Below are 140930 nucleotides of genomic sequence, written 5' to 3'. Positions count from 1 at the left end.
AAGCAAAATTACTGAAGGGATTTCTAGTAGCTATCACCAGAGTATGTGAAAAGTCGCTAGGAGAGAAGTAGCCAAGGACGCAGCAAACATCGCCATGTGAACCCTTGAAAATGTATTTCGACGAGATACATACATTTCGACGAGACGAGATACAAGGAACTGCGCTACAATTGTCTGCCTTTCTATTTCATGTGTTGGCTATTTTACTGCAAAATGTACAGCTTTCTTGTAGGGTGAGAATTTTGTAGCCATGGACGAAAGAAGTAAGAACCCATCGGCAATCCATGGTGTAGCAGCTAGCTATTGAACTCCAATGCCGATTGAAACAAATTGCCTCTTTATCGCTGCATAGCATACAGCTTCAGTGGCGGATCCAGGGGGGGGGGCAAAATGGGCATTTGCCCCCCGCCAAACGGCATGATTTTAACATTACGCCTATGGACGATGCATGGAAAGAATCGATAAATTGTTATGGTTTGCCCCCCCAAAAAAACTCTGAGCTGGATCCGCCTCTGTACAGCTTGACTTTCATAGGCGCGGGACACTGGCGGTCGCAGCCGTTAGCTAAAGGGGGGGCCAAAGTCAAACCCGCGGAACATAACATTTATCCGTCAACCGGGGGGGGGGGGAGGGTGATCGGCTAAGTTTTTACGTTGTGTAGCAAAGTCGACGCCACAAAGTGCCGCGCAGTTGGCATTTCTTATGCTACATCCATCTCATTCTTGCGTACAATTTTTGAACTTAGTTTAAGCAAAATAACCACTTCCATTTACCGTCCCACGGTCTGTTCACCGGTCGGGCCGCCGCACACAGATCGGTGCAGCATATAAAACCAAGAGAGCATTTTTAGACTATGGCATTTACCCATAACATAGTTAGGTATGTGGCTGCGGGAGAGAGTAGGTACACCGACCTCTAGAGACCCCCCACAGGTTCCTGGCTTTCAAATTTGGCATCTGAGGGCCGCCCGCAGACTCATGCGGGGCTTTGCAACGGCTCTATTGGGGCTCACTCAACCTGCCTAATCCTCAACTGCCAAAAAGACTGTCCCTGGTCCCTGAGACTTCATCGGTCTCTGTCAGCCAAGCCCCAAGGACCCACACCGGCTCATGGGGCCCCGGCGCCGAAATATGAGGGAATCTGCGCGGAACCATCGGGACACGTTAGGCTCTGCAGGAGTTTGCGTGAGTCCTCAGAACTTCAAAAGTCCACCCCTGTATGTTTTCACTTAGAGGCCAGTTTAAGGCCCTCAGAGACTAGTACAGGGCCTGCAAAGGCCAGTAGGTTGAGACCATCAGAGACCGAGCTGGGCCCTCAGAGGCTAATGTGGGTCCTTAAGGCCGACATGGGGCCCTCAGAGGTCAGCGTATGCTCCTAAAAGACCGGCATGGGCCGGCGTTGGACCCAGAGGCCAGTAAAGGGCCCTCAAAGGCCAAGATGGGCCATCAGAGGCCGGTACGGGCCCTTAGAGGCCGGCATCGGGTCTTCAACACCCAGTGCGGGCCCTCATAGGCGCCTAAAGGTTAGTTTTGGGACCCCAGATACAGAAATAAGGCCACCAGAGACCGGTGTGAGGCCCTCAGACGCCGGTTGGGCCCCTGAGACCGGTTTAGGGGCCCTGAGAGGCCAGTGGCCGAGGGCCATCAGAGGTCGATCTGGGCTCTTAGCGGTCAATGTGGGCGCTTGACCGCCACTGAAGGGCCCTCAGAGTTCAGTGTAGGACGCTCAAAGACCGGTGTGGGACCTATTAGGTAACAGCTGGGCGTGGGTTTCTTGAGCCTCGTCACAATCGGATAACGGCCAGGGCCCCATACGCTCATGGGGGCCCAACGGTTGTTTGGGAGGGGGGAAATGATATGATACCCCCTTATTTGCCTTTGGGGATGGCCCTGATGCCTCCCCCTCCGCACAGCACCAACCCATGAGGTCATACTTTAGTGTCGTAGAACCACGCTCATTTGGCAGGAGGATCTCATGCCAGCCAATGCTGTGCTTATGAGAGCCTCAAGTAAACCCACCCCGATATTCCACATAAGTTAGAGTACCTATAGGTATCTCACATCCGGCCATACTTGTGAACCGGTGCCAGCGACACTGACCGCCAAATTGACAGAATGTGAAACTGAGCCCACTCATGAGTGAAATTTACTTCCTTTGCTGGTGCAAGAAAGACCTTTGAGAAAATGAAAAAAAGAAAATATTTTTTTCATTTTCTTTTTGAGAAAAGAAAATGAAACGTACAAAAAGTTTTTGTAGAACTTTTGTTCGAGCTGAAAAGGTGGGGCCAAAAGATAGTATGGCCCCACCTTTCAGCACCAAAGGGGGGGCCATGGCCCCCGTGGCCCCCCCCCCCCCTGGGACCGCCTATGATGTTATTCACTACAGATAACGCCTTTTTTGTAAGATGAATTAAGCCTCCTCCATAACAAAATATGGTAAAAGTATTACCCCTTAAAAACTGTAATAAACGGCGGTGCTATTTCAAATATTGATTAAAACTTTCTGCACAGCATTTACGATGAACTACACTCAGAAAACACTTTGAGAACATTTTTGAATAAGGGCTCATATGAGTGCCAAAACAGGGCTCAAATCTGTATGATTTTAAAATCGGGATCAGTTAGGCGCCCTTTTCGGGCTCAAAGTACATTAGCCCCGAAAGCGGCATCAGTTCGTCTTCCTTTTCGGGCTCAATTCGAGCTGCGTTTTAGGGCTCCATACGACATTCCGCCATTCCGTCTTTTGCTGTTTTCAGTGCCATGTGTTGGTGTACCTACCGCCGTGATTTCAAAATGAATGGTAAGTTATTAGTTATCAGTTATCGCTATCTTTTAGAAAAAATCAAGATGTTGATGCTCATGCCATTTTAATCCCTTATCAATTAAAATTGTGGTGGCATTTGTTCAGAAAAGGTCTGATCTACAATTGTGGCGCCGTTGATACGAATACGCACGGGTTTGATTATTCATTTTTCTTGTATTTGCGCCACATGAAAGCATCATATCTGGATTCAGGATGTCAAATAGTGTAAGAATGTGCACTGGCGGTCGCAGAGGCTAGCAAAAGGGGGGGGCCAAAGTCATACTCGCGGGACATAACATTTATCCGTCACCGGGAGGGGGGGGGGGTGATCGACTAATTTTTTACGTCCACGAGGTGCCGCGCAGTTGGCATTACTTATGCCTCATCCATCTGATTCTTGCGTGAAATCTTTAGGCTCAATTTAAGGCAAAATCACCAGTTCCATTTCCCGTCCCACGGTGCTTCCACCGGTCGGCCCACTGCACCATGACGACGGATCGGTGTAGGATAGGTATACTGGAAGGTCAGGCACGCGGATTCATGACCTTACCACTATAAAACAATTCGGAAAAGTACAGATACCTCTTGCTTTGAACAAGCATGTGAAACCCAGAGAGCATTTTCAGACTATGACATTTACCCATATAGGTAACATACCTAGTTGTGTGGCGGCGGGAGAGAATAGGTACACCGACCTCTAGAGACCCCCCACAGGTTCCGAGCTTTCAAAATTGGCATCTGAGGGCCGCGCGCGACTCCTGCGGGGCTTCGCAACGGCTCTATTGGGGCTCACTCAACTTGCCTATGTAGTCTTACTGCTAAAAAGACTGGCCCTGAGCCATAAGGACTTCATCAGTCTCTGCCAGCCCCAGGACCCACACCGGCTCATGGTGTCCCGACGTCGAAATATGAGGGAATCTGCGCGGGACCATCAGGACGTAAAGTAATCTCGATCAGGACCAACGTAAGGCTGTGCCGGAGACTGCGTGAGCCCTCTGATCTTCAGAAAACCACCCATGTATGTTTTCACGTAGAGGCCAGTTTAGGGCCCTCAGAGACCAGTACAGGGCCTGCAAACTACAAAGGCCAGTAGTTTGAGACAATCAGTGACCGAGTTGGGCTCTCAGAGGCTAATGTGGGTCATTACAGGCCAACATGGGCCCTCAGAGGTCAGCGTGGGGCCCTAAAAGACCGGCATGAGCCGTCGTTGGACCCCAGAGGCCAGCAGAGGGCCCTCAAAGGCCAAGATGGGCCCTCCTCAGAGGCCAATGCAGGCCCTTAGAGGCCGGCATCGGGTCTTCAGCAGCCAGTGCGGGGCCCTCATTGGCACCTAAAGGTTCGTCTTGGGACACCACAGACAGAAATAAGGCCACCAGAGACCGGTGTGAGACCCTCAGACACCGGTTGGGACCCCTGAGGCCGGTTAGGGGCCCTCATAGGCCCGATGTGGGGTCTCAGAGGTTGATGTAGGCTCTTAGCGGTCAACGTGGGCGCTTGACTGCCACTGAAGTTCCCTCAGAGGTCAGTGTAGGACGCTCAAAGACCGGTGTGGGAGCTATTTTAATAGCTGGGCGTGGGTTTTTTTAGCCTCGTGACGATCGAATAATTGCCAGGGCCCCATACACCTATATGGGGGCCCATTGGTTGTTTGAGGGAGGGGGCAAATGATATGATGGCCCCCTTTATTGATCTTTGGGGGGGGGGCATGGCCCTGATGCCCCCCCCCCCCGCGACCGCCATTGTGTACACATTACACACATGCCTCTGAGATTACATACTAGCTAGTAGCTCATGCAAACTCTATGCAGGCCCCGGAGTTCCCACGCTAATCCTTAAGAAACCAAGCCGGCATACGGCGCCACCACCGGGCTTCTGAGGTGCACAGCACCAACCCATGAGGTCTTACTTTAGTGTCTTAGAGCCAATCTCCTTTAGCCAGGGCCCACCCACCACTGCCGAAGAGGGTCTCATGCCAGCCATTGCTGGGCCTACGAGAGCCTCAAGTAAACCCACGCTGATATTCCATATAAGATCCGGCCATACTCGTGAACCGGTGCCAGCGACGCTGACCGCCAAATTGACAGAATGCGAAACTGAGCCCACTCCTGAGTGAAATTTACGTCCTTTGATGGCGCAAGAAAAAAATGAAACATACGAAAAGCTTTTCTTGAACTTTTGTTCGATCTGAAAGGTGGGGCCAAAAGATAGTATGGCCCCACCTTTCAGCACCAAAGGGGGGGCCATGGCCCCCGTGGCCCCCCCCTGGGACCGCCAGTGGCGCGGGAGCTGGGGGGGGGGGGGGGGCAGTGGGAGCAGCTTGCCCCCTCCCCAACTCTGGGGCCGTGGGGCGATGCCCCCACAGCTTTGAGACGGAATACCACACTTTTTTTGCAAATGTCTTCTTTTTTGTTGAAAAATTGCCTAGGGATGAAAAATAAGTGGCCTAAAACCGGTTAGAAAACTAGATTTGGGGATACCCTAGATTGATCTCTATTATGGTGTGCCTCCCCCCCCCCCCCCAGTCTGAACGTAGTTCCCGCGTCCCTGTTGACTTTTGTTTGGAACATTATGACTATAGATATGTCAATCGGATACCAAAATTTTGGTATACCGATACCAAACCGATACCAACTTGGTACCTACTTGGTGGTTCATGGCGAACGCATTCGGTATTTTGTTCGGTGTTATGCATCCTCATTCCTCACTAATGTAAAAGAGGCTCAGAATTTGGTACAAAGTTGGTATTTCCCCCATATTCCCATGCCGGTTCGGTTTCGGTATTTTTCCATGGCTATTGTTGGCATTTAGTTTGGTATTTGTATTACGATTTTCCGTAATTGACATCTCTGATTATGACCTCGAGGCTCAAAGCAACTAGCAAGGACCTATACTCGTGTACTGCTCAAAGACCCTTGGGGACCTTAACCCGCGCATGACTGGAGGGGGGGGGGGGGGGCTCTACAGAGCCCCCTCCCGTTTCTCGGCAATTTCTTCTAAACCGTTTGACGGATCAGATCAACACGAAACTTGCGGTACCCTCGGCGGCATCAATTTGACACCTTGTTAACCCGCGCATGACTGGGGTATTTTCCATAACGCGAGTGACATGAGGGGAGCTCTCCAGAGCCCCCCCCCTCCTATCTCCGAAACTACTGGGCTGATCGTCAAAATTCAAACGGCGTCTGATAGCCCTGGAAAAACTGTCGAACGAAACCTATTTTCATTGACCTCGAGGTCACCGATGACGTCACAGGTCAGGTCAAAAATGAAAATAATCGGCATTTTTGCTTGTTTACAATTTAGGCTCTGGCCGCCGGCTGACAAGTCCGCGATCAGACTCATTTTTGGTTTACGCACTCGATACCTATATGCCTTAGATACCCTGAGGCTAACAAACTTTTACTTCGAATTTTTCAGGTCAAGGCCAGGTCATCCTAGCCCGCGCCCTGCTGGGGGGGGTGTTTGAACACCCCCCCCCCTGTGGTTTTTCGCGAATATCTCAAAAACGGCGGCGCGGAGCGCCGCCGTTTTTGGTACACCTTATCATACATCAATTCTACACATGTTGTGAAAATTTCAGACCAAGGTCATTCAAGGTCAGGTCACCAGGTCACTCGAAGTGACCTCACCTCATAAAAAGTTTCAATGTCTGTCATAGCTACACCGAGTGACCGATCGCTTTGAAACTTTCAGCGATTGCTAAGAGCATTAGCATGTACAAAATGTATATCTCAGAATTTTGATATCGATGACCTAAGGTCAGGTCAATTTTGCGACCTCACCATTATAAGTCAATGGGAGAAAATTGAAATGCGCCTGTTTTGGACGAAAGACATATAAACACTCCCAAACACTGAATTACAAGTGGTTTAGACACACTGAACATGAAAATGGTGTCTGTGACCCCTGTTTATGCCCTGAGGTCATCTTAGGTCACGAATGGTATCTAACAGTTTTTCGCAAATAACTTTTGATAGAGGCATGCTAGAGCGATGAAAACGCCTTAGATGTGTTCAGCTCGACGATACGGATCGACTGATATGCAACATGACCCTTTCCGGTCAGGTCATGACCTTGACCTGAGGTCAAATTTTCAAGTTGACCTTTCAAGGTCAAATTATAGTTCGTTCGATGCGTCTTGACGAGAGGAACACGATGCCGGTAAAAGTAAGCTCGTACAATGCTTGGGTCAAAAGTTATTGCAGAAAAACTGTTTCCGAAAAAATCGGCTATTTTTGCAGTTTTTGCCCCCTGCAGGCAAAACCGTTGACGTTAGCTCAAATCTGAGAAAATTACTCAGAAAGGGCGTTAATAGGGCTATCGAATGCGCTTTTCCGCGGCGCTGTAGCTCTATTGGTTCCCGAGTTATGCGTTGGCTTCTTGGAAATTTTCGACATTCGACCTGGAAATCGGCGAAAATTTGCCTTCAATGACCTCTGGTGACCTGACCTTTGACCTGACCAAAAAATTGACCGAAGTGATTTCCTCATTATTTTTGACGCTCTTTCGAACGCCGCCTTCCGCGTATCGCTACGTGGCCCAGGAGCCGAGTTAGAAGGGGGGTGTTCAAACACCCCCCCCCCCCAGCAGGGCGTGGAAATCCAGGACCCCCAGCCGGGCGCGGGCTAGGTCACGAAAATTATATACCTATCATGTATCGGTCACGTATACCTATAATATATTATAGGTATAGTTGTTCGACGCATCTTCACGGGAGGAATACGATGCAGGCAAAAGCAATGTCCGATCTTTTTATGGAGTCAAACGTTATCCCTAAAACGTTTTTTTATATAAAAAACGGTCATTTTAAGAATTCTTGCTTTCTGGAGGATAAACCGTTGAACTTAGCTCGAATCTAGTGGCAGTAGACAGAAAGAACGCTAACCCACGCTCCCGGGGTCTGCGTGCGTATAAAGCGCCCTACTGGGGGGGGGGGCTATTCATAGCCCCCCTCCTAACTCCGAAACTACTGGGCTGATCGTCAAAATTCAAACGGTGTCTGATAGCCCCAGAAAACTGTTGATTGGAACCCAATTTCATTAACCTCAATGTCACTGATGATGTCACAGGTTAAAGTAAAAATTATCGATGTTTGGCTTGTTCATATTTTGGGCTCTCTGGCCGCCGTCTTACAAGTCAGATCAGGCTCATATTTTGCTTACCCACTCATAAACATATGCTTTAGATATCCTGAGGGTACCAACTCTTGTACTTTGATGTTCAGGTCAGGGTCAGGTCATCACAGGTCACGGAAATCTTATATCATGCGTCGGTCACGTGACACATGTTTTATGATCCGTTTAAGCCATAGATTTCGAATTTAATGTCGTTTATGTCATTCGAGGTCATTTTAAGTTGAATGTAGCTTAGGTCAGGCCATTTTCAGGTAAAACAGGTCAAATTTCAAAGTTGAAAAAAAAACGTGTCTATCGGATGCAGTTTGAGTTCAGGAACACGATGCTGCTACTTATATTGGTGTATAAAAGTGCACTTAAAAACCTGCGTAGGACCCTCAGAGATCAGCTTTGACCAGACGGCGTTCGTGGACTCCCTTAGAAACTGACTTAGGGGCCGCCTCAGATACTTGTGTCGGCCGGCCCTCTCACATCAGCCTGGGGATCTCAGACATCGGCCTGGGCCCTCGAGCAAACGGTTAGGGCCCTCGGAAAGTGGCATGGTACCCTGAGATAGCTGTGTGGGCCCTCGGGTAACGGCTTGGGGTCCTCGGACATAGGCCTGGGGGCCTCGGGCATTGACCAGAGGCCCTTGGATATCGGTCTGAGGCCCTCGGTCTGGGGATTTCCCCAGACCGATAGTATTATATATATATATATATATATATATATATATATATATATATATATATATATATATATATATATATATATATATCGTTAAACAGCACCGCAGTTTTGGCCTTAGATAGTTTTCTGTTAAGTTTTTGTACAGGGTGTCCCAGAAGTCTTGAAGCTTTTTTGTTTTTGTCGTGTGACCTTGCTATGCCACTAATTAAGGCAAATGACGCCTCAAACGAAAGAGAATGAACTGAAGTTTTGTATTTTCATGCGTAGAGCACCACTTTAGTTAGGTCGCCCCCGTTGTGAGACGCACAACATTGAGCACGAGAGATCACGTTCTTCGCTGCCGCCAAGATCTCCCGGTTTGCGAAACACCGGTGTCGCCATGCCCGTTTCTGGTCAGCTTCAGAGCCTTATTTCATGAAGCGAGCCAGGAAACAGAGTATTGGATCTCGGAGAAAACATTAGCAGCATAATGATTTACTGATCAGAAAGTCTCCTGACATGTTTGCACGCATCCATTACAAAAATAAGGCTCATCTGCTTGAGCGCGCTAAGCAACAGCCCGTTGTAATCCTTTGATTCGTTGCATTGTTATGGGGCTAAAACAAATATCAACCCGTCGCAAATATATGTCGCTACTCGCTAATATTATGTCGCTCGCTTCAGGGAATAAGACTCTGAAGCTGACAAGAAACGGGCATGGCGACACCGGTGTTTCGCAAACCGGGAGATCTTGGCGGCAGCGAAGAACGTGATCTCTCGTGCTCAATCTTGTGCGACTCACAACGGGGGCCACCTGACTAATGTGGTGCTCTACGCATGAAAATACAAAAGTTCAGTTGATTCTCTTTCGTTTGAGGCATGATTCGCCTTAATTGGTGGCATAGCAAGGTCACACGACAAAAATAAAAAAGCTTCAAGACTTCTGGGACACCCTGTATCTTGTTGAAAGTTTTCTTGATTGAATCAGGAACTGTATTGATTATATCATAACCGATATAATCAATACAGTTCCTGATTCAATCAAGAAAACTTTCAACAAGATACAAAAACTTAACAGAAAACTATCTAAAGCCAAAACTGCGGTGCTGTTTAACGACATATGCCTCAAAGAAAATATCCTGCCCAAATACTCTGATATATTATATATATATATATGTATATATATATATATATATATATATATATATATATATATATATATATATATATATATATATATATATATATATATATATATATATATATATATATATATGAATACTTAGGAAGCAACCCTTGTTCAAGACATGTTTCATTGAAGAAGACCGCATTTCGTGTGTTAATCAGCTTCTTTTGGACTTTTTCGATAGAACGTACGTGTTGTTTATCGTTATCATTAAGACCCTTCAGTAACTCTCCAAGAATAGTCATTTATATCGCAACCGGTTTCGTCATATTCAGCATGACATTTTCAAGCGATTATATACAAAACATATGTCTACAGAAAATAAGACAAGCAAACGTTACAGGAACGATTCAAATAAATTTTACACACTGTTTTCATTTCTACACTTTTAAATTCCAAAAAACATGCAAAAACACGTGGTACCACTTGCTCTCTGAAGAACTGAAAAAAAATATATATATATATATATATATATATATATATATATATATATATATTAACAACAGCCCATTATGCTGTTGTGTTTAACAAAACTTGCATATATATATATATATATATATATATATATATATATATATATATATATATATATATATATATATATATATATATATATATATGTTACAGGGAGTTTGAGAAATCCGTGAGTTTGCAAACTCCCTGACCCATCAGTGACTTTGCAAACTCACTAGGGAGTTTGCAAATTCACTAGGGAGTTTGCAAACTCACTGACCGGTCAGGGAGTTTGAGAAATTCCAGAGCGATTGGGCCAAATAAAATAAAATGTGTAAGATGAGGGTGACATACGTGCCGGCCGTGATGTTAAAACAAAAGCGACTAGTGGTACGGCCTATATAACCGTCGCACGCTGACAAAAAGCTTACAGATCCTTCATTGTTTTACCGAACAAAATGCTACTCGCGGCTATGTAAAGGGGAGGTTCGGAGCAACGTGCTCCTCCGTTCCGTCGTTTCCATCCTCAGGAATCAGGATACTGAAATCCTTCTCGTCCACGCCGAAACCCCCACTCCGGGCTGGACAGGCACCTTTATCTCATGCGGGCTGCTCCCTTGGAGCGGCACCGCTGCTCCCGAGGGAGCGCACCCCGTAGCCGGGTGCAAAGAGTGCCTGGGGGGCTGGTCGGTCTGTCAATTCGGACGGGCTCAGCCCCGGCGACTCTGCATGTAGGGTGTCTGCCCAGACCAATGTCTCCCCCTATAATTCCTATCATTCGTCCGACTCTGAAATGGTCTTGTCAGACCGAAAGGGCCTAACCCAACAAAACAAAAACAAACAAGCAGCGTGCGCCAGTCGCAGCTGGGCTGGCTGCCAGCAGCGCCGGCTCTCGATGAGACGTCTATATGGCGGAGTGGGAATGGGCGTGAATTGATGCGTGTGCCTGTACTTTAGCATAAGTGACCAACAGTGAGCTGTTTCTACTTTGATATATTTAGCCTGACTCTGGAATAGCCACACTTGAGTGGAACGGGTCTAATTGGGACGTGAACTAAATAAATGTATAACTAAATAAAGCGGCGGTACATGCATGGGTAAATCACTGAGCAGTTTAACCCGCGCATGACTAGGGTATTTTCCATAACGCGAGTGACTGGGGGGGGGGGCTCTCAAGAGCCCCCCCCCCCCATTCTATCTCCGAAACTACTGGGCCGATCGTGAAAATTCAAACGGCGTCTGATAGCTCTGGAAAAACTGTCGAGCGAAACCTATTTTCATTGACCTCGAGGTCACCGATGACGTCACAGGTCAGGTCAAAGTAAAAATTATCGACATTTTTGCTAGTTCACAATTTAGGCTCTGACCGCCGGACCGCCGGTCCGATCAGGCTCATTTTTGGTTTACGCACTCCTTGACGGATGCCTTAGATACCCTGAGGGTATCGAACTTTTACTTCGAATTTCTAAGGTCAAGGCCAGGTCATCCTAGGTCACGAAAATTGTATATCACGTATCGGTCACGTGACGCATGTTTTATGGTCCATTATACTCGTAGATTTAGAAAATAGTGTCATCTGTGTCATTTGAGGTCATTGTCAGCTGAAATTACCGGAGGTCAGGTCACTTTCAGGTCAGAAAAAGTCAAATTTTGAAAATAAAATTTTTCATCAAAAAGGTGCCTATCAAATGCAGTTTGAGCTCAGGAACACGATGGTGCCATTTATATTGCTGTATGACGTCAAAAACGTACTGAAAAATGGATTTGAAAAAAACAACATAAAATTGTAAAATTTTGACAATAATGCGAATAACTTGGCTATTTTTGAAGACATTGGGATAAAACTTGCAAAGGTAGTTCATCAGTGTGTGTTCTATCACATATATTCCGGTTTTTGCGAAAAGTAAAAAAAAATCAAAAAATATATTTTTTGTAATTGTAAATACATATTTTTCAAAAAATTCAAAATTTAGAAAATTCGAGAGGCAATTTGATAGCTACGTGTATTTGTAGTCCGTTGCAAAGTAGAGGGCGTTGCAAAGTAGAGGGCGTTGCAAAGTTGCAACTTTTGAGGACCGTGCAGAGGCTCATTTATGACGTCATAAGTCAGTGACCTGACCTGACCTGAAAACGCAGTTGGGGTCAAAAGATCCAGCTTGAATAAAAGATTAGGCCGTTTCAGCTGTCTACCCTAAGCGAGTTTTAAGCTATCGCGAAAAGCCCTATTAGGCGGCACCCGCCCCACCCCTTCTCGGCCGACGAGGGTTAATGTACTAGTTCATGTACATGTATGCGCAGATATAGTATCATCTCAGCTAAAATATATCTATAATTCATGTTCAACACATTCTAGTGTTGTTACAAAAATTAACTCATTATATTTCCAATTTATTTGACTATTAAGCCTGACGAATATTTATTTTTCAAAAAATAGGTGCTATCTCCAAAATGGAAATTTTTCAGATTTCGGGGACCACACCATCGGATTCTTCGCAAAATTTTGGTCCAGAAAACACTGAAATTGGAAATTGGTATTTTCAAAAGTTATTTACCGTCTGTTGGGGCAATGTGATGAGCGGGTTAAAATAAAAAAGGTATTTATGGTGTGCATATGATCTATAAGCTTTTTGTCAGCGTGCGAGGCCTTAGAGCTCGCCTCCTTTGTTTTAAAGGTAGTGTGCCAGCTTTCCTGGACCGTATGGAGTTAATGGCCCAGATAAGGAGAACCGGATTTTAGAACTTATCCATACCTTCAAAACTCATGGAAACGTCTTAAATTCTTCAAATTTTGAGTACCCCAGTGCGAAATTCGCCCCGACGGGTTGTCGGTCGTACCCCAACCACATTTCACACGACTATGAACAATACATGCACACACCGAAATCGCTATTACCGATATGCTCATCCAATCAAGTTTCGATAAACCCGTTCATCATCATTTCCTGCGGTTTCGAACACGCCTGTTAGGTGGTGCGGTAGACCGCGCCCAAAGCCAGGGCCCCGGTAACGTGAGGTAGCCGAGTCGGGGCAGCGTGCGCTGACCCAAGCCGGGGCCGCGCGTCCTCCCGATGTCATGTGATAGCCCGGGGCTGCCCGCGGGGATGTGGTAGACCGCGCCCAAAGCATGGGTGGAACTTTGTATACTTTCGAGGTCCCATGTGGGACCCCAATGCGAACATTTGGGACCCCAATTGTCATTTTGGGACCCCAATAGTGGAGGCCCCCGAGACGCACCAGCTACTTTGCAAACGGAGGTCCGATGTTCATATAGAAGGTTCTCTGTTTAAATAGGAGGCCCCTTGGACAAATCGGAGGCCCTGTTGGACAAATAGGAGGCCCCCTGAACAAGTAGGAGGCCCCCTGAACAAGTAGGAGGCCCCCTGAACAAGTAGGAGGCCCCCCGGAAAACAGGAGGCCCCCTGGAGAAATAGGAGGCTCTCTGGACAAGCAGGAGGCCTCCTGGACAAATAGGAGGCCCTAGACAAATAAGAGGCCCCTAGACAAATAGTAGGCCCCATGGACAAATAGGAGGCCCTCTGTACAAAAAGAAGCCCCCTGAACAAATAGGAGGCCCCATGGACAAGTAGGAGGCCCTCTGTACAAATAGGAGGCCCCCTGCAAAAATAGGAGGCCCCCTGGACAAATAGGAGGTCCTAGACCTAGACAAACAGGAGGCCCCTTTCACAAAAGGAGGCCCCCTGGACAAATAGGAGGCCCCATGGACAAGTAGGAGGCCCTCTGTACAAATAGGAGGCCCCCTGCAAAAATAGGAGGCGCCCTGGACAAATAGAAGGTCCTAGACCTAGACAAACAGGAGGCCCCTTTCACAAAAGGAGGCCCCCTGGACAAATAGGAGGCCCCTTTCACAAAATGAGGCCCCCTGGACAATTAGGAGGCCCCCTGAACAAGAAGGAGGCCCCCTGGATAAAGAGGAGGCCCCCTAAAAATAGGAGCCCTCTGGATAAATAGGAGGCCGCTTGGAAAATAGGAGGCTACTTTAACCAATAGGAGGCCCCCTGGACAAATAGGAGGCCCCCTGAACACGTAGGAGGCACGCTGGACAAATAGGAGGCCTCTTGGGCAAAGAGGCCCCCTAGAAAAATAACAGGTCCTTTGGACAAATAGGAGGCCCCGTGGACAAATAGGGGACCTCTTGAACAAATAGGAGGCTCCATGGACAAGCAGGAGCTAGAGGCCCTCTGTACGAATAGGAGGCCCCCTGGACAAATAGAAGGCTCCCTTAACAAAAAGGAGTCCCTTCAAAAAAAGGAGGCCCGGGACAAGTAGGAGACCCTTGGACAAATAGGAGGCCCCTGCACAAATATGAGACCCCTAGTCGAATAAAAGACCCCTGGATAAATAGGAGGCCCCTGGACAAATAGGAGGCCCCTGAACACGTAGGAGGCCCCCTAGATAAAGAGGAAGCCCCCTGGAAAATAGAAGCCCCCTGGATAAATAGGGGACCTTCTGGAGAAACAGGAGGCCTCCTGGACAAATAGGAGGCCCCATAGACGAATAGGAGGCCGCTTGGACAAATAGGAGGCGCCGTTAACCAATAGGAGGCCCCCTAGACAAACAGGAGGCCCTCTGTAACAGTAGGAGGCTCTTTGTACATACAAGAGACCGGCGCTCGACCTGTAGAAGCTTAGCTGTATGTACACTAGGAGGCTCTCTGTGCAAGTAGTCGAAGTAGGAGGCTCTCTGTACTGTACCTAAAATTACAAATAAGAGGCCCCCTGGGCAACTTAGATGCAACACAAATCGGAGGTCACCTATAAAAAAGCGGGACTCTGTTGGAATACCTGATTTAATAAACTATTTTCCTGATACCCAGTTTGATTGCTAGAAGTCGGATGCTTTGTATAGCTGCTGCTCTATCCTTTTTTAGCGTCCACTGAAAATTTCAAGTTTCTGTGGTTTTTGGTTTCGGAGATGTGACCTTATTCTTCAGGTAATGTCATAACCCAAATGACAAATACCCAATATCTTGCGTTGGCGTTGGGTCTTGTGAGCTTTTGACACCTTGATTTCGGCCTTTTTTGTCAGTCTTACCTCCCACCTATCATGGAACATGTTGTTCAATGATGTAGAGATGCCAGGGTCAGGGTCAAGGCCAACCTAGGTCGTCTAAAAATATTGCGTTTTAGGCAAGCTGAATTTACTTTCGTGAAGTTTCTTTTGCCGTATTTTTGGTAAAAGCTTCTCAGTTCATGATCTCATGTAATATGGACACATTCACAATCGGTGCACACATCAGTATACACACAGACACACACAGACATACAAACACATGTCATTGACCTTGAGCTAACTTGACCTGAAATGACCACAGCCAGCAAAAACCTAGTCGGATAGTGTGACAAGGAGGTTCTAGCTGGCTTGGCACCACAATACGGCAGCGTCATCGGTATATGATGAGCAGCGCACGTGATATTCCAACGGGCAACGGTGACCCCAAACAGCAACATTCTTTAGTTTGACCTGACCTGGAAGGTCAATGACTGACCTGATGAGGTAAAATTGGTATCATTGGATTCGTCTCTTCCCAAAGAATCTGTTGCTCTTGACCGCAAGGCTTAAAATCTTGTAAGAAAAAATTGTGGTGATGTCGAATAAGATACCTACACAAGCAGCGGGCCAACCCATCATATACCGATGACGCTGCCGTATTAGTGCCAAGCCAGCTAGAACAGCTCTTTGTCACACTATCCGACTAATTTGCTGGCTGTGGTCATTTCACGTCAAGTTAGGTCAAGGTCAATGATATGTGTTTGTATGTCTGTGTATGTCTGTGTATGTACTGATGTGTGCACAGATCGGTTTGTGTGTCCCTATTACACTTGATCATGAACTGAGGAGCTTTTACTAAACATACAGTCAAAGAAACTTCACGAAAAGTAAATTCAGCTTGCCTAAAGCGCAATAATTTCAGATGACCTAGGTTGACTTTGACCCTGACCCTGACATCTGTACATCGCAGAACAACATGTTCAATGATAGGTGGGAGGTAAGACTGGCAAAAAAAGCCGAAATCAGCGTGTCAAAAGCTCACAAGGCCCATAGCCATCGCAAGATATTGGGTATTCGTCATTTAGGACATGACATGACCTGAAGAACAAGGTCATATCTCCAAACCCAAAAGCCACAGAAACTTGAAATTTTCAATGGACGCTGAGAAAAGATAGAAAAGCAGCTATACAAAAAAAAAATCAGGTTTCTAGCTTTAAAAATGTTAAGTGTAGAGCAGAAAAACTAACTTGGGGGTGGCGACCCTCCCCCCAGGTGCGGGCGAAGGTTAACCCTCACACTTTCTGGGGTCGGCTTACGGCTAGATTCCTTGCGCAATGCTGTGCCGTTAATTTTTTTTCTATAACAAAGGCATTGTGTTTTATTGTCAAAAGTGAAAAAGCCAGAAATTTTCGTCGATTTCGGATGCCGCGGGGGATATTTACATACAATGTCACCCTGCTGGCCTGGATCCACCAGTAGGGTCAGGTGACCTACCATTTCTTTATCAATATTCAAAAAAAAAAAATCATGGCATCAGAGCTGTGACGAAAAATAAGTGGCCTAAATCCGATGAGAAAACTGGATTTGGGGGTACCCCAGGTTTGGTTTCTGAGCCTCTGGTCCCCCAACGAAAATTTCTTAGAGGAGGCCCTGGCGTGGTTCGTAAATTACCGCTTCCGCAATTGGAGGCCCCTAATTGCTTGGAGGCCCCCACTAAATGGAGGCCCCCTTGGACGTTTGGGACCCCAATGGTGATGTCAAAGTTTCACCCATGGCCCAAAGCTGCGGCCCCGGCTTGGGTCAGCGCACGCTGCCCCGACTCGGCTACCTCACGTTACCGGGGCCCTGGCTTTGGGCGCGGCTTCTGCAGTCATACTTTGTGGTGCGGTGGTGGTGCGTCGGGCCGCGCGCTCTGACTTCGGCCAAGAAAAATGCGTCAGCTGATCATTGTCATTTCTGCCACTTGCGTGTGGTGAAATGGGGTCATAACTTAAGAGACGACTTTTTCATATCAATTATTTTACATAAAATCATATTTCAAACCATAAATAATGTTCGACAGCCAAATAAAACAAACAATACCAATACAGGCTCACAGTTTAAGGCTCGACATTGTGTTGTCTACGATTAGACAGCTGATAACTCATTCCCCTACGTCGTAACTCTATAATGACCTTTGCTTATTGTCACATGTGCGCCGCATTCGCGATTGTTGCCGACGCCTGTTTGCAGGTCAGCCCACTACAGTTATTATACATATCGAAAAACCGATAAACTTTTAGGCGAAAAAGGCACTATTCCACGCCCATTTTTGATTTTTTTTGCGATATTAGATAAAAACAGAAGCTTCTTATCCTAGGAAAAATAAAATGGGAAATCTTTCAAAGGTGGCACACTACCTTTAAAGGGACCCTCCCACCTTCAAAAAAGTTAATGAATTGGCACGAAAGTGATGTCGCTCGGTTCAGAAAGAGCGAAAACGAATATCTACCAAATTTCATCGAAAAATATTCACCGGTTTTCAAGATATTCGACTTTTACTTTTGTTTACTTTTTGGGATCTCCGCTGTTCCTAGCGACTTTATTTGAAAGTGCGGCATTTGTTGCGCGCAAAGCAGCATATACCACCGCGTGCTACCAAACGTTTTAGTAAAAGATTTAAAAATCGTTAGATCTCCGCTGACGTCACAAATTCTAAGGGGGCATACCAATGCACTAGCCCCTTAGAATCCGAAAACTGCAAGTTTGAAATTCCATATCTCCGAATTAAAGCATTTGTCGATGTTGTGAGTGCCCAAACCGGTATTTGCAGGCCATGGCCACCAATTTGGCTATCTCAACTCAAAACTAATGTTAAGGTGGGAGTGTCCCTTTAACATCACGGACGGCACGTATGCCACCCACATGCTGCGCACTTGTTTTTATTTGGCCCAATCACTCTGAAATTTCTCAAACTCCCTGACCGGTCAGTGAGTTTGCAAAGTCCCTAGTGAATTTGTAAACTCCCTAGTGAGTTTGCAAACTCACTGATGGGTCAGGGAGTTTGCAAACTCACGGATTTCTCAAACTCCCTGTAACACACACATATATATATATATATATATATATATATATATATATATATATATATATATATATATATATATATATATATATATATATATATATATATATATATATATATATATATATTACCCATCCCTCAGTACCCACCCATCAGTGATTAAATTTAGATTTGGTGTAAGACGGACCACTGTGGTCCACCATGGCCATGTGGTGGTTTATTTTACCCTGCAGATGAGATTTCGTGCTAAAACATATATATATATATATATATATATATATATATATATATATATATATATATATATATATATATATATCCGAGGCTGCTTTATGCGCTAAAAACACTCATTTCCTTCGCTCTATTGGCCAAATTGGGCTCATGGGACCAGGATGCATGGATTTCGATTTACCTATTGAGGAAAACGTTGTTTTTCGTCGCTCTGATCTAATGTAGGAGTTCGGAGTCTGATTTAACCCGCGCCTGACGGATATTTTCCATAACGCGAGTGACTGGGGGGGGGGGGGGGGGCTCTCCGGAGCCCCTCTTCTATCTCCGAAACTACTGGGCTGATCGTCAAATTTGAAACGGTGTCTGATAGCCCTGGAAAAAAAAACTGAAAAAAATCAAAATCAAAAAATATATTTTTGTTGTTGTAAAAACATATTTTTAATTTTTTTCAGAATTTCGAAAATTCCAGATAGCAGTTTGATAGCTACGTCTAATTGTAGTCCCCTGATGCAAAGAAATTGGATCTATAGCTTTAAAACTAAGCTCTTGAGAACGTTTGCCGTACTTCAATATTTTGCATCAAAATCGGCCGACATGACGTCACTCTGACGTCATTTGCGGCCAAACTACGGTAGCTAGAAAGTTGAAATGTTAACACAAGATGTCAAATTAATACCTCTGAGGGTACCGCTAGTGTCGTGTTGATCCGTCAAACGGTTTAGAAGATATTGCCGAAAAATGGGAGGGGGCTCTGTAGAGCCACCCCCACTCAAGCGCGGGTTAATTTAGGTGCCTTTTCTGCATGATTGATTTTTCTTTGCACTTAAGAAGAACAATGCTATATTCACACTTTATTACATGCCAGGTTTCGCAATGTTGGCTGTTTAACATATGTGCGTCGTGATAATGATTAAATTTTGATTTGGTGTAAGACGGACCACTGTGGTCCACCATGGCCATGTGGTGGTTCATTTTACCCTGCAGATGAGATTTCGTGCTAAAACATTGACATAGTAAGTTTTAATAACCAATTTTTCCCCGGAAGGAGTCTTTGATGCATGTGAGCCATGTCTATGAGTACTGACCTAGCATGCATTCATGCCAAACGACAATCAACACACAGCTTCTAGGTTTTAGTTACACTTCTACCACATATGAGTACAGCATAGGGGCTTATTTTGTTATTTTACCACTCTGGTCACTTCTTCTTACAAGAGTAATAAAGAGCAGACGTGCAACAAACATAAATGGATAGAAGGCACTACTGGAAGTGGTCCGTCTTCATGAGTCACATCCTACAAGATCCGAAATAAACGAATCGCTGATACTGATACGCCTATATCCTATCTACTTAGCTAGAAATTTTTGAAGGATGACCTGAAGCATCGACACAATCGCAAGGTTCCTTCAGGTTCAGAGGCAGTGACCTGGTGACCTGACCTGAGGTGACGTGAGGTCACAATTTATTACGGGTGCAAATTTGATGTGCAAATTTATATCAGACGAGTCATGTAAGTTAACATGCATAGCGCTTCTGAGCTCTTTGTGTTGTATGCGTAAACAAACGATACCGCTCACAAAAACGCGCTCGTTCCCACATCCATACATACAACACGCACCACACCGGGGCGAAGATTGAAGCTTCAATCTCAGTTTGAAATAAGGAAGGAAAACTTAATAACTTCCAATCACTCGAAATGCGTGATCTGTATCACCGGCCGTGTCATCTGACCTCGGCCGTCTCCCGCGGTCCGTCGCTGTCGTGAGCGGCGCGTCGGTCGGCGCCGGTCGGTCGGCTGGTCGGCCGCAGTGAGCCGGCAGTAGTGCGCCAGCGGCGGCCGCGGCAGGGTAGCGCCACGCTCCGCTCGCACCGCGCCCTCCCACCGGACGAGAGCGGCGTGCGACGGAGCGCCAGCCAGGACCGGGCGGCCGCAGCAGCTCGCGCGCACCGCGCCGCCATGGCGCAGCCAGACGAGTGCGGCGAGATCTTCCGCGCCAGTCAGCACACGCTGGTGATCCCCGTGGGCCGGCTGGCGGCGGTCAGAGGTCGGTCTCGCGCAGCGGAGGACACTGACGGCGCGTCTCAGAGAGACCGGGTGACACAGACGAGCACCATGTCGCGGTATACGGCGACGCGCGGCGAGCGGCGAGCCGGCCGAGACGGAGCGGCCACGCTACCGCGCGCCGCCGGCCGCGCCGGCATCCAGATCATCTGCAGGTACGACTCGGTGCCGGAGAGCGACGAGCCACCGGCGGCCAGCTGCCTGCGGCCCGCCGCCGCCGCGCCCGCCGTCGACATCGGCGACTTCAGCAGCATCGTCGAGATCGACGGCGACTGCGTCATCATCCACTCGCGGCAGGAGGAGGCGGCGGCGACGGCGGAGTCCGATGCGGCTGCGACAGAACTGCCAGGCGACACAGAGGCCAGAGAAGAGGACGTAACCAGCTCAGAGGATGAGGATGTTGCCTCCGAAGACGAACACATCACCTCGGAGGACGAGGAAGCAGATCACGAAGACGACGACGTCGCCCCGGTCGCTCTGGGCACGCCGATATCGGAGCGTTGTCGACGTTTCTACGAGAGCCGTCTGCGGTCCCGTGCTGCGGCTCCGTCGTCTCTGGACGTGCCCAGTGACGGCGAGGACACGGACTGGGGACCGGGCAGCGTCGACAGCGGTCGCGAGAGCGGACCCGACAGTGTCGGCGTCGGCGGCCGGCGAGCGGACACCAAGGTGCCTCAGAAACCGGCCAGCTCACTTGCCAGGAAGATGGCCCTGCTTCGACGAGAGATGGTGAGTACCCAAACACTTCGCTGGGTCTGTTTGGTGTCTCTTATTGCTCCACAGGACTGGTGGTGCTAACCACACTTCTGCAAGGTCTGATGATGATGTTCAGAATTTACATCCTTGGATTTTGGTCGGAGGATTATGAGGAGGGGACTGTAACGCGACTGGCTGGCTGACGGCACTCGGACACATCACATAGCTTACTAACTGCAAAGCTCTATAACCAGAGTTAGTAGGTGCTGAATACGAGCTAGTCCCCGTATTCCCCGTGCATTGAGAATGTGCAGGCCCTTGCCTAATGATTATGCTCAATGGCCAGGCCCTTTACGCATGATTAGCTGGTACCTACGGGCCATACACGGATAAATTCATTTCAACAGCAATTGCTTCATTCTAACTAGGATTTCGCCAGAAGGATTGATTTATGTCCTCATACCTACTTCACATTTTCTTAGAATACTCGGTGACCATGGTTACTTTATGGATATCCTTACAGCTATTTAATAACCAGTAAAACGCCTTTTGGGCGAAGAACGAGCGAGCGAGATAGTGAGCCCTGCACGTGCGGAAGGGCGAGAGGGTACTTCCAACGGGACTTGTGCAAAGCACCCTTCTAACCGGTCGCTAGCGGTGTGCCAAATTTGAACGCAATCGGCCCAGCCGTTCCTGAGATCTGGAAGCGGCATTCTGCACGTGCGCACGTGCAAACAGGGTCCAAACTGACTTTTGCACGGCACCCTACTAACCGGTCTCCAACCGTGTGTACCAAATTTGAGCGCAATCGGCCCAGCCGTTCTCGAGATCTGGAAGCGCCCCCTGCACGTGCGCACGTGCAGTAGCACGTTAACCGCAACACATGGGAATGCATTGCCTGGTGGGTGCCTACCTGTATGCCAAGTTTCAGCGAAATCGCCCCAGTAATTACCGAGTTATTAAAATGGGAACAAATTTGACACCTCTTATTGTTGTATTTTGCACGTGCACTGGGGGTGACCCACATGCATCGAGAGTATCCTATTTTTGATAGAAAGGATGCAGCTACCCTATAAAAATTACCGCAAGTCAATCGCCCAAGCGGCTGCTGAGATATGAGCCTCTCAAAATCACTACTTTTGCAAAACAGCTTGAGCACCCTTGACTTTTCACGTGGCACGTGCCACGACGGTAACTGAGATGTATCACAAGTAGTCAATTACGGGGATAGGGGGGAGGGGGCTACCCAGCAAAAAAGACCGCAGGCCAATCGGACCAGCGGTTGCTGAGATATAAGCCTCTCAAAAGCGTTACAGGCCGGGCCGGGCCGGGCCGGGCCGCTCATACTGCGATTTTTCCGTTATATTGAAAAGACTCGCTTCGCTCGCTGCGCTCGCTCGCTCGCTCGTATTATTTTTGTATGGCATTGGTCACCGCAATATTGCGTAAATAGCTGCTTGAAGAAGTCATCAAAGTGCCTCCCTCAGCTTCTGTACCCGAGAGACTCCGGAGTCTCGACGTTTCTCTGAGAAACAACCGACATCGTCGGCAATTAATGTGTTGGAATCGTGATTTATTGCCTATCATCTAAATGATAACAAGCTAATAACAACCGGAGGAACGAAACTCCACCTCATAATGGTCACCGAAATGAAGCATTGTTGTCGCGCCCTGAAGTGAACTTTCCTCGGTACATGTGCTACGTTATTTTTGTTTAGTATACAGTAAACGAGAAAGTTGTCCGATGGGAACGTTTAGGAAATACTGAAGGCGACGTCGGATGAACCCGCAAACAAAAGATATTTGATAATTACTATTGATGGAATTGGCCACAATTACCTATACGGTATCGTATATTTTCCCGCTGAAGGCCATTGTGGCCAGAGATGGTGGGGAAAGTCACAGTCCAATTGGCAGATTAGCTCAGCATCGAGGCAAATAAACGGCTCTTTTTCTGAGAACGTCCGTGGTCCTTTCCCATGGAGACCATCTGTAGGCATTTATCGCTCTGGCTGTATCGTGCGAACGGTATCTATTTCATGCCTTTTATAGTTTTATGTTAGCGTAATTATTTCATTTTAAATGCATTGCCACTAAAAGCTTGTATCGTTCATATTTTCATCATAATGATTGTTGTTTGTGTATCGTTTTCTATAATGGTATCCGGGAAATTCAGCCACAATATGTGCATACATACCTACAATACTCACTTTTGAGTGAAGCTTGCATTATCGCTAGAAGTATATGCCCTAAAATTGGCATTGTCAATTACCGTCTCTCGGATTGACGATGACCGAGATCTAGAAACTTCGGCATTGCATGCAAAATATGCATCAATGCAGTTGACATCACGATGCATACTAAAATATGGCTCCTTTTCTAAAGAAAGTCCCTTGGAACATATACGCGTCTACATCATCATATCAGCACCAAACCGTGTCCGTCCACAACCTGTCGCAGCTCTTCCGCAACATTTTCTCCATAGAACAGCCCTCTGTCTATAGGGAGCTTCGTGCTACGGCGTTGAACACAGTGGCGTAGAAGCGTTCCTATGTGTGCCCACGCTCTCCGCGGGGTGAAACTGCCTCCGGCAGAAGTCACCGACGTTCGAGCTCACCCCTAGGGATCTCACTGCGGTCAGGTCAGGGGTACGGGACGGAGCACGACCGCCCCGAAATCACGACTCACCTGATTGAAGCGCCAGTTTCCGGGGCTGCCGGGATGAGGCCGTCACGAACTCATGAGCCGGCTGGCCGCAGAGCGCTGTTTATGGGGCTCTGTTCCTACCGCGGCAAGGCCGGTGCAGTGCTGAGCTGACCCGAGCTAAGGCCGTTCCCATGAACAGACGTCAGTTCCGCGCAATTTGAATGCTCGGTTTTACCTTCAACTGTGGGAGATTATTCCAAATGTGTCACGTAGTGGGGAACCGAACCACATCTTCCTCTTTGAGTCGTGCGCTAACGAAGACACAGTCACAGCATGGTGTTCACGATGTATTTCATGTGTTTTCTAAACAGAACCAAAAGTTTCCTTCAATAAAACACTGACGTTTTCCTGCTGGGAATGGCCGTCGTGTCTCTACCGGTGTTTTTGTTCGCGGCTCCGCTGTACGCTGCCAGCGTGAGAATTGCTTTATGACTGCACAGTCCAGAGCATTTACGGGAAATGGCTTCAATTGTACTGCCGCCAACGGACCGTAGCCTGGGCAAGGTCACGACGAGACAAAAATAGCCGGAAGTAGAACACTGTGCGCTTATTCGATCCTGCCCTGTGCATAAGTGTGAAAAAGTACACGTGTTTATCATGAATTTTAATTTAATCACCGTTCTTTCGAGCACCGACCCTACCCATTGCAACACCCACTTATATCAGCTGAAACACTGTTCTCTCTCGCCCTCCTATCAAATCTCCATCGTATTAACATGCCGCTGCGGTGCGCCCGGCCCGGTCGTCCCTCTGTGTGTGTGTATGCGCACCCTCCTCTCCCAGCTGCCGCCCGCGGCTCTCCGTTGCGTAATCTGCTAATCGACGATCACTCCGCAGCGTTTTCTCGTCCGCCGCGCAGCCCGGGGCCGGATCCCGCTCCTAACCGAGCGCGCAGCCCTCTCCGGGGTCCCGTGTGGTCCCGAGACCGCACCAGCGCAGTGCCATTCCAGTGCCATTCTGGTGCTGTTTCATACCAATCATGTCAGAGGCAGTTAGCCACGCTATCGCTGGCATTGTTTGACGCTAACGCGGAACCGGCGTCGCTCTGTCGGTTGTTAGCGGTCGCGTGAAGACCACTTTCGCTGCCGCCCGTCCGACGCGACGGCTCGGCGACCAGCGACTAAACGACTAACGATCGACGATTGGGCGACTGGTGATCAACGATTACACGACAAAACGGGTTATGAGCTCAACCATATCATGCTGATGGCTAGGCATCGTGTATGCTCATGCGCGATCATGTGAATGTTACTACTGGGGGAGACGGGAGTGGATGAGGCAGGTATAGTACCTCAGTATAGCAACTGCAGCCATATAGCTAGGGATGGTATCGGCCCTATCTTTGGCATGGCGTTAGACAAAGAGCTATTGCACAACCCTTGACCCCAGAGATGGGTCACCAATTTGGATTTCTTTTGGCATAGGCTATGAATCAACAGCTGCTTAAGATAATTGCATAGCTTTGGTGAGATAAGTGACAATTGAGACGGTGAATTAGCCGAGTATGACTTTGCAAGAGCAGGCATTAATTTTGCACGTACCCTCGCCTCATTTGCATCTCTAAATGATGGTGCCGGTCTCTTTGTTTTAAAACATCGTGCCCTCCCGCGGAGGTTCCTCACGCACTTTGGTTGCTGTTTCCACTCCGGGCCATCGCTCATCAGCTGGCTGACTTCCACGGTGACAAAGCGGGCGGCCGGTGCCTCCGCAGGCGTGGGAGCACTGTGCCGCCGACCGGCACACTGGAGACGTGCAGCGGCGCCTCTGTGACGAGCGCGGCGCACCGACCCGCCGCGTGTGCCCGCTGTGTGTGTGCGGGGCTGCGGAGGCGGCTGCCGCGTCCGCCGCGGCACGTTGCGGGCACGGCGCGCGGCGGCTGACCGGAGCCGGAGTCGACTGGACGCCTTTTTCGGCCGGTCACGATCCGAGCTTGCTGACCGCGGCCGCGCCCGCTGCCGACATGTGTGGCCCTCTGACCCGGATACCCTCCACCGCAGAACTGAGCCGGTCACCGCCGCGCGGCCTTGGCCACCGCGCCGCGATCGCCGAAAGCTGCTCATGGCTGAGAGTTCGGTGAAAATGGCGATTGCAAATTCGAGGGATGAGAGACGGGCTTATTGGTTCTTGAGAACTCTTCGAAAGTCAGCCCCTTCTTATCCTCTTCTGAGAGTGAGCATTGCAGCTCTAGCCGCATACTCACATAGCGCACTATTGCAATCAAGAAGCCTATCACTGATCATTGCCTACTTCCAACTCGGCTCGGCGTGACAAACAGACGAATGTGGCGCATCCTGCGTTCTGCGGGCGTTTCCGGCGCGCTGGCAGCTTGTGAAACTGGCTCAGGCCCGGGTGACCTACGCCCGGGTGGCCTACGCCCGACTGACCTACGCCCGAATTGCCTACTCCATCGAATGTCTACGCCCGGGTGACCTACGCCCGGCTGACCTACGTCCGAATCGCCTACTTCATCGAATGTCTACGCCCGGGTGACCTACGCCCGGCTGACCTACGCCCGAATCGCCTACTCCATCGAATGTCTACGCCCGGGTGACCTACGCCCGGCTAACCTACGCCCGAATCGCCTACTCCATCGAATGTCTACGCCCGGCTGACCTACGCCCGGCTGACCTACGCCCGAATCGCCTACTCCATCGAATGTCTACGCCCGGCTGACCTACGCCCGAATAGCCTACTCCATCGAATGTCTACGCCCGGCTGACCTACGCCCGGCTAACCTACGCCCGAATCGCCTACTCCATCGAATGTCTACGCCCGGCTGACCTACGCCCGGCTGACCTACTCCATCGAATGTCTACTGCTCCCCTCCTGTCCGATTAAAGAGTGAAGATTTCGCATACCAAAGTGACCCTTCCGGGGGAACCGGCACCCGCAAGTCAGGTAACAATGGGAAGGGTCGGAGGGACCGACCGCCGCGCCGCATGGTGACAGGTGATTCCCGGGACGTCCGAGCGTCACCTTTCAGACGCATCGCCGCCTCCCCCCCCCCCCCGCCGCGCCGTGCCGCGCCGCACAAAGCAGACGGACCCTGTCGCGGAGCGAACTACCCGACCAGGCTGTCATCATCGGCGGAGAGCCTGAACTGCTTTTTTTTTTAATCGTTGAGCTGATCAAGCTTGAGTAGCCATGCTTGCGTATTTCACGCTTCAGCCCTGCTGTGAGCCATGTTTTATGATTTCTCATTTCAGATCTTAACAATGATCTTAGGTAGGAAGAACCGTGAGAAACGCCCCTCCCCCTTAGCCCTCGCCGGTATAAGGGGGGGGGGGGGTCGAACAGCCCCCTCTCGGTTTTCGATAATAACTCGTGTAAAAACTCGCTGATCGCGACGGAACTTTCATTACCATCGCGTTCATCAATTTTACACCTACCCTATAACAATTTCATGACCCTGACGCAAATGACCTTTGACCTGTGACCTACTTTTCGAGACCATGTTTGGCCGGAATCGCGATTCGGCGTATATGTCGTCTCCTCTTAGCCGCGCGTTTGCACTCTTTTCGTGGTTTCAAGCGTTCAAACATGTGATATGATATTGCTCCTATGCGTTAGGGTGGGTGTCAAGTTCACTTGAAGCTCAGGACAGGTCACTGACCTTAAATAAGCTCGGTTAACTTTTACATGTTTCTAGGCTAGTTTTTTTTTTAGCTTAATTCGAATTTAACAACCATATGAGCATTTACGAAGTAGTTTTGGTGCCATCGTAACATGTTACGAAGCTGTCAGAGGCGGTTGACACCTACTACGAATACCCGGCAAAACCACTACTGGTTGACCTGAACTGACCTGACCCGACCTGGCCTAAAAGCATGAAGACATCATCTGTGATAAAAACTAACATGATATTCGTGATCAGAACCCCGAATAACCTCGTAGCAGCCACACTTTACGACCCAACTGGTCTCGATTTCCCCGACTTTTGGGCCAATGACCTGGCTTGAAAGGTCAACCAATGACCTAGGACCTTAAAATTGGGTATCATCGGCTTCCTCTTGTCACGGGAAACACGCTCGTTTTTTCGCGAAGCTCTAGCTCGATCAGGGGTGAGACGGCAAGGGGGGTCCAACGGACTTCCCCCGCCCTTATACGTTTGCGGCTGTCAAAACACCAATACTGGCGAGGGGAAGTGTGTCACCGCTAGACTAGTCATTTGACCATATACTATTAGGTATTTATCTATATTTATTTATTTACGATCTCAAGCCTCCACGTGGTAGGTTTTAAAGCTTACGTCATTGCACAGTATGTCTTAAAAGTACCGCGCAAAGTAACAGTGGATCCATCAAGCCTGACCGAGGAAGGACTGCTAGTCACCGAAACAATGGATATCCTCGTCCATTCCCCAGGTCAATTGGTTCGGTGACTTTCAAATTATAGCAGGCCCTTCCTCGGTCAGGGTTGATGGATCCACCGTCACTTTACGCGGTACTTTTAACCCTCGCCCTGGCAGGGCATTTTTCATAACACGGCCTGGCAGGGCGGGGGGGGGGGGGGGGTCGATGCGACCCCCCTCGCGATTGGCTCCTATGGCACCTAGAAACACCAAATTTGGTAGGTAGGTGGGCCCCCTAGATTTCTCACCCCTGTGCAAATTTGGCTGCTCTAGGTCAATATTTAGGGAGTTTTTGGGGGATATAAATGTAAAAATTTCGCTAAAATAGGTCAAATGTTTTTCGCTTATAACTTTTGATCAAAGATAGAGCAAAAAGAAAAGCAGACTGTACATACATTGGAGTGTTATGCATACATACATACATAGGTACAAACCATGGTCACAAGTATATCGGTGCAAAACTCACAGCCTATATAACGCACTATGCCATATACTATTTTAAAGACCTTATCTTTCAACCATTCAACAAAATAATGCATAAAGCACTGGTATGCTGCATTCCAGCGTGATTGAGCTTTTCCAAGGCATTTCAAAACGGGGTGTTTTATCCAGAATTGGAGGATCAAAAGCATGCGATAGCATGTAGTATTACGGGTATGGTAAGACGCTATACTTTGGTTGTCACCTGATTATGAGTTTCGTTTGCATAGAAAATGCATTTAATGTTCCGTTTTCGTATGAGTGTCAGTAACGTGGCCTTCGGATAATAGATTTAGACGAAGAACCGTTTCAAAAACAAACAATACTTAAGCGTTTGCAAGCAAGGTTGCCTAGCGCAATATATAGCCCCACTGCAAAAGGAATGTTTTAAACATTTTCCTCATCTATTTGCCCCAATTAGCAACAATGCATCGCAATATAGCCACTTCTCGATTGTAAAGCATTTTAGCATGTAAAATGGTAGGCATATGGATGTCTTCGGAGCCAGGTGTCAGGGCGTTTTGTGAATTCTATACAGTGATTGTTTGTAGCGCAATCACTGAGAAAAAAAATTGACTCCATATGGGTCAAAACTCTTGAAAATGCTCCCATGAAAAACCTTTGCCGAACGTTCCGACAGGAGTAAAAAGGGAGTTACGAAGGGGTTTTAGCATACGTCGCGAGGCTGCCGGTGGCCGCCATCTTTTGCGCGTAGTACACAGCACGTTGTGCGGGGCGGCGGGCGAGGTGTTAGTGAAGAGCGTGTTGACTTAGACGGACCTGACCTATACAGTGACGGATAATTGGAACTTACTTTGGATTTAAAGGTAAGCTTAGCTGTATTTCTCATCATGCTTTTATCGTGCCAAGTGTTATAATGCTGTGATGAAAACATATGGTAACCCCATGTTCTTGATGGGCTGGAATGGTTTCTGTAAGGGTAATTGATTTGTTTTGTTCCTCTGAGTGAGATAAAGATCGGAAACAGCATGCTCTGAGTTTCTAGGTATTGGCAAATATCATACATTATTTCCCTCGAATAAATTGGAAAGTTAGGATTACACAAGCTTTACACGTCATGGATCCTATTGTTATTGCCCAATTATTACGAGCGAGCGAGCGCAGCGAGCGAAGCGAGTCTTTTCAATATAACGGAAAAATCTCAGTATGAGCGGCCCGGCCCGGCCTGTAACGCTTTTGAGAGGCTTATATCTCAGCAACCGCTGGACCGAATGGCCTGCGGTCTTTTTTGCTGGGTAGCCCCATCCCTTCTACCCCGTAATTGACTACTTTTGATACATCTCAGTGACCGCCGTGGCACGTGCCACGTGAAAAGTCAAGGGTGTTCAAGCAGTTTTGCAAAAGTAATGATTTTGATAGGCCCATATCTCAGCAGCAGCTTGAGCGATTGTCTTGCGGTCATTTTTATAGGGTAGCTGCATCCCTTCTACCAAAGGTCGGATACTCTTCATCTATGTGAGTGACCCCCATTGCACGTGCAAAATACAACAATAAGAGGTGCCAAATTTGTTCCCATTTCAGTAACTCGGTAATTACTGGGGCAATTTCGCTGAAACTTGGCATACAGGTAGGCACCCACCAGGCAATGCATTCCCATGTGTTGCGGTTAGGGTGCTACTGCACGTGCGCACGTGCAGGGGGCGTTTCCAGATCTCGAGAACGGCTGGGCCGATTGCGCCCAAATTTGGTACACGGTTGGGGACCGGTTAGCAGGGTGCCGTGCAAAAGTCATTTTGGACCCCGTTTGCACGTGCGCACGTGCAGAATGCCGCTTCCAGATCTCAGGAACGGCTGGGCCGATTGCGTTCAAATTTGGCACACCGCTAGCGACCGGTTAGAAGGGTGCTTTGCACAAGCCCGTTGGAAGTACCCTCTCGCCCTTCTGCACGTGCAGGGCTCACTATCTCGCTCGCTCGTTCTTCGCCCAAAAGGCGTTTTACTGGTTTTAATATGCATACCAATGAAAAATATCAGATTTGAAGGGCTTTCAAAGCAGAGCCAGAAAATTAAACTATCTTGGCATTAAAACCTTGATTTTTCTAGCCTCTATACCTCTATACCTTTTTTATATAGGTATATAAAAAAAAAATAGTTACCTACCACTGCCACTGCCCATGAATGATGAAAACCACCGACAAACCAGCATGTTAAAATAAATTTTGTCTAAATTGTTGTATGTTTTTAGAAAGTGTCCATAATTGAATTTCGTTCTTTAATGTAAACATGGGTACCTATGCAGCGTATAACGTCCTTGACTTATTTTTAGCGACCTGCTCAACTTTTTGAGCGTTCAAGTAAGTACGTTTTATAGCATTGCCCTACTGTGTCTGCAACTAAGATGGAGGCTGTTAACTTGCCCTTTAGACTTTCACTGAAACTTAACTTTATCAAAATTGTAGTGCATAAGAAGTATGCTAACTTTGCAATCTCTTGCTTTCATTATTTTGACATCATGTGCCGAAATGCAGCATTAGTGCCAACACGTCAGGTTGCGTATGTCTCGTCTCGTCCATCTTGTCTCATCTGTCTACCTCTCAGTCTCCTCCCTCATTTCTTCCTTCTATCTTTCCTCGCTTCCTTCCTTCATCCCTCTCCTCCTTCCCTCCCTTTCTCCTGCATTATTTCCCTCCTTCTCTTTTTTTCTTTCTCCTCCATTTCCTCCTGCACGCAATGTTAAGTGTACCTATAATTTCATGGTTCTTAACATTTTGCAGGGGATGAGCTGGAGAGCCTGCAGCGCATCCCGCAAGACACGTCGGAAGCCAACGGAGGCCAGCAAAATATCCATCCCAGTTCCCACCATCGTGAAAGGAGAGCAGGACGAAGAAGACGCAGTATTCGTCGAGGCCCAGGAGGTGGTGGGGTAGCGGCACCACCAGACCAAGCATTCCTGCTGTGGTAGGCCGCCTTTTGGATTCTTATCATCAAAACTCGCGACCGTGAAGCATATGGAGTGAGATCCCCGGAGAACGTGCCGCGGCGGGACGTCGAAAGCGTTTGTTAATTTTTTAAGCCTCCCACCGCCCCGGACTATGAATACACATTTCTTGAAATATATTTTTTATATGTGCTTCGGTACACGAGCTTTGGGTGGTTACGCTATTCGTCCAATATTTATTTTCGGGGGGGGGGAGGGGCTGGAGTGGAGTGATGCGAAGTTTGGGTGAGTTTGATGGGGAGTAACAAGAGGTATACCTACCATGAAGCTGTAAATGGAGTTTTGGGGAATAATGGAATGGAGTAATCGGGAGTAATTATGAGGCAGTAGGAGAGTCATTGGGAGTGATGGAAGGGAGTTTCAGGGAGTATGTTGTTTGTTTTGATAGGGTAAAGGAGAGTAATGAAGAGTTTTCTAAAACGGTAGGGAGAGTTACAAAGAGTTTCTCGAGGGAAGCTTTGGGGTGTAATGGAGAGTTTTGGAGGGGGTGTAATGAGGAGTACCACCTGGGAGTTTTGGGGTGTCGTTTTGGTGAACTCCCCCTGGGGGTGTCATCGGAGTCAGGATTTTTTTTCAGTGATATCTGATGTCGGTCATTTATCTATCAATATGTATGTCATTTAGAACTGCTTTAAGTGAATACTATTTACCTTTCTAATGACGGTCACGTTGTAAGGAAGCCTCTACTTGGTAAAAAAAAAATCCGAAGGCCATCAGTGCGAAGTATCTTTTGCAGAGAAATGAAACTAAGGAAGGAGCAGTCTTCCGAGTCTTCTCAACTTGCAGGTAGCTATATCTCGGATCGTAAGGGACACTGTCTCAGGCGACCTTATGATCAGCTCACTGAGGTGTCTCTTTCATCGCACCTACTCATAGGCGGTCCCAGGGGGGGGGGGGGGGCACGGGGGCCATGGCCCCCCTTTGGTGCTGAAAGGTGGGGCCATGCTATCTTTTGGGCCCACCTTTCAGACCGAACAAAAGTCCTAGAAAGCTTTTTGTATGTTTCATTTTCTTTCTTGCGCCATCAAAGTACGTAAATTTTACTCATGAGTGGGCTCAGCTTCGCATTCTGTCAATTTGGCGGTCAGCGTCGCTGGCACCGGTTCACGAGTAAGGCCGGATCTTATATGGAATATCAGCGTGGGTTTACTTGAGGCTCTCGTAGGCCCAGCAATAGCTGGCATGAGACCCTCTTCGGCAGTGGCGGGTGGGCCCTGCCAAATGAGCGTGGCTCTACGACACTAAAGTAAGACCTCATGGGTTGGTGCGGTGCACCTCAGAAGCCCGGTGGTGAAGCCGTATGCCGGCTTGGTTTCTTAAGGATTAGCGTGGGACCTCCGGGGCCTGCATAGAGTTTGCCAGAGCTAGTATGCAATCTCAGAGGCCTGTGTGTAATGTGTACACAGTGGCGGTCGCGTGGGAGGGGGGGGGGGGGCATCAGGGCCATGCCCCCCCCCAAAGGCCAATAAAGGGGGCCATCATATCATTTGCCCCCCCCCTCAAACAACCGATGGGCCTCCATAGGTGTATGGGGCCCTGGCCCTTATTCGATCGTCACGAGGCTAAAAAAAACCACTCCAAGCTATTAATGAAGCTCCCACACCGGTCTTTGAGCGTCCTACACTGACCTCTGAGGGAACTTCAGTGGCGGTCAAGCGCCCACGTTGGCCGCTAAGAGCCCACATCGACCTCTCTTAAGCCCCACATCTGGCCTATGAGGGCCCCTAACCGGCCTCAGGGGCCCCAACCGGCGTCTGAGCGTCTCACACCGGTCTCTGGTGGCCTTATTTCTATCTCTGGTGTCCTAAGACGAACCTTTAGGTGCCAATGAGGGCCCCGCACTGGCTGCTAAAGACCCGATGCCGGCCTCTAAGGGCCTGCATTGGCCTCTGAGGAGGGCCCATCTTGGCCTTTGAGGGCCCTCTGCTGGCCTCTGGGGTCCAACGACGGCTCATGCCGGTCTTTTAGAGCCCCACGCTGACGTCTGAGGGCCCCATGTTGGCCTGTAATGAGTAAGGACCCACATTAGCCTCTGAGAGCCCAATTCGGTCTCTGATGGTCTCAAACTACTGGCCTTTGCAGTTTGCAGGCCCTGTACTGGTCTCTGAGGGCCCTAATCTGGCCTCTAAGTGAAAACATACATGGGTGGGCTTCTGAAGATCAGAGGGCTTACGCAGACTCCTGTACAGCCTTACGTTGGTTCTGATCGAGATCACTTTACGTCCTGATGGTCCCGCGTAGATTCCCTCATATTTCGACATCGGTACCCCATGAGCCGTTGTGGGTCTTGAGGCTGGCAGAGACTGATGAAATCCTCAGGGCTCAGGGCCAGTCTTTTCAGCATGAGGACTAGGCAGGTTGAGTGAGCCCCAATAGAGCCGTCACGAAGCCCGCAGGAGTCGCGCGCGGCCCTCAGATGCCAATTTTGAAAGCCAGGAACCTTTGGTCTCCAGAGGTCGGTGTACCTACTCTCTCCCGCCGCCACACAACTATATGGGTAAATGTCATAGTCTGAAAATGCTCTCTGGGTTTCACATGCTTGTTCATAGCAAGAAGTAGGTATCTGTACTTTTCCGAACTGTTTTATAGTGGTAAGGTCATAAATCCGCGTACCCGACCTTCCAGCATATGCTACACCGATCCGTCGCCATGGTGCAGTGGCCCGACCGGTGGAAACACCGTGGGGCGGGAAATGGAACTGGTGATTTTGCCTTAAATTGTGCTTAAAGATTCCACGCAAGAATGACATGGATGAAGCATAATTAGTGCCAACTGCGCGGCGCCTCGTGGACGTAAAAATTAGCCGATCACCCCCCCCCCCTCCGGTGACGGATAAATGTTATGTCCCGCGAGTGTGAGTTTGCCCTCCCCCCTTTTGCTAGCGGCTGCGACCGCCAGTGCACCTACTGTTGGCGTTTTGCGGCCGCTAGCATAAATTATATACCTACCCAAAAATAACTGAAATTCAAACGCAGTTTATGGCGTACCATTCAAGAGGTAAATGTTCTACATACACATATCACAAACGAAGCAATAAGGTACCCAATTAACCCTCGCCGGCCGATGGGGGGACGGCGGGTGCCGCCCCCCCCCCTTGGGTTTTTTCCGCGATAGCTCCTAACACACTGGCGATAGAAAGCTGAAACTTGGCATACCTAACCTTTGATTCAAGCCGGACCTTTTGACACCAACGGCATTTTCGAGTCAGGTCAGGTCACTGACCTATGACGTTATAAGTCAACCTCTGCACGGTCTTCAGATGTCGCAACTTCACAACGCCCTCCCAGAGGAAACTCACAGGGAAATGAAACTTGCAGGATCAAGTATCCATAACGAGTCTCACAACTTGTATATCTCGGATTTTTACTAAAGGTCATATGAGGTCAGGTCATTTTCGTGACCTCACCATTAAAAGTCAATGGGAAAAAATGAAAACTGCTATTCTGGCGCCGGGAACGATCTCCAACTATCTCAAGCACACAGAATCGTGATTTGATGTACTCCTTGCAAGGTTACATGCGTCACTTTTGCAATGTTGACCTTGCGTGACGTCATTTACAACGTCAAGGTCATTTTAGTTTTTCGTCAATCACTCCCGATCAAATTGAGCTAGCGAGCCAGGAAAGCTACCAATGAACGCAGGAAGACCTGCCGAATCGAATGATATACGACATGACCTCTTTCGACCAACTTCGTGACCTGGGGGCGCTAATTTTACACCTATCCTTAAAATTTCATGACCCTGACCCTAATGGCCTTTGACCTGTGACCTACTACTTTTCGAGACCATGTTTGGCCGGAATCGCGATTCAGCGCATGTCGGCTCGCATCAGCCGCGCGTTTGCAGTCTTTTCGTGGTTTCAAGCGTTCAAACATGGGATATGATGTTGCTCCCATGCATTAGGGTGGGTGTCAAGATCACCGGGAGGTCAGGTCAGGTCATTGACCTTTGATGACCTCGGTTTTCTTTTTTGGAGTTTTACATTTTTCTAGGCTAGTTTTTGGATCTGAATTCGAATTTAGCAACCATTTGAACATTTACGAAGTAATTTTGGTGCATTCGTAACATGTTACGAAGCTGTCAGATGCAGTTGCCACTTCTACGAATACCCGGCAAAACCCTTACTGGTTGACCTGACCTGACCTGACCTGACCCGACCTGGCCTAAATGCATGAAGACATTATCTATGATCATTATTAACATGGTATTCGTGATCATCACCCCGAAAAAAGAAACCTATAGCAGCCACCTTTACGACGTTCTAACATGTCCCGCTTTTCCCGACTTTTGGCCATTGACCTGACCTGGAAGGTTAGCCGATGACCAAGGACCTTAAAATTGGGTATCATCGGCTTTCTCTCGTCACGGGCAGCACGCTCGTTTTTTTCTGCGAGGGTCTAGCTTGATAAGGGGCGAAACGGCAAGGGGGGGGGGCAACAGACTCCTGCCCCCTATACGTTCGTGGCTGGAAAAACACCAATACGGGCGAGGGTTAAGAGTGTGTCCTTTAATAACCCGCGCCCTGATGGGGGGCCATTTTGGCCCCCACCCTGTGGTTTTTCTTAAATAGCGAGAAAACGGCGGCGCGCAGCGCCGCCAAATTTTGGGTACCTTACCGGGCATCAATTCGACACCTTCACACAAAATTTCAAGTCACAGGTCACCTCAGGTCAGGAGTTATTGAGGTCAAACTGAGGTCATGTTCGAGTAAAAATGAGCAAAAAACATGACATCTTGAAACGCTCACCAATTCTACAGTTAATAAACAATTTTAAAGTTCTTTATGTGGTTGTGTAGAGAAAAGACGGCGCTACAAAACTGCTATCTCGGATTTTCAAAATTTTGGGATTTTGACCCCCAAAAATAAAAAATGTTTTTTTTTTTTAGAAAAACTCAAAAAATTTCCAAATATTTTTCGAATTTCGAAAAAAACCGGAATATATGTGATAGTCCCTGCGCTCTTCGATATACATACCAAATTTAAGATCGATACCTCTTTTTTTGGCCAAGTTATAGCGAAAAAACTGTTAAAAATTGATGACGTCAAATTTTTGAACTCAATTTTTAGCAATTCTGGACCTTGTAGCGCAAAAAGGAAACCACCATTGAACTTCCCGTGACGAGCTGCATCGAATCGGTACCCATTTTATGCAAAAATATCAACTTTGAAATTTGACCTAATTTGACCTGACCTTGATCTGACCTTGACTTGACCTTGACCAAAACGTGACCTAGGCTGGCCTTAAAGTCTGCCTGATCCACATAATCGCATTTGTCATGTAAAATGGACCATGAAACATGTATCACACGACACTTTCATATTGTGACCCCCAGTGACCTGACCTCTGTGACCTGACCTGGTATCAGTGACCTCAAATAGCAAAATATGTGTTTGAATAACATTTCCCCATCGATGATTGTCAATGAAATGCATTTTACTCGATTTTACAACGCATTTCTTGAAATGCCTGTAAACGGTGAAAATTCGACCTTTGACCTGACCTGTGACGTCATCGGTTTGACCGAGGTCAATGAAATTAGGTCACAAGGTAGTTCCCCGTTGGGGCTATCCAACGCCATTTACCGCTTGTCGCTATGTTGCGTGGTTCTCGAGATCTTAGGGGGGCCAAAATGCCCCCCCCCCCCATCAGAACGCGTTGCTAGGCAGACCCCATCAGGGCGCGGTTTAACACAAAAGCTATTGTGTATTTGTGTTATTGTATATTATTGGGTTTCTGAACCTGTTGATGGTATGCAATAAAAACAAAATAAATACAAGTGTAGAAGGTAACGGTTGTGGGAATGGTAGGTCGTTACAGGTCTCGCGGGTTTTAGCGGTAGGTTTTGCACCTAGAAAATTTAGTGTACTTCAGGCTATATCTTCGTCGTCTTAAGCTTTTAACCCGCGCCCTGCTGGGGGGGGGGTGTTTGAACACCCCCCCTTGTGGTTTTTCGCGAATATCTCAAAAACGGCGGCGCGGAGCGCCGCCGTTTTTGGTACACCTTATCATACATCAATTCTACACATGTTGTTAAAATTTCAGACCAAGGTCATTCAAGGTCAGGTCACCAGGTCACTTGAAGTGACCTCACCTCATAAAAAGTTTCAATGTCTGTCATAGCTACACCGAGTGACCGATCGCTTTGAAACTTTCAGCGATTGCTAAGAGCAATAGCATGTACAAAATGTATATCTCAGAATTTTGATATCGATGACCTAAGGTCAGGTCAATTTTGCGACCTCCCCATTATAAGTCAATGGGAGAAAATTGAAATGCGCCTCTTTTGGACAAAAGACATTATAAACACTCCCAAACACCGAATTACAAGTGGTTTAGACACACTGAACATGAAAATGGTGTCCGTGACCCTTGTTTATGCCCTGAGGTCATCTTAGGTCACGAATGGTATCTAACAGTTTTTCGCAAATAACTTTTGATAGAGGCATGCTAGAGCGATGAAAACGCCTTAGATGTGTTCAGCTCGACGATACGGATCGACTGATATGCAACATGACCCTTTCCGGTCAGGTCATGACCTTGACCTGAGGTCAAATTTTCAAGTTGACCTTTCAAGGTCAAGTTATAGTTCATTCGATGCGTCTTGACGAGAGGAACACGATGCCGGTAAAAGTAAGCTCGTACAAGGCTTGGGTCAAAAGTTATTGCAGAAAAACTGTTTCCGAAAAAATCCGTTATTTTTGCAGTTTTTGCCCCCTGCAGGCAAAACCGTTGCCGTTAGGTCAAATCTGAGAGAATTACTCAGAAAGGGCTTTAATAGGGCTATCGAATGCGCTTTTCCGCAGCGCTGTAGCTCTATTGGTTCTCGAGTTATGCGTTGGCTTCTTGGAAATTTTCGACATTCGACCTGGAAATCGGCGAAATTTTGCCTTCAATGACCTCTGGTGACCTGACCTTTGACCTGACCAAAAAATTGACCGAAGTGATTTCGTCATTATTTTTGACGCTCTTTCGAACGCCGCCTTCCGCGTATCGCTACGTGGCCCAGGAGCCGAGTAACAAGGGGGGGTGTTCAAACACCCCCCCCCCCCCAGCAGGGCGTGGAAATCCAGGACCCCCAGCCGGGCGCGGGTTAAGTGTTGAAGATGCGATCGACTTGTTGGGTAACGAGCCGGCCACGATCGTGTAAAATTACTTCATTGTAGATCGATTAGTTTCTGAGATATAACCGGAAATGTAAAAGTGCCAAACCTACCGCTTAATCTCGCGAGACCTGTACAAATAAAGGCTTGCATAGTATTGACGGTATTGACGATATTTCGGAAAGTTTGGGCCCCCATCTTGTTTGGGCCCTTTGTCTGAAAACCTGCCCCCGCAAGGCGAAATCCGTGGCGCTGTCCCTGGTGCTGGGGGGGGGGGGGGGTCCTGGTCGGCCTGTCCATTCGGACGGGCTAAGCCCCGGCGACTCTAGGCCCTAGGGTGTCTGCCCAGACAAATGTCTCCCCCTAATTCCTATCATTCTTCCGGCTCTGAAATGGTCTTGTCAGACCGAAAGGGCCTAACCCAACAAAACAAAAACAAGCAAGCAGCGTGCGCCAGTCGCAGCTGGACTGGCTGTGCAGCGCCGGCTCTCGATGACACGTCTATGGCGGAGTGGGAATGGGCGTGAATTGGTGCGTGTGCCTGTACTATAGCGTAAGTGACCAACCTGAGCTGTTTCTACTTTGATATATTGAGCCTGACTCTGGAATAGCCACACTTCAGTGGAACGGATCTAATTGGGACGTGAACTGAATAAATGTATGACTATGACTAAGCAAGTATGAGTAAGCACACAAAATGCAACATAAATCGGTTTCTTCGTTGGTGATATCACGAAAACGTGTTGGCAATAGTCTAATTGTTACAAAAATGCGTGATAAAATTACTCAAATTAATTTGAAAATTCATAGATGGCGTCAGGGTACCGAAGTTGGCAGGTGAAATCGATCTCCCTTTCTTTTCCGGGGTCCACCTATGATCCACCTGGCACCTCTTGTTCGAACCTACAAAAAATGTTCATTTCAATCGCTATTGCATTTGTTATTTTACACACTTAACGTCATGATCTGAGTAGAAAATATTCGCTGTGTGTAATTACTTTCCAATACCTTCCAACATTCACTGGACGCGCTTAGATATTTTTTGAATGTATAGCTTGCAAGTGTTCCAGAACTTAACTGAATTGAGTCACTCCAGGACAATCTAACTATTACCAAGCCGCTCATCAAATGCTACGTTGCATATCAATATCACACCCCTTTTTGGACGCCTAGATCGTGCTATTATCCCTCGCCGGACCTATTGGTTTTCTACATACGCGCCGGCCGAGGGGGGGGGGGGCGGGTACGACCCCCCCCCTCGCCGTTTCGCCCCTGGTGGAGCTAGCGCGTCGCGGAAAAAACGAGCGTGTGCGCCGTTACGAGACGCAGAGATTGGTACCCGATTTTAAGGTCCTAGGTCAACCGGTGACCTCTGAGGTCAGGTCAAGTGCCCCAGGGTACGGTTCAGTTTTTGGTGAATAACTTCGCAAAAAACGGCCGCAGAGCCGTGATTTTGGCAGCATCGTGTTCGCCTTGATCAGGCGCGTCGAATGATATGCTTTTTGTCCGGGTCAGGTCAACTAGGGGTGTTGACCTCAGGTCAAGGTCAGGTCAGCACCCCCAGGTCACGAAGTTGGTCGAAAGAGGTCATGTCGCATATCATTCGATTCGGCAGGTCTTCCTGAGTCCATTGGTGGCTTTCCCGACTCGCTAGCTCAATTTGATCAAGAGTTATTGACGAAAAACTAATATGACCTTGATGACGTCATAAATGACGTCACGCAAGGTCAACATTGCAAAAGTGACGCATCTAACCTTGCAAGGAGTGCATCAAATCACGATTCTGTGTGCTTGAGATAGTTGGAGATCGTTCCCGGCGCCAGAATAGCAGTTTGAATTTTTCCCCATTGACTTATAATGGTGAGGTCACGAAAATGACCTGACCTCATATGACCTTTAGGAAAAATCCGAGATATACAAGTTGTGAGACTCATAATGGATACTAGATCCTGCAAGTTTCATTTCCCTGTGACATCTCCTCTGGCAGTGAGGGCGTTGCGAAGTTGCGACATCTGAAGACCGTGCAGAGGTTCACTTATGACGTCATAGGTCAGTGACCTGACCTGACCCAAAAATGCGGTTGGTGTCAAAAGATGCGGCTTGGATCAAAGGTCAGGTATGCCAAGTTTCAGCTCTCTATCGCCAGCGTGTTCGGAGCTATCGCGAAAAAAACCCTATGGGGGGGGGGGGGGCGGCACCCGCCCCCCCCCCTCGGCCGGCGAGGGTTATAACCCTCGCCCTGGCAGGGCATTTTTCGTAACGCGGCCTGGGGGGGGGGGGTGATCCGACCTCCTGGCGTTTCGAAACTAAACGTCGTAGCGCTTCCCAACAAAGACAAGTCGATTGCTCTTTACGAGTATTCGCGACTGGTGATACCTATATTTTTATCCTAGGTCAATATTTGACACCGTTTTGGCTAGTCAACGATCAAATTACGGGGAAAAGCTAAAATTTTCCAAGCTATTTAGCCAATAATGGCAAATCTATGAAAGATATCAACATGAAACTTTCACGACCGTGTTTCCCAATGAATTAGCAACAAAATGATGCATAGTTCACTGCAGTTCAGTCATTACTGGCGTGACATAGTCCCCGGGAACACGAGAGTCACACCCGCCGCTGGCGAGGACGGTCCTAATTGACCTGAGGTGACCTTGTACAGATCGAGGAACAATTTTGAAAGCATTTAGATGAAGATTGAACCACAGATTCGGATTCAGGACCTCAAGAAACCCCACTAAACACAGACATGCGAGGTCAATGACCTTTGTTGACCTTAGAAATGTCAATATACAATGTAATGTTTCATGTCCTGTCAAAATCTGACATAAGTCACACAGAATAATTTCGTTCTTGTCGATGGGATCGCGTCCAGTTACGCCAGATGTACGATTTTGTCAAAAAGAGTCGGAGGTTTTACCTATTGTGAGGTTATAGCTCGGTGACCTGACATGACCCGAAAATATTTTTTACCGAAAGATTGAGCTGAAAGTTAGCAAGTAGGTAGGCACCCACTAAGCCATGCATATCCATGTGCCAGATTTGGGGTGCTGTTGCACGTGCGCACGTGCAGGGGTCGATTCCAAATCTCGAAGACGGCTGGACCGATTGCGCTCAAATTTGGTACACGGTTAGGGAGCAGTTGGTAGGGTGCCGTGCAAAAGTCAGTTGGGACCCAGTTGGCACGTGCGCACATGCAGGGTGCCGCTTCCAGATCTCGAGAACGGCTGGGCCGATTGCGCTCAAATTTGGCACATCACTAGGGACCGGTTAGTAGGTCTTGGGGTGCAGTGCACAAGTTATTTGGTGGTACCCCCTCGCAATTTCGCACGTGCAAGGCCCACCCTCCCGCTCACTCCGTTGGTCGCCCCAAAAGGCGTTTTACTGGTGTGCACGATTACTTTATAAAAATGCTGAAGTGTTGCAAGTGATTGACAAATATTGTCCAAAGCATGCTGCCTTTGTCCAACCAAATTCCGATTTGGGCATAGGACAAAATCGGAATTCTGAAGGTACAAAATCCAATTGGCACCACTCTAACAGATGTGGTAAGGTTGTGATAGGTTTTACCGAACGGAGATATAGACGATCTGCACAACTGACGAGAGAAGCCAACCTCTGTCAACTGGCTGGTGTGCAGCAAGCAGATATTGATATTCTGCAACGGTTATTTTTGTTGTTGTTTTAATCTTTCTTCAATAAGGTACCTATGTTAGAGCTGTTGTGCCTATTTGTTTATACACCAAACAACATCGGTGATAGCCAGATAACTATTTCATGGCGTGCAAAGAAAGACTGTTCAAGTTACCCAACGGTCGGGTTATTTGAATACACCGTCACTTGACGGAGAAGCAAGGCTTTACTTCACATTTTTCAAAAAAAAAAATATGTTCAACCTGAAACTTGATGCACTCTATGGCAATGACTCTTGTGAGGTTGTTCTTAGGAAAATAAAAATTTATTTTATTGGCTTCCACTCGCCAAACCAGCTTTTCCTATAGCTCAATCAAGGGATGAATCACTGGGTGGTTCTTTCGACCCCTCCTCACCCTCCTGCAATTGAAGTTAGCCGTTGGCAAAGACACTAATTCGTGCAGGGGCTCATTTTCACTTGTCCTTTTAATGTAATCGGTGACTAAGTCAGCCGGCCAAATGAACAAAAATCCATACAAACCCAGGTGATGCCACGGGCCCACGGCCCTCATCCTTGTCAGCGTCCACTCCCTCGGCGGCGGCGGCGGCGGCCCGCCGTGCCGTGCACCGCGGCATGTTACCTCTCGCCGCGCCAGGGGCCGCAGGGCGGAACGCTACCCCCCGCTGCGACGGGCGACCCCTGGGCCTGGGCACCGCCGCGGCGGGCGACGGACGACAATAGCGCAAACAAAGGATGGGGCCGCCAGTCAGCCGGCGTAGTGAATGGGTAAATCCTTACTCGATAACACAGCAGGGACTGCTCCACGAACACGGGCAGGCCGTACGGCAGTAGACATTCGATGGAATAGGCGATTCGGGCGTAGGTCAGCCGGGCGTAGGTCACCCGGGCGTAGACATTCGATGGAGTAGGCGATTCGGGCGTAGGTCAGCCGGGCGTAGGTCACCCGGGCGTAGACATTCGATGGAGTAGGCGATTCGGGCGTAGGTCAGCCGGGCGTAGGTCACCCGGGCGTAGACATTCGATGGAGTAGGCGATTCGGGCGTAGGTCAGCCGGGCGTAGGTCAGCCGGGCGTAGACATTCGATGGAGTAGGCGATTCGGGCGTAGGTTAGCCGGGCGTAGGTCAGCCGGGCGTAGACATTCGATGGAGTAGGCTATTCGGGCGTAGGTCAGCCGGGCGTAGGTCAGCCGGGCGTAGACATTCGATGGAGTAGGCGATTCGGGCGTAGGTCAGCCGGGCGTAGGTCACCCGGGCGTAGACATTCGATGGAATAGGCGATTCGGGCGTAGGTCACCCGGGCTGATCCCGTGAAACTCGCTCGGCTGTGGCGGGTATCCGGCCGGCGGTGACCCGGCGCTCGGGAGGTCACCGAGGCCCGCCCGCCGGTTCCTGTGTGTGATGGCCTTTTCCCGGGCACCGCTTCTCTCTTCCGAAGCGTGACACTGAAAGCGACACGCCGCCCCGTGCCATGCCCGCCTAATAAGGGCTTGTTCCCGCTGGATGTGCACTGTCAGGTGCATCGAACTTGCTCCTGTCTTGTTTGTCGGATGTGGGGGAGGGGCGCTCGTTCAGGTGAAAATCTCAACCTTTCCTGCACCGGTGTAGGTAAAGGTAACCCAGCTTCGCATAACGGCTGAGTTCTCAGTCCTGAGCGTATGGCGGGAACGGCATTTCTACTGCATTTAGGTATGCTTCCTTTTTATTGTTTGCTTCATCACGGAGCAAGTGTAAGGATGAGCTAAGCCAGTTCCCATCTTGCATGTTCTTGAATGTAATGCGTCAGGGAGGCTTGTCCTTTTTGACAAGCGGCATAAACACGTTAGTCACAAGACTGGCAGATGCATTGCTGAACATGTTTTGCCTCATGGGAAGACGTTGGCATGCCAGCATAACATTCGTTACCTAAATGAGTCACATTTAGGCGGGGGCTCTTGGGGGTGTTTTACCATTACGAGATGACCCTTTCCCCGGCCGAACCACGTTCAGCCGTTTCCCCAACGCATTGACAGCACGCCGGCGCGAGTCGTCTCACTCTCACTGGCTGACCTCTCCCCTGACCGGCGCCCGGTTATCTAATCGCTGTGTGCCGTGCGCGGGCGCCGCTCGCGCGGCCGTCACGGCGCCCGTAATGGGCGCCCGGTGATCCGTCCACCACCATGGGCGCCCTCGCCGACCGGGGCTCAGACCGACCGGCGCCGCCACCACTTTCCTTGCACGTCTGGAAACCCTAATTGTCGAGCGCGCCGCGTCATTTCGGTTTCACTTTTGCTGGCTGGTTGACGGCGCGAGTGTGGCGCGGCGCGGCGCCCGATGGCGCACCGACTGCACGGCGCCGCACCTGCATAATGGCGCGGGCGCGACGTTCGCTGCGCGGCGGCGACGGTAGCGGCGCGGCGCGACGGTGAGTGAGGCCGCGGGCGGCGCCGGCGGCAGGTGAGCGGCGCCCGTCTGTCCGCGAAAGTCGCTCCGAAACTGTCAGAGGTGAGCCGACGGGTCGCCTTCGACAGGACGGTGCCGTCCCGACCCCGCTGAGGAGCGATGGGGTAGCCAGTGTACGATGTCACGGAGGGATCAGGAATGGTATGATAGAACCGCGTGATGCACCGTGTTTGCTGGCGACAGAAGCTCGTAATTTTAATGAGCAGGCCCAAACAAAGACATGGTGAATGGAAAGGCTTCCGCTGACTACTGAGCGTAACTGCAGCCGGTCATTAGAAAGGAGTGTTGAGAGTCCAAAAATTAATGAACCGCTGACTGACAGGCTGAGTGCAGTGTCATTCCATTCTCAACAGAGAAGCTATCTACTTCCATTAAATACCTAATGGATGATAAATATAGCTTAGGCCTCAAGTCTTCTTCAATGAACATAAACTGGCAATGACAGTCGCTTTGTAGTTTGTAGCTCATCCGTTACCAACAAAGTAAAACTCGCAGCAAAGTTTACCTGCAGTATTTGTAGCGGTCCTGCTTCCCGATTCCTTTCCAACGACCTTGCGATTTTCACATCTGCACACCTTTTGTGCTCCGCCTTCACTTGTTGCTCCTCACACCTGCTCCGTCTCTCGATTTTCTCTCTCGTGCGGCGCCGCATCTTCTGGCTCTCCTCCCACCTTTCAGTCTCACGGCACATCTCACGTCTCCTCTGCCCCTTCTCTCTCTCTCTCTCTCTCTCTCTCTCTCTCTCTCTCTCTCTCTCTCTCTCTCTCTCCCTCTCTCTTTCTCTCTCTCCCTCTCTCTCTCTCTCTCTCTCTCTCTTTTTCTCTCTCGTACCGCGCCTGGGTGCGATCGTTTCAAGCTGCCGGCGCCATGTGGTGCTCCGGAGAGATATGGACAGCGTGCCGCGTGGGGAGAAGGTGAAACACGTGTCGGAAATGTTCGTCAACTGGGACGCGTCAGGTGTGCTAATTGGGGAGGGCGAATTCCCTGGATTTGATATAAATGAGTCATTTACCACTTGGTTCAAATGAATTCATGGCAAAACCTTTGATGAAAACACGTTACACATTAGAACAACAACGTTCTTTGTTGCCGGTTGGCATTCATATGCATTGGAGAGTCCGCTCCACTTGCTAAATTAACGGAAGATTTCATGGCATCATGCTCCAGTTTGTGCTTACCCGTATACATAGGTGGGTTTTCTTGGATGATTAGCGTATTCCTCAACCAGTCGCCCATGACTCTCTCTCTCTCTCTCTCTCTCTCTCTCTCTCTCTCTCTCTCCCTCTCTCTCTCCATCTAATTAGTTACTATAACCAGCGGCGGGTCACGCTGAACGACACGGTGCCCGTCCCTCCCGAGCTCCTCACTCTTCACTTCACTAGCCCGACTGTCGTCTATCCAGCGCCTGTCCGTGCCCAATTACCTCGAGAAGCACACCCGGCGCACTCAGCTCCCTGTCTTCAGCGTCTTCCCCACCGCACTCTCAGTCCGACCCCAGCCCGTCCCGGTCGCTGGACGGTCCAAGGATGGAAGGCGAGCAGCGAAGCCCGTGATTCTCACGCTGCCCGGAGAGCCTCGGGAGCAGCTGATGAGCCACTGACCAGCTAAACTCCTGAACCAGAACGACTAATCAGCATAAATAATCCGCGCCGGGCCAGTTGAGCGGCCGAGGGTGCCTCTGCAGTCGTTCATTACGGGCAGAGAAGGAGGTGAAGAGGAGCCGCGGAATGCCCCACTTCCGGCGCGCTGCTCAGCGTGGTACTGAGACACAAGAGCTGCAGTGGTTAACTGACAGCGAGTACACTAATCGCGAGAAGTGCGCCAGAGCTGCGCCGGACCACGGAATGGCTTGTGACCTCTGACTGAACGTTTCCATGGCCTGGCTGCAGGCTCATGCACCCCCCCCCCCTCCGCTCGCTCACATTGCATGTAGTGCGCTGCCGGGCCCGTCGCCGCTGCCCGGACGTGTCCGCTCGTTGTTCTACCTTCCGCGCTTGTTCCGCCAGCGGCCCGCAGCCAGCACGAGGTGGCCCGCATGGCCTGTCGGAAATCAGGTCGCTGCCAGCGGACGACACGGAGGCACTCACAGCGCGGCCTTTGCATCGGTCTCGACATATGGGTCAGCCCGGTCCGGCGACGGTGCGGGTGGTAGTGGTAGTGGTAACAGTGAATGTGGGTAGTGAATAGTGAGTAGGGGTTGTGGGTGTGGAGCAATGGAGGGGGGGGGGGGGCAATAAATGGGGATGCATTAGAGCAGGATACCATGGCTAAAAAGTTCTGCCCAGAGCAGTATTTGTCATCTCACTTATGTGTTCCAGAGATTTGTTGGGTTCCATTATTCCATTTTATTACCTGATCAGCATCCCCACGGCAGCTCCCATCCTACCATCGGGAGACGGTGACTGTCGCCTTGAACTGGGGGCCTATTCTTGTCCCGACCATTCCTATCTGCCGCCTCCGATCGGTGTGTGGGTGAAGATACGGCCATATCTCAGGAATCCTGTCTGAGCACTGTGAGTGACTGTATCTCCGAAGGAGGCATGTCCCTCATCAGTAGCTCTGTGCGGTCACTCTCGGTCACGGAGCGACCGCAGAGAGCGGCGCCGAACGCCGCGGGCCAGCGCCCCACATTCGCATGCACTGCACCTGTTGCGCGATGCAGCACAGCAGTTTGTCATGTCCGGCCGCTGCACTGTGCAGGTCTGTCATGTCGGGGTAGTGCACTAGATCAATGTGTCATGTCAGGTTCGGGAGGACCGATGGTGGTTGTGAGAAAGTATAGATGTGATTTGATATTGCAGTCCATGATTGAGTAATATTGCACTTCAAGTCATTTGGTAATATTTGTCATTGAGATGTATTCACGCTGCAACAATGATGATATTTGTCATTGAAATGCATTCACCTCACAACAATGAACGCTTTCAAATATCTATCGACTTTTCCCGTCGTCGCTACATTTTAAGCTCGCCTTCTTTCAGCCGCGCCGATCATCAGTCATTTGTCACCGTTTGGCGTCGTCGTCGGACGTGGGTGTGAAATCGGGCGTTAACCACTCGAGTCGACCGCCCGGCCCTGGATTTGGCGTGTCAACACGGACCTGAGATCTGTCCTGTCAACACGCGCCGCGTGCCACGATCGGGGTCGAGCCGCCAAAAGCGGTCGCTTTTCTTTCCTGTACCGTCTGTCTGCCAAGTGGCCGACTCACGCGGAATTTCCCCCACCCGCTAATGGAAAAATCTGCCGCCAGAGACGCGTCTCGTTGGGTCGCATCACGGTGCGACGAATGGAGGTCATGTCGGAAACTGACCCCGGCCGGGTCATGACAGGGTTACACGGCGTCGTCTGGGCGGCCGCTGAGTGAGATATCGTTATCAGTTCAGGTCCGGACCGGTTCCAGACAGTTCGGAGAAAAGTCCGACTAATGACGCCGAATTCATCCGGAGCGGTACGCCGCGTCACCCGGGGAGCCGGGAGGCCGCCGCTAGTTCACCCGGAGATCACACAGCGCGCCCGGCGGCACTAACAAACCCGACGAAAGCGAGAGTCGCATAAAAACACCCGTCCGGCGGCGTCCGGCGGCTCTCTCTCCTCCCTCTCTGCCCCGCGCCGGTCCGGCCCTCTGCCCCCGCAGCTCTGTGCCGTGCTGGGGAGGCTGCGCCGACGGCCGCCCTGCGTCGTGCCGCCCCCACTATCATTCGGAGGAGAGTCTGACGGTGGGGTATCTGATTAGCTCCCATCGCTCTCGCCTCGATCTCTCCTTCTCTGCCTTATGTCGGATCGAAGAGATATCACAGCAGAGGGGCGAACATGACTCGCAAAAACGTCCGGACCAGCCGGCACCCGTTCCACACCCCATCGGGCACCCCATCGAGCACCCCATAGGCAGCAGACACCCCTTTGGCACCCCGCTCTCCACTGTCTCAATCCTGGCACTCTATGGAGACTTTGATTTTTTGTTTGTTTGTTTTGTTGGGTTAGGCCCTTCCGGTCCAATGAGACCATTTCAGAGCCGGAAGGATGATAGGATATAAGGGGAGACATTGGTCTGTGCAGGCACCCTAGTGAGTCGCCGGGGCTGAGCTCGTCCAGAGGACAGGCCACCCAGCCCCAAGGCACTCACTGCACCCGGCTACGGGGTGCGCTCCCTCGGGAGCAGCGGTGCCGCTCCAAGGGAGCAGCCCGCATGAGATAACGTTGCCTGTCCAGCCCGGAGGGGGTTGCGGCGTAGAGGAGAAGGATGTCAGTATCCTGAGGATAGAAGCACGGAACGGTGAGACTTTGACGCCAACACAGGAGGATAACCGCGTACATGGAGACCTCGACATCAGCATAGGAAGATAACCGCGTCCATGGAGACTTCGATACCCTCATAGGAGGATAACCGCGCCACCAGCCTGCGCGTTCCGCACGGAGAGAAGTGCCGCCGTCATGCTGCCGGCACAGGTCTGATGCGGCGTCAAATATCTGCCGACCAGCTCACAGACGGCTGACGGACAGGGGACATGGCGACACCATGTAGGAAATCTGACTGACGGCGCCGAGTTTCTATTAGTCGCCGCTATCAGATGTTCAGTCAGACGGTTAGTCAGTCAGCTGTCGCTAATTTCACTGCAGGCCCGTCGGAGAATCTGCATAAGGAGCTGGTCGACCAGGCGAAGATAAACACGGAAAAGCCGCACCTGCTGTCGATGACACTAATCTGAACAGAACTGACTCTGTCTGTGTGCATACGGTAGCGACCTCCGGACGAGAGAACAATAGTGGCTATGTTCGCAGCTCGGAGAAAGTGTTTACGCTGGGTGGGGTGATGCGTGTGCTCACAGATACACCACTGAGATGTCAGCAAATCATTAGTTCATTAGATATATTGGTGTCAACTGTGAGCGCTTAGTGCTGACACTTGACGGCTTCTCGGTTCCATGCACTATCACCCGTAAATAAAAAGACCTTGTGCTTGCCATGAAGCCGGAGTTTTTACTTACCAAGCCCAATGGCGTACATTCTATCTTATTTTCGTTTTGTGCGCTTTTCAAGAGAGGGTTTTCAATTATATAAGGCCTCAAATTTCTCCCACAGATATTCGAATATCTATCACTGGCCACATGTTAAAAGTGAGTTATTTTCAGGATTCAACAAGAGTCTTCAAAATGGTGGAATTACCGCTCCGGGGCTTGTGTGAGCTATGGAAGTTCCGGATATGTGACGGGATCTGCTTTTTTGACAGCTTATCTGGAGTGAAACCTTACGGGTCAAAGTAAGATCCCATAAGAAACGCTCGTTAGCCATATAGATTCGCCCAATGTTAGTGTTTAACACATCGTCTTGTCGTTTCACCGACGTTCGCAGCCCTATAGCACGGGGACAGAGGCTGACATCATCTTTTTCATTCGATCACAACTTTCTCCGGGCGTATCATTTGCGGCGTCTGTCCGCCCATGCGCCGTCAATACGGGCCATTTGGCCGTCCGGGGATGGGCGCGCGCGCTGGTGAGTCACCGACCCGTCACCGATCACTGAGCGCCGATCACCGGTCACTTGGGTCACCGGAGTGTGTTACTCGCCAGTGATCACCGCGGGCGCAGCGGAGGGGTTTCTCTGCTCGCACGAGCCGGCGGCAGGTGGCGGCGCATTACCGGAGGCGGAGACAGGACGCGGCTCGGCGACGGGCCGGACCATTTCACCACGCACTTCTGCGCCGGTCCGCGCTGGGCCGGACTGGTCCGGGGGTCGCCCGCGGGGGTTCACGGGCCGGGGAGCTATGTCGAGCTCCGCGGGGCATATGGTCCTGCACCGCGGCCGGGGAGGGGCACTGCTATCCTGAGGCAGGCGCCGTGTCAGCTGGCCGCACCAGTCCTCCATCACGCCCTGAATGAGATAGAGATACAACTGATACATGGTTGCCCCGTCCGACACTTTCGCTTTCGAGGCCCATAAGTTGTACGTGACGAATGGCGAGCGTGATTAAATTTGCATCCCTGCAGGCACGTAGTGAGGGCGCTGTGGGTTCGCGGTAGGAACTTGCAGCCATGACCATTGTCGTCTATGCAGATTGGCTCGAGAAGATTGGGAGGTACAACGGCTGAGGCATGCCTCAATATTGCAGTCGTAATGGTGGCCGCCCGTTGCCACTAAGAACACGGTTCAGCCCTGCGGGGTCATTTATCTATTGTCCATACGCCACGTGAGTTTCTTTATGGCGAAATCGCGGCACACTGCTGCCATTTCCTCCTTGCATCACTCAGGTGACTGAATGCAGCCGTCCTGGCTGGCTGTGTTTGGTTGTGCTAAATCACTTTTATGATAAAGGCCGACATCGTCAAAATCACAGTCAAGGTTACACTTCTTTGTCAGTGTCAAGGACTCTGGAATGCTTATAAGACGAGAATAAAGGGCCGATCTTATCAAAAGGGCGCCTATCACATGTAGCCTTCTTCCACAAACCGCATTCCACAATCCACAGTCTCTGAAGGGTCTTTGATTGCTACTTAAGTCCTAAGTAACTTCCTTGAAACCATATACATAATTTTCTCTAATAAGAACGACGACTTCCTCTGCCATTACAGTCTCGAGCTACATTCTGCTAAACGGCATGTTCAGCTTTTTTCTTTCTGATTTTCCTGCTTCTCTGCAAGTCATGGACACCCGGTACTGCTTCATCGCTCTACAAGCAAAACTGACACTGAACGAGGTTACATTACCCCTCCACTGCGCATGACCACCGCGCCGCCGCCGGACACCGCCTATTACACTCCACACACACATGCAGACACACCCACACAAACACGGGGCGCTGGGAGCTCTGTCATGGCCGGCGCGGTAATCACCGGAAGACATTGCAGGGCTCGGCGGTCGGGTGGCAGGGCGACCCTCCATGACCCGGCGACCTGACGCTGCTCTACCCTGACCCCGAACTGCCGCCCGACCGCCGCGCCGGCGGCGACATCGGTGCCGGCGTCATCGCCAGAAACGCAGTATGCAGAGGTGACCTTCTCGTCCATGACCCGCGCATGGCTCGGTCGGTGACGAGGGAGCGGGTCAACCGCTTCGAGCTCAGAGCGAACGGCTAGTGCCGCTTCAGTGTTTTGTGCAAGCTATGTCGTGCACATTGAATCACGATTATACGCTGGCAAATCATGTTATACTGCTGCTGAATGCTAGGCCAATCAAGCGGTATTGTCCATAAAGGACCGGGTCAATCAGGTTTGCAACCCCTTCCAAAGTCAAGGCTGTACTTGTGATTTATTCTTGCATGCGCCTTCGAATAAAGGACGCCGAACATTGAGCATGATTCATGCATTGTAAAAATGGCAGTGGTATATGATTAGGTATGTGATTTCGCACTCCAAGCAACCTCATTGGTTATCCACTTTATTTTCACAACCAAAGCCGGCTGTCCTGTCCCGGAGGGGACCGTCTGGGGTCCTCCATTCTCTCTGGATGGGATAGGTTATACTTACATTCACCTGATCCATATTTCTCTGCCCGGAGCCGCCGGGGCACTGTGCCCTGCCCGGCGCCACACTGTGCCTTCGAGGCGTGTCTCGGATGCAGTTTCGACAGCGCTCTCGAGGACACGGTGCGGGACTGGTTTGTCCCGCGAAGCACCAGGCGGAAGGCGAGCGTCCGCTGCGTGCGGAAGGGAGCGGAAATAGTCCGCTCAGTGAAGGGAGGGACAGTAACCGCATGAAGCGCCGGTCTATATTGTTTCAGCGTCGATTTAAGTGACCTGCAGGCATTGTCGTAACGAGCATTGTTGCTTCAACCTGAAGGACTGGCGTACTGTTTGACAGTCCTTTGGGCTATATAGAAAGTACAGGAGGTGATGAATAACCCACTGTCAATCTTGCTGTCAATTCCGTCCACTTTCCAGTCTGTTTGATCGGTTACTGTCATTTATTATGGTTTCGTTTCTTAAGTAACGCATAGGTTTTTCTGGGGGATGTAATTTCGCCGATGGTTCGAATTAGAAGGATCATTATGTGTTAATAATGAACAATTTAATATTTGAGGCATTTTTTCAGATTTTAAATAATGAAATGATGCTAAGTGCTTGCGTAGGTATAGTGCAATGAAAAAGAAAAATGTCTTTTGCACTATGGCTGCTTACCAGAATCACGAAACAATGAAGAGCAATATTGATTAAATTTGAAAGAATTTTGCTTTCGTTCCTACGTCCCTATGTGAGTACATACTTTGCAATGTAATTCCAATTTTCATGAAAGTATGGCGACCTTTTCAGCTGAGGCATATCATGAATAAAGAGTTTTGACTTCAGGCGTTTTCCTGTCTTTCAAGAAAACGGGCACGTACTTTTTGAAAAATGATATTTTGCAGTTTACTTTATTAACATTATACGTCATGCGTTAGCATTATATACCTACCTGTTAAACTTATTTAAAAATCACACTCAATAAAGCTGGGTAGTATCTTCATGTAAGCTCAGTTGCAGCGGAGCACCTTCAATTAAGGGGGGGGGACACTGCCGACTTTTGGTCCCATTCTTTCCATGCAATGCCCATAGGGCTAATGGTAAAATGCCAAAATCAAAGGGGGCACGGTGCCCCGGTGCCCTCCCCGTTCCGCCGCCTATATGTGTCAGCTGTGTTCCAAACACAGCTCAGGTACATACCTACGAAACTTAAAAGCAAATGGAGACAAAGCACAGCTTATACATAGGTGTGCTGTGCAATATACAATGTGCAATGTGCAACACCTGCAACTTATGGGGTTATTTAAGTTAACGCCATCAGGGAAGTAAAACATGTCAACGATTTGCTGCATTTAGCGCAACACTTCCTTTCTACTCTATGAAATGCATAGGGTGCTTTTATGATATTGCAATGTTCCTTCGTTTTAGTGAGCAGTTTCATGCCCTGCGTGTTATTTACGTATCCCAACAAGCAGCAGCCACCGCAGAGTTAATGCCCATTAGTAGCGAGTGGTGGCGTTTTTACAGTCAGTCTCCCGCCGAGCGCGTCACATCTCAGACTACCGTGACGTCATTTGAAACCGCAGTGACGTCACAATGCTCCCGTGACGTCACAACACCACCGAAAACCACCGCCGCGTCAAGTTCACGATTGCACGTGTGAAATGAAAGCGACAGTGAACTAAGATGGATGAACTCAGCCGAGTGCCCCTCGGCGGCCGAGTGAGGCGCGATGATGAATTTCACGGCGCCCCCGGTGGACGGTCTATGGCGGTGTTTGATGGCGAGGTGAATCCGTCACAATTACCCGTCATTTGTATTCCGGCGGCGTCTGACGTAACATACCGGCCCCAGCGAGAGTGAATCGTCCGCTCTGTGGTTATATGGAGATGTGTTTTCTCCCCTCCCGTGGTGTTTTATTTGTCATCACCTCTCATTAGACGGCGCCAAGTGATTTATGCATGGAAAATGACTGGGCCAGCGAGCCTTATTCTTTCCTTTGTTTTATGAATCCTCATCCATTTTGCCAGTGGATGTCCTATCAGTGGCGTATCCAGGATCTTGAAAAGGGGGAGGCCAAACCTGCTCAAGGGGCCCCACCCTTACCTGAGGGGCCCCAGAGGTAGAATACTTAACCCACGCACAGGTGCGGTTCTTTGCCACTTTCGCCATGTGAGGGAGCCTTTTTAGGCACACTTGGCAATCTAAAAACTCTGAAGGCTCATTCTGGCCTCTGAAAGCCTCTCTTCGGCAAGTTGGCAACAGAGTGAACGACTAGCCTCAGCCGGCCCCATAATGGCATCAGGAGACCCATACTATTGCTGACCTGCCAGGGCCCCACGCTGGCTCTTGGGAGCCTTTGAGTCAGTCTGATGGCCCTATGCCGCTCTCGAAACCACGCCGGTCGCTAGAAGCCCATGCTGCCCTCTGAGGGTTCCGCGCCGGCTTCTAAGGGCCAAGCTCCTACCTCAAGGAACTCAAACATGCATAAGATCTGAAGAATGGCTGCTGAGGCCCTCGAAGTGGCTCTAATGGCCCGACGCCAGTCTATGAAGGCCCCGTGCTGGCTTCTGAGGGCCCAGCACCAGCGTCTGAAGTCAGATGACAGCTGGCCCCACGCTGGCCTCAGAGGGTTCACACTGGTCACAGAGGGCCTCACACTGGCCTCAGAGGGCTCCACATTGACTTCAGAGTGCCCCAAGCTGGTCTCAGTGGCCAGTGGGCCTCAAACTGACTTCAGAAGGCCCCACGCCGCTGGGCTTAGAAGACCCCAAACTGGACATAGACAGCCCTACACTGAACATGAGGGTCCCACACTGGCCTTAGAAGGCCCCACAATGGACTTAGAGAGCCCCACGCTGACCTTAGAGGGCTCCACGGCTGGCCTTAGAGGGCTGCGCACTGGCTCCTTAGGGTTCCACGCCAGCGTCAAAGGGTCCCACCCACGCCCAAGTCTAAGCTTCTCGAGGACCGCCGAAGCGGCCTCTGAGTGCCCCCACGCTAGCCTCTGGGGCTCGGCCTCAGCTTCTGAGGGCCCTGAGACGGCCTATGAGGGCCCTACGTATCCAGAACATTTCGATGGGGGGATTGGGCACAGTGGGTCCGGTCCCCCTTGCGGACGGGCCCCCTCTGTCTGTCTGTCTCACTGTCTGCCTGTCTGTCTGTCTGTCTGTCTAAGCCCTGAGAAAATGTGGAGAATTGGCAGATAAAGTATCATTTTGCCTGAGCAATGTGCTTAAAATGCACGGTCTTTTATGAAGAAGCGAAGCGAGCGAGCCCGTCAGAGTCGCCGGTGTTGGTCCCTCAGATTTGTCTGCGGAAGGCCGTCAGATGTGCTGGTGTGGGGTCCACACAGGTGCCGGTTGTGGGGCCTTAGGGCTTAGAGACGCTGGTAGGGGCCGTCATAGGCATGTATGGGGCCCTGAAAGTTACTAGTGGCCCTTCATAGGGTGGCAAGGGAACCTCAGATGCCGGTAAGAGGCCCTCAGAGTCGCTGGTAAGTGACCGTTAGATGCGCTGGTATAGGGCCCTCGGAGGCGCTGGTGAGCGGGCCTTCAGAGCAGCCGATGTAGGCCGTTAAGAGGCGCTGGTGTGGGTCCCTTGGAAGTGGCGGTGAGGGCCCTCCCAGGCGCCATTCTGAGGGCCCTCAGAAACACTGGTGTGGGCCGTGGGGGCATAACAAACAGGTGTGGGGCCCTTACAGCTGATCTCTCATTAGCCTTCAAGGACCCTCAGAGACCGGCAAGGTCCTTCAGAACCTGGGGTGGGGCCCTTCTGGAGATAAGTGTGGCTACATAAGAGCCCATGACGTGTCCTCAAAAGCCCTGTGGTGTCCTTTCACTCCTTTCCAGTTGAAGCGTGACCAGCGCGGACCCTCTGATGTCAATTGGCACCGTAGGGCCCCTCGGGCCCGAGGTGACCCTAAACCATATAACGGACACGTGTCCCCTCGCCCCCTGGCTATGCCATTGAATCCAAGTGATCAGGGGCCCTTTAGGTAATCAGGGGCCTCTCAGGTGACTGCAGGGGCTTTTCAATTGACCAGGGGCCCACCAGGTTACTGTAACCAGGGGACCCTCTGATAATCAGGGGCCGGTTATACCAGGGGCTCCTCGGGCAACTATGGGCCTTCATGTGACTGCAGGAGGTACTCCCCGGGTAAACATGGCCCCTCAGGTGACCAGGGCTTCTTCAAATGACTGGCCAGGGGCCATCCAGGGGTCAGTGGCCCATGCGTAACTAGGGGCCCCTCAGATAACCAGGGGCCCCTCAGGTAACCAGAGGCCCCTCGGGTAACCAGGGGCCCCTCAGGTAACCAGGGGCTCTCGTAACCAGGGGTCCCTTATCAGGAGTCATTCAGATAACCAGGGGTCCCTCAGGTAACCAGGGGTCCCGTGACCACGGCCCCTCAGGTAACCAGGGCCCCTCAGATAAACAGGGGCCCCTCGGATAGCCAGGGGTCCCTTAGACAACCAGGAACCTCTCAGACAACCAGGGGCCCCTCAGGTAACTAGGGGCTCGTCAGATAACCATGGACTCCTCAGGTGACCAAGGGGACCCTCAGGTAACCAGGGGCCCCTCAGATAGCCAGGGGCTCTCAGGTAGTTAGGGGCCCTCTGTGTTCGTCACTGTGATAAATATCGCTCTTTGATATTAGTTTTTCTTCCGAGTAAAAGACGTTCTGTCTGGTACTGGAATTAAGACAGGGAGACCCAAAACGCCTTCGTCACGCTGGTCCCCCCCAGTTATCCTTGGACCTCAGGGGCCCCCGAGGCCCCCTTGGGTACGTCACTGCACTCAAGTGACCCAAAGGGCCCACTTGCATGTCTGATCCCAAAGGGGGAGGCCATGGCCTCTTGGCCTCCCCCCTGGATACGCCACTGTGTCCTATTGTACTTGTTCCGGCCCAAGATTGTCTCCTGTGTGTTTCTCGTTTGACCCTACCTCCCGTCTCCGTCCCGTCTCCGTCCCGTCTCCGTCCCGTCTCCGTCCCGTCTCCGTCCCGTCTCCGTCCCGTCTCCGTCCCGTCTCCGTCCTCCGTATCTGTCCCGTATCCGTCCGGTCCCAGTCCCGTCTCCGTCTTCTTCTTTGTCTTCTTCTCTGTCTTCGGCTTCGTCCCCGTCTCTGTCCCGTCTCGTCCCCTTTGCGCCTTTCCTTTAAGCCGTTTCTCGTCAGGTTCCATCCTATACCACCCCATGCCATTCCATCCGTCCGTCCCGTCTACACACACCCCTCGCGCCGCTCTGGCTACCTGCCGGCCTCCGCGCGCCGCAGGACTTTCTCCCTCGCTGGCGAGAATCGGTCGCAAAAAGCGGCAACTTTCGGTTTCTCGTCGGCCCCCAGCGTCCCCGTGAAGATGTCGTCACAGGCGCCTCGGGCTAGCAGGGTCTGTGCGCGGTGTAGTACCGGTCTCCAGGCCGTAAAGTGCGGTGAATAGTGTCGTAGGTCCACCGCGCCCACGCCGCCGCCTGAACCATGCGCAATGGAGCGAGCCGAGAGCTCACAGAATCACCCATGTGTGAGAGGAAACGTGGCAGAAGAGCGGGAGAAGACTACAGTGGGAGAGGAGAGAAGAGAGAGAGAGAGAGAGAGAGAGAGAGAGAGAGAGAGAGAGAGAGGGAGAGGGAGAGGGAGAGGGAGAGGGGGAGAGAGAGAGAGAGAGAGAGAGAGAGAGAAAGAGAGAGAGAGATAGAGAGAGAGAGCGTCAGGAAGCAGAGAGAGATGAGAATGAGAGCGAAGGAAAATGTAGAGTGATTGAGTCGGCGAGTCGCAAGCGTGCAGTGATAGTTACCCACGTTACTCACCTTGGACGTCTGTGTTTCCTTTAGCCTATCATAACACCACGATCAAGACATAGATGCGGCTTTATTTGTCAGACCACTTCACACATAAAGCGTGATACTACAACTGATGCCGTAGTAAATGTTCCCTGAGCGAACCATTCCTTCTGCATTCATACGTATCGTGCGGCTTACGCTATCAAACGTGGGACAATGCACGGGCTTGTACCCAAGATCCGTCACTCGGAACTAAGCTGCAGTCGAGCGGGTGTTGGGGACGGTCAGGGCCGGAAGGTAAGCAGCTGAGCTCTCTGATCACTTCCCTGGACGACGTGGAAGCGGAATGTATTGGTTCGAGCTTTCTTGAGAGCGGGAGTCTATTACTGAGCAATCTGAGCTCTGAGGCCTATAACGTATTGCTAAGTGAAACATTTTTTACGATTTTACTTCGCAAAGTTAATCCTACCGACATAAGTGCGACTGATCAACGTGGCCTGTATGCCACCCTGGCTGCGAAACCGAGCCTACCAGCTATTGATGAAATCGGAATACCGATACCAAACCAAATACCAACCACGGAGAAGTACCGAAACCAAACCAACTTGGGAAAATGAGGGAAATACCAACTTTTTAGTTTTTACCGATTTCTTAGCCTCTTATACATTAGTGAGGGTTCAAGATACCAACAAGATACCAAACACAATACGATTGAAATACCAAATACCAAGTTGGTATCGGTTTGGTATCGGTATACCAAAAAGTTGGTATCCAATTGACATCTCTACTACCAGCGTCGCTTCCTGATACAGCAGACAGGTGTTCGATATAGCAGCCTGGAGCAGCGAGTCGCTCCGACCACAGCGGTGGTTCTGGCCGGCCGTGACCGGTCATCGTCGTCAAAAACAACCGCAGCGGACCACCAGACGCCGGGACCACCAAACCGCATGGACGCCGGGCGCAGACCGCATGGACGGCACGGCGTCGGTGACCGCTTCCGACACGCGCTGCTGTACCTACTCACGACCAAATGGAACATGGATGAGGACTGTAACGGGGTGCTTATGAGGAGTTGGGTTCAGCTGATGAAGAGGAAAAGAGAAAGATACCCCAGCATAAATTCCGATTCTTTCCTCGGTAGAAGGAACAATGCCTATGATATTTTCCTAAATCGGTTCAAAATCAACTACTCATTTGGTATGTTTCATGCGTCGTATCAAAAATTGCGCCTCGCATTGGCCAACGTTCGATTCCCATGGTGCTATATAAAAAAGTACCAATCCAAATCCATGTATCTCCAATCTTTCGCCATGAGACACTCGATGCGACATGTGTTCTATCCCACTGCCTGTAGCCGCCAATGGTGACGGATACGCGTGACGTAACGTTCCCTTGGATGTGCTGAGCGCGTCACGGTGACAAATCTTCCGTTAGCGTCACGGCGCGTCCTGCGAACGACAGATGACGCAGCTTGCTCAGCTGCGTCGCGCTCGACGGTGAGCGGCCGCCATCGACGGGAACCCGGTGTGAACAAGTGCGCGCAGCGCGCGGAGAGTTACGCCACGCTGCGCGCCTCCTCTCCGGCGGCAGCTGGCTGTGATAAACGATGGCTTTCCTCGGCCGCCGGTGGGCCGCTCGTCGCCTCTCCGGCAGAGTGGAAAGCCCAGCGGCACACCGACTGGCCTCCGCTGCACAGGAGGAGAACTCTGGTCGACACGGCACCGCGTGTCGTGAGGCGCACCGCCCCACCGGGAGCCGTGACGGCAGAGTCGTGAGCGCCAGGTGATGCTCTGAAAAGCAGCGGTTTTACGCTCATGAGAGATAGAACGCGCCGCCAACAGACGTGACATTGCAGTGGCACAATCACGGCGCGACGCTTCAGGAGCTGCGGTTACGTGAACGTCACAGGTTATCACCTAAACTAACAGCGCACCGTCACATTCTGTGACGTGACGGCTACGTTTGGAACATGAGCAGGCTGATTTTCATGTAGCGAAACGATGATTTGGTTTGACGAGTCATTTGCCTTTGCACACAACTCTCATTTTGATGCGAACATAATTAGACGATCATTTAATCACGCTCATAACCACATTAAGAGTCACCAAAAAGGGACGCTTTGTTCTTTTCAGGTCCTCCTCATAATATATAATCTCGGATCCACTTTTTGGTATCTGTGTTGTGACAACATTTCACCCATTGTCCTCGGCTCCTTATGTATTCCAGCGAGAGTTGGCGAGAAGAGGTGATAAGCATCTATTGTTGACTGGTGGCGTGCGCCGTTAACGCGCCGACGCGCGCTGCCGGTTTGCCTAGAGTTCACAAGATTGTCGGTTCTCTTGGTTCTTGCTGCGTACGAGTAAGTTCGCTGGGAGTCCTCCGCGACTCGTACCGTGTCAGTCCGTTCTGTTCCGCTGCAGCTGTGCTGTCCGGACCGGCACCGTTCCATGTTCGGTGGCTGCACATTGCACAGCTCAGAGGTTTAAGACAACAGCTAGGTGGCACCACAACTCAGTCTTAGCACGGCGCTTTGTCAGCTTGGTGGCTGCACATCTCGAGAGCTGCACACCTCGTTAGCCGGGGCTGTTTCACAGGTCGTGAGCTCTCGTGCCCGACCTACACCTCGCCCAAGGCCATCCGCACACATTAGGTGACAGGGCGGCGTGGCGGGCGCTAAACGGAGGGGCAAACATCACGCGACTTTGCACAGTGTGTGCGCGTGCTGCCGGCCGCGACGGACGCGCTACTTTTGGCGCCGACGTTTCCTGTTGACCGCCCGAGCCGCGTATTTTCGTCACACGCCGCACGACGGAGAGCGGGATAACAACAGACACTGCCACTGCTAATTGGAGACGCCCCGACACGCGAGCCGAGGAGGGGCTCCGCTTTGGCCTTGTCTTCAGCCATGCATGCTTTCGTTCATTCAAATAGCATAAGCATATCCTGTCTAGTAGCACAACAGTCAAACATGCCTACCTTACAATGACATGAATGGATGTGTGCATCTCCCGGATTAGCTGCTCATTTTCTTAGCATTATTCGGTGCAGTCGTAACGCCTATTAGTCCTCTTTCACGCTCTGCTCTAGTTCTGACATCCTGTCATTCTTCATGATATTATTCGGTGCAGTCGTATAACGCCTTAGTCCTCTTTCACGCTCTGTTCTAGTTCCGACACCCCTCCCTTCATTGCCACAGTGCCCGATGACGCCATCCTTCTCCGTGGTGGTCCTGCACGGGGCCTCCTGACCTGACCTGAGGCCACCTCATGTCTCATCTTGACACTCCCTGGGACGGCCATTGTTAATCCGGTTAGCTTGCGAGACCGCAGCCCAGGCGGACACGTAGAGCAATTCCTTATCTCCAGAGCTCCGCACGTAGCAAGCATGAAGAAATACACCTGCTCAAGCGAGGCCCGTGGATGTCTTTATGCTTTCTTAGAGTCGTCCGACCGTCATAATATCTGCAGCACAGCGATGAATTAAGAATTATAAACTTACAACGTCAATAACATTTAATGTTTACGTCACAAACTAGACTGACGTGACGGTACATGCACACAGCTGTTACAGTTTCGCAATGCATTATTGCAGCATCCTTAACTCTGCTCTTACCGATATAGGACATGGGGTTTGGTTTCGGTTACCTCATGTGATCTACATTAAATACGTCACGCGAAACCTGTTGCATATGACTACTATTGACACATCTCTGCAATACTTTGCTATGTGCTTGCAATAAACGCGAGTGTAATAAATGGGAGCGTGCCAAAAACAAGTGTTCACATGTTTTACCACATGCCGAGATATCCCTTTAACATTAGCACGTGCATTTGGGAAATGGCTTCGGCCCGCCTCGGCTAATGTTGAAGGTATTTGGGAAACGATTCGGCCCTAGGGCTTTTTGATTTTCCCAGACAAAATTTTACTGAATATTCTGAGCGGAAGAACCAATTTCAAAGAAGATATTTATGGATTGTGTGTTCACTAACAGCAACAGCAAAAATAAGTGACTGCGTGTTTACTTACTTTTTGCTGTCAACGTAATTCAACTAAACAAGGCTATCGTTCCAATGCCAATGTATTTATTGCTGCAGAACATGGTCGGAAATCGGAATAATAATTATTTCTACATAATGCACGCAAAAAACGATCAATTTAAATGCGTGAAGCATCTTAACGTGCCACAATGAAACATTTGATATTGTTCCAGCTGGGATCCAAGACGCGTTTGATTCAGCGTTTCACCCAATTTTCAGTTTTCCTCACGGTTTCCTCACTCCTGCTGGACTCCATATCTTTATTCTAACTTCTGGCGCTTCACCATCTTCATCCTCAGCTTTTTCAAACCCTAAATAAGGGGGAAGTAGGAATTTCATCTTTCATACTCAACGCAGCCCAATAATGAATTATGAAAAACACAAAAAATAATCACGGTGACTATAAATATGAACATAGTACTAATATAATATTAACACAATATTAAGATTTAAGTGTAAAATATCAAATGAATATGATATTAACTGTTGCGCCGGTACGGCATGTGGTAAATCTCTTCCCAACCTTGGGCTGTGAAAATGCAGTTTTATTCACCTCGGTTTTTTGCTACGGACCTCGTGCCTACCGGCACTCGGTCCTCCGCACAAAAACCTCGGTGAATAAAACGCATTTTCCCAGCCCCGGTCGGGAATATATATTACCACATGCCGAGATATCCCTTTAACATTAGCACGTGCATTTGGGAAATGGCTTCGGCCCGCCTCGGCTAATGTTGAAGGTATTTGGGAAACGATTCGGCCCTAGGGCTTTTTGATTTTCCCAGACAAAGTTTTACTGAATATTCTGAGCGGAAGAACCAATTTCAAAGAAGATATTTACGGATTGTGTGTTCACTAACAGCAACAGCAAAAGTAAGTGACTGCGTGTTTACATACTTTTGCTGTCAACGTAATTCAACTAAACAAGGTTATCGTTCCAATGCCAATGTATTTATTGCTGCAGAACATGGTCGGAATAATCATTATTTCTACATAATGCACGCAAAAAAAAACGAACAATTTAAATGCGTGAAGCATCTTTACGTGCCACAATGAAACATTTGATATTGTTCCAGCTGGGATCCAAGACGCGTTTGATTCGGCGTTTCACCCAATTTAGTTTTCCTCACGGTTTCCTCACTCCTGCTGGACTCCATATCTTTTTCTAACTTCTGGCGTTTCACCATCTTCATCCTCAGCTTTTTCAAACCCTAAATAAAGGGGAAGTAGGAATTTCATCTTTCATACTCAACGCAGCCTAATAATGAAAAACACAAACAAATAATCACGGTGAATATATGTAAATATGAACATAGTATTGATATAATATTAACGCAATATTAAGATTAATGTGTAAAATATCAAATGAATATGATATTTACTGTTGCGCCGGTACGGCATGTGGTAAATCTCTTCCCAACCTTGGGCTGTGAAAATGCAGTTTTATTCACCTCGTTTTTTTGCTACGGACCTCGTGCCTACCGGCACTCGGTCCTCCGCACAAAAACCTCGGTGAATAAAACGCATTTTCCCAGCCCCGGTCGGGAATATATATACCGGCGCCCCGGTGTGATAATATAAAAGGAACAAGTGCATGGGTCGAACGCGCGTATAATCTAAAGCACGCAAGCTTCATTTACTTTTAACCGCTTTCAAAGCCCGATTAAGTGGTTAAAGGCATCCATGTAATTCTCCTCACAGAAAACATCGAATGGCATATATTGAATTGAATATCTGGTAAGAACTGTCCAGTTAAACCATGTGAAGCCATTGAAACGAAGTATAATTATTACGGCTTCCTAACAATACATCACTTTAACCAATTCAATCTATCGGCGACTGTGGGAGTTTCGGGCTGCTTTAGGCGCGCCGCTCACAGGGCGCCGGTTCATCTGCTGCCGGGTCTCGGCCGTGCTCCGTCTCCGCGTCATTATCTTGTCTACCCGGTCATCAGCGGCGTCAACTCCCCGTGACCGGGCCGGGGACCCGCTCGGGAGGCGCACTGCCTCGCCGCTCCAACGGGCACCGCCACCCAGCCGTGCAGTACTCCGCGGACGGAGCTAGACGCGGGGCCGGCTCGGTGTATCGGTACCTCTTCATGCCTCAGTGATGGTGGAGGCCCGGCGCGGGCGGGCCCAACGCCAGCTTGGTCGCCACCCGTGCAACAAGATGATGAGTTTCGTCATTACTCTCATGACCCAGATCACCTGAAATAGCAGCTGGCTGGTTTGTTCGGTGGCTAAGCGGACCCAGGAGCTCATTTCTCAAGTAGGACGGTGCAGTTGAAATAAGATTGCTATAAATCATGCTCAATGCTCATGCTCTGGAAAGGTTCTTGATCAAAACATTTACCGGAACACAGGCCATCAGTTGCTCGATCCGTCACGTTGCCGCCGTTACTATCTAAAAGCACACTATTCGCAATTAAACTCGCAATGAGAATGGAAATATTCGGCCTTGAAACCCAAACATCTCCTGTGGAATGAAGCATCGAGCGCCAAAGGAGCACCGTTTCGTTCCTTCCAATTTCAGCCACCAGTAGAAGCTGTTCGGCAATGAGTCCCGCTAAGGTTCAACAGCTACAGCCTTGGCTGCTTTGACTTCCGTCGAAGTTACGGCTCGGACCAGGGTCACTCCCTGCCCGACCGGCGTTCGTCAAACGTCACTCAGAACAGTGTCGTCACGGAGCGGCGGCTGCAGCAGCCTTGGCGTCACGCTCCAGCTCACGATCACGAACCGTGACACCGCGAGCGCCGATACACAGTTCGTGATTGCAGTGGCCTGCTCATGCTGCCTGGCCAGCCGAGACTGTTGCTCGGGAATAGAAGCGTAGCTAAGGCTATTACATTCACGAATGTCGGGTCTGTCCATCGGCTACATTCATGACTAAGAACCAACGCGTCTTATCTGGATTCACGCGCTCGTCTTTGTCTTCGGCATTTCTATCAAACGTATCACATGTCTCGTATTCTTGTCGTTCCGGGTCGATTTGATAAGGCGCTCGGTGCCGCCGTCTCCGGACCGCTTTGAACAGATCCTGTTGGCGATGTGTGCCAGTCGACGTGGACCGATGTGCGGCCGTCCCTCTGCGCGGCTGTGCGCGGCGAGTGCGTTTGTTAGCGCGCCCGTCTCCTTTGTAGGCCGGCCGGCCCAGATCGGTCGGGTCACCGGGTCGCACGGCGCACGGCGCGGCTTTGTTGCCGCCGTAGATGCGGACAGATTAGCTCCATTAGCGTTCGTCCCGGCAGGCCGGCGTGAAAACCGCGGCGGCAACGAGAACCGTGATTGAAAGGGCGCCGCGCTGACAGATGGAGCGGCCGGGCGGACGGACGGTGGGCCACGCCCATGCCCACACCGCGCGGCGCCCCTCCCTCCCCGCGCCCACACCACGAGGGCGCCCCTCCCTCCCCGTCCGAGCCGCGGATGATGCACCGCCCGTGACGACCAAACAGCACCGATCAACAACGCCCGGGGATGCCGACGTTTGCACAATGCCCGCGGAGAAAGTCCATTCAGGCGCCGATATAGCGCCACGGAATGAAATAAAGCGGCTGAATTGACCAATCGTGGCGGGCAATGTGGGCGGATAGCCGGCTGGTAACGGCCGCGTGTCATTCGGTCGGGTCACGAGGCAGTACGCAGGGCCAGAGGTGAGAAGTGCCCGGGCGGGCGCGGCGCGCTGGAGACGGGCACGGCCCGCCCCGATGGCCCTCGCGCGGCCATTTGAGGTGGCGAGAGGGCTGCTGAGAGAGAGGTGGGACGGTGATAGCGGCTACCACCCACGGATATGACTCGATGACTCAGTGGTGTGGGGAGCCAGAGGCAGTCACTCAGCACCGGGGTGGTGTCTCCGTCACCTGTGTATCGCAGTCCGGTAGTCCTATTTCTCCATTGGAAAACATCATTGTTTGATCTTTATGCATTTTGAAGTTCTAATGAGCTTTTTGGTATTTTAGACGGCATGGAATAATTTTTTTAGTTATTGCTGCATGGTGTCAGATGCTTCGCGTTAGAATTATCCAGGCTTCAGAATTGCGTGATGCGTTTGGGTGTTAAAAAAATCCATATAACCTCATCGGATGAGAAATATAGTGCAAATGGCTGCGTTTAGCGCCTAAAAGGCATCTGAACTGTAGGGGACAGCCCGGAAAGAATTTCTAACGGTATGTTTTTTCTCCCCTATATACTTCCTCGTATTCACCCAGCGTGACCGCTGCACATGTCTGTTACATCACACCCCAGCAGATGGAGCTGTTCGTTACATTACTTTAGACCGGCTGGGGGGCGGCGGAACTGAACTCATAAATCGCGCCGGCACCTTCCCTCCCGGACAAGTGAAACCGGCCCGGCCGGGCGGCTCCGCGCCGCGGACGGAGCAGTGGAGTGGCGGCAGTGGACGGCAGAGGCTGCCCCGGGGCGTGTTTTCCTTCAGGGGACATGTTAATCGGGTAACAATGGCGTGTTGACGGGTGTTTTCCTGTTAACGCAAAACAGAGACTGCATCAGCGCATAGGACAGTAGCACTGAATCTTGGAGACTGCATCAGCGCATAAAATAGCTAAACACTTCACAAAGCACTGAGACTGCACTAGCGCATACAACAGTAACATCAAGTCTTGGAGACTACATTAGCGCATAGGAAAATAACAGAGCCCTGGCGACTCCATTAGCGCATAAAACAGCACCACCAAGAATGGAGACTGTATCAGCGCATGCGCATGGAACAGCTAAACAAAGTATTACACTGCACTAGCGCATAGAACAGTAACACGAATTCTTGGAGACTACATCAACGCATAAGAAAATAACTCAGAGCTTTGGAGATTGCACTAGCGCATAAAACAGTAGCAGATCTTGGAGACTGCATTAGCGCATAAGACAGCAACACTGACAATTGCCGACATTTGCGACATTGCGGCAATGGGGGTCAACCGCAAATGATAACCTAAAGATAACGGATATCTACATACTTAACCCTCGCCCATGTAGGGGGGGGTTGGTGCAACCCCCCCTGAGGTTTTTCTTAGCTACACGCCGAACCGTTTCAGATAGCCTGCTCAAATTTTCAGTACCCTATGGGGCATCCTTTGCGCAACTTTTGGTATTTTTTTTTTTGTCAAGGTCATGTCAGGTCACGGAGTTATGACGTCATAAAGGGAACAACCTCCGGCCAGATTTACGCTAAATTGGAGATTGCTTCACATTGGTATAAATGCCGACTGACCTGACACACTGATGGATTGTTTTAGAATCATAACTGGCTGATTTGACATTGGCACAATGTCCGTTGACCTTTTCAACGTTACTAAAGGTCAAGGTCAGGTCAGTGACCTCGGTTGACCTGTAATGACTTCTTGCACTTGTATGCCCTTTCGGGGTATTTTGATGCCCTGAACTCGAATTTGCTATCCATTTCAGGCATCGTCGGTTGTTTCTTGTAGTTCATTTTGGGTCAGGGTCAGGTCAGTGACGTCACACGCCTGACGTGACCCAATGCACAAATGACCTTGCAGACTTCCGAGTTATGACATCGAAATACACACCAAACGATAGAGAATTGATCAAGGATCACGATAGTGAAGGTTTCAAGTCGATATCTCTGACCGTTTTGCCGCAATCGGCGCGGAAAACTGAAAAAAGTTAGATTTTTCCGAAAATTTGACCTTTGACCGGTCATAAGTAGGTCAAATGTTGATCTAGGACCAAAAAAGATACCACCAATCGCGAGATCTCGTTGAGAGCAATCCGTTGGTCTTTTCCGCTAAGCTCTACGACGCTCCGTTTTCAAACGCCAGGGGGGTCGCACCAACCCCCCCCCCCTGCATGGGCGAAGGTGGCAAAACACCGTTTACGGGCGAGGGTTAAAGATAAGGTAGCGAAGTATCTTCAGGGTCCTTTGCCTTCAACTGGCTAGACAACAAAACATAAGCGAGCACACCCAAGTCAACGTAGCCGATAAATGCTTAGTGTCTAGAAGTCATGCGAGTTTAAATGTATGTGGAGTTTTGTTCAAAGAGATAAAGCATTCGGTGAAACACGTTTTTGTGGATTGAAAGGGCCTTTGTTATAGGGGAAGCTCCCTTCGTATGGCAGCCGTTGTACCGCTGCCATATCTGTGCCCGCTCCGTTGGTCAAGGCCGCCAATAAACAGTTCGTGCCCAGAGCCCGTCTCTGATCTATTACAGCCTTCACATGCGAGAATAATCCTGACCAATTCTGACCACCAGCTGCTATTCGACCTAGTACAGCATACCTCCTATCCCAACTAGCACACTTCTCTTCCCAGATTTATTGGTGATTTGGCCGGACAGTGCCGGCTCACGGCCTTTTGTTCCACTCCCATTGTCCGGGTCCGTCGGCCAGTTTCACACCGTCCGTCTGTCCGTGCTCTCGATCTCTGTCTGTCCCTCCTCCCCGGGAGAGACAGGGAAGAGGAGAGGACGGCCATGGGAGGACATTGACGACCATCTCCCCGGCCAACCCTGCGTCCTGCCAGCAATCAAGGCGAAACGACGAGAAATCAGGGACGTGAGGATCGGTAAAAGTGAAAATAGCTCAATGGCTCAGCCCCACGACCGACTTGTCGATTCGCCGGTGATAAAGTTGATGGCGGGCTTCCGCCTTGATGGTAGACTTCAGGGTGGAATTATGGGGCGATTTTGCGATGTGATAGCATGGCGTGTATCTAAAATGACCATTTTCTTCCGGTCGGAAAATTGGCATCACTAACTGCGGTGACCTATGGGTCACAACTGGAGCGCCTGTGAGAATGGACAGACCAGGAAAATGAAAGGCGAATTGTTTTCCAAGACACTGTCCCTAATGTCCTAATCGTCCGCCGAGGAAAATTACAGCCATTGTCAACACTGAAGGATGGTGATCATTTAGCCTGTGTAGTGTGTACACTCGCGTCGCCTTATTTCGCATGCATTTTCACTTTCGTTTTCAAGCTTCGGAGAACAATCTTTTATTCGGCATAATCCTAGCAGTCATAACTACACATGACCTTATCAACTTTCGACACCAAATCTTAATGGCAATAATGGAATCGAATTACAACCATGAATCTTAGGAGACAAAAGTTATTTTGACAGTGCTGAATATGCGAGCTATTATTCGTTATTCGGTTGTGGCATTCTCCATGAGAACCTAAATCTTTGGTTTACCATCAATGTCACTAAAAGTTTTGAAGTCCGTTTTCTTTGGTGGCTGATGTGCTCCCTGACCCTTTTCTATAGTTTGCTAACGAGTAACGCTCCTTCGGTTTGCCAGTGTCCCTGACGGCCCTCCCTCCAGTCCCTCCCTCTGTTCTTGTTGGTATAGTGATGTCCCTTCATCTGCATGGTGTTCGCTGATGTCTCTGCAGCTCTCCGATCCCAGTGTTCGATGATGTCTTTTTTCAGCTTAAAATGGTCGCCGAGGTCCTACATATATCCTACCTTCTATATTCTCCTACCTTCTACCTTCTATTTTCAGTGGTCGCTGACTTCACTGACTTCTACATCCCATTGTTTTCAATGATCGCTGACGCCTTCCTCCCCTCCGTTTGCAGTGGTCGCTGACTGTGACGCCTCTCCCCCCTCCGTTCGCAGTGGTCGCTGACGCCTCTCCCCCCTCCGTTCGCAGTGGTCGCTGACGCCTCTCCCCCCTCCGTTCGCAGTGGTCGCTGACTGTGACACCTCTCCCCCTCCGTTTGCAGTGGTCGCTGACTGTGACGCCTCTCCCCCTCCCTCCGTTCGCAGTGGTCGCTGACGCCTCTCCCCCCTCCGTTCGCAGTGGTCTCTGATGCACCAGGACGACGCGCTGTTCAGACAGCTCCTGGCGCTCAACGACTCGATCGAGGCGCTGAAGAGAGCCGACACCATGTCGCTCTCATCTGCCTCCTCGCTCAGCTCTCTGCCCGAGCTGGCCGACGAGGAGAGCTGCTCGCCTAGCTCGACCCTGTCATCGACCAGCTCCGGACGCCAGAGCCATCTGTCGGCAAACTCCGGCAACTACATGGTGGGCGGGCCACACGCCATGAATATCATTGCCGTCTGTATCGCTTGTGCGGGGGGGGGGGGGGGACACAATTACATTTTTATTTATGAATAGAAGCTTGACTTTAAAAGCATACCATAAAGGTATTTAATAACATAAATTTGCTGGGTTTTAGTTGATGATGACCGAACTATGATTAACCCGGGCCCTGCTGGGGGGGCGTTTGAACACCCCTCTTGTGGTTTTTCGCGAATAACTCAAAAACGGCGGCGCGGAGCGCCGCCGTTTTTGGTACACCTTATCATACATCAATTCTACACATGTTGTGAAAATTTCAGACCAAGGTCATTCAAGGTCAGGTCACCAGGTCACTTGAAGTGACCTCACCTCAAAAAAGTTTCAATGTCTGTCATAGCTACACCGAGTGACCGATCGCTTTGAAACTTTCAGCGATTGCTAAGAGCAATAGTATGTACAAAATTTTTATCTCAGAATTTTGATATCGGTGACCTAAGGTCAGGTCAATTTTGCGACCTTCCCCATTGTAAGTCAATGGGAGAAAACTGAAATGCGCCTCTTTTGGACGAAATACATTATAAAGACTCCCAAATACTGAATTACAAGTGGTTTAGACACACTGAACATGAAAATGGTGTCCGTGACCCCTGTTTATGCCCTGAGGTCATCTTAGGTCACGAATGGTATCTAACAGTTTTTCGCAAATAACTTTTGATAGAGGCATGCTAGAGCGATGAAAACGCCTTAGATGTGTTCAGCTCGACGATACGGATCGACTGATATGCAACATGACCCTTTCCGGTCAGGTCATGACCTCGACCTGAGGTCAAATTTTCAAGTTGACCTTTCAAGGTCAAGTTATAGTTCATTCGATGCGTCTTGACGAGAGGAACACGATGCCGGTAAAAGTAAGCTCGTACAAGTCTTGGGTCAAAAGTTATTGCAGAAAAACTGTTTCCGAAAAATCGGCTATTTTTGCAGTTTTTGCCCCCTGCGGGCAAAACCGTTGACGTTAGGTCAAATCTGATAAAATTACTCAGAAAGGGCGTTAATAGAGCAATCGAATGCGCTTTTCCGCGGCTCTGTAGCTCTATTGGTTCCCGAGTTATGCGTTGGCTTCTTGGAAATTGTCGACATTCGACCTGGAAATCGGCGAAATTTTGCCTTCAATGACCTCTGGTGACCTGACCTTTGACCTGACCAAAAAATTGACCGAAGTGATTTCCTCATTATTTTTGACGCTCTTTCGAACGCCGCCTTCCGCGTATCGCTACGTGGCCCAGGAGCCGAATTAGAAGGGGGGGTGTTCAAACACCCCCAGCAGGGCGTGGAAATCCAGGACCCCCAGCCGGGCGCGGGTTAAGGTGTAGGTATGGTAGGTATTGGTCGTTTATCGATGGATCGCTAGATAGGTATGCCTATCCTGAGGCTATAGAACTCCGCCTAGCCTATTATCTTCTTTTGCAAGTGTCAGTTGCCCTGGTTAGTGGGTGTGCTATAACCTGCTATAACTAGCTTATATGGCTATAACTTGCCTTTTGTTTCGGCCCCATGTTTTTCGCTGGCCTTAGATATTGTTATGCTATACGAGTGTTGCAGCTCTCCGCCAAAATGCCTTAGTTAGGCTGACCGTTTTAGCGTTTGTTTGGTCTGACCAACCGTGAATGACTTGTCCCACAGGGATAGACTCAGCTACCCAGGCTCAGTATTTCTGTCACACCACTTAAATTTATTTTCCCTATATCCAGTCATCTCACGGCCCTTGATCCAGAACCCAGATTATTATCTAACGGTAGGTAATCCAGCAAACAAAATAACGATCACTTCATAATTATGTGCCAAAACCAAGCTGATCAATGGTCTCCGCTTAATTGAATGAAACTGAGTAGCGGACGCTTAACGTTTATTAACGCGTTTTTTTTGCATGTTTCAGCTCCTGAAGACCAAGTACCGGTCTCAGCCGCAGCTGACAGCCGAACTGCTCGCCGGTGACGGGGCCGGTCGGCTGACAGCCAGCCGGTCCTTTTCCGAGATGTCGCCACCATCGCTCCGCCAGACGTCGTCTCTGTCGCTGCGCCAGCTGGACAAGCTGAGACCGCCAAGCGGACACAGAAAGCAGGCATCATACGACTCTGGGATAGCCGACCAAGAGCCCAGAGGGAACACCTGAGGGAGGCCAGCGGTGAAATATCTGCCGAGACTACCGGAATATCACAGACCGACCCAAGAGCCGGTGAAAAGCCGTGGTCTTGGCAGGTGGACTGATGCGGTTATGGAAAGACGAATCTTTCAGAAACGGCGTCGAGTCTGTTTCCGTTTGGTGGACCTCAGTGTGCACATATGCGTGTTTGTATTTACTCTGTGATCTCAGCCGCCCAAATTTGATGTGTCGGCTATTTGTGAAGACAGAATGAGGCTTAGAGCTGTCCAGTGTTCAGTTTTGGTATGCTGAAATGCATGGCTGATAAGGCACGTACGATTTATTTAGTGTGTCTTCTTTGATGCTCTTAATATTTGCTGTTAGACAACCGGATGCATAAGCAGCTCTTCTGTTTTTAGCATTCACTTTAAGATTAATCAGTATCTTTTAAACAACTGTATTTTTGTGTGTTTCGTGACGGAATATTTTATCTGCTGTTGGAGCCAGAGCGTGTCCAGGTGACTGAGAATGTGCATTGAAAATAAATGTTAAGAGCGTGCAGTAGCGACATTCAGAAAAAAACGAGTGGTAAACTGACACTGGAGAGCGTAGCGTAAACAGACCCTGAAGAATCCTGAGTGCTTAGCCAGACAGCCAGACAGTTTTTTCATGATCGTTTGTGCATTGGAATAATAACGGTTCCGAAGTTAGACGTAAGTAATAGGCATAATAAGCTTTCTTTCATGGCCAAAATGGCGCGTTTTCCAGCTTTTCATTAATACCTACGTTCCATGGAAATTGACACCAAGGTCGATTGCTCGAACACAAGATGATTGCTTGGACACAGGACAAGCTCTGCAGAGTTCAGTGCATTCATGGTGGGACATGCATACATCGGCATACATCCAGCAGCTCACAGATGTCAGCCCTGTCGCGCCCGCCGCCTAGATGTCGCTGTCGTCGGTTCAGCGGCGCATGACCGGCAACCGGGCCGTGGGGGCGGGGCGGGGCGGGGCGGGGCGGGCGGCGCTGGGCCGTGCGCAGAACGGCGCCAGTCTTCGTCGATGTCGGCCGGCCGCTGCCCGATTCCAGGGTAAGTGAACGTCGTGCACCGCCGACGACACACCGCGACACTGCACCGTGCGTCGTCAGCGACGCTGCACCGCGACACCGCTCCACCGACCCGCCGTACGATCTCTCGCGAGTCGCGAAACACAACCTATTGTTGTGTCAACCTAACCTATTACAATTGTGCATCGCGCGACACTGCATAGTGCTGAATGGACCCAAGACTCGGACATGATCTCAGGGTAAGGTGAACCTGACAGTGGTCACTATTGGATGGTTCTGCAGAGTGCAGACACCTTTGTCATGTTCTTTTATGCGATGTTCACTTGTGACCTTTCTGTCTCGAACGTGCCTTACTGACCTTTTGCATGTCCATTAATCGGTTGGAAGTTGAGTGCTTATTTGACTATAATGGAGCCCAAAAGATCTTTTACGGTCCGTGCAAATGTCAACAAAGAAGAAAGTCTCAGAGCTAAATCAACTTCAGAAATTAATGAATGGTAGGATGCATGGTTTGCCAAACGTGCATTGTTTCTCGTCTGACGTCATACATTATACTCTAATCCAGACAGAGCAGACACCAATGTAAAGCCCCCATTCATGACCACCCCAGTCCCCACCGTTTTGTTCAACATCTCTCCACTCAGCAGCCGCGTACCGCCTATATTTGAGTGCCCCACCCACCGGAGCTAGCAGCGGCCGCCGCAGGCCGCACTGTGTCAGGGCCGCGCGGTGCGCTGGTCGGCGGACCGTGACACCACAGCGAGTGACACGGTCACGTCACGGGAGGGTGGGGTGTACTACCTCTGCCTCTGCTCTGACACCGCAGCGAGTGACACGGCCATGCGTCACAGGAGGGTGGGGTTAGGGGTTCACTGCCTCTGCCTCTGCTCTGACACCACAGCGACTAGCGAGTGACACGATGCGTCGCAGAAGGGTAGGGTGGGGTATACTGCTGCGCTGACATTGTGTTTCGGCGGTTTCAACTGCTACTCCAGCTCTCCATGCCGCATTCTATGATGGCGGGGTGCACCGACACTATATCACTGACACTATGTCTGACAAACTTTGTAGCATCACTGTCACCCAACCACTATTTCATCGCTCCACATTCGTCCTTGCTGTCCCGAGACACAGTCACAAAACAGGGTGGGATGAGCGGCCACTGCACTGACATTGCGTCCGGTATACGTCACACTGTGCCTATAGCTCGCCGGAAAATGGTGCACAATGAGAGACCTGTTTGATTGAGTGACGGTATTACAGTGGCGGATCCCGGGGGGGGGGGGGGGTAAAATGGGCATTTGCCCCCCCAACGGCATGATTTTAACATTACGCCTATGGACGATGCATGGAAAGAATCGATAAATTGTTATGGTTTGCCCCCCCCCAAAAAAAACTCTGAGCTGGATCCGCCTCTGCGGTATTATACGCACACAGTACAAGGTCGTGTCAAGTGGAGATGGGACGGAGCTCTGTTAGCTGGCAAGCCCATTTAGGTCATTACACTGAAAGAAAAAATTATTCACGTTACCACCCCAAACTGAGTTGTCAAAACTCACGACGGCAACTACTCAGGTTCCCTTGGTAACTACTCTTTGGTACTCAGGAGATACTCATGTTAACACTAACGTGACTCATACATAACGTGAGTATTCCGGGTGAGTTGTCAAAACTCACCACCTAAGTACTCAGGTTTGAGCTTCTACTAAGACGCTACCCACAGTATTACCAAGGTGGACCACACACTTACTCAGGCTAATACTAACGATAACCAACTCTGAATAATGATAATACTAACCCATTTAAGATGGGTCTTACTAACGCGGATGCCAACGCATAAAACCAAAAATGCGTTCGTTAACCTTACGCCTTGCTGACGTGACAAACACGAGGAAAAACACTGAAGTTTATTACAAAAACCCATCATACGACATCTCTGCCAACATGCAATTCAAGGGCCGGGTACGGGGCGCAATCCGTTAAACACAACACTAAAAGAGGTCCGTAAAAAAAAACAATGAAACACTCCCATAGATCGCAAACACTGCGCGAGATCGCTTAGTTTTTGAACCGTTTCCTACCGCGAGATCGGCGCACTGCAGCTCGAAGGGTGCTGGCTGCTGGTATTCTGGCTCAGTAGCGCGAGGGCATGGAAGACCATGGGCGCACTTTCTCTGTCGCCATCCTTGAGACTGCAGTTTCCAGAAAACGCACCAGTGTCTCCGAAACTTTACTTTACCTATGGACCGAAAACAATAAGCTGTTAAGAAATAAAGCGAAAACTTCAGAAGACATCGGCGAGGTGTGTTAAATGGAATAGTTCACTTTCACGAAATTAGTTTTTTTTTCAATGGATTTATGATTTTTTATGCTCAAAATGATCAGCAAAAAAAACTTCTTATAAAAAAATATTATTTTCTATATTAATGAAGAAATACGATCGGCTTTGTATCGGATTTGGTGACAATCGGCGCAGCGCTTCTGGAGATAGGTATATCGAAAAAACTCGTCGTGAAATAACCCGTCGTGAAAACGGCTAGTGTTTTTCTTTTTGCAAAGCATGCCGCGGTAAATTATGCAGATGGCATAATTATATTCTATATACTGACACTGTGATTGCAAGATACAGAAAGAAGTAAAAAAAAAAATCTAGTAACTTTTTAGGAACCTGTTAGATGAGCTATAGATCTCCGTACCTATCGAACAGGAGCAGGCAGACTTCACATTCTGAAGCCACCCGGCGGCGAGCATCCGGCGTCGATCGGGGCGAGCGTCTGCACCGGCACCAGCCCCGGCAGCAGTGCGATGGTATATCCAAAAGAAACTGTAAAAGGAGATATACAGTCGGTATATTTTAATGACACATTTTTGAAAAAAACTACTACCCTATCTTAATATATCCATTATCCAACACAACCCAGACGAACCCAGCAGATAAAATATTTACATAATATTTTCACGTATTTAACCATCAAAACTTTTCATAGAACAAAAGCATTGACTATCGTCAAATACGCATTCCATTATTAAAATAACACTTACAAAGCACAAATCTTCACTAATTACCATCTTTAGGGCACATCTCTCTTCGGAGATGTGCTCTCACATCTCCCTCATGATCTCTCACGGTACCTTATATGCCTATTTCCTCGCGACACACAATTGCGCTTGTGGTCATTGATCAATAATAAATACTAATAAGGTAAGTATATGAACATACTTACTATTGGCCTCGGAATCCAAGTTTCAGTTTCTGCACACCAAGTCATGCCAAGTCCATAAAATGCTGCACACGCGAGCGACGCACTTTCACCACCAAGCAACAGAATTCAACTGAAATAATGGCAGACGCGCGCGAAACGTGCGCGGCTGTGCCACATCGGCTCAACCAATCAGCGAGCTGGAAGCCTACTCACGGCTAGATTACTAACCACATACTCATGATCCTGAGCATAAATACCAAGCATCGATGAGTACAGCATTTCCAAAATGCTACCGGTGATGCACATAAATCGATGCGAACATGCTTAATATTCAAAGCAAAATTTCGCCTTGCTTACCTTACGATAGCAAATAGCAAATGAAAATGTCACATAGTTAAATGGCATTTATTCACTATGAGAATAAATAGTGTTTTATTGTTTCGATGCCGTCATAAGCCTTGCTGTTTAGTTTTTCTATTCAGAGTAGGTACCTATAGCTCTCTTGCTAAGCGGCTGGGCATGGTTGGCAATTGGCATGAATATTGAATATTGAATGCGTCTTTTGAAGCTGTAGGCTTTATGCGATAATTGTAGGCCAGGTCAAAGGTTGTGTCATCCTACTTCATCGATTTGTAACTTTCCCAGATTCGACATTTCACACAGCTCGGTGTTGGTGCACAAATAAATCTATAGGATATACCCTATCGCTGATTAGTGCGCGTTCCACTCGTTCGCTCCATCATTGCTTACGAACCTCACCTTTTGGCTGTTAAAGGCCGTACATTCCCGTCGCGTGTGCTCATCCTCCTTGCGGGCGTCTTACCATAACCGCCAAACACGCCAACGGGACATAATGGAATGTTTATCTGGAATGTATATGCTAGACACAAGTTAAAGGTAGTGTGCCACCTTTGAAAGATTTCCCATTTTATTTTTCCTAGGATAAGAAGCTTCTGTTTTTACCTAATATCGCAAAAAAAAATCAAAAATGGGCCTGGAATAGTGCCTTTTTCGCCTAAAAGTTTATCGGTTTTTAGATATGTATAACAACTGTAGTGGGCTCACCTGCAAACAGGCGTCGGGCAACAATCGCGAATGCGGCGCACTTGTGACAATAAGCAAAGGTCATTATAGTGTTACGACCATACGACGTACGGGAATGAGTTATCAGCTGTCTACGTAGACAACACAATGTCGAGCCTTAAACTGTAAGCCCGTATTGGTATTGTTTCTTTTATTTGGCTGTCGAACATTATTTATGGTTTGAAATATGATTTTATGTAAAATAATTGATATGAAAAAGCCGTCTTATAAGTTATGACCCCATTTCACCACACGCAAGTGGCAGAAATGACAATGATCAGCTGACGCATTTTTATTGGCCGAAGTCAGAGCGCGCGGCCCGACGCACCACGCGTATTTGGAAATTCCGACCTCGACGAGCATCAGAAGCCACCTAACAGGCGTGTTCGAAACCGCAGGAGATGATGATGAACGGGTTTATCGAAACTTGATTGGATGAGCATATCGGTAATAGCGATTTCAGTGTGTGCATTTATTGTTCATAGTGGTGTGAAATGTGGTTGGGGTACGACCGACAACCCGTCGGGGCGAATTTCGCACTGGGGTACTCAAATTTTGAAGAATTTAAGACGTTTCCATGAATTTTGAAGGTATGGATAAGTTCTAAAAATCCGGTTCTCCTTATCTGGGCCATTAACTCCATACGGTCCAAGAAAGCTGGCACACTACCTTTAACATGTACGATCACACATCCAACAGTAACAAACATGCACGCGGTATGCGATGCCCGGCAGTTATAACCGAAACCCTGTCAGTACGTGGGCGCTGCCCACCGGGTCGCGCAAGTACGCCGCCTTGCTCTCCGGCAGCACGGCCGGGAGGGTCGCGGCGTGGGGCCGTATAGCTGCCGGAACCGCGCCTCGTCATTTCGGCTCAGGGCATCTGCCGCGCCGTTCTCCTTGGTTGGAATGTACAGTCCACAGCAGAAGTAATGTGGGGTTTCAGTCATGGGTATGTTCTGCTTCTGAAGCTTAGGAACGATTAGCCAGACTACAATGAAACTTTGAATGTAGCTTATATGTATCGTCACCCTTGCAGCTGCAACTTTAGCTATTGACATCTTCTTTTCGATCACTCCGCATTAAACAATCGCCAGTCAAAGCCAACCGTCGAGATTGGTAAAACCCTACATTACTTTAGCGGTGGGCTGTACGCTATCTCTAAAATGAAACCCCGGAGCGCAGTCCAAGCATGATCGATAACAAGACTTAGGCCGACGACGAGTGTGTCTATAGTAGTGATGTCATTTTCCAAAAAATGTCTAACCGATACCGACCGAAACCAAAATTTGGGGAAAATTTCCGACCGAATACCGACCGATAAATCCCAAGCCAAAATTTGACCGAAATTTGACCGAAATTCTATTTGCTATTACTCTACCCCAAAATTAAAATATTTGGCAAATTCTGATGGAAAATAATGGGAAATGGCATTTCAGTCCAAGTTCAGTCAATCCTCTAGCCACTGCAAAATACATTTTGTGGTAGAAGTTACATTGCTGAGGGTAGCAACACATGGACCTCAGCATTTCACAGATTTGGTTAATTAGAATTGTCAAGAATCTACTGTGGTCTATGTAAGGAAGAATGCTCATTCATGTTGCAAAAGCACGATCAATTAGTAAGTCAAATGGTTGGTAATAGGTACCTATGTTCATGACAACATTCCCTAGGAGAAAAGGCGGAATCAACACACCACAAAACACACCAAAACTGCTTGGAAACTTGCCTTGAGCCTTGAGATGTGGTCTGAGATACCCTACAAAGAATTTGACACTGAAAATCCAGCTGAAAAGGCAGGTACTAGGTAGCTCTGAGCTTGAATTTTGTCCCAAAAATGAAATGAAAATTCATAAACAGGCACTTTGTCTTATCTCTTGTTTTTCTTATCTTTACAAGAAAACAAAATATGCAGAGACAAAACTTATACAAAGTGGCGCCAAAGTGGCGCAAAAGTAATAGAAGAACCAAGGATTGACTTTTTAAGATCCTCTCTTCCCTAACGAAAGGATGTATGATGATGACGTAATATTTATTTATATGCGCTTTTGGTAGAATTATTGGAGGGAAATTAATTTTCTTGTAGTGGATTACACTCACAATGTTGATTTCATTAGAATTAAATATCGTGTTGGATCATTTACATCAAAAAATAATAATTCACGAGTCAGCATGTAACAATCCAAAACTTTTTTGCAGCAACTTAATCAGCTGGTTTAAAGTCTCTGTTATGGCGCATCTGTTTCGAAATCCTTCCTTGTGTTTGGAATGTGGAAGATTCCAGAAATTGGACATGGGCCGAATCTGTAGTTTTTGTCAAGATTCCTATGTTTTTATGTTGTGGTCATCTAGATTTCAAACATTTGGTTGGTACCTGCAATATTTAAGGAGAATGTGGAATAGTAGAACACCTGTGAAATGTAAATGTGATCACTGCTAAGTGCTAAGTGCTAACTGTCCAGTCTTCAGAAACACATTTCAGTAATTCAAGTTATTTTTGTCCTTGCATTTTTGATGACTGTATAATGATTTTTGCAGGCAATACTTCTTTGATTACAGGTGAAATTTAACAGTTAGACTGGAATAGAGTTTCAAAATTGTGTGTACTTGTGGGGCCAACTGAGTCAAAATCAGCCTGCTTGTAGTTGTGGTTGGACAATGGGTGGCTGCTGCCTGCTGGGTGGGATGGCTAATGAAGTTGCCAAAATGTGGCATTTGACATTTGGGGGAAATTTTGCAACTCTATCATTAACATCCCAATAAATTTCATTTTAACTAGGCAAAAATGGAATACTTTCTCTTTTTGAAAATGGTTTCACTGGCAGGGTGACCGAAAGTGTCCGATTTTTGGGGGGCCTGACCGACCGATTACCAAATCGGTCAGCATATATTTTCGGTAACCGAAATTTTCGGTAACCGATTGACACCACTAGTCTATAGGACGGTATTTTTGGATTGAAAGTTGCTATTGGGGAGGGTGGGAGGGGATCGTTTTCCACAGCCTGTCGCTTCGTTTCCACCCTTCCGCACTGTCCGCCGTCTCTGAGCGCGCGCCTTGGACTGCCCGACCTGTTTTGCGGCCTGTGTATATACTGTGCGTGTCTTATCTCGCCTCGGCCGAAGCCCGGTCCCCTCCCCCTGGACCCGGGTCGCCAACCGCGCCACGGCTCGGGTCTCCTCCCACCCCTCTGCCCCTCCCTCCCTCCTCGTGCTGGCCATCCTCCGCTCCCTCTATTCGAGCCCCAAATCAAGCTAATAGGTGGGACCTATTACTGATTAGGGTGTTTCATACTGTACGCTCCCCACATCTGTTGTCCAGTATTGGCTGTTAATGGCCGTCTGCACCCAAATCGCGTTATCGTTCATATCATGATCGATAACAAGACGCCAAACTAGCCAACGGAGCAGAATGTACGCGGTTATATAGGTATCCTGATTGTTGGCAATGCACACGACGTTCGGCATGAGCAGTGTTTCGTTCGCAGTTCCATAGCCTGCCGTGTCCGTCTGTCTGCTGTTTGCACTTCCCATCGGCCCGCCGACGCGGCGATTAGTGTTATGAGTTACGCCAGGTCCCCCTTTTTTGGCGTCCGCACACACTGACGAACACTTCCCTTCCCCATGTCGCCGACCCCCCCCTCTCTCCCCACTCTCTCTCTCTCTCTCTCTCTTTCCTCTCCCTCCCCTCTCTCTTCTCTCTCTCTCTCTCTCTCTCTCTCTCTCTCTCTCTCTCTCTCTCTCTCTCTCTCTCTCTCCCTCACTTTCCTCCCCGTCCGACGTCCGACTACGGGACGGACGGGCCCGTCCCACGGTCCCTCTCTTGTTTGTCGGTTTTCTGGGGGTGTAGCTTTATTACCGCAACGGCCGTCCAGAACCAATAGCACCACCGTGGCCACAGACCACCCTCATATCCACTTTCGCGTTTGACGATCGCTAGACGGCGATATTTGAAATTGACATGTTTGACTGGCACCGCCATTGCGTCCTTTTTATTGACACCATCCGAAGCCGTGCTGCTGTCGATATGCATGGACCAGTGGACGTCATGCTGCTGGTGGCCTGGTGCCTGGTGCAAAATAGGGTTGCCAGGTGTCCTTAGGGTATGTTATTCCCCAGCGACGGCAAAGTCCAAGTCGGCGCGGAGCCAAGCGTCTAAAGTCGACGCGGAGCCAAGCGTCTATGTGCGCCTGTTTGGCGATGGCCGCGCTGAGCGGCCGCAGTTCTATGCACACAGCATTGGTTAATGGTTTGCCCATCTCCTTATTCGCTACCGCTTATAATTGCCATTGTTCTATAAATTTTTAATGGGTCAACATGGTTCAGGCATGTGGAAGTGCCTCACCGGGCGCATAAATGAGCCCACATGGTTCACGCATGTGTGGCTTGGTGCTGCGTCGATGTGGTTCACGCATGCCTGACGAACAGCGAGTTTGTAATGATCAACATGGTTCAGGCATGTTGAATTGCCTCTCCGATACGGTTCAGGCGTAACTGGCGCATAAATGAGCCCACATGGTTCACGCATTTGTGGCTTGGCGCTGCTTCGATATGGTTCACGCATACCTGAAGAACAGCGAGTTTTGTAATGGGTCAACATGGTTCAGGCATGTTGAAGTGTCTCACCGATACGGTTCAGGTGGGTTCAGGCGTACCGGGTGCATAAATGAGCCCACATGGTGCACGCATGTGTGGCTTGGTGCTGCGTCGATACGTCGATATGGTTCAGACATACCTGGCGAACAGCGAGTTTTACTGTGTCAACATGATTCAGGCATGTTGAATTGCCGCACCAATACGTGTCAAAATACCGGACGCGTAGATGAGCCCAGATGGTTCAGGCATGTGTGGCTTGGAGCCGCGTCGATATGGTTCATGCATACTTTATGAACAGCTAATTTAACTGTCAACATGGTTCATGCATGTTGAATCGCCTCACCGATACGCCAGAGAACCGGGCGCGTAATCCAGCCGCCCACATGATTCAGGCATTTTTGGCTGAGGGCCGCGTAGATATGGTTCAGGCATCACGACGAACAACGCATTTAACTGTCAACATGATTCATGCATGTTGAATTGCCGCACCGCTACTGGTACTACCTGACGCACAACGGATTTTAACTGTGTCAACATGATTCATGCATGTTGAATCGCCGCACCGATGCGTGTTCGAATACCGGGCGCATAAATGGGCCCGCATGATTCAGGCATCTTTGGTTGGGAGCTGCTCGATATGGTTTAGACGTACCTGACGCACGACGGATTTAACTGTCAACATGATTCATGCATGTTGAATCGCCTCATCGATACGGGTCAAAGAACCGGCGTATGTGAGCCCACATGATTCAAGCGTGTATGGCTGGGAGCCACGTAGATATGGTTCAGGCATGCCTGACGAACAACGAATTTAGATGTGTCAACATGATCATGCATGCTGAATTTCCGTACCGATACGGATCAGAGAACCGGTGTAGGGAAGCCCACATGATTCGGGCGTGTGTGGCTGGGAGCCGCGTAGATCCTCCCGGCGCGCACCACGCCCCAGGCCGGTGACCAGGTATTCACTGCTGCGCAGGCCACCATAAAACCCCAGCGTGCACGCCGCCCACACGCATCGCTGGTCCCATGGAGACGCCGGTGTCGCCGCCAGCCGTATTTCCAACCGGCGTAAATGTTGCACGGTGAGCGCATGACGCGCACGCACGGCCGGCTGTGCGCCTCGCGGCTCAAAGCCCCTTAATGCCGCTGTGACGTAAGGCGGCAGGACATCGGCCATCGCCAGCCAGATTGAAGGTGCAGGCGTCGGACCGCGGCGAGATACTGTCGCGCGCTGGCCAACGATAAACCCATCAGTCGCATATGTCCCACAAAAACGTGAGTGTGGCTTCCGTCGCCGGCACGACACTCAAGCCGTACCGCTCACAAAACTCAATGAAACACGCCTGCCCCGTCCGGTACGCCCTGCGTGTGCCCGGTGCAATGCTGTTGCGCAGCAGGGCCTGCGTGACGTTAAGTAACTGGTAGTCGCCTTCGCACGGGTGTCCACCGCCACGCGGAAAACCCGGACATTCACTGCCCATGCTGGACCAATGTCACTGTCACCCAGCGAGCACTGTCACCGCTAGCCGCACACTGCCCTGATTTCACATGCACCCGGCGCCCCGCCCTCCGCACCCCTCCCCATCTCGCCCTGCCCCCCCTCCCCCTCCCCCCGGTATCCGACCTCTGCGTGCGTGTCTCCCCACCCTCCCCTCCCCGGCAACGGCCGTCCTCGTGTAACCGAACCCGGGTATTGGTGGCCAGAGTGCCCACTCGGCGCCTGTGTAAACACTCCCCCGGTCTAATTCCCGGCGCCCCGAGCCGCCCAGCTGTGCGCCACCTCCCCAACACAGCCGGCCGCCTGCTAGCGAGTGGGACGCGGTGCCGCTGCCGCTCCGCTGATCGTTACCTGCGACAGCCCCGTGACATGCCCTTATTGAACTGCCGAGCGAGTTTACATCACACCACCACTCCGACCCAACTCACCCAAGGTACGATGCTGGTGGGTAACGTTTAACAGAGCCAGGCGCCCTTCCTTCTCGCCTGAGCGCAGCAGCATACCAGGCAAGCTCTGGATACGAGTCCCTCGGCCACACGGCTACCGGATAACAGAACCAGGCGCCCTTCCTCTCAGCCTGAGCGCCGCAGTACGAAACTAACTCAACCAAGTACGATGCTGGTGGGTACCCTTTAACAGAGCCTGACGCCCTTCCTTCTCAGCCTGAGCGCAGCAGCATACCAGGCCAGCTCTGTATACGATTCCCTCGGCCACACATGTACATACATGCTGTTGCTACCGGGTAACAGGGCCAGGCGCCCTTCCTTCTCAGCCTGAGCGCAGCAGCATACCAGGCAAGTCCCGGATACAAGTCCCTCGGCCACACGGCTACCGGGTAAGAGCCAGGCGCCCTTCCTTCTCAGCCTGAGCGCAGCAGCATACCAGGCAAGCTCCGGTTAGGGTCCCTCGGGTTGCTAACGGGTAACGGATCTAGGCACTCTTCCCTCTCAGCCTGAGCGCAGCAGCATACCAGGCAAGCTGTGAATATTTCTTTGTCCATACACGGAAGTCTCGGCTCGGCCCGAGCGCCCGCACACATGCACCACGCCGGTTACCAACCTCGCCCCCGCTCTCTCTCTCTCTCTCTCTCTCTCTCTCTCTCTCTCTCTCTCTCTCTCTCTCTCTCTCTCTCTCTCTCTCTCTCTCTCTCTCCCATTCCCTCTCTATCTTCATCAAAACCAGGCCTCTCGTGTGCCTCCGCACTGCCCCGTACCTTAGCTTTGACGCGTCGACAACAGGCCGACATACACGCACATCATACTGAGGGAAACCACTGTTGACGTCAGTCGCACCCACCTGTCATGTCGTCGGTGTCGGTGATGCGGCAAACCTCAGCGTGCACGCAGCTACACGCTTGTAGTAAGGCGCCCGCTAGTGCTATAAGGTCACAGCCACACCTCAGGTATCGGGCGCTGTCACCAACCCACCATCACTGTCACCATAAATAGTTATCAGCACGAACACCAAATGATGACCATTTTCACTCTACGTCCGTCACCATGGCCGTCGCTGCTCACAAAGGGCAGCCCCCTCCCGTCACCGTCTCCCGCGCCCGTCCCTCGTAAACATCGTTCACTCGCTATCCCTACGCACACACCGCCCTCCCCTCTTCCCGCCCCCTCCCATCCCCACTGCGCCCAAACTGACAGTGTCCCCCCTCACACCTTCATACAGTGCCACTTATCTCCGTCTCACGTGTCGCCCTGTAGCTATCTCGTGTCGCGCCACTAATCCCACAGTAACAACCCCTCGCCGGCCCGTCTGAGCGTCACTGACGGATAGACTGTGCCGCAGCACAGCCGTGCAGTGCGGTACTGCATCCGCTATACACCAGTTATCAGCATTCGGTTGGCTGATGGCATAATTGGGGCGGCAGGCGGTAATACTGTTCGGTCAATCCCGATGAATGCACTAAAATTGTTTATGAGCCGCTCATCTTCAACATTAACTGCGCATGACAAAAAAAAAACTTGCAAAAAACAGCCTATACCTTATAGATTGTAATGTTCACAGCATTTTACTTCCGGTGTTAACACTAAATGCCTACGTTTCCGGAAATACGTTTAATTCGCCTAACTATAGTTTCACGTTCTATCGACCATGCTCATCCATTGTTAATAACGTTGACCTCATTCCTTGTGTTCCAAGCTCCACACGACCTACCGGTAGGCATGGTGATACGATAATCACGCGACGTAACGCCATTAAGCACATACCATACAGGAGCTTCAAACACTGAACGGACAAGTGCAACGTGCAACATGGTCCACTCTCCCCGCCCCTCCTTTCCCGCCCTTCGCCGCCCCACCCGACAGCCGACCACCACAGCGGTGGCCTGTGCGGCGACGGCAACCCGACGGTCCTGGTTTCGGGTACGATCCATAGATCGATCCGTGCTCGGTTCGGTCCGCTGCCGCCGGCCTTGTCGACGTCCTAGCGACCCGCCCGTTCCTTGCCGTCGACCCATACCGCGGCCGAGGCGACGCGGCCACTTCGTGATCAGGTGGTTGAACGCCGACGCGTGTCACGGGGCGGGTGACGTGACGTACACCGGTCGGACCCACGGGCCGTGCTGGGCCACAACACGCAACCACGATCGAGCCTTGGCAGCACGATAGCATGGACCGATAGAGGGAAGTATTGGATAGAGGGACCGATTAGGGATGAATGTGCATTCAAAATGAAGGAAAGGAAAAAATATCGCTCAGTAAAACCGTAAATGGGACGATCGTAGCGTTATCATGCTTGTAATAATATATTAGTAATCACATATCGTGCATTATATTGCTGTGATCGTCCAAAATCAGGCAGCAAAAGTTCCCGTACACTCGTTATCTGCCACTTGCCTTTCAAATTCACGAACATATGGTTTTGTTCAGGCGAGCTCTGCAGCTTATATGTATGTAATTGTCGTGACCTTCAATTCAGGGAAGTGTTTAACAAGCCAACGAACCAACTTTAAGTGCGGTCAAGCACTTCAGACCAACGTTTCTATTGACCCAGCAGACAAGACCTTACCACTCTCCCGATCCTTGCCACCTCCAAAGCTGCATGCGGTAATGACTGCTCCAACGCACTCTGCCAGCTCCCCTGTGTCGATTATGTCTGTTTCCGCTGTGGGTAGCCGACTGATCAGTGCCTGGATTTCAGGTACACTGGCCACTGTCCGGGACTTAAGTTCGATGTGGGCCACTCGTACGCCTGGCTGGTTCAGCACCGACCACAGGTAATGTTCGGTGGCGGGGCGGCTGGCAGCACGGCCAGACAGGTGCAGCAGTGTGTGTGTGGGGGATGTGGAAGGCTGTGGAGACCGAGTAGTAAAGTAATCTTGGTGGATACCTAACTCTTCGTGCGTGCTGTGTGCTAGGAAAACACCTACATATGCACTAGGGTGTATCGTCGAATTTTGATTTTTTTTAATCGTCTTCACTACTAAATTTTATTGGTCCCTGGCATGTTTGAAGCCGTAGGATACCAATCAAAAAAATCTGGGACGAAAACCTAGCCTGCTGCGAGCGGTTGAACGGAAGCCTGTCGGGACGGCGCCAGGCGTTGAAGTCTCCCCGTTAGTTACGCGCACACTAGCACCACGCGGCGGCTGGCGCCGTGCCGCCGCGTTCCCGGTCAGCCGTGTTTTAGCGTTCACTGACGGGTCGAGGTGATTATTCTAAGCTTTCCTAAGAAGCTTTCTGCCCCGCAGCTCATTATTGAGCAAGAATATCGCACAAACTGCATAGAACATTGACATGCAGGTTGTCGGCACATATGGAGAAGGGGATGTTTTGGTTAATGCCTCCTTTAATAGGAAGAGATTGTGGAAGAACAACACATTTCTTTTGGAAATTACTCATCCTCCTTCTTCCTACGTGCCTGCTTTAGTAATCGAAGTACCCCTATTGACTCTACGTTCTTGATTCGGCTGTGGATTTTATGCATGGAATTCCGCTGTATTATATTTTCTCGCTCAATGTCCCCTGAGCTATATTGAGGCGTCACGGGACAGCAATGCTCAGCACACAACCGCAGAGAAAAAGTCAATGTGGCCATGCGTTTTGTATGCCAAAATGTGTGAGCCTTGGTGTGTACCAGCAGCCGTTGTCACCATTGTAATTTTCACGACTTTATCTTTATAAGGATGCAATTTCCCACTTCCTAGTTCCCAGACTGGGTTTGGAGATATTATAGTTTTACAGAAACATTTGGGAATGTCTGTAATGTAAGTTAAAGCGAATACCGAAAGGAATCCACATATTTTCGATTTCCTGTTTGCTGTATTGCTTATTAAATGCCAGACGTCATGATGGCATGGTTGCGATTGATGGTATGCCGGATGGCCAGGGTACGAACTCACGGTAAGTCAGCTTGGCCGGCAGCCATCAACAGGCACAATAGTCTTACACTGATATCGTCACCCTCAGTTATTCGTCACCATTCAGCAACAAGCCCAGAGCTTCGGGCTTTGAACCGTAAGGTACACGTGAAGGAGCAAGACATTGCGCCGATTCGAAGGGCTGGAAGGGCAGCATCGCGGGGGCTGGAATGCGCCTGAGCGGCTGAGACCATCCCATTGGGACGGGGGTGTTCTGGGTGCACTCAGCCGCTCATGCTGGGAAATGCATCCAATGGAGCTCTCCATTCGAATGATTAGGGTGACCTTTAGTCTACAACAAGGAAGGATGACTGTTGGCTGGTCCCGAGGATAGATACAAAGGACAGGTAATGACATCATATAATGAATCGAAGACGGCCCCGGTCCGATCCTCTGATAGAGGTTCATCAACACGTATCTCGTTGTGGACCATTTCGTTTTCCTCCACCGTAGTTTTTGCACCGACCTGAACGGGTTGGAAGGTAACGATGTTCAGAAACCATTAAGATCGTAATTGTATATTCGTTGTATATTCGTTCACTGAGCAGGTAGGACAGGTTCAACACAGTGAAAACCTCATCCTATCATCCAATAATTATAAAGTAGTCTTCATGGAATGGAAAGGCTAACCTAACTCAACGAATATACAATTACGACCTTAATGGTTTCTGAACATCGTAATCTTCCAACCCGTTGAGGTCGGTGCAAAAACCAAGGTGGAGGAAAACGAAATGGTCCACAACGAGATACGTGTTGATGAGCCTCTATCAGAGGATCGGGCCGGGGCCGTCTTCGATTCATTATATGATGTCATTACCTGTCCTTTCTATCCTCGGGACCAGCCAACCATCAATCATCATCCTTCTTTGTTCTAGACTAAAGGTCAGCCTAATTATTCGAAACGGGTGGGGATGGGGTAGAGCTCCATTGGATGCATTTCCCAGCATGAGCGGCTGAGTGCACCCAGAACACCCCCGTCCCAATGGGATGGTCTCAGCCGCTCAGGCGCATTCCAGCCCCCGCGATGCTGCCCTTCCAGCCCTTCGAATCGGCGCAATGTCTTGCTCCTACACCTGTGCCTTACGGTTCAAAGCCCGAAGCTCTGGGCCTGCTGCTGAATGGTGACGAATAACTGAGGGTGACGATATCAGTGTAAGACTATTGTGCCTGTTGATGCCTGCCGGCCAAGCTGACTTACCGTGAGTTCGTACCCTGGCCATCCGGCATACCATCAATCGCAACCATGCCATCATGGCGTCTGGCATTTACTAAGCAATACAGCAAACAGGAAATTCGAAAATATGTGGATTCCTTTCGGTATTAGCTTTTAACTTACATTACAGACATTCCTAAATGTTTCTGTAAAACTATATCTCCAAACCCAGTCTGGGAACTGGGAAGTGGGCAATTGCATCCTTATAAAGATAAAGTCGTGAAAATTACAATGGTGACAACGGCTGCTGGTACACGCCAAGGCTCACACATTTTGGCATACAAAACGCATGACCATATTGACTTTTTCTCTGCAGTTGTGTGCTGAGCATTGCTGTCCCGTGACGCCTCAATATAGCTCAGGGGACATTTAGCGAGAAAATATAATATAGCGGAATTCCATGCATAAAATCGACAGCCGAATCAAGAACGTAGAGTCAATAGGGGTACTTCGATTACTAAAGCAGGCACGTAGGAAGAAGGAGGATGAGTAATTTCCAAGGGAAATGTGTTGTTCTTCCACAATTTCTTCCTATTAAAGGAGGCATTAACCAAAACATCCCCTTCTCCATATGTGCCGACAACCTGCATGTCAATGTTCTATGCAGTTTGTGCGATATTATTGCTCAATAATGAGCTGCGGGGCAGAAAGCTTCTTAGGAAAGCTTAGAATAATCACTTCGACCCGTCAGTGAACGCTAAAACACGGCTGACCGGGAACGCGGCGGCACGGCGCCAGCCGCCGCGTGGTGCTAGTGTGCGCGTAACTAACGGGGAGACTTCAACGCCTGGCGCCGTCCCGACAGGCTTCCGTTCAACCGCTCGCAGCAGGCTAGGTTTTCGTCCCAGATTTTTTTGATTGGTATCCTACGGCTTCAAACATGCCAGGGACCAATAAAATTTAGTAGTGAAGACGATTAAAAAAAATCAAAATTCGACGATACACCCTAATATGCACATAAACAAGCGCATATATGTATATACATTATGTGCAATGCAGTCCAAAAATCGCGGACTAGTAAGGTGCACACGATTTCTGCCCGTGCTTGCCAAATATACCATTAGATCACGGAAACCGATACGGTAATTCTCCATTCAATATTTAGGTCTCTAGTGATGGATGACTGGGGGAAGATGACCGATGAGCGACCGGCCTCGGGAGTGCCTATCTGTATAGCCACGCGCCAGCGAGGGGACCGGGAGAGCTTCTCGGAAGCAGGGTCGATGGGTAAGGGCGTCGCGTCTGCAGAGGTTTGAAGACTGTATAGGTTTCTTCCACGGACTGAAGTTGGGGAGTGATCGGTCGGCTATGACACCCCGCAGCTCCATCCGTGACTAACAGTGGCGCAGTGGAGCGCTGCAAATGCCGCGGTGGAGCGCCACTAACGCCGCTGTGGACCGCCACAATCGCCGCAGTCCGATCCGATCAGCTCCGCTGGTCCCTGGGGTGCGGGGGAAGGGTAGGAGGGCGGAGCAGAAACCAGCGACCGCTGGTTTCTGCCGTAAAATGAACCGCTTGCAATCGCAGACTCACAGTGGGCCAGGCGCATCAAAAAAGCGGAATTAAGTCGAAAATCAACTTCGGTGAAATTCCTGTAATTATGAAATAGAGTATTGTAAAAATGTCCAAAGTTTCCGAATAAGCAAGTTTCCTTTCCCCAATGCCAAGGCAGATAATGCTATAACGTCGCAAAGTAGGACTTACCGACTGGAGATGGAAATGACTGCTGTGTACCATATTCCGTTCCCCTGATTCAAAAGCTCTCAGCGTAAAATTATTAAAGTTATTCCGTACAAAATAGCTTTAAAAAAACAGCAAGTATTTCTGCGCATGTTTCTCGTACTCAAGTTCCCGGGAACTATTTCATGCTTACTAGTAGCGGTGGGGTTTACAGTGCCTGTTCGGAACCGTGGTAGTGCAACGACGCAATGAATTTATATAAGGATATAAAGAAAACGTCACCGAACAACACGAAGATATTTGCTGCCTGACTTTCCTCAAGGTGTATAGCTTGCTGCCCAATGCAAATATTTTGCGCATTTTTGCGCGAAATGGACAAATAAGGGTTTAACCCTCGCCGGCATAGGCCGTTTTGCATCCCTCGACGGCACAGGGGGATGCGACCCTCCTCGCGTTTGGCCCCTAATTGAGCTAGAGCCTCGCGGAAAAAACCATCGTGTAGGTCGTCACGAGACGAAGCCAACGGTACCCGGTTTTAAGGTCATAGGTCAAATGGTGACCTCTGAGGTCAGGTCAATGGCCGAAAGTCGGGACCTGTTAGAACGTCGTATAGTGTGGCTGCTAAGGGGTTTTTCGGGATGTTGATCACGAATATCATGTTAGTTTTGATCACAGATGATGTCTTCATGCATTTAGGCCAGGTCGGGTCAGCTCAGGTCAGGTCAACCAGTATGGGTCCTGCCGGGTATTCGTAGTAGGTGTCAACCCGCCTCTGACAGCTTCGTAACATGTTACGAAGGCACCAAAACTACTTCGTAAATGTTCAAATGGTTCCTAAATTCGAATTCAGCTCCAAAACTAGCCCAGAAACATGTAAAACTCGAAAAAGTGAACCGAGGTCATCGAAGCTTAATGACCTGACCTGACCTCCAGGTGACCTTTACACCCACTCTAATGCATGGGACCAACATCATATCACATGTTTGAACGCTTGAAACCACGAAAAGACTGCAAACGCGCGGCCAATGCGGCATAGTGCCCGCCTGTCCCAGGCATATGTGCAGCGCAGAAATTAAATAATGACGTCATAGGTCAGTGACCTAGCGTAACCAATCAAATTTGAAAATGGATATCGGATTCGGCTTTAGCATGATATTTTACCCTGTAATGAATCATTTTTGGCACCGCAGCTGTGCTCATTGATTTAATTCCGCTTTTTTGAAGCGCCTGGCCCACTGTGAGACTGATCCAGCCTATCCCACAGCTTGATGCGGCATAATGTCAAACTTGAAACTCTAATGCTGTCATAGCCAATGAGATTACAGACGGGCTTACAGCTACTTTGCCAACTAAGCTGCAATCACTCCACCAGACTTTGCTAAAGCGACTTTCTTGATTCCAGTGAAGTGCGATTCTTAACCGAGAGTACACATGCCAAATTTATCTCCTCCTCCTCCTCCTCCTCTCCCTCCTCCTCCTCCTCCTCCTCTTTTTTTCTTTCTTTCTCTTTCTTTCTCTTTCTTTCTCTTTCTTTCTTTCTTTCTCTTTCTCGCCCTCTCTCTCTCTCTCTCTCTCTCTCTCTCTCTCTCTCTCTCAGTCACTGTTCGGAACTTTGTTACGAGCGAGCGAGCGCAGCGAGCGAAGCGAGTCTTTTCAATACCTACCAGTAAAACGCCGTTTGGGCGAAGAACGAGCGAGCGAGATAGTGAGCCCTGCACGTGCGGAAGGGCGAGAGGGTGCTTCCAACGGGCTTGCGCAAAGCACCCTTCTAACTGGTCGCTAGCGGTGTGCCAAATTTGAAAGCAATCGGCCCAGCCGTTCCTGAGATCTGGAAGCGGCATTCTGCACGTGCGCACGTGCAAACGGAGTCCAAAATGACTTTTGCACGGCACCCTACTAACTGGTCCCCAACCGTGTACCAAATTTGAGCGCAATCGGCCCAGCCGTTCTCGAGATCTGGAAACGCCCCCTGCACGTGCGCACGTGCAGTAGCACCCTAACCGCAACACATGGGAATGCATTGCCTGGTGGGTGCTTACCTGCATGACAAATTTCAGCGAAATCGCCCCAGTAATTACCGAGTTATTGAAATGGGAACAAATTTGGCACCTCTTCTTTTTTGCATTTTGCACGTGCAGTGGGGGTCACTCACATAGATCAAGAGTATCCGACCTTTGGTAGAACGGATGCAGCTACCCTTTAAAATTACCGCAAGACAATCGCCCAAGCGGCTGTTGAGATATGAGCCTCTCAAAATCACTAATTTTGCAAAACAGCTTGAACACCCTTGACTTTTCACGTGGCACGTGCCACGACGGTCACTGAGATGTATCGAAAGTAGTCAATTACGGGGTAGAAGGGATGGGGCTACCCAGCAAAAAAGACCGAAGGCCAATCGGTCTAGCGGTTGCTGAGATATAAGCCTCTCAAAAGCGTTACAGGCCGGGCCGGGCCGGGCCGGGCCGGGCCGCTCATACTGAGATTTTTCCGTTATTACGAGCGAGCGAGCGCAGCGAGCGAAGTGAGTCTTTTCAATATAACGGAAAAATCTCAGTATGAGCGGCCCGGCCCGGCCCGGCCCGGCCTGTAACGCTTTTGAGAGGCTTATATCTCAGCAACCGCTAGACCGATTGGCCTTCGGTCTTTTTTGCTGGGTAGCCCCATCCCTTCTACCCCGTAATTGACAGACTTGTGACAGCTCAAGAAAAAAGTGAGCTCGCTCAGCTCAACTCCGTCTTATCCGCTCCCGCTCAGCTCCCGCTCAGTTTAACGCGGCTCAGCTCAGCTCACGTTCCGCTCAAACCGGCTGCGCTCCGCTCACGCTCAGCTCAGCTCAGCTCAGTTTCCGCTCAGCTCAGCTCAGCTCAGATTCCGCTCAGCTCAGCTCAGCTCAGTTTCCGCTCAGCTCAGTTCAGTTTCCGCTCAGCTCAGCTCAGTTTCCGCTCAGCTCAGCTCAGCTCAGCTCAGTTTCCGCTCAGCTCAGCTCAGCTCAACTCAGTTCGCGTTCAGCTCAGCTCAGTTTCCGCTCAATTCAGCTCAGCTCAGTTTCCGCTCAGTTAAATTCACGCTCAGATCGTTCAGTCGTTCTTTTAAAATCGTATACGCCTAAAAAACAGACCAACTCTTGGCACATAAGTAAGTCTCCTCCAACAAGGAGCGAGGCAACTTACACAATGGGCAAAAGAGATAAGCTCATTAAAACCTTGAGACTTTGCGAGTCGTGCGTCTACTTGGACTCAGACTACATGAAATGGACTGTTCTTGGCAGTGTTATCACATGTTATCACAGTGTGCACCCGCGACAATCACCGCAGTGCACTCACAACTGGCACATGACGAGCATCAATTGAAACATGTTCTGTTCAGTGTTCATGGCTTAACCCGCGCGGGGCTGGGGGGTAAATTTTACCCCCCCTCGCGAATTTTTGCAATATCTCAAAAACGGCGGCGCGCAGAGCCGCCAAACTTTCAGTACCTTTTCTTACATCAATTTGACGCGTTCCCTGAAAATTTGAGCGAAATCCTTTGGATTTTTTTTTTTTGAGAAAATGACGTTTTAGTGACGTCATGTTCGCCATTTTCGCCTCCAAAACGGCAAAATTTCAAACGCCGCTAACATCTTCATTTTTAAGGGAATCAAGACGTAACAAAAAAGGTTATACGTGATTCTAATTTGTCTATCAAATTGCTATCTCAGTTTTTGAAATTTTTTATTTTGGCCCAATTTTTTTTTTCTAAAAAAAACTGACTTTTTGGGAAAATAATTACAAATCCAAAATTTTGCGTGTATCGAAAAAACGGAATATATGTCAGAGAAGTGGTCCATTTGCACCATACATACCAATTTTTAAAAGAATCGGTTAAAAAAACGTGGGAGTTATTCAAAATTTTATGACGTCACGACAAACAATTGTTTGAAAAAATGAATTTTTTGGAAGTTCTAGACCTCGTACCTTAACAAAAATAGCACCATTCGATTTGCCGTGAAAAACTGCATCAGATAGACACCTTTTTAGGCGTTAACAACCAACTTCAAAATTTGACCTCACTTGACCTGACCTTGACCTGACCTCGACCTGAAATTCATCCAGATGTGGTCCATATCACTTATTGAGTGTGCCTATTGAATTCTATGAATAAAATGACCCATAAAACATGTGTCGCACATGCCCTTTTCTATATTTTGTTTTTTGGTGAACTGACCTGACCTGACCTGACCTGACCTGACCTGACCTGACCTTGACCTTGACCTCGGAATGATATTGTATGCAACGAATATTGTCTTGGTAGCCTAAGAACACGTTTTGGGCAATCAGTCTCAGTCCATGACTCCATTCCTCGGCAACTACGGTGCAAGGCCGATACTGTGGAAACTTGCAATTTGTACCCTTGACCTGACCTTGACCTTGACCTCAAACTTTAAATTAAGTAGGGGAGAGTGGGGTAATTTGGCCGGTGGTGTAAATTGGCCGCCCCCACCTGTACGATGTCTAATAAAAGTGAGTGAAATAACTCGAATCTCTATTCATTTGTCATGGGTAGAAATAACTGGAGGACAAATGTCAAAACTTTGCCCCTCGTAGTTTTATTCAAAATTAATAAAACGTTAATTTCATTAGAAAATGGTAACTTTTACTTCTGTTTACAAAGTTGTATAACATGTAGTATTTGGGCTAAAAACGAATTCAGACATTATAGCGCCATTCTTGGGGGTGTTCAGCGGTTCCAAGAGCAATTTTATCTAATTCCGTAAAGCCGTGATGACTTTATAGACAAAAATTTTCAGAATGGCAATATGGGGTAATTTGGCCGGGACTAGCGGGGCAACTTGGCCGGTGCGCTCATGGTCACTATGCTGGGACGGCTGAGTTTTCATGGTCAATTGTACCATAAATGACATGATTCATGACCAACTTTGACTGCTTTGATGCCTTACTTCCGATTGGTCAACTGTAAGAGCATGTGACGTCATCAAAGGTTACCAACCGTTTTCTGCTAATAAATCCTTACATAAAAATGGTACAGCCGCACAAATGGTCTCATTCTGTTCAGCTCGCCAAGGCGCATCGAATGATATGCATGATGACCTTGAAATCACGTGACCTTGAGGTCAAGCGACCTGATGCAACGTGACCTGAGGTCAACCTTTGACCTTGACTTCTCAAGGTCAACACATATATCTTTCGATGCGGACTGACGAGAAAATTACGATGGTACTCGAAATTTTGGCCTAGCTTCATTACTTCAAAAGTTATTCGTAAAAAAACTGTGATCGCATCTAGAGCCGCTAATTTGGCTATTTTGACCTCTGTGACACCTGAGCCAACCTCCAAAATGCGGCAAATGCGTCATAGGACACACGTCATTGCTGAATCTGAAGCTGACTCGCAATATAACAGAAAATCCCGACCGCAAACTAACACCGGCCAAATTGCCCCACACCCCCGGCCAAATAACCCTGCTAGTGGGGCAATTTGGCCGCCTTGCAGACCTTTGTAATGCGTCACAATTTCAATATAAGTAATTACTCTATCATTTCAAGTTCACTGTCCAGTAAAGTAAGATGAATGCGACACCTGCCAGCGTTGAGAAAATGCAGAAATGTGTCGTCAATTTTAAGTTATATCGTTTTCTAAAAAAAGCGGCCAAATTACCCCACTCTCCCCTACATATTTTTAGTTGTTCGTGATGAGATCTTTCGATTGGCGTTTGAATTTTCCAAATCGGACCATTAGTTCGGGAGATAACACTGGTCTTCCAATTTCCATGCAATATGGATGAAAGAAATTAAGCTTGATTAGTGATTACTGATTACTATTGATTTCTTTAGAGTTTTGATATTTTTAAGTGCGATCACGAAGGCAGTGTAATTGCTCACTCCATAGCTAGCTCATAGCTGAAGCATCAAAGCCGGAGTTAATTTCCAAGCATGAACTGAAAAGAATTAGAACTGGATCAGCTCAGCTCAGCTCGCTCAGCTCAGCTCAGCTCAATCGGCTCAGCTCAGCTCAGCTCAGCTCAATCAGCTCAGCTCAGCTCAATCAGCTCAGCTCAATCAGCTCAGCTCAGCTCAGCTCAGCTCGCTCAGCTCAGCTCAGCTCAGCTCAGCTCAAGTTCATTCAGCTCAGCTCAGCTCAAGCTCATTCAGCTCAGCTCAGACAGCAGCTCAGCTCAATGCATTACTGAGCCGGCTCAGCTCACAGCTCAACAATTTGGCAAAATGTTGAGCCGGCTCATGAGCTGAGCTGATTTTTGAGCCGGCTCAACTGAGCTGATCACAAGTCTGGTAATTGACTACTTTCGATACATCTCAGTGACCGTCGTGGCACGTGCCACGTGAAAAGTCAAGGGTGTTCAAGCTGTTTTGCAAAATTAATGATTTTGAGAGGCTCATATCTCAACAGCCGCTTGGGCGATTGTCTTGCGGTAATTTTAAAGGGTAGCTGCATCCGTTCTACCAAAGGTCGGATACTCTTGATCTATGTGAGTGACCCCCACTGCACGTGCAAAATGCAAAAAAGAAGAGGTGCCAAATTTGTTCCCATTTCAATAACTCGGTAATTACTGGGGCGATTTCGCTGAAATTTGTCATGCAGGTAGGCACCCACCAGGCAATGCATTCCCATGTGTTGCGGTTAGGGTGCTACTGCACGTGCGCACGTGCAGGGGGCGCTTCCAGATCTTGAGAACGGCTGGGCCGATTGCGCTCAAATTTGGTACACGGTTGGGGACCAGTTAGTAGGGTGCCGTGCAAAAGTCAGTTTGGACCCCGTTTGCACGTGCGCACGTGCAGAATGCCGCTTCCAGATCTCGGGAACGGCTGGGCCGATTGCGCTCAAATTTGGCACACAGCTACCGACGGGTTAGAAGGGTGCTTTGCACAAGTCCGTTGGAAGTACCTTCTCGCCGTTCCGCACGTGCAGGGCTCACTATCTCGCTCGCTCGTTCTTCGCCCAAAAGGCGTTTTACTGGTAACGTACATGCCTTCTGCGCCTTTTATCAGCAAAAAAAACGTGGATTTCATTATTTAATTGGTTAGTTAAAAACTTCGGACTCCTACCAATTAGGCAAAGGCAGTTAGTTGCCTCACGACAGTTGGTAATACCTACTCCTCGCCACTATCCGTCACCTAGCCTGACTTCTCACAGCACTTCGGGCCTATGAGTCGTGCCGTGCCGTGGGGAGTGGGCAGCAGAGACCAGCTGCCCCGGTGCCCACCCTCTCCGCTCCCCAGCCACGGCGCGCGGGCTGCGGCGTGGCACACTTGTGTCTCGAACGTGACCGGAACCAGGTGCGGCCTGTCGCCCGGGCAGCCGACCAGAGCGTTAGGGTATTCGGGCACCCGTATCAATGTCTGCGCGCCCTGTCTGTCCGGCCTGTCTGCCGAGTGTCTCCCACCCTGTCTGGTGTCTGCCCGCCTGTCTGCCTGGCTGTATCCCGCCTGTGTCTGCCCGCCTATCTGCCGGGCGTCTCAAACGTCGGACGAGGTGGCTGCTGGTTGGATGTTGTCACTATGCACATACGGCTGGCTGGTGGATGTCCGGAGGTGGGAAGCGAAAGAGCCACGAGAGTGGCGTGACAAAGTCAGAAGGACGGAAGAATAGCCGGAGTACCTATTAATGCTTTTCGTATATGAAAAGAGTATTGGGAAGTCAAATGTTACATGAGGGTTGGAGAAACTTTTCCAACTGCATTGTACAATTACGAGCGATCCACATTCTCAAATTGCGTGTTGATTAGGTCGTAAGCTTGCATAGACCATTGACCAAGTTTTATTAGGCTAATTTTCATTCCTGAATCAATATATGTAGGCTTACCTATGTAGGCAGCCATGGTTGTGTAAAATGCTTGGTTTGACTGTTTTACTGAAGGGAGAATAACTGTGGGTAGAGTATCAGGCTCAAAACGAAGCATCAGATCAGTGTTGTTTATATATCAGTGTTTTTATATACCTTGTATCAGATATGAATTTTGTTTTGTTCCAATGTCATGCATTTCATATGACGACAGTCGACAAGCCAAATTATATTTGATCATGCACACTGTCATAATCGTTTCATTTTTTTTGTCTCCGTTTTAAAGCTGTGCTTAAACTATCCCGTTCACGTTTTCACTGTTGCCTAACCCTTCCTGTAAATGCATGCACCCAAGGATCATGGCTACATAGTCGGAACCATTCCGCCTGCCACTGACCTACCGAGCTTCTGTCCTGCCGAGTGGCTGCATTGACAAATGGTTCCAGTCCATGCCTGGCACTGAAGGACACCTCGGTCAAATTGGGCCGGGCGCGAACGACAGGAACACGGGCAGTAGCATTAAAACTGCGCCGCCCAATCCAGTTAAAAGCACCGCACAAATGACAGCAGGAGACTTTATGTTCTTTGGGGAGGCCCCAGATTTACGCAGAATGCCTCATCCGACAGTAACCATTAACTGGGGACCAGATTTGCCACTCGGGATGATTAAAATGCTGTGTATCATAACTGTTGTTTGTTGGAAGTTGAGAAATTTTCAGTTGAACGTTCGCCATAAAAGTTTTATGCTCTAGAATCACGTCGAGTAAAGCACTGCCGCGAGTTTTCGCCACCTTAAATGTTTCTTTATGATAAACGTTGAACCGATACTGTATTGCTAGTTCTTACAAATTACCATATGCCTCTCTCACTTATCCGGTAAAAGCGGACTGCTTATGTAGACCTTGCTCTTGCTGACCTGATGTGACTCCATGTATGACCTGCGTGTCCCCCCCCCCCTCGGCAGGTGAGCCGCACTCATGTGGGTCACGTGACAGTGACCCCCCGCGGTGCGGACCTCCAGTCGGCGCCTGTCGATGTCGTCGACCGGGCCCGAGAGGTGACCTCGGTGACCCGAGCACCGCCCAAGCCAATGTCACCCCGAGGCGGCATCGCCGGCTACACAGGTCAGTGGCGTGACGTCATCGCCGAGACGCCGAACCCTACTCAGCTCTGTTTTGCTCCACACACGGACCGGTGCAGACCCACACCCACCCTGCTACGGCCGGCCACCGTCCGTGCCGGCCTGCAGCACCGCATGACCAGCCGCGCGGGGCAGCACTTTCCTCCACAGACACCGCACTCTATCGCGCTGTATTCTCTGCAAACAGTCGCCCACTCCAAGTACCCCGCGGGTCGATTACCTACTCCCCCGGATGGACGCTAGTCCCGGCCGGATTCGACCACTCTCCCGGTAGCCCGAACGGAGGCAGGCACGACGACACGACTCCGTGAGTCTGGCTGGTCCAGTCACGGTTCACATCTCCGTGAGAAGCGCCGACCGCGATCGGACGAACCGCGCGCGTGGGAGAGATCCCGTCACGATATCGAGAGACGAGACATGCCTCTGGGACGGACACGGAGCCGGGAACGGCGGACTGCGCCGCTGAGCCGGTACAGATGTGCGGAGACGTGAATGGGAGCGCAGGAGGTAAACTTGATGATCTGGGTATAAATCTTTGTCTGTGATAAACAGTTTTTGTTATATCGATTTCTTGCCATCGCCATAAGCTGCTCAGGTGAGAACACATTTCCACCTTGTCAATTGTCGCAACAATACCATGATTACAATCCCTGTTGATTGTTCGGCCTTTACTGTTGAGTGTTGAGCCTTTTAGTGTCCTTATGCTTTATGCAGCCTATCGATCTCCATTTCCAGCTGCGACAGGCACCGCTCAGCAAATGTCACTAGTCTGGGACAGCCGGCCGTGGTTGCTGCCAACATACACAGACACACCAAGTCCTACACACAAACTGACGCGCAAAACACAAATACACACAACACACTACACACAGTGCCAGTCATATTGGGCCAGACGGTATCCGATCAATGTTTGGCTGCCCACGGTGTCCGTCAGTCCGACCGGCCATGTTCTGTAGGTCACTACACGTCATGAGGCAGTTACGGGTGATTTGTAACTTGGGGTGGCGCACAGAAACGAACATGGAGAGAAAAATAGAGAGAGAGAGAGAGAGAGAGAGAGAGAGAGAGAGAGAGAGAGAGAGAGGGAGGAAAAGAGAGGGAAAGAGATAGAGAGAGAAAGGGAAAGAGAGGGAAAGAGAGAGAGAGAGAGAGAGAGAGAGAGAGAGAGAGAGAGAGAGAGAGAGAGAGAGAGAGAGAGAGAGAGAGAGAGAGCTCAAACGCAGGGAATTAATACAATTTAGGATTTGACATAACTAGGCAATTTTATTAGGCACAGCAAGATATCACAATGATAAAAGGGTCGTTTTCTATTTTCAATCACCCACTAATGACCATCGTGTGATTAGAGGCTTCCGTGACTTTAGAAACAATGCATAATGCACAATGCACATTGTCGTGTATTGCTCTGGAAACACATCAATACAGGAACGAGGTATCGCATGCAGCCATGCTTGCATCAGAAGTAGAACCCGGCATCCATTCATCAGAACAGAAACATGAGGGTCATTCTAATGTCGCCTGCAGGCTGGTACTAAATTTCTGCCCGCGTTTGCCGTTAGTGGTTCGTCTTGTCTACCATTATCTAGCGTCCCTTTCTCACTACAGGTTTCGTTCCGGGAAGCCGGTATGTGGTCGGCACCAACTACCGCAAGGCCTGCGACGACTGCTTCAGCGACATGGAGCGGCGGACTGCCGAGCGTCGGGAGCGCGAGGAGCACGCGCGCCGCAGCCGCTCGCTCGGCAGGGCCTCGGCCAGTCGGCGGGCGGTCCGCGAGACGGGCGCCGCCGCTCCCGCCGCCCCCGCCCCCGCCCTGAGCAACGGCGCCGTCAGCAGCGCGCTAGACGCCAAGTTCAGCCGCTACTCGGCTCATAGCAAAGGTGAGATTCGCCGGTGACATTGGTCTGAACTTCAACCAGATGAAATGAGTTTATACGGTCCTCAAACATGCGTGCCTCTATAGGTCGTTCGAGCTTCTAATGATCTATGCTCTTAGTTCTCGTTGTTTGTGTGTCGTGTTTATTTTTCCTAATGCTTACCGTGCATATGAAATATTCAGGTTTATTTTTTATTAGGCGAGACCACAACGTAATCAAAAACAATTCACTCAGCGTCACACGAATCACGGAACGTTGCGTGGCACCACTCCAATCCGCTTGCATAACTTTGAAACTTGGGACAGGTCGGGAATGGCTTCTGGTTCTGCATTTCGGCATGCTTGTAGTAACGTGTGTAGAAGGGAAGAGCATTCAGCGCGAAAATATTCCGACTCATTTGAAATTATTCATCATCTTCGTCTCCTTCTCTGACTTCCGTCTCACTCTCATTCATCCGTTTGCTGTTATCTTCCAATGCACTATCGCTCGCCTTCTCCTCCTCACTCATTTTACTCTCGACCCTCTTCTTCTCGTCCTCCTCCTCGTCCTCCTTGTCATCCTCCTTTCTCCCCTGATCCAGGATCTCCTTCCACTCTGCGTCTGTCAGCTCCCGCTCCTGCTCCTCCTCCTCCTGCTCTGCCCTGTTCCGCTCCTCCTCTCTCTCGGCTCGTACCTCCTCTACCAGTGGACGGAGTCGCAGCAGACGGTTCTCAGCTCGACACCGCAGCACTACCGTACGCGCCGCCTGCACGAACCTCTCCAGAGCCGCCAGGCGGAACGGCCACGGCCGGTTCAGGTAGACGTCGTAAGAAGGATGCCGCCAGAGCGCCGGCTGGTCGGCGTCCCGCAGCAACTTCTTGTTGACCAGGTGGACGACTGGTAGGCCGGAGTGCGGCGGTGCTGCGGTCGTCTGGCTGACCATCCTGCCGTACTGTTCCCAGAGATGGCCCCGCTCCGTCAGGATGGCGTTCCTTTCGAGGGTGGTTAGCGGTCGCTGTCCGCGGCGGACCTCTGTCCTCTCGGCCAGTCGTGTGGCCCGCTGTAGACCGGCTCGACTGAAGCGGCGTGCTTGCTCGCGGTTGGCCGCAGCCAGAGAGCTCTCTGATCGCTCGAGGAAAGTCTGTTGGACCACTACACTGGCAGCGAACTTCTGCAGCAGCAGTTTGGCCACGTCTCCGTGTGTGGTGAGATCGAGCTCACCGAGGGGGGGTCCGTCTCCCGCCGCCAGGAAACACAGGTCGTGTTTCGGCCCGAGCGCCCCGGCCGGCGGCTGGACAGGACTGGTACGGGGCTGGACGGAGGGTGGTCTCTTGGCGGCCAGTCTGTCTCTCCTCAGCCCCGGTACGCAGCGGGCGGCCACGGTGCAGGTGGCTGGCGTGACGCCGCAGTCGGAGAGGAACAGTCGCAGGGTGGTGCGGGCCGTGCTGTACTGACGTGGCCGGTAGGTGAGCGTCAGGTGCAGCACCGAGCCGTCGGTCGGCAGAGCGCCCTCCGTGGGTTCCACCGTCATCTCCGCGCACGGCTCGGCCACCTCCACCCGAAAACTGGTCGGCACCGCCGCCTGCACCAGCAGCGGAATCTTGTGCGTCAGCCGCCGGCCGACCGGCGTCGTCGGCAGCAGGATGTGACGCGGAAACGCGGCGAACGTCACGCTGGGAAACGCCATCACTGGCACCTGCAGGTTGAACTCATCCTCGCAGTGTACCAGGATACGGTCCGAGTGGAAACGCTGCTCCTGCGGCGTGAACGTGATATGGATCTTGAGCGTGGAGCCGGGCACGAAGTAGCGTACCTTGGTGTACTGAATGGTGAACACGGAATCACTCGGCGGGATGATGTGGAACCTCTGCGACGTGGCCGACTTGTTGTACACCCTCAGCACGGCAGTGTTGGCCTGCTTCAGTCGGAAGCCGATGAACGTCACCGGGAAGGGCTCGGCGTGGATCAGGCAGCTGTTACTCGTCTCCTGAAAGACGCGCGTGTCGACCAGGTGGTCGGGGTGGACGTCAGCGATCGACGATTCCAGGGTGTACGTCTCCAGCGTCTCCGAGCTGCTGCTGCTGGTGTCGCTGTCGCTGCCACAGCCGCCATCAGCGGCAGTGGCAAAGGCGACCTCAGCACCGCCGTTATCGCTCATTATTGGATGACGATAATAGAGTAATGGATTCTTAGTTCATGACGATACACACAGGCGGAATGGACTGAGACAAAAGCAATTTACTTTTTTAGCGACCCTCCACCTGAAAGATAGAACTGTCTCTATGCTATCAGCGCCAAATTAAATCAACCATCCATTATTCCATACCAAAATGGTATCTTTGATCAGGGTCTTTGATAGCATTAGAAATATCGCACCCCTTCCACGGCTTCCACGTGTTCGCTCTCGCTTCGAATTCATTCTATCAATTTGGAACTAAAGTGCTTTTACCCACGTGACGGAATCTACCTGGCATCCTTGTGGCAATATGATTGCAATGATAACACTGTTACATAACGCTGATTAAGTTGTACAGAATCGTCGTGTCCCCAAATGTATCATTACTGACAGTGTGATCTGATTTTATGTAATCTGACCTGACACGTGGCTTCTTTTTCGCAGATGAGGAGCCGCTGCCCATCCCGGGCTACAGCGGGTTCGTGCCGCGGGCGCGCACCTCACAGATGGGCGTCGGCAAGCGGTTCTCTCGGTTTGCCGACGAGGGGTTTCACGCGCTGCATGAACAGGTGGAGCGGTACCGGCAGAGCCACGCCCGTCCCGTCAGCGTGCGCCACCAGCAGCCCAACGGCCCCGTGAAATCCTGAACACTCCGGCAGTGGTGCAGTCCGCGGTGGTGTGTGAGTGAAGGGGCAGACATTTTGGCAGTCTGGAACGGCACAGGAGCTTTATGATGGTGCAGAAATGGTTTTGATTGAATTAAAGGACACGATGCGAAACGAGTTTAAGTCTAAGGAAATCATTCAAGAATGTTTGAGAAGGTGACAAAAGGCGTTTTAGAATCTGACAGCTCTCAGCATGCGTCGGACATCTGCCACAAACTGCTGCAGTTTTTTTTAGAGTCGGTTTTAGAGCTGTTCTGGCTGCAAGGAAACTGCCCTTCTGGAACAAATAAATGCTATGTTTGGAGCTAGCTTTGGTGAGTCTAGCTATGCATAGTAACCTCAGCTATAAATATTTTTTGGTGGCAAAAATTGTCACCGATGCGCGATAGTGCCGATTTGTTTGAAGTGTTTTCAGCCATACAATAGAATGCTGAAGTGCATACTTTCCGCTGGGTAACGTGCAGCACAGAGTAATTTTGGTTTGATGCTTTAATGCAAACTTTTCCGAGAATGGTGCTAGTGCGATTGGCAATACGTCTAGAATCTTACGCAGTGATCCTGGTCTTATGCAGCCAGAGTCGTATGTTTAGTTAGGCAGCGTTTCTGCTCTGGTGTGTTGGGCTTCACTATTTATGTGGCGACTGCTAAAAGTCAGCTTTATTATCACCGAATTTCAGTGCACACTGTTATGTCGTATTATTATGTAAGTGTTCTCTGCTAAATGATTGTCATTTGATTGCAATACCTCTATGAGTAGGTAGCTCCTTGGGAGGGCAAATACATTTTGCACGAAACGGAGCATTGCATTTAAACGTCAGTACTATGCAGTTACGGAAGTGGATGCAAACAGTATATATACACGTAATTGTAAAATTGAAGTCATTTTGAGCAAGTCTATTTTTATTTTTACATATTTGCAAGAAGTCGTGATATTTTAGAAGCTTTTGTTGAAAATCTGCCGCCTTATATGTTAACCAACTAAAACCTTGTTGACGACTCGAGCCAACTGCAAATCTGGTTTGGATATAAACTACGACCCAACACGTTTATGACAAATGTCAAACTTCTAGCTAGTGTCGGCCAAGAAGATCATGCCACCCCAGTGCTCACCAGGCTCAGTGCTCACCGCGGTTCTGCTATGAAGACCGACACTGACCCTCCCCTATGGGATATCGAACGGCTCAGAAGCCGTATACGACGACACAGCGGGACCGAATTAAGTCTGTTCGAACCAATCCAGCGACCACCTGATATTTGCATCAGACAAGAACGAGATCCTGGTCGCTAGCAAACGTTGCATTGTCAGTGTTATTCATAATAATTCCACTCTGTTGCTAAGGTGGTGAGCGGCTCGGCGTTGGACCTCTAGTGTAGCGTTCAACTATCTAAAAATATTCCGCATTGCAGCTTTTGCAAATTGCAATGAGTTTTTAAAGGGAGCATCTAAAATACGCACCTACATTTTCGGACAGTACTAAATGGCATGGTAGACATTCCCTATTGCCGTGTGGGCGCATGAGGTCACTTGTCTCATGTTCGCAACGTGACCAGCGTCAATTCCAGCTAAGTCTGGTCGAGTGGCTCCCTCGCTCCCCTACCCTCCCTACTCGCCGCAGTTCCGTAACGGGTCGGTGGTGCGTTACGCCACTGTCTGGAGGGGAATCTCGCTGTTAAGACCGGACGCAGTGCGCTTGGCTGGTCAGGAAGCGGGGCGAAAGCCCAGCGCGGCCGGGGCTGCTTCGAGCCGGAGCAGGGAGCCGTGGTGGCACGGGTGGGGCCGACTGGGAGCCATTTTCAGCTGCTCAAGTCAGGGCGACCGCCGTCCGATCGATAAGGCACTGTATCGCCCGGGTGCGGCACACTTACTCGCAGACACACACACATACACACACAGTCGTACACCCGGCCAGGAGCACCGAACTCGCGGGCGAACACGTCCAATCGATAGCGGAAAGGGCGACCACCCGGACCCATTGCCCTGCCGGAAGACGGATGGGACCAGGGCCGACAGACCATTCCGGAGGGGTCAGAACGATGTTTGCTCCGACCGAACAGCCTAACTGTATTTAAACGCCTCGTGCTCCTCTGGGAAGCGTTTGGAAGTAAATTTGCGCAAATGGTAGGCCGTTTATCATCTTGCGCTCGCTTCTTTTATGCTTGTGCTGCAATAATAACGCAGAACGCAAAATTTTCAATGTCAAATGGAAGATTGAAAAATAAATATGGGATGGAAAATTAAGAAAACACACGCTCCTATTTCGTGCATTACATTGCCCATCAATGAATTGCTTAGCCGGTGATAGGTAACGGTGATAGGTGATATGTTAGGCACAATGCACATGCCAATTATGTAGGTATATCCGCTTTTCATCCATGTCTTTTCCTTTTCATCACTAGGTAGATGGCACAGGCACATCCATGTGAAATTATTTTGGTCCTATTGAAGTACCTACACTGTACACCTATAGATAATATGTAATGCGCAAAAAAAAAAAATATTGCGAGGCGTACCTAGTGGTACTTTTTACTAGGAAAGCTAAGGATGGCTAAGGTATTGATTTTTTAGCCACTTTCACCTGAACTCTGAAGCGTCCTGAAGTTAAAGGTAGGTACTGTTCCGTCCGTTCACTGAAAAAAACTTACACCTAGAGAGTTATTTTTGGAGTTTTTCCACTCCAGTTTGGCGAATAATAACGCACCAATGGCATATAATGATTATGTTTTGTAGCGTATTCTTACTCTCTGCATTGCATTAAGGGCGTTTTTGAAAGTTATTCTTAAACCTGGTACTATAATCATCTCTTTTGTGTTTTAGCAAGTGGTAATTTTATCTTCTAATTTTATCACGTGTCCTTTTTATTCTTTCGGGTTATAAATTTATATCAGTCTCAAAGAGGCATGGTGTAATTTTAGCTTATTTCACAGTGATAAACAAGGTCATTGGAATATATTTGTGCTGAACTCCCATTAGATGGTAATAAAATTGACAGCTAGAGTACTTTTATCAAAACTGCATAAAAATAAACCGCTGTGGAGTAATTAGGGTAATTTTTATACTCCATTACGGCTGATAAATTGACGCGACAGAATAAAACTATTCTCATGTAGGTGTAAAAATTACTTCCTTTGTGATAAAACTATGATGTCCGGACAATAATTTTATAACCATGGAGTAATATTATGTGGTAGCATTACTAACATTATTCTTCGGGAGTATTCGGGAGCGTATTTCAAGCAATACTGTATCACTTTCTTGATAATCCTATTCCGTTGTAACATAACTAATCTAAAAGTGATTAATCTATTCGTCCAGCACAGTATTATTCCAAGAATAATATTTTCGGAATGTCTCTTCAGTTCGCGACCATTCGCGACCGCCATTGTGCTCAAGTCGTCAGAACCAAGGCCATCTGTCAGAGAACCGAGCAAGCGTCCCAGTCCTCGAAGGTAAGCTGAAATTACTTTTATCCTTTGTGTTTTGTTAGTATGACTTTACAGTAATCCGTAGTATGACCATACAATCCAAGAAATGCGTTGACGTAGATTAGCGGACGAAGATTTCCGCGATGATGAAATTCTGGAAGACAAATTGTCAAAACAAATTGACAAATTGTTGTTACAAACAAACAAAACAAATTGTTTAAACGGTCATATCCGGACATCTACTTTTTGTTGTTTCTATCCTCCCATGATCACGATAGAAGAAAACACGTTTAATGAACGTATTTATATCTTGTTCAGTGTTCACTGCCTGATAAAGCTGTCCATGAAATTAAAAAACGGTTCTTTTCTTTCTCAAAGGTGACTCTGCGGAAGAACAGCTTCCGACAGAAACTTCGGAACAGTCAACAGATTCAAGAACTGTCGAAAGCCACTGAGCATTGAGCAACGCCGTCATCGACACGGAAAGACGAGCCAGGGGCATCGTTGTGAAAAAGCGTGCGGCAGCTGAAGAGGGGATGCCGGGGATGTTTCCCAAAACGAAGAAGTCGAAGCTAGACATCTGCACCGAAACCGCCAAGTTCAGTGCCAAGCTAAAGCACGCCGATGTCACTCACAAAGACATCTGTTCTCAAAGATTCCTTCGAGGTTCGGCGGATATGCCTCACGAGCAACCGAAACCGGAAGACTGGCGAGGAGATGAAGGAGATATTCCCGGATATGTACAGCGAAGCTGCCGTAAGTGTTGCTTTATTCGGTATTTAAAAGTCTTGTCTAATGTTATGTGTGATTGAACTCGAGATTCCTTTACTAACAGGGTAGTTCAGTAGGAAAATTTGACCGCCACGGTGACGTCACAGTGGCTATGCGTAAGCGTGGTGTAGATAAAATGTCACATTTGACATCTGTGCCTTTTAAGGGTGGATTATCGAGAAACGGGGCTTCAAACATTCATGTAAACGTGTTTTTTTATAAACTTCCCAATTATAAGCTCGCCATTTGACCCAGATGATCACCATCTTCCTATGTATTATGAATGCGTGGGAACTTTTTTCCCGCCAGCGCGGCAGCGTGATGTAACGGTAAAGGAATTTTGAAACTCGTTAACGGGGGATGGTTGAACTGAACTAACTATATAATTAGTGGCACCATTTTATATCCGCGCTATCAGGGAACAACATTGGATAGGAAAACATCTGGAAAATTTGTATAATTTTTAACCCACTCCCTCTGGTTTTTCTACCGCCTGCTGGGAAGTCACCCCCCCCCCCCCCTCCCATCTAACTTGGCTGGTCCTAAGCAACGTAACTGTAACGAAACGCTCAAGGCGGAGTTGGGATGTGACCATGACGAAAGCATTCCAGTCATTTTTATCAGGTAAAAGATCACCAGAGGTCGACACTTGACGTGGCGCGCTTTCAAACTTTTGGTGAGCTGGAGTAACTTACCTGACCTGACCTTCCACAATGATATAATGTTCACTTGATGTTGCTTGATGTTAATTCCATTCATAAATGTGATTTTGCGATGTTTCCAGGTGTGGACTGACTTGGGAATGATCATGGGGCTCGAGGAGGACGTGAAGGAGCATGTCCTGCACAAAATCAGACATACCGCGAAGAAGTATGCCCAGACGATGATAAACGTGGAGCCGGCCGACAAAGACGGTGAGTTTTGAACGGGCAGAAGCACACCTTTTCGGATGAGGTGTTCCGCTAGCAACAATCGTGCCGGGGGGGGGGGGGGATACTCTTCTTCTATATAACTGGGCTCGAGCCGATCATCGTAGACAATATATTCCTGGCCAGGGCTGGAATAATGTTTAGATCTGACTGATTTTTTTTTTAGCGAATGTAAAGTTAGGCCCGAGGTATTTTCGATAAATACGAGGTCAGGCCAAAACATTAGCCAAGACCAAGTGTAGGAAGGTATTTCCCACGCATGCTTCTTCCTGTACGATGGAGAAATGACGTTTCACATATCCCAATGGCGTAATACATTAATAGCAGAGGGCAGGACAACTGTTTATTTTCTTGATGATTTTTTTTTTTTTGCTTAAAGGAAGGCTGCCACCTTTTTTACACAAAACGGTTTTCACTAGACCTAACCCACCTATGACCTACCCTGAATTCTGTTTCCCGAAATTCGGCCTAGTTTTCAAGATATCCGCAATTGGACTTCAGATTAAAGCCATCACAAATGTGTGGAATATGGGAATGTAACATTACCATGTTAAAATCCCATCTCCCACACTTTTTGTGATGGCATCAATGTGAAGTTTGAATGCGGATATCTCGAAAACTAGGACGAATTTCGGGAAACGGACTTCAGGGTAGGTCATAGGTGGGTCAGGTCTACTGAAAACCGTTTTAAACCGAAAACCGTAAAAAGGTGGCATGCCACCTTTTTGCACTTTAACGACGGGCGGGACAACATGTTGTACCTCACCTTTGGACAGCCAATCGTCGTTGGTTTTGCTATTAGTCAAAAAGTGTTGTTTAACTCTAGTGATATTGAAAAGTCATGGTTGTCTCCATTCAGGTTGTCTCCATTCATGGTTGTCTTCATTGTCTCCAAATATACCACAGTTGCATGCAGTTTGATACCTACTTGCACTCCATACTTAACCATGACAGCGGAACATCGGGTACTAATTTCTTATTTCACTGAAATATTTTAACAACGTATAATTATTTTGTAACTATGCACCACGTTTAGTTGTAAGAGTGTATCGTACCTACTACGCAAACGTACTACGCATCGTACTACGATTTTGAGAGTGAAAAGAAATCAGGAAGAAGCGAAGAATCGTCTCCAGATACTGTAGATGGCATTGCCAGCTACTGTACGAACGCGGTTCCTTGTTTCTCTCCTAGGTTTCCTTTACGTTTTTTGTACGATATGCATTGATGCCAACTGACTGCAATATTCTTTTTCACGGCAGACGACGAGCTGCTAGCTCTACTTGCCTATGGTTGTGGAACAACCATTGGCACCTTGGCGGATCCGAGAAACGGGGTTCGTCAGGCAGGTGAGGAACTATCGGTGGACGGTGTGGTGGTCTGCCAACTGCCGGCCACCAGGTTGGAGACCGTGGCCCTAATGACGGCCGCCCACGCTGTCTTCTACACAAAGTTCACGGGGCCCTGTAGGGCCCTGTTCGAGATTCTTTACCGGAGTGTGGGATTCGATGTAAAGTAAACCTATCTGGCTTATCACAGAAGGTGTGGGAGGTTACCCAGGTAGTGTAGAACCAGCATCGGAGATGCCCACTTCGAATGACTGGCGACCTGTGGCTCACCTGTGGTTCAAGTGACTCGTGACTTGTGGCTCACCTGTGGCTCAAGTGACTCGCAACGTGTGGCTCACACTACTGGAGCCTCTGTATTATGACTAATTCAGCTGCGGCGGTCTCAGTACGCCAATGAGTCTCAGTACGTCTTTCATAGCCCAGATCACGCTCGTTTTATATGCCATCCGTGGCGGTGGTTCTGTGCGCAGATTTTATTCGTTAGCCTCAGTGTTAACCATACACGCTCGTTTTATCTGCTATTCGTGCAGCGGTGGTTCTGTGCGCAGATGTTATTCGTTAGCCTCAGTGTTAACCATACACGCTCGTTTTATCTGCCATCCGTGGCGGTGGTTCTATGCGCAGATGTTATTCGTTAGCCTCAGTGTTAACCATAACGCCCTTGTGAGTTGTGACCTTGAACGTCCTTCCAGTGATTTCGCATTGCGGCCGGCAGAGACGAAGTTTTGCCTCCCAGTTGAGACGCCGCTTCTCAACTAGGAAGCAAAATTACGTCCCTGTCGGCCGCAATGCGCCATCACTGGAAGTGCGTCCAAATTAAGATGTACCTGCTGATGCTCGGGTACCATTCGTTAATCAATTGTTGGTGTTTCAATACATTGTTTAAATGCATTCCTTATTTTACACTTGGTCATAATAATATCACATCACCCCGCATTATCAGGGATGGTACTTTTACACCGGGGCTTGATTTTACCGGGGAGTTACTCCGGGGTAAAATTATCGAAAAAAGGAGTGCTTTTTGGCATGGCAATATTATTCCCCGAATGGGAGTAATTTTAGTATAAAGTTAATAAAATTATCATCTGGTGTAATTTTATCCAAAGATAGCATACTTTTATCCTCCGTCATAAAATTACTCCCTAGCGCGAATAATATAAGCGTACGGATACTAAATATATTCTATATGCTAGTTTTATTCCCCAAAACTCCCCATTTTAGGCGCTTATGCCAGGTCATAAAATTATTCGATTGCAGGAGTGCTTTTTGGCATTCTAAAATTAGAAAATGGGGAGTAAGTTTTTTTCAGTGTTGTTGTAAAATTGTACATTTACATACCTACCTACCGTGAATTTACATTGCTTTGTTTTCCATCACTAGATGACACTAGCAACGAACGCCTGAAGCTATACTGTACCGCATTTCTCCTTTTCATCACTAGGTAGATGGCACAGGCAACGACTTCTGAAATTATATGATGCCACGTTGTTTGTCTTGCTTTCACTATGATGGCACTAATAAAGAGCGCCTGAAGTTATGCCGTACCGTATTGCTTGCCGTCTGTATACTAGATGGCATTAGCGACTAGATAGCGACTAGGTGGTATACCTTCTTTTACCTCCACAAGGAGCTTTCTTTCTTTCTTTCTTTTGTTGGATAGGTGCTTCGGACCTTGCGGACCATTGCGCACACAAGGAGCTCTGCAGCCAGATAGTCAGGATGGAGGGTGTGGGACTGCACTGAAAGAAAAGTACACCTTGGTGGTATTTTTGGGTGATATTTGTAACCACTTAACACCACTTTCCAGACTATTTGTACCACCCTTAGCCGAAAATTCAGAGTTAAAAGATGACTAGGTGCATTTTTTACTCAACTTAGGTGTAATCCATCCAGTACTTTAGGGTTTTCTTGCAACTATGGTGTAATTTCAAGTTCTTATGTTTTTTACACCTCAGCTTATTGGTAGTAAAATTATTACCCAAGTGCATTTTTAATCCCATGCGGATAATAAATGGCTAGTTGGTAGCATAAATTTACACTTGCGTGGTTCAGCTGATTATCGCAAAACCTAAATGGAGTAAATTTACACTGTGGACTTGATAAGCGAGGGATTTTTAGGTGTGGTTTTATGCTACATGGTTATTTCAGTCTTCAGTGTTGTATTTTTACAGCTCGGGGCGTTATTTTACTATGGTGTTCCACGTGGCCAATTTATACCGCCATTTTGTACCGCCATTTTACCGTTTGTGTCGAAACTTTGAACTGGATGGATACATGGTGAAGCGTGGGGTGGCGTGCAGGTGAAGCGTGCAGTGTCTACTGGACGACCAAGACCGCGGCAAGCAGTGAACAACAAAGGTAAGACTTAAAATGTATCTTTTGGCCAGGATATTGCCTTATATTAAAGGGACTATTCCACCTTTAACATGGGGTTTGAGTTGAGATAGCCAAGTTTGCGGCGAGGTTCAGAAACCACTATCTAGGTATCTAAGGTTGCAACCCCCGCGGCCTCTTGGTGTTGAAGAAATTCGTTCCCTTCATTTGAAAATGGGCTTGTACAAGGCCCTATCTTCAACATAGAGCGACCGTTAGTGTGACGTCACCTCGTTTAGTCATTCTGATTTAAATGGGTTTGTTCGTTGAAAAATCGCTTAAAACTTGGTCTGAACTTTGTTGTGGTGCCTACAGAGTAAAAAGAATCAGATTTATGACAGTAATGTGGCCTGGGGAAGGAGGTAATTTTGGGCTGTGACGTCACATATTTGAAAGTTTGTGTTTGGAATATGGGAAGCCTAAGATGTTTAATGAAAAATAAATGCCAGAACCGTGTTCCTGGTCATCCAATCTATAAAGTCGGGCACAATTTAACTGGTTTTAACAACATTTAAGAAGGTGGGATAGTCCCTTTAACCCATTTTTGGTCACAGTGAAAGTGACTTGCTGGTCAGACTGACCATTATCAATTTACAGCCAAAAAATGTGATATAAATAGTTTTCCTTCTATTTTTCGCTGACAGCTGGGGTTTTTCTTACCACCTGGGGCCTCCTGTGAATAGCCGATGGTATCTGTGTCTGACCAGTGACCACTAGGGCCCCTCGGCCCTCTGACTCCTCAAAAGAGATGATGCCCTCTAGATCGGAGGCCTTTTGTAGGTAGGAGCCAGCCACACAGGAATTAAGTTAAAATCATGCTCAGCAGGTGGTCACCTGAGCTCGTTCGATGCGACACCAGAGTTTCCCGGCTCCTATAAGATCCCATTTTAGCGACGCTACTGGTGATTGCACGCTCTATATTTGCCTAATATTTGTTTTCCTTCCATTTCAGTTGTGGCACGATCTGACCCTGATTATGGGGACTCGTGAGGAGCCAGAAGAGCTAAAGGAAAAAGTTACGAACATCCAGCAAGTGTGTGAGCAGTATGCGGCCAACGTCCTCCCTGATACGCCAATCACCGACGGTGAGTTTCGATCACTTATCACGCGCACCGACGGGGGGCGGATTCTGCCCCCCCCCCCCCTGAGGTTTTTCGCAAATAGCGGGAACGCGAAATTTGGTACGACTATTCTCTCATCAATTTTACACATGGTGTGCAAGTTTGAACCTCCTAACTTTTTTTAAGGTCAGGTCACCAGGTCACTTTGAATGACCCAGCCTCAAGTCACTTTTTTGCAATTTTGTCACCGTGCCAGAGCTACAGTAGATGTCGGAGGCCTTTGAAAGTCGCAGGATGTTATAAGGTCATTAGTAGCTACAATTTTTTTATCTCATAATTTTGATATCGATGACCTAAGGTCAGGTCAATTTCTCGACCTCCCCATTATTAGTCAATGGGGGAAAAATCAACTCCCTGTTTTTACCACTAAAACGGGTCGGAATGGCCCCATAAACCATACATGACCTCATATACGATCAACCTTCACTACCTTGAGGTCTGTTTTGCAGTTGGGCAGCTGTAAGGTCATGTGACGTCATCAAAGGTCACCAGCGGTTTTTTGACAATAACTCCGTACAGGAACAAGATACAGCCGCGCGGATGGTCTCATTGTGCTCAGCTCGTCAAGGCGCATCGAATGATATGCATGATGACCTCGAGTTCACGTGACCTGAGGTCAACCTTTGACCTTGACCTTTTGAGGTCAACATATATATCATTCGATGCGGATTGACGAGAGGATCACGATGCTGCCCTTAGTTTGTTCCTATATTGACTAGTTCGAAAGTTATTCGAGAAAAACTCTCTCTATACCTAGCGCCGCTATTTTGACTTTTTTGACCCCTGTGACGTCATCTTTGACCTGACCTGAAAATGACCTTAGTAAAAATTGTAGACCTTGTCCGTGCGTATCCCTTGCCGCTTACCTCTTGTCGCTATCTTGCTTCGTTCTCGAGATCTCAGGGGGGGGGGCAGTAATCCGCCCCCCCCCCGTCGGTACGAAGTTGGCGCAGACCCCCGTCGGTGCGCGGGTTATGGTATTGTGATCGTGAGAGGGCGCTATTTTTTTTTTTTACATTTTCAGATGTAGCAGGCCAATCTACGCGCCCCCCCCCCCCCCCGTCCAATTTGTAATCTGTGCTGATAGCTCCTCGGACCGCAAGGCATGCGCCAATCTGATCGATGATTTTTCTCAGAATGTCCGAGGACCGACGAATATCTGTTGACTGTTTATACAACTGTGGGCTTTGATTTCTGGTAGCCACAGCTATAAGGTCTATTGTAAATAATCATTGAGTTTTATTCACGATCGATGGCAACACAAGTCAAATTCCTAAAACCAGACGTTTCGGCCACAGGGTGCCTTCGTCAGTGGATACTAGTGATTAACCCATTAATGCCGCTTGGGTCATATATGACCCAAAAGCAAAACCTTAATGATTTTTCTCAATGGAGGCAAGTGGCACTTTGAGGAACTTGTGCGTATGTTTTGTTGGATTTGTGAGTTCAGTGGCGAGCGTCGGAGCCGCATAAAACTTGTGTGAGCTCGTCCACTGAAGTTTCTGGAGCCAAAGACGACGGGACTGCACAGTCGCCGGTCACTAGCAATGGCGCGCCGCCCCAAAAAGCAATATTATATTATGTTTGCACCTTACTATCTGTTGAATGATCGTCCACCTGGCATTTAAATTTGTCTGAAAAAGGTATGATGTATATTTTTGCCCTTCTTGTCGCCATCGGATAACTTTTTTTCCTCGATAAATATCATTGGGTCATAAATGACCCAGCCGGCAATAGTGTTGGCAATTTTCTCGTATGTTGAATACAAGGGAAGCAACTGATGATTATACGATTACTTATTTCTGGGGGTTGTGATCAGATCCCAGTGGCGGATCCAAGGGAGGGGGGTCATATGGGTCACTTATGACCTCCCTTGGGGCCCGGGGGCACCACCGACCTATCAGGGGCACCACAGGCCTGACAGGGGCACCACAGACCTAGTGTTGCGATGTTGGGATATCATGAGCGGACTGGTCGTGCGGGGCCGTGACGAGGGGCGGGCCGGCGACTCGGCCGGCCGAGCGGTACCACGGGCCTGTCAGGGGTACCAAAGGCTTGTTAGGGGCACCACAGGCCTGCAGGAGCACCATCGGCCTAGCAAGAGCACCACAGGTCTGCCAGGGGGCACCACAGACCTGCCAGGGGCACCAGAGACCTGCCAGGGGCACCAGAGACCTCACAGGGGCACCACCAGCCTCGCACGTGCACCTTGGGCCTGTAAGGGCTCCACGGGCCTGTCGGGAGCACTTCAGGCTTGTCAGGGGCACCACAGTCCTGCCAGGACCCAGGGGCACCAGCGGCCTAGCAGGGGCACCACAGGCCTCCAGGGGCACCACAGCCCTAGCAATGGCACCGCAGGCCTGCCAGGGGCTCCACAAGCCTGTCAGGGGCACCTCAGGCTTGTCAGGGCCCAGGGACACCACAGGCCTCTCAGGCCTATGGTGCCCCTGACAGTGTCAAGAGCGCCAGAGGCCCAGCAGGGGCACCACAGGCCTGCCACCGGCACCAACGGCCTCGCCAATTTGACGTTGCAAAGCATTGCAATGCAGTGCCTCTTAATATTGTTTGGCTGAAACCGCTATACAGTATACACAAGAAGGTATCTAGCTAATCGGTGGAGCCAACAAATAACTAAATGTACTTACTTTTATTGACGTTTCGGTTTCAAACAACCTTCGTCAGAATAGAATTACAAGTTACGTCTCATATTTCAAAAATGCACATATTTCAAACACACTGAGAACGATTGTTCTCTGCCACCGGCAGAGAACAATCGTGTGAGGTTCTCAGTGTGTTTGAAATATGTGCATTTTTGAAATATGAGACGTAACTTGTAATTCTATTCTGACGAAGGTTGTTTGAAACCGAAACGTCAATAAAAGTAAGTACATTTAGTTATTTGTTGGATCCACCGATAACCTCATAACACAAATATGTCCCTAAATAATCAGTATCTAGCTAAATCGGTTTTCGTGATAACTCCTTATTTGTGACTATACTAAATACTAATGCCGGTTGGGTCATTTATGACCCATGCTTATAACTTGAGAACCGATGGAATATTTTTTTTAAGCTTGCACAGTTTTCTTACTGGGACCCGTGTGGCTAACATTTGTTAAGGGCAACTTAAGAATCAAAAAATAAAAATTCCGGCATTAATGGGTTAATTAACCCTCGCCCGCACATGGGGGGGGGTGGTTGCCACCCCCCCAGGTAGTCTTTCTGCTCTGCACTCAACATTTTTAGAGGTAGAGGGCTGATTTTTCGTATGGCTGCTCCTCTATCCTTTCTTGATGTCCACTGAAAATTTGAAGTTTCTGTGACTTTTGGTTTCGGAGATATGACCTTGTATTTCAGGTCATGTCATGACCCAAATGGCTAATTCTCAACATCTTGCGTTTGCCATGGGCCTTGTGAGCTTTTGACACCCTGATTTCGGCCTTTTTTGCCAGTATTACCTCCCACCTATCATGGAACATGTTTTTCGACGATGTACAGGGGTCAAGGTCAGGGTCAAGGTCAACCTAGGTCATCTAAGATAATTGCGTTTTAGGCAAGCGGAATTTACTTTTTGTGAATTTTTTTGACTGCATTTTTGGTAAAAGCTTCTCAGATCATGATTTCATGTAATATGGACCCAAAAACAATCGGTGCACACATCAGTATACACACAGACACACACAGACATACAAACACATATAATTGACCTTGACCTAACTTGACCTGAAATGACCTCAGCAGCAAAATTCTGGTCGGGTAGTGTGACAAAGAGGTTTTAGCTGGCTTGGCACCAGAAAACAGCATCGTCATCGGTATTTGATAAGCAGCGCACTTGATATCCAACGGTGACCCAAAACAGCAACATTTTTTAGCTTGACCTGACCTGGAAGGTCAATGACTGACCTGAGAAGGTAAAACTGGGTATCGTTGGATTCGTCTTTTCCCAAAGAATCTTTTTGGTCTTTACCGCTAAGCTCTATCTCCAACAGGAACGAAATGGCGCGGGGGGGGGGGTGGCAACCACCCCCCATGTGCGTTCTAGGATGGGAAAATGGCATGTGCGGGCGAGGGTTAAATTAAAAACACAGTATCAAAAACAATCGGTATAAATCGTTTGAAGTCGACACATCGGGCACAGGTTTCGAAATGCATTCTTTGATTCAACCGAGAACGGCATTCATCACGCTATTGTTCTTGTCACGTTCTTTTGATATGCTGAAAATTAAATTATATAATGAATGTACCTACAGGTCACAATGTCAATGTCGGAACGTTTAATTCGCTCGCCTTTTCTCAGAGTCTTTCAAAGTTCGCCAATCACCTTTCGTTTAGAAATCGTTTAAGATTTTTTTCCTAGTGCCAACATTGCAGCCGCTTTTGCCCAGGTGAAGAATCCAGGTTTTTCGTTCACTGTATCTTGGAAACAGATGTGAGCTGCTTCCAGAGCTTTTCTCACCGATTTTGACATGCCTTTTTCAATGACATGAGCACTATTCCAGTTTGGTAAATTTTGACATTTTTCGATATGAAGGACGAGTGCGTTCGATCTATTGTGGTTCCGAACATCGCGTTTGTGACTCGACACACGACTGAAGGAACACAAACGCGATGTCCGGAACCACAATAGATCGAACGCACTCGTCCTTCATATCGAAAAATGTGACTCGACACACGATTGAAGGAACACAAACGCGATGTCCGGAACCACAATAGATCGAACGCACTCGTCCTTCATATCGAAAAATGTCAAAATTTACCAAACTGGAACTGGAAAATTTGTAATGTTCGTGAGCTTTCCAAACTTTTCTCATATCATCCATTTTCGTGATCCAGACTCGGAAATGGGTTCAGCTTTTCAAAATTGGGGGCGAAGAAGCTCACTCTATTCACGGAACTGCTGCAAACTTGTTTGTTGAAAAAGTGTCATTTTTTCAACAAGAAGTTTTGAAATATATTACAAATAACGTTGTGGGGCAGGTTAGTGTACGCACTGCCTGGGGGCACATTCGTGCATATTTTTTTAGTTTTTGCGATTTATGACTTTATCTGTAATAGGTTTCACTATAATGACGCTCGCCTGACTCAGTCTCGGCTGCTTGCGACGTCGTGACGAGTAGTTCACGCGAACTTGGCGAGGTCACGGAGGCCGGCACATTCTTGTTGGCCACCCCATTCTGTCTACATATGTTGTGCAATGCATTCTTGTCGAAAGGAATCAAGTGAAATGACCCCCTGCCAATTTCCTTTGGTAAATTTCTGGTAATGCCCGGTAATTTCTCGAACTTTGCACTTGCAGGATGCACGGAAGTGCCCCATCCCTTGCACGAATGTGCCCCATAGGTGGGGCAGTTTCGTGCAAACGTTCAGAGGCCAGTTTTACCAAAAAATACCAGCCGGCCGCCGAAATAAAATATCCAGCCGAAAAAATAGACGCCACACAGCCACGAGTTTCACCAACAAAAAATTCCAGCCGACTTCGGACGGAAATTATTTGTCGCCGGTAGTCAGCTGATATTCTGTTACGATATCAAATTACGATATGTCAAGGAGATTAATAAATCATTTAAAGCATGTTTTCAATCAAATTGAAGCGTGATTTCTAATGCAAATGCTATATACATTTCGAAATATTATAATAGTAAATTATTACATTATTTTCAAGAGTAATAACAACAAAGTAGAGCATTATAAACTTTCATATCTATATTAACATTCTGGTGCACAGCAAAAGCCAATACAATACAAAACTACCAAATTGTAAACGTAGGCACGTCATTCATAAAGGTGACGTAAGGAAGCTTGCATTTAAGGCAAATTTAAGATGGATCTTTTTTCCTGTCAGCCTATTATATTAATTTTTACAATACCTTCAACTTGTTATGTACCTTTTTGTCTGTTTTTAGTCGCACCTTGTAGAAAATCATCGTGTAGACCGAGAACGCAATGTGTGGACCTCCAGCTATGAGGTGGGGACTAAGATGAGACCCACTCCAGTGGCAGCGGAACACCTTCAATTAAGGGGGCACTGCCGACTTTTGGTCCCATTCTTTCCATGCAACGCCCATAGGGTTAATATTAAAATGTCAAAATCAAAGGGGGGCACGGTGCCCCGGTGCCCTACCCGTTCCGCCGCCTATGAGTCCCGCTCCCGACAGATCCGGGAGCCGCACCTCTTTCCTTGCTTTCAAAAGAGCGGCAAATAAGCGGTCAGCATTGCTCCCAGAGACGCCACCTGAAGCTGGACGGACGACGGACAGTTCCGCTGCCGAGCGATTGAAGTTGAACTGCGGTGCTACGAGGCGGCTTCGCGTGCACTGCATTAGCACCTTCTAGCGGGAGTAAGAGGGCTAACGAACTCGCCAAGGCCTATATATGTAAAACATTGTGCAAAGGCGAGTGTCTTACCTTAGGAAAATACCTACCCAGATTAACTGCTGCACCGCGGTCATTGCAGGGCTGAGGGTACGTCGTTCGCTCCGCTTCGGCGAGGTGGAGGTCAGACTGCCCGGCTAGGTGGTTTTAGCCGATATGCAGGCCCCGTTTGCCGGGCCCGGTCGAGAAGAAGGAACGCCACACAGCAAAGCATATTTGCTCCGGGCCCGCTACACTGGTCCGGCTCGTAAGTCGTAACAAATTAACAATACCTGCGCTAGCGTCGTCGACCGTCGTTCGACTGCGCCCAGTACCGCTCAGTGGAGAGTCCTGCCGAACTCCTCTGCGTGTGCCCAGATCATTCGTTGCGCGCGGACACAATCGTCCGACGGAGACCGCTGTGCATTATGATCGGGTGGTTACCACCTTGGTCGCCGGCTTTCACACCCAGCCGAGCTGTCTGGCTACGCCCCAAATGATCGTCTAAGCCTTTCGATTAGTTTGTAACTCGGGTCTAATATCGAAATGTTTGGGAGTTAGGACATGTTAAATCCGTGTTCATGAACAAACATACATTATGCAACTAAAACGCTTTACTTACTTTAACTTTTCTAGGCTGATGACAAGGCATACATCTATTTCATTGCAATATTTCTAAAATGTAAATAAATCATGAGCAATGAGCATACAAAACAACAGCGATCCACTAGAAGCTAGTGTGGAAATCCACTGACGTAGGTCGCCTCGTACTGGCGCAGCTCGTAGCTCGTCCAGCAGCGCCAGCGTCTCCCGCACCCGGCCGCCCGCCTGCACCATCAGCCGCTGGAAATTGCTGCGCTGCCGCTCCAACATTAGCTTGACCGCCTGGCCGGCCCGGCGGATGCGCGCCGTCCGACGCACGCAGTGTACGTCTTCAACAGCGCCGGGATGTCGTACGACACGACCGCGTCCACGGCGTCCACGTCAATACCGCGCGCTATAGCCTCAAGCACACCAGCGCGGCCATCTCAGCTAGCGCGCGCCGCCGCCGGCACGCCGGCACTACCCCACAGAACTCAGTCACGCGCGCGCCCAGCACAGACAGCGGTAGCTCCAGCTGGTGCGCCACCTCGTTCCAGTTGACCAACACGAGCGAGCGTCGCCAGTCGGGCTGTCGGAGCAAATGGTGCATCAGCAGCGGCTTCAGCGGCTGCGGCGCCACCACGTTGAACGACTCGCTCAGCTCGGCCGGCGTGGTGAACCTGCCGACGAACTGACCGGGCAGTGCGACGGCGGCGGCCGCCGTGCCGACCACCAGCAGTCGCGGCTGGAACAGCGACATTCGCTCCAGCTTCTCCGGCCTCCGGGTTCTGTGACAGGGTGGCCAAGAATGGCAGCTTCTGAAGCGGCAGGTGAGGCGCGCAGACGGCGGCGGCCGTCAGCCGGCCGGCGATGCAGGGCGGCGCGCCGTGGCCGCCGCCACCCGCTCCACCGCTTTCAGCCAGCCCGTCTCGGCCATCTCGATCACCCGGTCGGCTTCGTCGATCACCAGGTAGCGCAGGTGCGGTAGCGAGAAGCCCTCCCTCGGCGCTGGTTATGTGATCCATCAGCCAGCCGGGAGTGCTCACCACGATCAGCCAGGGAGGCCGGGCCGCGCGGCCCCACCGCCACCAGTTGGCGCCCCCTCGTGCCACTGTGTCTCCACCCAGCAGCTGGACGCAGAGCGGCGTGTCGGCGTCGTACTGGCGGAACACGGCGGGCACCGGGCGGCCGGCCGGCGCCGAGACTCAGGGGTCGGCCGGTGGCAGTGGCGACTCTGCGGCCGCCAGCAGCTCGGGCAGCACGGTCACCTGCACCAGGAACACCTGTTCGATGCCCTCGGCGGCCAGCCGGGCGCGCAGCTCGGGGTAGAGCGCCGGCAGATTGGCCGGCGCCGGCCGCCGGTCGCCAATCGGCTGCAGGTGCGCCAGCCAGTCGGGCAGCGCACGCGGTGCACGGTCTGTCGGCTCGAGCGCTCCACCTCGTCCAGCACGGTGAAGTCGTCAGCGGCGGCATCTCTGTCCGACTCGGAGGTGTCCTCACTGTCGTTATTGGCGACGGCGGCTGCCGCTGTGCGCTCAGTCAGGTCGGCCATCACAGCAACACTCGCCGATGATTGGCGTCATCGAAACCGTCGGACGATGGTGGATTCATCACCGTTTTTGCAGCAGAGACTGGTAAAACCTCAGCAATAAACAAGGAAAAACCTCACAACATGCCACAGCCTGCAATTGTGCATATTGTTATTATATTTCTCACATGACAGAAAATATTGGCTGATTTATTCTAGGAACTGGCATGAAAAACATAAGCTAAAATCAAGCTAAGTGAATTATTATTGTATTTCAACATGAGACTGGGAAGAAATCCTTGTCACTGTCAACATGACCAGTGTAACGGATGGGCTGCATGAACATTTCGGCGCATGATCTGAACACTCTGTGAGCAGAAATTTCAGCGCTGAGGTGAACAAATAACATTTCGGCCGCAATTTGCCTGGTGCCTCCACAATTTTGCAAAACTAAATCACAATACTTACAGCCAGTTTTAACATGATCCCTGCATGACTCATGCATGCAAGATACACATGCATTCAATATCAGCACAGTGCACACACAACAGTTATGGATTCATTTACATTTTACAACATTAGGTACTATTATTCTCTTTTCCTTCAATATTGGCAGCATGACTTGCTGAGCTCAGTGGCACAATCTTATGACAGCAAGTTTGTTCGGGTTCGCAACCAATAACCATGCAAACTTTGCACGTTTGGCTTCAAAAACAAGCCTTTATACATTTCTTTCATGCTATTCAATTTCTTCTTTTAAATTTACTGTCATTGATCTTGAAAATCTTGCCATTTTGGTCTTAGCCATGTCCATTGCACCTTCCCTAATCCGCACAGCTCAAGTAAGTTCCACCCAAAAGTAGTAGTGACTAGTGGTATCAGTAGTTGGCGCCTTGCATTGTCAAATGTAGCTGAATATGTGAAAACAGTGACATATTTATTTAAAATCTTGAGTCCAATGAGCCTACCCTCTCTGCCTCTCCTTCCAGCATTTGTTCAAGCACCTTCAATTTTCGAAAATGATCTTCCATCATTATTTTCCACTTCCGTGCGACTCGCAAGAGCAATGAACTTGTAAGCTGACCACTAGTTAATAATGTGCCATCATCTTGCTGTTGGGTGATTGTAGCAAAAAGATAATATAAACGAAAAAAACTAACACCACAACACCAAACACTGTCTTGTTGGTTCCTTTTGGTCCTGCCTGGTGACAAAGGCTCTTTCTTTACGCAATATCATCAGTATTCCTCTTCTAATCTTGAAGCCCAGATGCTTTACAAATTGGCCATGAATCATACTAAATTATTATATCAACTGGGAGGCGCAAATCACGATAATTAGTAACAAATGAGGCCAATTGTTCCGACACGACATCAAAAAAATAGACGGGGTCGCCCGTCTATTTTTTGGGCTGTTTTTCTACAAATAATGGCGCAAAATAACACTCCATTAATGCCGCATTTGCCGTTGGTGAAACTCATTGGCTATTTTTCTGGCTGATATTTTTTCACGCCGGCGGATATTTTTTCGCCTGGTTGGTGAAACTCGTCGGCTGGTTTTTGACAGAAAAATTGCGCCGGGCTGCTATTTTTCTGTTGGTAAAACTGGCCTCTGCTAAAAGTCATTTTTTTTCTAATAGAAGCAATAATTTTAGAGGATAACTTTTAAAGAGGAAAAATATCATGCAATAGTTCCTTTCCATACTATAATCAACAATTTTGCCATTGCACTAACCAAAGAAAAGATATATGGATTTATCTATTTTTTGCACGAATGTGCCCCACTCTCCCCTACTTTCTCATCCTACCTACGTATAACGCACATGGGGGAACGGTCAACGGTGGTTGCGGAATGCGGGGTCATTGGTTACTTTATGTCCCTCTTTACAGACAAGTTACCAGCGTTGGCATTGTGGCCTTTCTCTGGTCCCGGCGAAATTAGTACACTATGTTCATTCATGACTTGAAGATGCGTAATTATAATTAAAACTTTATGTGATTTATCATTTTGATTCTATCCGTATACAAATATCTGAGATGTATCTTTACTCAATAGTAAAAGTAATGTTACGTATTGCATCCTGAACCGGTGAATACATGCAGACAATTTATATCTCACTCAGTTGCACCACGGAAGGGCAGCGAGCCGCGCTCCTGACGGGTCCCGAAGGGCTGAGGCTTCAACGGGAGTAACCATACAATAATGTTTATTCTCCTGGCTCCGCTGTGTCGGGAAATCATTGTTAATTTATTTTCCTCTTCACAGGTGACGAACTGGTGGCGCTACCCGCCTACGGGCGCGGGGCGACGCTGGACGATCTGAAGAACGAGCAGAGCTCCGTGAGTGTTCAGTCGTCCCGCCTCAACGTTCAGAGAGCGAGTTCGAGCTGCCACAGTCGAAGGTCGGTGAAGTTGCCACAATCCTTGCAACTCATGCCGTGTTTTATCTTCCGTTCTGTTGACCATGCAAGTACTCTTCGAGGTGCTCTTCGAGGTGCTCTACAAGAAGGCCCTAAACATCTATTTCACTAAGTAAAGCATCGTAGAAGATAGTGTGCTCCCTGGCTGAGTAGAGTGCAAGATGCGCGTGCGAGAGTACTGGCAATTGCGGTACGCCACTCTTGTCATGTCGGCAGCTCAGATCTAGCACAGACCCACAGACGAAGAGTGTATACTGTATACTGCGTGGTCTGCGTGCGTTTCATGTTTCAAAGTTTTTCATGTTTAAGCGCCAAGAGTACAAAGTACAGGGTGGCGCACGGAAAACCCCCGAATTGAAACTTTAATACCTTCCATGATTATTAACCAAATTTGATGATATTTTCACACAATGTACATACGTAGATACACGTTTGGGATGATATTCATCCAAGTTTTAGACAAATGCATTCACGCTCAGCTGAGTTGTGCACCTTAACGTGACCACTATCGTTTTTCAGTACTTTCTCGAGGCGCTCGCGGTACGCCAGCGCTGCTTTCTAGCGCATCTCGACGGTGATCTCTGCGAAGGCGGCTCTGAGCCGACCGTGTAACTCCGGAATGTTCGCTGTCTGCGTCAAGTATGCCTAAGACTTCACAAACCCCCACATGAAAAAATCACACGCGGGGTGAGGTCGGGCTAGCGCAGTGGCCAGGGCAAATTGGGCGAGTGCGGTGGCCAGGGCAGTTTGGGCGAAGCCCAACCTCACCCCGCGCGTGAATTTTTTCATGTGGGGGTCTGTGAAGTCGTATGCATACTTGACGCAGACGGCGAACATTCCGAAGTTACACGGTCGGCTCAGAGCCGCCTTCGCAGAGATCACCGTCGAGATGCGCTAGAAAGCAGCGCTGGCGTACCGCGAGCGCCTCGAGAAAGTACTGAAAAACGATAGGAGTCACGTCGAGGTGCACAGCACAACTGAGCTGAACGTGAATGGATTTATCTAAAACTTGGAAGAATGTCTTCCCAAACGTGTATCACATTGTATGAAAATATTCAATTTGGCTAACTATGCTGGAAGCTAACTGGGCTAACTATCCCTTAGCCAATTCAAGTTTCAAATCGGGTATTTTACGTGCACACTGCGCAACCCCATGTACATATAGAACAAAGTGATTGGGTGGTTTGTTTGTGATCAAAGTGTCTGTGATATAACGTAATCAAACTCATCGAGATCGAAGCCAGTGATTGTACTGTGATTGAACTATGATCAATACATGATATGTGTTAAACATGATATTTCTTAATTACTATTTGCATTATTAGCAGTCACGTTTTATTGCACCGACTGGCAGACATCACTGTTTTATTTATTGTACATAATTTCGGATCCCTCGTACCGCGCGTTCACAATGCGTATCCTGCCCATAGCGTATCTGACATCTCATGGTTACACGATACTATCCGAAATGGTCATCGCATGCCATCCGTTTGACTTCATCATGAATTTTGGTTCAAAGTATGTATAAGCAGACGATATACCATTACATTGCAGCCTAGACATAGAAATACACCAGAGGGTAAACTGAAACAGTAGCGTATATTTAACTCGGGGTAATTTTACTCCAAGCCTTTTCAGTCATAGAATTATCTTTTTGAGTTTTTGTTTCAACGTGAATTATAATGTGATTTATTTTTACTCCTTCAACTTTTTTTTACTCTGGTGTATTTATGCTATTTACTTTTTTTACACTCAGAAGCAGGGGGTGAAATCCGATTTGATATTATTACACTGGGAGTGCAATATTACTCTCGTAAATCGCATGCTTTATTCGCCTTTACACTGAAAAAAAAATTACACCAGAACTTTGGAGTAAATCTACGGTGCCAAAAAATCCAATAATTTCTGGTGAGTTTTTACTCCAGCGTAAAAACTCGAGTAAACTTACGCCGGAGTAAAAACTCACCAGAAAATATTGGATTTTTTGGCACCGTAGATTTACTCCAAAGTTCTGGTGTAATTTCTTTCTCTTTTCGAAGAATAATTTTACCACCCGTGGTAAAAATAGCAACCATAACTTGCACCAGTGGAAGAGTAATTTTACTACCCATGATATAAATAGTAACCTAATTAGCGTCAAAATACACCCCGTTTGGAGTAAAATTGCACCGTGCCCAAAAACTACACCAGCCCAAAAGGTGTGAAAATAGCACATAAGCAATATAATAAACTTAGCATGTGAGAGTAAATTTACACTAGGGTGTATTTATATCCAAATTATTTTTTACACTCTTGGTGCAAAAATAACAGGGGATGTGAAATAGGTATTGCAGTGGCATCATCCTGCATGGAGGGGCAGAGCGCATCCTTTGGAATGGACCAGTCAGGACATCCAAAAGATGTGCTCATAATCCCCTCCAGGCCTTCGGGATGTGCAACTGCATACCATGCATTACAGAATTCACAGCCCCTGAAATATTATACAAACGTCATTCAAGCAGATACAAGTGATAAAGCGCAGTGCAGGTGAGTGCACGGCGGCACGATCGACAAATTGAATACTATACTATATGAAGACTCTGCGCGTGATTTTTATCGAGTTGCAAAGGAAACAAGTTCAATGAAAGACCGTTTATTCTGAGCTTAATCACATGGTGCACGTAAACTCCTGAAGGTATGTACGTGCGTTATCACAACCATTGCAACGGACTGAAACGGACTCATATGCCGTCTGTGTTTCTATGATATGCTGCGATATGATGCTGCGATAGCATATTCAACAAAAATAAAATATCAGAATAATATTTATCGGAGTAACTTGAGTGATAAGTACATATATATTCAAAAAAAAAAAATGCAAATATTTCGACACACTTTGCGGTACACGGAGAAAAATAATTACTCCCCCCGGGAATCACGATCCCCTATTTGGGAATCAACTGACACCCATGGTGTAATCCGATTCTGAAAAACAGTGTCCATACACCGTTTTTTAGTGTAAATTGATCTCGGTCAGAATAACATACTCAAGGGTCATTTGACTCCCAAAATTTTGACTCCCATTTTAGGTGTCGTGTCAAAAGATCCTGCACGGTGTCAGTGTAAAATAACACATCTAAGCGTTTTTTGACGCTATCATGAGGAGTTTTTTATATCCTATTGGTGTCATTTTACACAGTTGAGCGTTTTCGCAATCCGTGACTCCCTTATTAGGTGTAATTTGATCCTCAGTGGTGTCATAATATTCCGTTCAAATGACTTATTGAGTGTAATTTGACCCTCGGTAGTGTCATAATATTCCGGTGTCATTTGAGCCCCATTGGGTTCAAATGACACCGGAATATTATGGCACCACTGAGGATCAAATTACACCTAATAAGCGAGTCACGGATTACGAAAACGCTCAACTGAGTGAAATGACACCCATAGGGTTCAAAAACTCCACATGATAGTATCAAAAAACACTAAAGTATAACAGAAATTGTTTTGACGTCACTGGTGGTATACCACCATCTCTTGACTCTGCAGTGTTGGTTCCTATATGAACCAACACTGCAGAGTCAAGAGATTTTCGGTGAATCAGACTCCGAATCCAGCTCCGGCTTCCAATATCGACTCCGACTCCGACTACGGCCAGAACTGTCGTTTCCAACCGACTCCGACTACGGCCAGAACTGTCGACTCCAACGGACTCCGACTCTGATTCCGTAACCCTGCCCCTGGTGTAGGTTCAGTGATTTGAATCAATGCCCCGAGTGACGTCATGTGTGAGCTAGCCATGGCTGGTCCGCTACGAAGATGAAATAGGCAATAGCCCAATCAGTAGGCTGCACTGTCAATTTGCGGACGAAGATTTGCGGAAAAAATGCGAGACGAAGAAATGCGGGGACGAAGAAATGTGCGGACGAAGAAATGCGAGACGAAAAAATACGGAGACGAAGAAATGCGAGACGAAGAAATGCGAGACGAAGAAATGCGAGACGAAGACATGCAAGACGAAGACATGCAAGACGAAGACATGCGAGGCGAAGAAATGCGAGACGAAGAAATGCGAGACGAAGAAATGCGAGACGAAGAAATGCGAGACGAAGAAATGCGAGACGAAGAAATGCGAGACGAAGAAGTGCGAGACGAAGAAATGCGAGACAAAGAAATGCGCGGACGAAGAAATGCGAGACGAAGAAATGCAAGACGAAGAAAGGCGGAGACGAAGAAATGCTCGGACGAAGAAATGCGAGACGAAGAAATGCAGGACGAAGAAAGGCGGAGACGAAGAAATGCGCGGACGAAGAAATGCGCGGACGAAGTTTTGCGGACGAAGAATTGCGCGACGAAGAAATGCCATGCAAAGATTTGTCCGGATACGCTGCGGTATCAATTTATTTTTGGTGACCCAGACTCCGATTCCAGCTCCGGCTTCCAAAGTCGACTCCGACTCTGACTCCGGCCACAACTGTCAACTCCACCCGACTCTGACTCTGACTCTGTAACCCTGGTGCGAACCACAGCTCAGGTCCAGTGGTTTGAGTCAATGCCCGGCCAATCAGCAAGCTGCATTGTCGTGTGACGTCATTTGTGTTCTAGCCATGCCGGTCCGCCACGAAGATGAAATAGCTCGACCTTGCAGGAAAACCGTTAGGAAAGCCGTTGACTTCACACGGAGAAAAATAATTACTCCCCCCGGGAATCACGATCCCCTATTTGGGAATCAACTGACACCCATGGTGTAATCCGATTCTGAAAAACGGTGTCCATACACCGTTTTTTAGTGTAAATTGATCTCGGTCAGAATCACATACCCAAGGGTCATTTGACTCCCAAAATTTTGACTCCCATTTTAGGTGTCGTGTCAAAAGATCCTGCAAGGTGTCAGTGTAAAATGACAACATCTAAGCGTTTTTGACGCTATCATGAGGAGTTTTTATATCCTATAGGTGTCATTTCACACAGTTGAGCGTTTTCGCAATCCACTACTCCATTATTAGGTGTAATTTGATCCTCAGTGGTGTCATAATATTCCGTACAAATGACTTATTGAGTGTAATTTGACCCTGGGTAGTGTCATAATATTCCGGTGTCATTTGAGCCCCATTGGGTTCAAATGACACCGGAAATGTTATGGCACCACTGAGGGTCAAATTACACCTAATAAGCGAGTCACGGATTACGAAAACGCTCAACTGAGTGAAATGACACCCATAGGGTTCATGATAGCAGTATAGCGGCGGAACATCTTCAATTAAGGGGGAACCGATAGATCCAGCTCTCAAATTTATCGAGAGATCCGTAGGGATCACAGATTCGAGTCTCATTTTATACTTGAGATCCTGTGAGATCATAGATCCTCACTTATTTTTTGTCAGCACAGAAATAAAAAACAACACTTGTTGCAACGCATAACCGTTCTGTTTGAGTGATTTTATGTGCTCGCACGTCATAATCCATAGTTTTGTGGCACTTATTGACACAGAAACCCTTTAAATTTTAAAACATGGTTTCAAATGTTGTGCATGGTGGGATCCACTCAGATCATAGATCCATGTTCTTGATTTATCGTCAGATCGTATGAGATCATAGATCCAAGATGAGTTTTTCACGACGGATCCGATGGGATCATAGATTCTAACCTGTTACCTGCAGTTTGCTTCGAGATCCACTGAGATCATAGATCCATCGCTCGGATCCATGCACATGTTTGGTGCTAGCCATGGCTGGTCCGCTACGAAGATGAAATAGGCAATAGCCCCATCAGCAGGCTGCTGTCAATTTGCGGACGAAGATTTGTGGAAAAATGCGAGACGAAGAAATGCGGAGACGAAGAAATGTGCGGACGAAGAAATGTGAGACGAAAAAATACGGAGACAAAGAAATGCGAGACGAAGAAATGCGAGACGAAGACATGCAAGACGAAGACATGCAAGACGAAGACATGCGAGGCGAAGAAATGCGAGACGAAGAAATGCGAGACGAAGAAATGCGAGACGAAGAAATGCGAAACGAAGAAATGCGAGACGAAGAAATGCGAGACAAAGAAATGCGCGGACGAAGAAATGCGGAGACGAAGAAATGCGAGACGAAGAAATGCGAGACGAAGAAATGCGAGACGAAGAAATGCAAGACGAAGAAAGGCGGAGACGAAGAAATGAGCGGACGAAGTTTTGCGGACGAAGAATTGCGCGACGAAGAAATGCCATGCAAAGATTTGTCCGGATACGCTGCGGTATCAATTGATTTTCGGTGACTCAGACTCCGACTCCAGTACCGGCTTCCAAAGTCGACTCCGACTCTGACTCCGGCCACAACTGTCAACTCCACCCAACTCTGACTCTGACTCTGTAACCCTGGTGCGAACCACAGCTCAGGTCCAGTCGTTTGAGTCAATGCCCGGCCAATCAGCAAGCTGCATTGTCGTGTGACGTCATTTGTGTTCTAGCCATGCCGGTCCGCCACGAAGATGAAATAGCTCGACCTTGCAGGAAAACCGTTAGGAAAGCCGTTGACTTCAGTTGCCGGAAGTGTGCCCACGTGGGTGCGTGTGGTGTCAGTGTGAGCGGGGAGAGGAACTTATTTGAATTAACGCGCTTGTAATGTCGCCAAATGTTGTTTAAAGTGTAGATTTACTTCAAGTGATAGTGCTTTACCGATAGACTTCAGATTTTATTTGTAGTTTGCTCAACATGCGTATTTAAATAACGAGGCGCCCTGCACTCGGCGAAATTTTGAAGTAGGACAAGATAGCAACGCCCCATGGAGACGGAGGTAAGTTTTTATGTCATTAAGCAGCAGAATAACTCTACCTAAGTAAGTAGCAATAATCACCGGTTGATGGAACATTGACATTATTGAAATGTGAGTAATTCCTTACGGTGAATGGAGTCACGGACCCATGAGCCTTACGATAAGTTTTCATTAGATTTCGCCATACATTTCGTGCCCAAATGTTTTGGAATTTATTGTTGCATATAAAATAAAGAATGACATGCATGTATTGTTATTTGCGTCACGTGGTTAACAACTGCAATTATGACTCCGTTTGAGAGTGTATTTTGATCCCATAAGGTGTATGATTCCGAGAATCATTTGACAATATCTGGTATAAAGACTGATTGAAAAGAAAACGTCATCGTCAATAGATAAAATTGTAGCTGCAAGGGTGAAGACACATGTAAGCTACATTTAAAGTCTCGTTGCAGTCTGGCTAATCGTTCCTATAAGCTTCAGAAGCAGAACATACCCATGGGTATGTTGGTTAGTTGTACGGGGACCCGCAGTTGCTACACTGAAAAAAATAATGACACCTAAAAGGGGTGTTTTTTGAAGCGTACCAAAAACGCGCAGTTTTCTGGAGTCCGATTACACCCAGAATCAGACACTTTCTAGAGTATTATGACACTGGTTGAGGGTGTATTTTTATACCACATGACGTCAAATGATTCCCGGAATCGTACGCCTTATAAGCTAAACATACACCCCAAACCAATGTCATAATACTCTAGAAAGTGTCTGATTCCGGGTGTAATCGGACTCCAGAAAACTGCGCGTTTTTGGTACGCTTCTAAAAACACCCCTTTTAGGTGTCACTTCAGGGAGTAATCGGATTTTGGGGGTGTATTTTGATCCCATACGGTGTATGACTCCGGGAATCATTTGACGACATGTGGTATAAAATACACTCCCCACCAGAGTCAGAATACCTCGGGGGTGTCTGATTCCCGGTGTAATCGGACTCCTGGAAACTGCGCGTTTTTGGTACGCTTCAAAAAACACCCCTCGTAGGTGTCACCGCAACGGTGTTAAATGACCCTTGAGATGGTTTTTCTACACCGGTTGACGATTTTTCATGTTATAACATGAAACATTGATTTAGCCGATGTAGGACGCATAGCGTCATACATCGGCTAAATAAATAATATCGGTATACCAGAAGGCACAAACCACTGGGTACCTCCCAAACTGGTCATCCACGACACAATCACGTAAAATTAAAGACGTCAGTGACCAGTGTTAACGACTGCTAATGCATTTTGTTCACAACTGCATGCAACTTTCATGTACAACTGAGAAAAGCTGAGATTACAATTGCAGTTGTGAGCAATCTACATAGCGCAGTCGTTCACTAACGTAGTTAATTTTTCATGATGGTGCCGTGGATGACCAGTTTGAGAAGTACACGATGTTTTGTGGTACCGTACACGGAGAAAAATAATTACTCCCCCCGGGAATCACGATCCCCTATTAGGGAATCAACTGACACCCATGGTGTAATCCGATTCTGAAAAACAGTGTCCAGACACCGTTTTTTAGTGTAAATTGATCTCGGTCAGAATCACATACCCAAGGGTCATTTGACTCCCAAAATTTTGACTCCCATTTTAGGTGTCGTGTCAAAAGATTCTGCACGGTGTCAGTGTAAAATAACACATCTAAGCGTTTTTGACGCTATCATGAAGAGTTTTTATATCCTATAGGTGTCATTTCACACAGTTGAGCGTTTTCGCAATCCGTGACTCCCTTATTAGGTGTAATTTGATCCTCAGTGGTGTCATAATATTCCGTTCAAATGACTTATTGAGTGTAATTTGACCCTCGGTAGTGTCATAATATTCCGGTGTCATTTGAGCCCAATTGGGTTCAAATGACACCGGAATAGTATGGCACCACTGAGGTTCAAATTACACCTAATAAGCGAGTCACGGATTACGAAAACGCTCAACTGAGTGAAATGACACCCATAGGGTTCAAAAACTCCACATGATAGTATCAAAAAACACTAAATTATTACAGAAATTGTTTTGACGTCACTGGTGGTATACCACCATCTCTTGACTCTGCAGTGTTGGGAACCAACACTGCAGAGTCAAGAGATTTTCGGTGAATCAGACTCCGAATCCAGCTCCGGCTTCCAATATCGACTCCGACTCCGACTACGGCCAGAACTGTCGTTTCCAACCGACTCCGACTACGGCCAGAGCCCAGAACTGTCGAATCCAACGGACTCCGACTCTGACTCCGTACCTAACCCTGGTGTAGGTTCAGTGATTTGAATCAATGCCCCGAGTGACGTCATGTGTGAGCTAGCCATGGCTGGTCCGCTACGAAGATGAAATAGGCAATAGCCCAATCAGCAGGCTGCACTGTCAATTTGCGGACGAAGATTTGCGGAAAAAAATGCGAGACGAAGAAATGCGGAGACGAAGAAATGTGCGGACGAAGAAATGCGAGACGAAAAAATACGGAGACGAAGAAATGCGAGACGAAGAAATGCGAGACGAAGACATGCAAGACGAAGACATGCAAGACGAAGACATGCGAGAAGAAGAAATGCGAGACGAAGAAACGCGAGACGAAGAAATCCGAGACGAAGAAATGCGAAACGAAGAAATGCGAGACGAAGAAATGCGAGACAAAGAAATGCGCGGACGAAGAAATGCTCGGACGAAGAAATGCGAGACGAAGAAATGCGAGACGAAGAAATGCGAGACGAAGAAATGCAAGACGAAGAAAGGCGGAGACGAAGAAATGCGCGGACGAAGTTTTGCGGACGAAGAATTGCGCGACGAAGAAATGCCATGCAAAGATTTGTCCGGATACGCTGCGGTATCAATTGATTTTCGGTGACCCAGACTCCGACTCCAGCTCCGGCTTCCAAAGTCGCCGTCGACTCCGACTCTGACTCCGGCCACAACTGTCAACTCCACCCGACTCTGACTCTGACTCTGTAACCCTGGTGCGAACCACAGCTCAGGTCCAGTGGTTTGAGTCAATGCCCGGCCAATCAGCAAGCTGCATTGTCGTGTGACGTCATTTGTGTTCTAGCCATGCCGGTCCGCCACGAAGATGAAATAGCTCGACCTTGCAGGAAAACCGTTAGGAAAGCCGTTGACTTCAGTTGCCGGAAGTGTGCCCACGTGGGTGCGTGTGGTGTGAGCGGGGAGAGGAACTTATTTGAATTAACGCGCTTTTAATGTCGCCAAACGTTGTTTAAAGTGTAGATTTACTTCAAGTAATAGTGCTTTAACGATAAACTTCAGATATTATTTGTAGTTTGCTCAACATGCGTATTTAAACAACAAGGCGCCCTGCACTCGGCGAAATTTTGAAGTAGGACAAGATAGCAACGCACCATGGAGACGGAGGTAAGTTTTTATGTCATTAAGCTGCAGAATAACTCTACCTAAGTAAGTAGCAATAATCACCGGTTGATGGAACATTGTTGAAATGTGAGTAATTCCTTACGGTGAATGGAGTCACGGACCCATGAGCCTTACGATAAGTTTTCATTAGATTTCGCCATACATTTCGTGCCCAAATGTTTTGGAATTTATTGTTGCATATAAAATAAAGAATGACATGCATGTATTGTTAATTTGCGTCACGTGGTTAACAACTGCAATTATGACTCTGTTGGAGAGTGTATTTTGATCCCATAAGGTGTATGATTCCGAGAATCATTTGACAATATCTGGTATAAAGACTGATTGAAAAGAAGACGTCATCGTTAATAGATAAAATTGTAGCTGCAAGGGTGAAGACACATGCAAGCTACATTTAAAGTCTCGTTGCAGTCTGGCTAATCGTTCCTATAAGCTTCAGAAGCAGAACTACCCATGGGTATGTTGGTTACTGGTTAGTTGTACCATAGTATACTATTGGTCTCAAGATAAGGCCCCAGGCGACCTGTTTTTCTGATGCGATGAATATACCCTTTATACCCTCGCCGCAGCTCGGTTCGAGTGCATCCCTCACCCCTGCACACAACCCAATCCCCGCTCTCGAATATTACCGGCATTTCTTATATAGGAGACCAATAGTACCGGTAATATTGATATTAGCTGATGTATGACGCTAACAGGAACAGGCTCTGAGCCGGTATAGAAAAACCATCCCAAGAGTCATTTGACACCGTTGAGGTGACACCTACGAGGGGTGTTTTTTGAAGCGTACCAAAAACGCGCAGTTTCCAGGAGTCCGATTACACCCGGAATCAGACACCCCCGAGGTAATCTGACTCTGGTTGGGAGTGTATTTTATACCACATGTCGTCAAATGATTCCCGGAATCATACACCGTGTGGGATCAAAATACACCCTCAAAATCCGATTACTCCCTGAAGTGACACCTAAAAGGGGTGTTTTTGAAGCGTACCAAAAACGCGCAGTTTCCAGGAGTCAGATTACACCCGGAATCAGACACTTCATAGAGTATTATGACTCTGATTTGGGGTGTATTTTTATTCCATAAGGCGTATGATTCCGGGAATCATTTGACGCCGTACGGTATAAAAATACACCCTCAACCAGTGTCATAATACCCTAGAAAGTGTCTGATTCCGGGTGTAATCGGACTCCAGAAAACTGCGCGTTTTTGGTACGCTTCAAAAAACACCCCTTTTAGGTGTCATTATTTTTTTCAGTGTAATATTGTTTTACCCTAATATTATATGTGTGACGATAACAGCAACAGGTTCTCAACCGGTGTAGAAAACCATCTCAAGGGTCATTTAGCTCCGGTGGGGCGACACCTACGAGGGGCGTTTTTTTGAAGCGTACCAAAAAACGCGCAGTTTCCAGGAATCCGATTACTCCCGGGATCAGATACCCGCCGTGGTATTTTGACTGGTGGGAAGTGCATTTTATACCAGATGTTGTCAAATGATTCCCGGAATCATACACCTTATGAGATTAAAATACACTATCCACCAGTCATAATTGCAGTTGCAACCACGTGACGCAGATATATAGCATATAACATGCATGGCATTCGTAATTTTGTATGTAACAATAAAGTACAAAAATATGCATATATATGGCGAAATCTAATGGAAGCTTACCGTAAAGCGCATGGGTTCATTCACCGTGAGGAATTGCTCTGTTCCATCGAGCGGCGATTATCGGTATACTCAGACTTGCCTGCATGGTTCTGCATGGTCCAAACTTGCCTCCGTTTCCATAGTGCGTTGCAATCTTACCGTCCTCACTTCATAATTTCACAGAGTGCAGGGCGCCTCCTTATTTGAATACGTACAGAGCAAGTTACAAATAAAAACTGAACTTTATCGTTAATGCACTATCACTTGAAACAAAACTTCACTTCAAACAACGTTTGGCGACATTACAAGCACGTAAATTCAAATAATTCCTGTCCTCACTCACACCGCACACACCACGTGGCACACCGCGCGCGCAACTGAAGTCCAACGGCTTTCTAACGGTTTTTCTCAAGGTCGCACTATTTCGTCTTCGTGGTGGACCGACTAACACAAATGACGTCACAAGGCAATACAGCCTGCTGATTGGCCCATTTCATCTTCGTGGCGGATCAGCTATATGGCTAGCACACACATGACGTCACTCGGGGCATTGACTCAAATCACTGAACCTACACCAGGGTTACGGAGTCAGAGTCGGAGTCCGTTGGAGTCGACAGTTATGGCCGTAGTCGGAGTCGGTTGGAAACGACAGTTCTGGCCGTAGTCGGAGTCGGAGTCGATATTGGAAGCCGGAGCTGGATTCGGAGTCTGATTCACCGAAAATCTCTTGACTCTGCAGTCTGCAGTGTTGGTTCCTATACCACCAGTGACGACAAAACAAGTTCTGTAATAATTTAGTGTTATTTTGATACTACCATGTGGAGTTTTTTAACCCTATGGGTGTCATTTCACTCAGTTGAGCGTTTTCGTAATCCGTGACTCGCTTATTAGGTGTAATTTGACCCTCAGTGGTGCCATAATATTCCGGTGTCATTTGAACCCAATGGGGCTCAAATGACACCGGAATATTATGACACTACCGAGGGTCAAATTACACTCAATAAGTCATTTGAACGGAATATTATGACACCACTGAGGATCAAATTACACCTAATAAGGGAGTCACGGATTGCGAAAACGCTCAACTGTGTGAAATGACACCTATAGGATATAAAAACTCCTCATGGTAGCGTCAAAAAAAGCTCAGATGTGTCATTTTACACTGACACCGTGCAGGATCTTTTGACACGACACCTAAAATGGGAGTCAAAATTTTGGGAGTCAAATGACCCTTGGGTATGTGATTCTGACCGAGATCAATTTACACTAAAAAACGGTGTATGGACACTGTTTTTCAGAATCGGATTACACCATGGGTGTCAGTTGATTCCCAAATAGGGGATCGTGATTCCCGGGGGGAGTAATTATTTTTCTCCGTGTACTGTACAGCGACCCTGAGTAAATTGTCCCAGCACCCTCACAGGGAACAACGAAAAGCTGTCAGAGGGCACGCACAGAAAACCTCAGCTGCTCTTGTACGCGGACCGACAGTCGATATCAATGTTATCGGTCGTTACTGGACAGGACAGACGGCTAGAGTTAGGGTTCGTGTACAGTAGCAACTGCGGGTCCCCGTACCATACTATTGGTCTCAAGATAAGGGCCCAGGCGACCTGTTTTTCTGATGCGATGAATATACCCTTTATACCAACGCCGCAGCTCGGTTCGAGTGCATCCCTCACCCCTGCACACAACCCAATCACCGCACTCTAATATTACAGGTATTTCTTATATAGGAGACCAATAGTACCGGTAATATTGATATTAGCTGATGTATGACGCTAACAGGAACAGGCTCTGAGCCGGTATAGAAAAACCATCCCAAGAGTCATTTGACACCGTTGAGGTGACACCTACGAGGGGTGTTTTTTGAAGCGTACCAAAAACGCGCAGTTTCCAGGAGTCCGAATACACCCGGAATCATACACCCCCCGAGGTAATCTGACTCTGGTTGGGAGTGTATTTTATACCACATGTCGTCAAATGATTCCCGGAATCATACACCGTGTGGGATCAAAATACACCCTCAAAATCCGATTACTCCCTGAAGTGACACCTAAAAAGGGTGTTTTTTGAAGCGTACCAAAAACGCGCAGTTTCCAGGAGTCAGATTACACCCGGAATCAGACACTTCCTAGAGTATTATGACTCTGATTTGGGGTGTATTTTTATTCCATAAGGCGTATGATTCCGGGAATCATTTGACGCCGTACGGTATAAAAATACACCCTCAACCAGTGTCATAATACCCTAGAAAGTGTCTGATTCCGGGTGTAATCGGACTCCAGAAAACTGCGCGTTTTTGGTACGCTTCAAAAAACACCCCTTTTAGGTGTCATTATTTTTTTCAGTGTACCGCAAAGTGTGTCGAAATATTTGCATATATTTTTTTGAATATATATGTACCTATCACTCAAGTTACTCCGATAAATATTATTCTGATATATAACCTACTTGAGTAAAAACAATTGATGACTCTGAAGTCGTATAAAAATAAAATAGGTACCGTAAACCGGGGTCACTTTGAACGCCTAGGTGACTGAACGCCATTCCAGTGGCGGCACCTGGCGGCCGGCAGAGACAGAATTTTGCCTCTCATGTTGAGAGGAGCTGCTCAACTGGGAGCTAAAATCTCGTCTCGACCGGCCGCAATGCGCCACCGCTGAAAAGGCGTTCAAAGTTACCCTGGTTGACGGTATGTACAACACAATACACGTAAGTATCCTGGCTGTGGCCACTTTTGTATGGCCCTGGCTATCTATGGCTACCCGCGAACAGTTCCAGTGATCATCACGGCAGGGAGGTCGCGAGCTCGATTACACTGGCGTGTTTGTTTCGCACACTCGCGTTCACCACTTTATTTGAAGATATATTCCCAGAAGAAAAAATATATATATTCCAGGTGATGGAGCTAACATTCCGTGATCGAGGTGATGGGCTCACATTCCGCGATCGAGAGTTGTTTGGTAAACGATGGAGCGTTTAAATACGGAAGGTGAGTTCCAGAACCTGGGATGTTGTTTTTTTTCGGGAATGTACCTTTAAACTCTACATCCCCTGAACCTACTCCTACACCGTTCCTACACTGTACTTCTACACTTCCACACCGAGCACTTTCTTCGCGGCCTTGCTGAGCGGAATCCTGCCTTTCACCGCCCTATAATAGATGACCTCCATCAGGGTTTTGGTAGGCCCTCCGAATGGGCTGTAGAAGACCGCATGAGCCGCAGCTGCTGCGGCCACAGCTGCCAGCGGTGCCTCCTGATCAAGCGGGAGTTCCGCTCCCTGAACCTCCAATCCTGAACCCTCAATGCATCTCACCGCATTCCGGGGGTCCACCAGCTCCCCCACCGTGGTGCCGCAGCCGTGGGCGAGGAACGACATGAGTTCTTTGTCTGTGAAAAGCGAGAGAAATATAGATGATTCCAATGCTACTTTAAACGTTGCGCTATCCACCAAGGTGCAGAAGTTTTAATGGAGGATGGAAGAGAAGTTTCTATCCAGAGGATAACTAAAAACGTTTTCCTGGATAACCTGACGGGGAACAGTTAACCTATTCCGAGATATCC

The 140930-nt window shown here is 48.8% G+C and overlaps 2 protein-coding genes and 3 long non-coding RNA genes across 6 annotated transcripts; 4 read left to right on the top strand and 1 right to left on the bottom strand.

Moving 5' to 3' along the window:
* Nucleotides 1-20442: 20442 nt before the first annotated feature.
* Nucleotides 20443-72917, top strand: LOC122389572. Its single transcript, XM_043381729.1, has 3 exons — nt 20443-21321; nt 70001-70225; nt 72156-72917. The coding sequence occupies exons 1-3, from the start codon at nt 20488-20490 to the stop codon at nt 72390-72392; spliced, it is 1296 nt and encodes a 431-aa protein (XP_043237664.1). The 5' UTR covers nt 20443-20487; the 3' UTR covers nt 72393-72917.
* A 446-nt stretch (nt 72918-73363) lies between these two features.
* LOC122389570 (protein FAM166B-like) lies at nt 73364-105504 on the top strand. 2 transcript variants are annotated; one of them, XM_043381727.1, is made up of 5 exons: nt 73364-73455; nt 86963-87038; nt 99835-99994; nt 101617-101889; nt 104486-105504. In XM_043381727.1, exons 1-5 carry the CDS (start codon nt 73427-73429, stop codon nt 104686-104688), a joined length of 741 nt encoding a protein of 246 aa, XP_043237662.1. In that variant the 5' UTR covers nt 73364-73426; the 3' UTR covers nt 104689-105504. The 2 variants fall into 2 exon arrangements, with proteins under 2 accessions (XP_043237662.1, XP_043237663.1); XM_043381728.1 differs by lacking the exon at nt 73364-73455 and adding an exon at nt 73496-73672.
* Nucleotides 75288-76901, bottom strand: LOC122389571. Its single transcript, XR_006257999.1, has 3 exons — nt 76658-76901; nt 76130-76257; nt 75288-75672 (listed from the first exon to the last, which is right to left on the bottom strand). It is a non-coding gene; the product is annotated as an uncharacterized LOC122389571 (long non-coding RNA).
* Nucleotides 105505-108065: 2561 nt separating the features above from the next.
* Nucleotides 108066-109747, top strand: LOC122389568. The gene is made up of 3 exons (XR_006257996.1): nt 108066-108153; nt 108508-108885; nt 109685-109747. It is a non-coding gene; the product is annotated as an uncharacterized LOC122389568 (long non-coding RNA).
* A 3171-nt stretch (nt 109748-112918) lies between these two features.
* On the top strand, nt 112919-125597 carry LOC122389563. Its single transcript, XR_006257995.1, has 3 exons — nt 112919-113536; nt 114504-114636; nt 125399-125597. It is a non-coding gene; the product is annotated as an uncharacterized LOC122389563 (long non-coding RNA).
* Nucleotides 125598-140930: the final 15333 nt, after the last annotated feature.

This window comes from Amphibalanus amphitrite, unplaced genomic scaffold (assembly GCF_019059575.1).
Source record: "Amphibalanus amphitrite isolate SeventyFive unplaced genomic scaffold, NRLGWU_Aamphi_draft 000362F_arrow, whole genome shotgun sequence".
NCBI lineage: Eukaryota > Metazoa > Arthropoda > Thecostraca > Balanomorpha > Balanidae > Amphibalanus > Amphibalanus amphitrite.
The sequence above is the reverse complement of the archived record's forward strand: the minus strand, read 5'-3'. Positions and strand labels throughout refer to the sequence as shown.

What these genes read in the sequence shown, in the direction of transcription:
- LOC122389572 (XM_043381729.1), top strand. Translation starts at nt 20,488, where the DNA reads ATGGCGCAGCCAGACGAGTGCGGCGAGATCTTCCGCGCCAGTCAGCAC. An exon ending in CCCTGCTTCGACGAGAGATG is followed by an intron (nt 21,322 to 70,000) that starts GTGAGTACCCAA and finishes CTCCGTTCGCAG; the next exon opens with TGGTCTCTGATGCACCAGGA. An exon ending in CAAACTCCGGCAACTACATG is followed by an intron (nt 70,226 to 72,155) that starts GTGGGCGGGCCA and finishes TGCATGTTTCAG; the next exon opens with CTCCTGAAGACCAAGTACCG.
- LOC122389570 (XM_043381727.1), top strand. Translation starts at nt 73,427, where the DNA reads ATGTCGGCCGGCCGCTGCCCGATTCCAGG. An exon ending in CGGCATCGCCGGCTACACAG is followed by an intron (nt 99,995 to 101,616) that starts GTCAGTGGCGTG and finishes TTCTCACTACAG; the next exon opens with GTTTCGTTCCGGGAAGCCGG. An exon ending in CTACTCGGCTCATAGCAAAG is followed by an intron (nt 101,890 to 104,485) that starts GTGAGATTCGCC and finishes TCTTTTTCGCAG; the next exon opens with ATGAGGAGCCGCTGCCCATC.